This window comes from Procambarus clarkii, chromosome 43 (assembly GCF_040958095.1).
Source record: "Procambarus clarkii isolate CNS0578487 chromosome 43, FALCON_Pclarkii_2.0, whole genome shotgun sequence".
Classification (NCBI taxonomy): Eukaryota; Metazoa; Arthropoda; class Malacostraca; order Decapoda; family Cambaridae; genus Procambarus; species Procambarus clarkii.
In genome coordinates, this window is record NC_091192.1 from 2,291,213 (window position 1) to 2,435,391 (window position 144,179).

The 144,179-nt window shown below is 46.2% G+C and overlaps 1 protein-coding gene across 1 annotated transcript; it reads right to left on the bottom strand.

Moving 5' to 3' along the window:
- Nucleotides 1–1,482: 1,482 nt before the first annotated feature.
- LOC123755703 (uncharacterized) lies at nt 1,483–109,931 on the bottom strand. The gene is made up of 9 exons (XM_045738434.2): nt 109,638–109,931; nt 99,287–99,477; nt 80,484–80,591; nt 80,180–80,356; nt 63,320–63,421; nt 53,056–53,268; nt 40,264–40,451; nt 14,968–15,151; nt 1,483–2,401 (listed from the first exon to the last, which is right to left on the bottom strand). The coding sequence occupies exons 1-9, from the start codon at nt 109,885–109,887 to the stop codon at nt 2,189–2,191; spliced, it is 1,626 nt and encodes a 541-aa protein (XP_045594390.1). The 5' UTR covers nt 109,888–109,931; the 3' UTR covers nt 1,483–2,188.
- Between the last annotated feature and the right edge of the window lie 34,248 nt (nt 109,932–144,179).

Genomic DNA, 144,179 nt, shown 5'->3' on the forward strand with positions numbered 1-144,179 from the left:
CGCGAGTGTGAGCTGTCACACCCAGCCAGCCCTCCCTCACTCCTCCAACATTATATTCGCCAACATTGCTCCTCCCATCATACAGTTATTCACACCAATGTTTCATGCTCATTTATGCACATTTACAACATATGTACACACTATACACTGTCACACACTATATACATTTACCATCGACACATTCAGAACATCGCGAGTGTGAGCAGCCACACCCAGACAGGACCTCCCTCACTCCAACATTGCTCCTCCCACCATACTGTTATTGTTTTTATTACACTATTTACATGTTATATATACCTATCTACATGTTTTATTTACCAGAACTATGCAAGTAAGACGGTATTGTGTCCAAACAGTACAGTGGCCACCATACACTGCATGAGAAATCACACAGCAGACGACGCTATGATTACGACATCACCTCCCTCACCAAAATAGCTCCACTCAACATACTCCTGTCGCTGTTATTACACTATACACACACACACACACACACACTGTATATACCCATATACATGTGTGTTCCCCATAGCGAACCACGAAGCTAGTATGGTGAGCAAAACAAGAAAGGCTGCCACACAGTGAGGCTACCTCAATTCTCTCCCTCACCAAAATTCCTCCTTCCACAATACTACGCACAATGCTAATTATAACCACAATCCTGGTCACTAATTCCTGTAAATGAATAATTGACCACAAGTTTATTTTGAAAAGGAACCTAAGAAGTCGTTTGAAGATTCCTAGATGGACGAAATAATGCTGTGGTGCTGTGGCTAGCGCTGTGAACATCATGAACAGCATTGAATCACTGATATTTAAACATTGTACCCAGTCATTATCACACTCAGGCTCTTCTATAATACTATCATGGATAAATAACACAAGTTATATGTATATTTTGACATTATTAGGCGATGCTGTGGTCACATGCTGAATAGCAGTGCTGTGCGCTCATGGTGCAAGCACCAGCCTTGGTTGCTCACTCACTACTGAGGCTCTCACACTCAGGAATGTGAACTATGATTTTTTTTTTTAAAGATGGCGTCTGTTTACAAGAGCCCTGAGAAAGCTGATGTGAACCCCATGTTGCCGCGGGAGTTTTGAATGAAACGTAAAAAATACAAATACCTGGAGGCGCGTAGCGCACCCCAGACGTGGGCTTGCAGGCGCGTTGCGCAGTTAAAGGGTTAACTATATTACATATCAGCAAGTCACAATGTACTAACAGATGCACGCTCACAGTACTGTGGCAACATGTGTGAAGAACGTGCACAACACAGGCTGTTCAGCTTGGGAACAAGAGAAGGATGTGACCATATTTAGGCAGGCTTTGCCTCAACCCCCCCCTTTTGGAATAGTAAAAATTGACCATTACACAAGCACACAAAATAATTATAACATTTAACCAGCCCAAATTAATAAAAATTACAGTACACTAAAAATTATGCTACAAACGTATTTGGGAAATATAAAGGGACTACATAAAATTAATGATAATTTTAATATACTCATCCTTAATATAAGGAATTGTAATTATTTACTTGTTGCAGACACCATTAAACTGCAACATTTCAAATAATTTCACATCAAAACTTTCTTTATATAAAATCTCATATATTTTTTAATCTTACTACTTTATAAAAAATAAAAAAGTAACATTAGTCATTCAAGATACAGTATCATGTTTCTTAGGCACAGAATATTCCTAAACTATGAATGATCAGATGAGTAAATAAAGTAAATAAATAATGATTAAATACCACACTAAGCTGTTGAATAATTGAGCAACTTCTTTGGTAATGTATGATATAAAATTATGATTCACCCATAGGGTGCAGCATCATGATTTTGTCCTTTATACATATTTCACCTCCATAACTAGGCATTTCTGGATGAAATATTAGAACAGCTTGACGTGTTTGGTGGAAGTACCATTACATACCGTGTACTGTGTGACACCAAGACAACACACATCCATAGTAATGTCAAGATAATGGTTTAGAGTAATATTTAAGGCTTTTGACTGCATTTCACTATTTGGAAAATCAATGCAGCAGCTTTCTCTACAATATGCTCTATTTGACTGAACTCCTTCAGAACACATATATAGGGTGCATGCATTAAAGGCATATACATATATAACAAAAATGTTTTAACTGCTTATCAGTAATCAAAAGATTGTAAGTAGCTAAAGATTAGGCTCTGCTTTTATGTTTTGTGGCTGGATTACTATGGTGTTATTTTCATACTGCTGGCAATCACCTGCCACTTGTTCTGAGTAATGATCATACTGATCTACCGGCTGGTAATAGTACACCTCGGTGATGGTGCCATCCTGCTGCTCAATAATCTCATGAACTTGGTGGTGCTCCAATACCCCATCAAGTTCCATTTGTTGGTCCTGTCACCAGGGAAATAATATAATCATAACATATACAAATTTAAGAAATGTCATATTTAAATATTACCAATATGCTGATGTGGGAAAAAGGGGGGAGGGGGGGCAAGCATATAGGAGCAAAACGTATAGCAAATTTGAGGTTAGCAGATTATGGTTTTTGTTGCAGAGAATGCTAAAAGATTTCAGTAGATTAGTTGATGAAAAGGAGGGGGAATTTTGAAGTAGTTGAGTTTAAATACCAGGACTATGACCTACAACTTGGAGTGAGAGAAGGAAAGTGCCACAAAAGATCTGGAGTGAAGGAATAAGACAGGAAGATATGCTAGACAGATGGTGTGACATCAATGTTAAAAAACCAGCATTGAATGTAATGAAACGCCATTTTCTGGGTGAGCCCCGGAGGCTCCCTGGAGCTATTGGGCTAATGTGTGATATATTAGACTAGGGCATTAGTCAATGGAGTTCAGCCTACCGGGGATCATGAGCCAGAACCTGGCCCCCTCAGAGAGGCACAGGGAGCAATAGCCCCCAGGAACCCCCCCCCCCATGTTTGGGGGGTTTCCTAATCTACCATTGACCAGGGTTAGGCACCCAGAAAAGTAGGCATAACAAAATAAACCCCACATGTTAAGAATATTACAACTGAAAACACGAACAGAGAGGCAGAACTCCCCCAAATCCATGGAAACAAGCAAACGTCATACTTCGCCGCCGTGTCAAATGTTCGCGCAGCCCTCCCCTTCCTGGACCCTCCATGCCGGCTACTCAGCAACTCCAGTTTGGAGGCTAAGCATCAAAACAATGCAAAAACCGCCAATTGGTGGGAGGGAGGGAGGGTGCCAGGCAGCCTCCGGGGCTCACCCAGAAAATGGCGTTTCATTACATTCTACGCTGGTTTTCTGTGGAGAGCCCTTTTGGCTCCTTGGAGCTACATAACCAAAGATAAGGAAAAGAGGGACTTACCCGGGAGGCAGCCGCCACACGCTCCTCAACTCTAAGGTGAGACAACTGGCTGCATCCTGCGACCCAAAGTCACACACGAACACCCAGGACCAGGAATGTTGATCAAATAATGGGTGGCCAGGACCCTGTTCAAACTCCAAAACCCCCGCACCTGAATATCAGCCCAAGACATGTTGCCGAATATGGCAGCCAAAGCAGCAAACTTACGCACTTCATGGGCACGAGAATAGACCACAAGCTGGCTAGACATATTAATCCTGTGGATGACCTGGGAGACCTGAGCCCTGGAACGAGGGAAACTAAATCAACCCAAAGCGCATTCCCAGCCACGGAAGCCGAGGAGCGCAGATAACGGCGAAAAGCTGCAACCGAACACAAAACATGAAACACTGCCTGCCTGTCCAGCCAAGCATCAATGATCCAAGGACCCCTCCGGAAAGTGGCCATCTCGTTCTTCACTAGAAAAGAAGGAGAAGGCTGCAACTGAAAAAAAAACGACTACCAGGACCGAAAGAGCAGAAACCCCTGCGCCGGAAGAGAGCTTGAAGCTCACCAACCCAACGTCCAGAAGCGAATGCCAAAGAGACTTGGAAAAACTATCTTGAACTGAAGGGGTCACCACGAATTGAGGAGAAGAGAGAAAAGAGAGAGCATAGTGTCCAAGGACTAGGACGGCTCAGGTGGTGCAAGAGCAGGCCGGAGGTGAAACAAAGTACGAGAAACAGGGGCGGAAGTGACATCCATCCCGAACGCAAGCTGGAGCGGCTCCACCAGTGCCGCACAATACTAGTGGACAGTATTTGGCATCAAATGATGGTCCTGAAAAGGCCAAGAAAGAGAGGGACTCCAACCCAATGTGAAATAGAAGACAACCTACGAAGAGAGAGAAAATGGCGGAGATAACGCCAGGAAACGTCATACTGTCGCCAAGATGCTCTCAGGTGGGACACCATCAATGAAGCCACCTGATCACCATACAAACGATGATAAACCCGCATCAAAAAGACTTGAGGAGAAGACTGAACCAGCCGTGTACCAGACTAGTTTGACCTGCTGAAAGAGGCGGAGCCGCAGAAATCGTTCCAGGTTCGGACACCGTTCAAGCAGCGCCTGAAATCAAGGCTGGACCACTAAGGGGCCACTAGGACTATTCTCCCGTGTTAAGACTCCAACAGAGCCGGAACCCGAAGCAACAGCTGGACTGGGGGAAAGAGGTACAGGTAACCCCACCTGGACCAGTCTTGCCAAAAGGCATCCCCGTGAAGGCTCCGCTGTCATGGAAGGGCACCACATACATAGGGAGACACCCTGACCATGCCGATGCAAAGAGGTCCACTTCCGGGAGCTCGTACGACCGGCAGAACCAACTGAAGGAGTCGGCATTGACTGTCCATTCTGTGGACAAGGAAATGAACTGAGACAGGCTATCCGCCAGGATGTTGGACACTTCCCGGATATGAACTGCATGGAGAGCCAAACACCAAGAAACCAGCAGATGAGCCACTCAAAGCAACCAACCCCAAAGAGGCAAGGACCGAAGAAAACCGCCACGGTTCAGGCAACGAACCACCAGAGAACAATCCAAATGGAGCTGGATCATCGAACCTCAAGCGACCCGAATCTTCCAAAGCGTCAACTAAACTGCCGCAAACTCCTGCACAGTGCTGTGAGCCCAACGGAAAGGTGGACCCCCACCACCCCTAGCTGACCTGGTGAGCTGGTCACAAAGCCTTAGACAGCAAGTCCATGAACACATCGAGCAACGGAAAAAGCCCCAAAAAACCTCGTAACCCCAAGAAACCCAAAGAGGAAGCCGGCGACGCAGCAGCCGATTCAAGGCCCACAGAGGCTGAACCCAGAGAACGCAAGAGAGGAGGAAGGGGCATCCCAGGAGCTAGAACAGATGCTAAAACCAAACCCGACCCAGCAGGTAAACCAGCACAGCAAAGTTCAGACTACTGGAGCAACTGCCGAGTAACCCGGGACCCCCCCCTTTTCCCATAAACAGCTGAAGGCAGGATCGCAGCCACAGCAATGCCTCTGGAGAGAGAGACATGGAAGCGGTTCTAGAGTCCAAAACAAGATCCAGCCAGGTCAGAACCTGGGACAGAACCAGATGGGACTTCCTCTAGTTTACCAAGAATCCGAACCCGGCGAGCTGTGAAAGAACCAGAGATGCGAGCTGTGTGACCAGTCTGAATACTTAACAAATGTTGGGTATAGGTACATGCTAAGTGTTGTAGTGCTTGATTCGCTAGTTAGATTTCACTCATAACTTGTGGATTACAAAAGCGGGAATAACCGCCCCACCCCCCCAAGCACCAACAAGTTCAAAATAAGATGGCAACTGATTAAAGCCGCCGACAGAAACTGGGCAATGATGTCCTCCAGGAAGAACAGTGAACAGAATGGCAAAGAAGACTGCAGAGTCAGGGGCCCAAGTTGAATCCAAAGACAGAGCCAGCATGACCTGCTGACACACGAGACAAGAGGAGAAAAACATGGAAACCACCTTTCGAAGGATTGTGCAAACAGACAACGCCTCGGCAGCAGAAACCATAACCCCGGCCAAAGGCCCCTCACTCAACGCCCCCACATCCTCCAAAAACCAATCCGAAGACAGCTCCAGAAGACTGAAGAAGTGAAAGATCGAGGCCAAATGACAGCGAGTCCAAAGGTCTTCGGCAGCCAAAAGGGTGGGAACCTAAGCATGCAACTGCACCAGACCCACATCACGAGGAAGCACAAGGGTGAAGAGACATTCATTGAGGAACTCGAGCGAGCCCCCCGTGGCATACCTGCAACACCGACAAATCCAAACCATAAAAAGAGGACTGAAACGCACTCAAAGTGGAGGAAGAATCAAGGTTTTGCATCAAAATGTGCAAAAATCATGGCCAGGAACTATTTATGCACAAGCACACAGGCAACATCATCAATTCCCAACAAGAAGCATCACTATGGAGAGCATGTCCCACACACTACCTGGATGCCAGATGACTCAAGAGGAGCCAAATAAGACATGGGGAACATGCATTATGGGTTGAATTAAACATGGTGAAACAGTTAGAACAAAACAAAGCAATGGTTTCTCACAGATCTACTGTTTCAGGAACAGTCAACACCAGTTAGCTGAAAGAGCAACAGTGCTCAGGTTCCAGCAGTGGAGGAGAGACATGAAACACTAAAATATAGACTTGCATCATTAACATACAATCCATGCAAGATACTAGGAAAAAACCAGCGTTGAATGTAATGAAACGCCCTTTTCTGGGTGAGCCCCGGAGGCTCCCTGGAGCTTATCGGGCTAATGTATGTTATATTAGACCGGGACATTAGCTAAGGAGTTGAGACCTACCAGGGACCAGCGCCAGAACCTGGCCCCTTCAGAGAGGTTTCAGGAAGCAATGGCCCTGGAAAACCCCTTTGTGGTTGGGGTTTTCCCTTATCTGCCATCGACCGGGGTTAGGCACCCAGAAAGGTAGGCATAACAAAAGAAACCCCACATGGTAAAAAAATAAAACAAAAAACCGAACAGAGAGGTAGAAACTCCCTACAATCACAAGGAAACAAGCAAACATCACACTTTACTGCCGCGCCGATCGTCCGCGCAGCCCTCCCCGCCCCGAGAGGGGAAGGGGGAGCCCCGGACCTACCGCGCCGGCTGCCAAGCTTCAGTTCGGAAGCTAAGCTTCAACCAACGCGAAAAAACCGCCGACCGGTGGGAGGGGGGGGGGGGTTGCCAGGGAGCCTCTGGGGCTCACTCAGAAAATGGCGTTTCATTACATTCAACGCTGGTTTTCTGTGGGGGAGCCCCTACGGCTCCCTGGAGCTTCATACCCAAAGAGAAGGAAAAGAAAGGGCCAACCCGGGAGGCGGCCGCCACAAACTCTGCAACGCAAAGCTGAGACAACAGGTCGCAAACTGCGACCCAAGGCAACAAGAACGCACAGGAGCAGACGCGCATAAAGAATGGGCAGCCAAGAACCTGTGCGACCCTCAAATCCCTGCGCCCGAAATGAGCCCTAGATGTTGCCAACACAGCAGCAAAAGCTGCAAACGTCTGAACAGCACGAGCGCAAAGACAGACCGCAGGCTGGAAGAATGAAAAACTCTGTGGACGACCTAGGAGACCCGAGCCCGGAAAACAGGGAACGAGGAGAACCGGATCAACCACAGTGCATCCCCAGAAATGGTATGCAGGCAATGGCAAAAACACAACCGGACAACACAGGATGCACCCCCGGCCAAACCAATCAAGCATCAATAACCCAAGAACCCCTCCACAAAGCAGCCGTCTCAACCGTCGCCAGGACGGAGAAAGGCTGCACACGTACAAATCTTCCACCAATACCAAAGAAACCTGAACCGAAGGGGCTACCACAAACTGAGAAGATAAGAAGGCACCCTGATGAAGGACCAGGGGCCAGATTCACGAAAGCACTTACGCAAGCACCTACGAACGTGTACATCTTTCCTCAATCTGTGACGGCTTTGGTTAAATTTATTAAACAGTTTACGAGCATGAAAACTTGCCAATCAACTGTTGTTATTGTTATAAACAGCCTCCTGGTGCTTCGGAGCTCATTAACTGTTTAATAATTGGAAACAAAGCCGCCAAAGATTGAGAAAAGATGTACAGGTTCGTAAGTGCTTTCGTGAATCTGGCCCCAGGACGGCTCAGGCGACGCATGAGCAGGCCTTAGGTGAAACAAAACACGAGAAAGTGTACGAAACGTCATACTGTCGCCAAGACGAAGCTCGCAGGTGGGACACCGTCAACAAAGCCACCTGAACACCACAGAGATGGCGATACTCGCGTCAAAATACCAGACGTGAAGAGCCGAGGAGAAGGCCGAACCAGTCACGTACAGGACCGATTTGACCCGCCGAAAGAGGCGGAGCCTTGGGAAAACGCCCCGGGTTCGAACACCTATCAAGCAGCGTCTGAAAATAAGGCTGGGCCGGCCACCAAGGAACCATTAAGACTGCTCTCGTGGGAATGGGCTGCAACCGAGCCAGAACCCGAAGCAACAGCTGGACCGGGAGAAGAGGAACAGGTACCCCCAACCTCGACCAGTCCTGCCGAAAAGCATCCACCGTGAATGCCTCGCAGGTGGGAAAGGGCGGCACATAAAATGCCTAGACCACGCCAACTCGAAGACGTCCACGGCCAGGAGTCCATACGTCCGACAGAGCCAACAAAACGAGTCGGCGACGACTGGCCAATCCGCGAAGAGAGGAATGAACTGGGACAGCTGTCCGCCAGGACGCAGGACACACCCCAGACATGAACCTCACGGTTAGCCAAACCCCTGTGGTTCCGGCAAGAACCGCCAGAGAACAGTCCGAACAGAGCTGAATGGTAGAGCACCGAGTGACCCAAACCCTCCGAAGCGCAAACCAGACAGCCACGAACTCCCAAACCGTGCTGTGAGCCCGACGGACGAACAGACTCACCAACCTCGGCCGACCTGGTGAGCACTGGTCACAAAGCCCCAGCCGAGAGATGACCCGTCCGTGAACACATCGAGCGAAGGCTCGGGGAGGTGCCAAGGCACGGAACCCCGAAAGGCGGAAGGGGAGTCTCCGAAGGAACCAAACAGACGCCGAAGCCAAACCCGACTCAGTGGGCAGACCAGCACGTCTAAGTTCAGACTCCTGCACAACTGCTCAAGCAACTGCTGAGCAACCCGGGACCCCCCTCATGTACAGCCAAAGGCGGGACCACAGCCGCAGTAACACTTCTGGAAGGAAAGACAACGAGTGGCCCAATAGCCCTAAACAAGGCCCAGGTCCGAACCCGGGACGGAAACAGATGAAATGGCCTGCAGATCACCAGGAAACCAAACCCAGCGAGCTGGAAAGAACCACACCCCTGGCGAGCAGACAAGCGGACTGACTGGGAGCCCACACCAGCCAGTCGTCGAGGTAGGCCAAACACCGAACCTCAGACTCAGACAGGGCACCAAGATCCGGTAAAGATGCAAAAAAATATATACCAAGTGCCCATCACAAAATAGGGAAGGCAACAAAAGCAGCAACCCTGAAGCCTCCACCACCAACTGTGCTAGTCCCAGAAAACTGGAGAGGAGCGTGCCAAGAAGTGACTTGGAGGTCCAGGGCCACCATCCAGGCACCCGGCCCCAACAGAAGCCGGACAGGAGACAACAGTCACCCGAGGAGGGCATAGAAACCATGACTGCATGGAGCAGACAGGAACCCCAGAAGGATGGGGCGGATCGACCACGTCCAACGCACCCACCAAGATGACATGACGAAGCGCAGGGGAAGAAACCCACTCCGCCAGCTCTGAACCCCCCCAAAGGGGAAGAAGCCGTCTACCGACACCACCAGAGGCCGGAAGACAACCAAAAGCGCCCACCAACAATGGGACCATGCGAGAGTCAACAGAGCAAGCTGCTCCCCCAGCGCCCCGTCAACAGAGTAGGGAACAGAACCCCTTCCGAAAGAAAAAGTACACATACATATACATATTATGTATATACATATACACACAAGATATGTTACACACACGTGTGTAAACCCATGCGCACACACACAGCGTACACATGCACATGCGTACACACACACACACGTGTGTGTTTAGGAAGTGATGTGGTGGAGGCTGACTCCATACAGAGTTTCAAGTGTAGATATGATAGAGCCCAATGGGCTCAGGAATCTGTACACCTGGTGAATGACGGTTGAATGGCGGAACCAAAGAGCCAGAGCTCAACCCCCGCAAATACAACTAGGCGAGTTGAACATTGCAAAAGAAAAGTACCAGTCGCCGACCAGTGGGCAGAGAGCACCACGCCGGCCAGGCAAAGAAGGCACAAAACTGCATCAAAAGGCCCACCTCGACAGCAAAACCTCAAAATCCCAGCACGACCACAACATGTGCCAAGACCCAAAAAGATCAGTCTGCAAGCCAGGAAGACCCCAGAACCCCAGAAGGCAGAACCGGGTCACACACGAGGAAACAAAGCCCCCTGATCCCACAAAGAGGGCCCAAGAGGAAGAAACCTCCGGAACGAAACCAAAGAACCCAAAGGAACTCAGAATCGAACCAGGGGGAGCCCAAACCACCACATTTGCCGGCGGAGGACACCACAGAAGACAAAGCACAGCCCCCAGACAGAACCCCCTGGGAAAACGGTCATAACAAACCGAAAACCGAGGGACAAGGTGTGGAAGCAAGCATACCAGCCAGGGGACACTGAGTCCAAACCCAAAGTCCCAGACCCAAAACAGACAAAATGGAAAACCTGGTGTAAAATCAACACCCAAACGTTCCCAGAGGAACAGGCAACGGGCAGAAAACACCAGAAAAGCAAAGAAACGACAACAGGAGAATAAAAAAACCTGAAAAAAGGTGAAAACTCACCCCAGAAGCTCGCTCGCACACCCAGTCGCATGTAAACAAACCGCAACGCCGCCCTGGTGGCCACACCGAGAAACCGGCAGACAAAAATGGCCGCCAGCAGAGGCTGTGGCCGATGCTAAAAATACAAAAACATGCCAGCAAAAGTGGGAAGCAAGCAGACCGGATGGGCGAAAAACGCCACCCAACAGCAGAAAACCCAGGCAGGGGGCAAACCGCCCCAGAACTGCTAGCAGGCATCCCCCACAGCCCCAGGAACCAACAACAGAGGCCCCGGGGCAGAGCCGTCCTCCAAGCCCTTCGCCCTTAAAGAAAAGCAAGAGTCCATGGGAAAGGCAGCAAGAAAGGGCCGCTGGTAAGACCCAGAAGCCTTGGCAGAAGGAACTGGCTCGAAAAACCTCCGTCCCCCAACCCGAACAGGGCAGCCCCCGAAAATCGCCCAAGTCTCGGCCCCAACTAAACCCCACCCCGACCCCGAAACCCACAGACAGTCCAGAGCCGGGAACAGGGAGGGAAAGGGGCGAACAGCACCTAACCAAACGGGGCGGCCTCGGGGCATCCGAGTGGGAAACCAACCTAGCATGTTGCAGCAACCTAACCTAGCTTGCAACACGGATGCCACCTGTACTCTGAACAGTAATAACATCAGGAGAGTACTGGAGAACAAGCAGAGAATCTCTCGCAAGACTCCGGGTCAAGGTGTCAGTGACCCAACAGGCAGCATGACGGAGGTAAAAGTGGCGACTGTTTGTATATACAACAGCTGCTGTGCCCTTGTCACCCAGAGACAAGGGCACAGCAACCACCGATCCCGTACAAGATGGGTTGGAACCCGGAAGACACATTCAACGGTGCCCCGAACCCAGACAGGGGTTTCCAGGGCCCATAAGAGTAACAACTATGGGAAGCCCGGGCAAGGTGTTGCTAACCGGTTAAGAAACCCAAACATAACAAGAGGGTAGAGGATAGCACTGAAAACCCCTGCGACGTGTACAATCATGGGGGCCTAGCAGAGGGCCACCAAACACTACCAGTGGAACTATAGCCACACTAGGCAGACCCCCATCAGGCATGTAAATAAAAAAAGAAAACCCCCGCAAAAGTACACCGTCACCAGAGGCAACAGGAACTGGCCGCCGCTTAGGTGGCAGGCTGTGCAACACCTTGACGCCCTAACCAGCATAATACCAATCCCTACCCAGGGCCAAACAAGGGCCCCAAGCTCCAGCTGGCCCCAAGGGCAAGGCAAATGCCGAGCAGCAAGAACCTCTATGGGAACGGTTCCCGAACGCCCCAGGGAAGATAACCCTGTTACACAAGGGCAGTACTCACAGGGCGCTTAGGGAAGTCAACCACTAAGCGCATGCAGCCTCGGCACTGATGAGGTACTCCTGGCCACCGCACAACACAGCAGTGAACGCCACACAAGGCAAACACCACCTAGGAAACTGAGGCCAAAGAAGTGTCTATCCCGGTTGTCATTAGCGAACGAACTGAAGCTTAGTAGCCGGCGCGGTAGGTCTGGGGCTCCCCCCTCCCACTCTCGGGGCGGGGAGGGCTGCGCGGACGATCGGCGTGGCAGTAAAGTATGATGTTTGCTTATTTGCTTGTTTCCTTGTGATTGTAGGGAGTTTCTACCTCTCTGTTCGTTTTTGTTTTAGTTTTTTACCATGTGGGGTTTCTTTTGTTATGCCTACCTTTCTGGGTGCCTGACCCCGGTCGATGGCAGATAAGGAAAACCCCAACCACAAAGGGGTTTTCCAGGGCCATTGCTCTCTGAAACCTCTCTGAAGGGGCCAGGTTCTGGCACTGGTCCCTGGTAGGTCTGAACTCCTTAGCTAATGTCCCGGTCTAATATAACATACATTAGCCCGATAAGCTCCAAGGAGCCGTAGGGGCTCCCCACAGAAAATCATATTAATTAGGATGGTAGAACTTTTGGAGAGAGTAAATTTTATAATAGAGGCATAACACAGCATCAGAGGGGAAAACATCATGCTTAACAAACTGAAATGAATTTTATAACAGGGTCACCAAAATAAGACAAGAGAGAGAGAGAATGATGGTTAAATGCATTTTCCTAGACTGCTAAAAAGCTTTTGATACAGTTTTTCACAAAAGACTAATATACAAGATGGAGAGACTAGTGAGGATAACATGACTGGTACTGGACTGGGTATGAGAGTACTTGACAGACAGGAAACAAATGGTCATAGTCAGAGGATATGTCAGGCTTGAGAGTAATGGGAAGTTAACATCACTTGTATGTATGTACCTTACCTGAATAAACATATTTATTTATATTTATTTATTTATAAGAACATTTAAGAATGTAAACAATGAGATTTTCAGGTCCAAACAGACTGAATATGTGAGATCATTACTTGAGTATGATACATCAGCATAAACCCCACACCATGTGAAGCATAAACACACTAAAGAAAGTTCAGAGGTTTCCAACTGGTTGGTTTCCAACCAACTGCTTCCTGGGGGTGGAGGCCTGGTTGAGGACCGGGCCGCGGGGACACTAAAAAGCCCCGAAATCATCTCAAGATAACTCAAGATAACCTTCTTAGTATGTTAAGATAAGCATCTTATTGCTTCGTAATTACAATTATTACTTAACCTATTATAGGTATAGGTTAAGTAATAATTGTAATACTTAACCTATTATAGATATAGGTTAAGTAATAATTGTAATACTTAACCTATTATGGGTATAGGTTAAGTAATAATTGTAATTACGAAGCAATAAGATGCTTATCTTAACATACTAAGAAGGTTAGGTAAGGTCGGGGTTTTCTATGAAGCTTTTCAAGGTAAACTAGTATGTTTAGTATGTCACATATGCACGTATTAAATAAGTCAATATTGACTAAGAAAGTGCGAGAACAGGTTGAATAACCATATACAAGAGCTCGAGGAGAATAGACAAAGTGGACAAAGACCTATTTATATTTAAAAAAGTAGACACAGGGGACATTAACAGAAGCTGGACATGGAACTGAATCAAAGAGATACAAGGAATTCCATTCACCTGGACTGTATGGGTCTCGAACCGTGCACCCCACACGTGTGAGGCCGTGACTAATATCAACTGGGTTATGAGCAGTCAGTCTTTAAAAGTTTCCAGAAGCAGCATCCTGCTTCCAAACTGGAATTTTCGACTTTCCCTGATTACTCCTGGAAGCCCAGAAGAATTACTAACGAAGAAGAACTTTCCTTATTAAGATTGCTCATAGCCGAGTCAATAGAGCTACGGCCTCACACGTGTGTGGCCCACGGTTCAAGATCCATACAGTCCAGGTGAATGGAACGTTTATTTCCACAGAAGTGTGGATGGCAATTTATTTAGATATATAAGGAAGTTCTGTTCCCCTGTATGGGTAGTTGACAAGAGTAATGCATTGAAGGAAGAGGCTGTTGAAGCCAATTCCATCCACAACTTTAGAAAATATGATAAAAATGTCAATGTTGAGACATAATTAGGTTTATCAGGTATACATGGCTAGGAGGTGGGGCATGAAGAGCTAGATCTCACTTCCTGCAGTCACTGATAGGTAAGCACAGATGAGCAAGCGAGGTGGGTAACTGGTCAAGCAGCTCATCCTCTCGAACATTCATCACTAAACTGTTGTACTAAATTGTCCGAACCTAACTGAGGACCCATGAATAGAAAACAGGACATCAGTTCAATTTTGTGAGCAGCTATGATTTTTAGTACATCAGCTTTTAGCCTTGGGGCGAAAAGTACGTCCTGATACAGTACGTCAAAATGCAATGTACTATTTGAGAGGACGCGTTGGGTCAAGATACCGGGTGAAATGGACTACCATGCGATGGCTGTCTGCAACGTCTAAGTTAGGGTTGTTTGTAAATGGCAACAATAATTTGCCTCAAGTATGATTTCTTCTTGAAGGCGTCAATTCATTTGGTTTGGGCTAACATTTGGGGGGAAGGGGAGCGAAACTGGAGTAGTGGGGAAGAAAGTCAATTCCAAATGAACAAGCTGCAATAACCACAAAATCTCGGCACCAGAAAATCGTGCAGTGTAAAAGTAAATGAATATGTATGTACTGTACATACAATTTGAAACGAAGATGTATTGTGTAGGAAGAAAACTTTTGCAGTAAAAGAAAACCTCACCTGAAAATAAGCTTGTACAATATTGAAGAACTACTGATTGATTGTTAACATAAAATGTCAAGATACTTACACCTGTTTGTAGTTGCTGATTTTCTAATTTGAGATGGTATGTTGCTTCATTCAGCTCTGCCTGATGCTCAATGTGTTTTCGTCGTCTGCCCCGTTTAGGTTTTGGCTCTCCTTCTAAAGGCAACGTTGTTACAAACTGTTCATCACCCAGGACCCGCTTTCCTTTCTCTTCATCTTGTTCTTGTCTGTTAATACAAATAAAAGCTTTTCACTATCCCTTTAATGTCCTGTATCTAGAGGTTTAACTTGAGGGGGTGACCTCTAGTATTAACTCTACATTTCAACCAGTTCACATGGAACCTTTGTAGGAAGAATTATTACAAAGAATTCTTCCTATAGAAGAATTCTTTTATATGAAGAATTCCTACAAAGGAATGCTGCTTTATCTACCACTTGCTACCAAGAATGATATATGAGCTTTTTTGATGGGTTTAAAGATCCATCTGTAAAATCAGAAGCAGAAGCAGGGAACCTTGGTTACAGTAAAACCTTGTAATGAATCATCCCCCCTGCTCTCAACCCCTATTCATGGAAGAACCTCTCTCTGGAGAACATCTGGTTGCCACACACACTTTGCAGGCTGAATTTACTTGCCCACTCCACCGAACAATGTTCAGTATAGTGAGTGATGCACCAATTTTGCTTAGGATGTGGGCCACAGATCCAACCTAAGTTTCAAACAAATAAACTAATATATTTACAATTCTTATTATTGTATATTATATATAATCCAAGTGATATTATCTGACAAAATCTATGGCCAAAAATGTATAATGTGATGTTTAAGCAAACCTCACCTAATCCTTCAGATGCGTATGTCAAACAGGTATAATTGTGACATTTCTATCCCTACCGCACGAGTCAACATAGGACAATTTAAAATATTGCTCAAGATTTCAGTCATATGTGGTAAAGGGAACACCCAGATGCAGGCCTGGGGAAATAGCAAACAGCAGTCATCTTGAAAAATAAACCGAGTGTTAAATGTAATGAAATGCCAATTTCTGGGCGAGTTCCAGTGGCTCCTTGAAGCTCTCTCTGATAACGTGCATACTACTAGATCCATCAATTGTGGAGTTCCATTGCCCTACTAGGGACCAAAAACTATAACCTGGCCCCCTCATTGAGGTGCAGGCAGCAGGGACATTTATTTATACCACCACCAGGAAAGGCACTCAAAGTCAGCAGGAGCAAAGAACTAATGCTGGCTTAAAATGTGACCACAGTCTTGCAAACTGCCAAAGAACTCCCCAAACTATGTAGTTTAGGGAGTTCTTTGGCAGTTCTGAAGGCTGTGGTCACATTTTAAGCCAGCAGTGTTTTTTTAAGCCACCAGCAAACAATATTTTAAGCAAGCAGCAAACAATTACTACATAACAAGTACTACATAACAGGCACCATGACAATGGGAAGACCATCGTGGATTTGTTCATGTGATGCATCACGCTATTGTGATTTCTGTGTGTAAAGACCAATAGTAGTAGTAGCAGTGATATTTAACCCTCCACCAAATTACAGAAAACCTAGGCAAGAGTATGACAACAACAATAACATGGCAGTTAACCCTATAATTGAGAGGGCAGCTTTTGCTGCCTGTAGAAACAGATCCCATCTGCTCATCATGGGGAACTTCAATCATGGAAGGATGGACTAGGAGAACAAGGAACGGCATGGAGGTTAGAATACATGGAGAGCTAAACTATTGGAGGTGGCGACATAAAACTTTTTAAGCCAGCATGTCAGGGAACCCACAAGAATGAGAGGCAACGATGAACCAGCGAGACTCTACCTAGTCTTCACCCTGAACGACTCAAACATAAGGGAAATCAGTTTTGAGGCCCGAGTAGGAATGAGTGATCACAGTGTACTGACGTTTGAGTATCTGGTCAAAGAAGGATTAATAAACTCAAGAAAGGGAACTGAAAACAAAAGGCTGGCATTCCGAAAGCGGAAACTACGAGGAGATAATATAATTCCTGACAGATGTAACATGGGAAACAGAGTTTGAGGGAAAGACGGCCCAAAACTTGATGGACTACATCACGCAGAAGTGTAAGGAGGCAACAAACAAGTTTGTCCCAGTCCAAAAGGTAAAAAAACGAAATGCAGATAAGAAACCCATGGTTTAATCAGGGATGTAAGCTAGCAAAGCAGCAAAGTACAAGGGGCATGGAGAAACAATAAAAATAACAGGACACTTAAGAGCAGAGAAAGATACCAGAGTGCCAGGAATGAATACGTCAGGGTGAGAAGAGAGGCAGAAGGGCAATATGAAAATGACATAGCAAGCAAGGCAAAGACTCAACCTAAATTACTGTACAGCCATATCATGAGAAATACAACAGTTAAAGAACAGGTAATGAAACTGAGGATAGGGGCAGACAGAGTCACCATCAGGCAGTGATGACTTCTCTGGGGTACTCTCTCTTTCTGGCACGTTTTGCCTGCATACCACTAGGACCTGCTTGTGGCTCACCGCTTGTTTTTCCCACTAAAAACCATCACAGTGTCATTAAAAAGGTTAAGGCTCAAGCCTTAAGCCTACTACACCTTGCTCTGGGCGAGTTGTTTCAACAAAAGTTTGCATTTCTTCCCATAGTCTACACCACTTCTTAATTATTGAGGAAGGGATATTTTGTACTGCCTCCTCCTCTCCTGAACAAATTTCCTCAGCTGCCTCTTGTTGCTCCTCCTTGTGAAGGGCTAGGATTTCTTCAGTGATCAGTTCTTCGCTGTGTTCCTCCACCAACTTACACAACACTCAACTCTCACAACACTGAATGCCACTTCTTTTTCTAAATTTCTCAAACCATCCCTGACTCGCTTTAAACTCATTCGTATCTGCATCACTTGTTCCAGGGGGTTTTCTTTGAAAGGCCTTCATGCCTTGCTTTTTGACAAATGATGTCCTCTGAAACACCATCGCCTGCTAACTCCTTGTCGTGTATCCAAATTAATAGCTTTTCAAAATCCTCAAGTGTTTTTATTCTTTGTTTCATGATTGTTGATATGCCTTTTGCCACTTTAGCACTGATAATGTCCTTTTTCTTAGCAATTACAGTGCATATAGTTGACATAGATTTATTGTACTGCCTAGATAGTTCAACAACCCGTGTACAATTTTCATGTTTACGAATAATCTCTTGTTTTTTCTCTATGGTCATCTTCATATGTGTTTTCTTGAATTGAACCTTACCACTGGCTTCTTTGAGACCCATGGTAAGATATATAATAATAATTTTTATGTTCAAATACCCAAAAATCTGAAAAACACTTTAATTCTTTAAAAAAGAATTCAAGCATGATTGTCACTAGGCAGGAGGCACTGGAAAACTGAAGCGCTGTCGCCATGCCACCACGTGCTAGGTCGGCCATACCTGTATCAACAAACAACGTTACCCGAGGCAAAGCTCGTAATCCAATTCAGATTTTAAGAAGAAATTGGGCTCGTAACACAAAGTTCATAAAGAAGGGCATTCGTAAATCGAGGAGTCACTGTATATCACACTACACACTATTGAATAATATTGCTGCAAAAAAACAGCGTTGAATGTAACGAAACGCCAGTTTCTGGGCGAGTCCTGGAGGCTCCCCAGAGCTATCCAGGCTGAATGGATGTGTATATATATCTTTCTGGCATCAGTCAATGCACGGAGTTCTTGCCTACCGGGAACCACGAGCCAGAACCTGGCCCCCTATAGAGAGGCACGAGGAGCAATGGCCTATAGAGACCCCTCTGTGGTTTGGGGCATTCTATGTCTGCCATCGACCGGAACAGGCACCCAGAAAGATAGGTGCTCCAAAACAAACCCCTTTTCTGGTAAAAGTATTGCGACCGAAAGCCGAACAGGTGGCCAGAACTCCCCAAACAAAAATGAGCAAACTAGCATGAAGTCAGTATGTCGCCACCCCGCTGTCTGCACAACCTCCCCCCCCCTTTCACTGGGAGGGGAAAGGGGAAGCCTCAGACCCACCCACTAGCAACCCAACCCACAGTTCTAAGGCTGGATGTCCAAAAAACCAGTGTTGAATGTAATGAAACGCCATTTTCTGGGTGAACCCCTTCGGCTCCTCGGAGCTATCCAGGCTGAATGGATATGTATAACTTTCTGGCATCAGTCAATGCATGGAGTTCTTGCCTACTGGGGACCACGAGCCAGAACCTGGTCCCCTCTAGAGAGGCATGAGGAGCAATGGCCTATAGAGACCCCCTGTATGATTGGGAGCATTCTATGCCATCGACCGGGATAGGCACCCAGAAAGGTAGGCGCCCCAAAACAAACCCCTATTCTGGTAAACTATTGCGACCGAAGACCGAACAGGTGGACAGAACTCCCCAAGCGAAAATTAGATAACCATCATGACGCCATCATGTCGCCGCACCGCCGCCTGTGCAACCCCCCCTCCCCGGGAGGGGGAAGGGGGAAGCCCCAGTCCCCACTGTCGGCGACCCAACCATTAGTTCTTAGGCTGGATGTCAAAAATGTGAAAAACACCGCCGACTGGAGAAGGGAGGAATGCCGGGGAGCCTCCGGGGCTCACCCAGAAAATGGCGTTTCATTACATTCAACGCTGGTTTTCTGGGGAGAGCCCCTTCAACTCCCCGGAGCTAACTACCCAAAGATAAGGAAAACCAGGGACTTACCCGGGCGGCGGGCCGTCCTCACTCCTCAACGCGAAGTCGAGACAACTGGCTGCAACCGCCGACCCAAAGCAACACAGGCCCGACGAGGCCCAGGAACATTCACTAGGTAGCGAGCGGCCAGGACCCTGTTCGATCTCCAAAAACCCCGGGCTCGAATGTCCACCCAAAACATGTTGCCAAAGACAGCCGCCAAAGCAGCAAATTTACTAACGTCGTGGGCCCGGGGGAAAACCGCAGGCTGGCTACACTTAATAATCCTGCGGACAACCTGAGAGTCCCGAACCTGGGAACAGGGAAGAAGGGAAACTAGATCAACCCACAGCGCACCCCGGCAACGGAAGCCATGGCGCGCAAATAACGGCAGAGAGCCGCAACCGGACACAACACATGATGCACCCCCGGCCTGACCAACCAGGCATCAACAACCCACAGCCCCCTCCAGAACGCAGCCGTCTCATTCTTCGCCAGAAAAGAGGGAGATGGCTGCAAACGAACATAACGACCACTAAGACCGAAAGAGCAGAAACCCCGGCGCCGGAGGAGAGCATGAAGCTCGTCAACCCGACCCCCCGAGGCTAATGCCAACAGGAAAAAGAGCCTTAAAAAAGCAATCCCGAACGGAAGGGGCCACAACAAACCGAGGCAGAGAGAGAAACGAGAGCACGCGGTCCAAAGACCAAGACGGCTCAGGCGGCGCATGAGCAGGCCGGAGATGAAACAACGCATGAAACAACTTGTGAAACGGGGCAGAAGTAATATCAACACCGAAAGCAAGCTGAAGTGGGCGAGTCATTTCAACAAAAGTTTGCATTTCTTCCCATAGTCTACACCGCTCGAAACGCACCACACCGCTCAAAATGCACCGCACCGCTCAAAATGGTCCTGAAACAACCAAGAGAGAAAGAACAGCACAACCCTTTCAGAGACCGAAGAACACCGACGCAGTGATAGGAAAAACCGGAAGGACCGCCAGGAAACCTCATACTGTTGCCGAGACGAAGCACGCTGGTGGGAGACCAACAAGAAGCCACCTGCGCACCATACAAGGAATGATAAACCCGAGTCAAAAACACTAGACGTGAAGACTCGAAGAGAAGATGGAATCAGCCTCGTACAGGGCTGGACCGATCTGCTGAAAGAGGCGGAGCCGCGGGAAGACCCTCGGGTGCGGACACCGAACAAGCAGCGCCTGAAACCAAGGAGCCAGAAGGACAACTCGACCTCGGTAAGTCTCCAAGCAAGTCAGGATCTGGAGCAACAGCGGAACTGGGGGAAAGAGGTACAGGTAACCCCACCTCGCCCAGTCCTGCCTGAAGGCGTCGACCCCGACGGCTTCGCTGTCGGGAAAGGGCGCCACGCAAACGGGTGACGCCTCGACCACGCCGACGCGAAGAGATCCACGTCCGGAGTCCCGAATATCCGGCACAGCCAACTGAAGGAGTCGGCATTGACCGTCCATTCCGTGGAAAGGGCACGGAACCTGGACAGGCCGTCCGCCAAGACATTGGAGACCCCCCCCGGCAATGAACCGCGAGGAGAGCCAAATCCCGAGAACTCAGCAGACGAATCACCTGAAGCGACCAGCCCCAAAGAGCCAAGAACCGCATCGAACCACCGTGGTTCAAACAATGAACCACCGGGGAGCAGTCCGAATGGAGTCTGATCGTCGATCCGCGAGTGACTCGAATCCTCCGGAGCGACAGCCACACCGCCGCGAACTTCCGCACCGTGCTGTGAGCCCGATGGAAGGACGGACTCCACTGCCCCTGGCTGGGCTGGTGAGCACTGGTCACAAAACCCCAGCAAGAGACAACGGGTCCGTGTACACATCGAGCGAGGGCTCGGGAAGGCGCCAAGGCACCAAACCCCGAAAAACCCGAAGAGGAAGCCGACGACGCAGCAACCAACGCAAAGACCCCGGAAGTCGAACCCAACGATTGCGAGAGAGGCGGAAGGGCCGGTCCCGAAGGAACCAGAACAGCCGACGAAGCCACACCTGACCCGGCGGGTAAACCATCATGGCAAAGTTCAGGCTCTCTCACAAACCCTCGAGCAATTGCCTCGTGACCCGGGAACCCCTCAGAAGCGGGTGAAGGCGGGACCGCAGGTGCAAGAGAGCCGCCGGAGGAAGAGACAAGGAAGCAGCGCAAGCATCCCAAACCAGACCCAGCATAAGACCGAACCTGAGAGGGAACCAGATGGGACTTTCTCCAGTTCACCAAGAACCCGAACCCGGCGAGCTGGAAAAGAACCAAATCCCTGGCGAGCAGATACGCGGACTGGCTGCGAGCCCAAACCAGCCAGTCGTCGAGATAGGCCAGCACCCAAACACCTAGCAGACGCAGACGGGCCACCACGACCCGAGTGAGGCGCGTGAAAACGCGTGGCGCCAGATTCAACCCAAAGGGAAGACAACGAAAGTGGTAACCTTGACGCCCCACAACAAAACCGAGCCAGTCCCTGAACCCCGGATGAACCGGGACGTGCCAATACGCGTCCTTGAGATCCAGGGACACTATCCAAACGCCCCTCTCCAAAAGTAGATGGACCTGGGACAGCATAGTCATCCGAAAGGAAGGGGCACAAACCCCACGGGTTCAGACGGGACAAGTCCAGAACGAACCGGAGGTCCGCACAGTCCTGTTTCGGGACCAGAAACAGGCGGGAGACCCACCTGAGGGACATCGTCGTTTCGACCACGCCCAAGCGAACCCACTCCAAGATGACCCGACAGACCGCAGGAGAAGAGGCCTGCCCCACCAGCCCCGAATCCCCCGAGGGAGGAAGAGCCACCCACCGCCACCACAGGCCGCACGAATTGACCCGAAAATCCCATGAATCGTGGCTCCAGGCGTGGGCAAACTGGGCGAGCCGCCCCCCATCGCCCCGTCAATGGGACGAACCGCGAAAGGGCCGACGCGCCTTGCGAGAACCAAAGGCGGCAAACAAGACGGACCCCACTCCGTCCAGCCACAGCCGGAATAGAAGGCACAGCCAGCCCTGAATCTGGCACCAAAGGCCTACCCCAACGAAAATACCCCCGAGCTCTGGCACGACCCTTCCAGGAAGACCCCCGCGAGCCCCCCAGAGCAACAACAACTCAGACATAGGCCGACAACTGACCGAGGCAGCCTGCAGATACTGCCCCACAGCAGACTCTGCAAACAGCAGCAACGGACAAAAGGGCGAGGACAAACGAAGAGCCAGGGCCCAGGTGGACTCCAAGGAGGAAGCCAGCATCGCCTGACGACACGTGAGGCGAGAAGCATAGAACTGCGAAACCGCATCACACAAGATGGGTATGAAGAGCTTCAATAAAGCAGACGACGCCCGCACAGCAGAGGGCAGTGCACCGGACCGAGCAGAGGCCCCAAGCGCTCCTACATCCAACTTAAGCCAATCCGAAGACAGCTCAAGGAGGGAAAAGAAATGCAGAGCCGAAGCAAGCAGGCCACGAGTCCGCAAATCCTCCACAATCAAGGCAGTTGAGAGGGAAGGAACCTGCACGTGAAGCTGCATGACACCAACATCCCGCGGAAGGGCAGGGGCGAATAAACAAGCATTTAGATGCTCGAAAGCGCCCCCCAGGAAAACCTGCAATGCCAAAGAAACCTCTCGCCACTCAAGCGCGCGGCACCGACAGAACGTGTGCCAAGCCTCCAACGAAAAGAGAGGACAGTCTGCCAACCAGGATGACTCCGGAACTTCATAACGCTCTCCTTGTAACACCAAACCCCGCTCAGAGGATAGAAAAACCCAGGCAGGGTCCAATGGGGCCCATTGCATCCCAAGCCAACCCCTCACCAACCCCATGAATCTCGCCCAGAGGGCCCAGGGCCGAGCCGTCCTCCTGAGCCCCCACCCCCAAAGAAAAGGTGGGAGCAGCCGAAAAAGCAGGAACAAGGGGGGCCCACTGGCCAGACCCAGAAGCTTCGGCAGAAGGACCAGGCTCGAATGCCTCCGCCACCGCCCGAGAAGGGGACATCCCCGAGACTGCCCGAGTCTCACAACCAACTAAACCCAGCCCCAGCTCCGAAACCCTCAGACGTTTAGGAGCCAGAAGCAAGGGGGGGAAGTGGACCGAACGGGCAACAGAAGGGGAAGGACTCGGAGGGGCGGACAGAACCAGAGCCGAAGCGACTCCCACCCCCAAGTCCCGGTCCCTATAATCAAAACGGGGCAGTCTCGGGGCATCCGGGGCAGCAACCAACCTAGCGTGTTGCAGCAAACTAAAGCGAGCATGCAACACCTCAGCTGCCCTCACCCGCATATCAGGCATAGTAGCCTGGGTGAATTGGAGAACGTACAGACAACACACGTCGCACGACTCCGGGTCAAAACGATCACCGACCCAACGGCAGCATGGCGGAGGCAAAACCGGTGAGTGTCCTCCCGAGACAAGGGAAGAGAGCAACCTTCAAACTCGCAGGACGCGAGGGGGAACTCAGGGGTCACATCCATCGGACCACGTAGCCCTCTGTGGGGTTTTCCAGGGCCCTTAGCCGTGGTAACTCGCTAAGGGAAACCCAGGCAGGGTACTGCGAACCAGCACCCAAAACTACCAAACAAACTGCTACAGCTGAACCCCCGGGATGTGTACACTCATGGGGGCCAAGCGGGGAGGACCAACAACACAACAAGAATGAGACAACCCCAGGAACAGCAATGAGGGACCAAACAGGCAGACCCCCCCCACCAGGCGAAAACAAAAACAAAAGAAAAACCCCGCAAGAGGACAACGTACCTGGGCGGAACAGAGCCGGTCGCTGTTAATGGTGAAAACTAGCTGTGCAGTATCCCGCGCCCCTACCAGTGACGAAAACTACCCCCTACCCAGAGACAAACAAGAGCAAGAAAAAACCCCAGCTGACCCCAAGGGCGGCCAAGTACCGAGCAGTACACGGCACAGCGGAGGTAGACCCCAAGGCGACCCAGGGAAGATGGCCCTAAGCCCCAAGGGCAGTACTTACAGGGCACCTAGGGAAGATAACCCTAGGTGCATGCAGCCCGAGCACCGTGGAATAATACTCTTGGCCCACACACCACCGGAAGGGACAGCTCAGACCACAAGGCACAGAACTGCAACTGCAAACAGGAGCCAAAGGCACGACCACACCAGATCCCATCAGCCTGAGAACTAATGGTTGGGTTGCCGACGGTGGGGTCTGGGGGCTCCCCCCCTTCCCCCTCCCGGGGAGGGGGGGGGGGGGGGTTGTGCAGACGGCGGCGCGGCGACATGATGACGTTATGATGGTTATCTAATTTTCGCTTGGGGAGTTCTGTCCACCTGTTCGGTCTTCGGTCGCAATAGTTTACCAGAATAGGGGTTTGTTTTGGGGCGCTTACCTTTCTGGGTGCCTATCCTGGTCGATGGCAGACATAGAATGCTCCCAATCATACGGTGGTCTCTATAGGCCATTGCTCCTCGTGCCTCTCTAGAGGGGGCCAGGTTCTGGCTCGTGGTCCCCGGTAGGCAAGAACTCCATGCATTGACTGATGCCAGAAAGTTATACATATCCATTCAGCCTGGATAGCTCCAGGGAGCCGAAGGGGCTCGCCCAGAAATGCGAAAAAACACCGCCAACCGGAGGGAGGGAGGGATGCCAGGGAACCTCCAGGACTCACCCAGAAAATGGCGTTTCATTTCATTCAATGCTGATTTTCTGGGGGAAGCCCTGTCGGCTCCCCCGAGCTAATTACCCAAAGATAAGGAAAAACAGGGACTTACCCGGGAGGCAGTTCGTCCTCACGCCTCAACACGAAGTCAAGACAACTGGCTGCAACCGCTGACCCAAGGCAACACAAGCCTTACCTGGTCCCTGAATATTCACTAGGTAGCGAGCAGCCAGGACCCTGTTCGACCTCCAAAAACCCCACGCTCGATTGTCAACCCAAGACATGTTGCCAAAGACCGCAGCCAAAACAGCAAACTTACGCACATCGTGGGCATGGGGATAAACTGCAGGCTGGCTAAACTTAATAACCCTGTGGACAACCTGAGAAACCTGAGCCCGGGAACAGGGAAGGAGGGAAACTGGGTCAATCCAGAGCGCATCCCCAGCCACTGAAGAGGTGGCGTGCAAATAACGGCGGAGAGCAGCAACCGGACACAACACATGATGCACCCAAGGCCTGACCAACCAGGCAACAACCCAAGGCCCCCTTCGAAATGCAGCCGTTTCATTCTTCGTCAGAAAAGAAGGAGACGGCTGCTAGCGAACAAAACGACCACCAGGACCAAAGGAGCAGAAACCCCTGCGCCGGAGAACATAAAGCTCCCCTACTCGACCCCCCAGGAAAAGAGCCTTTTCCTGGGTTAACTAACCCTTTAACCGGGTTAGGCACCCAGAAAGGCAAGCATCTCAAAATAAGCCCCTATTCTGGTGAAAATTGCTAGAAAAAGCCGAACAAGTGGATAGAACTCCCCAAACAGAAACAAGCAAACGAGCATGACGTCACACATCGCCCCGCCGTTGTCTGCACAGCTTCAGACCCCTGCGCCGGCCATCCACACCCCAGTTCTGAGGCTGGATATCAAAATGCGTGAAAAAACGCAGACCAGGGAAAAGGAGGGTTGCCAGGGAGCCTCCAGGACTCACCCAGAAAATGGCATTTCATTACATTCAACGCTGGTTTTCTGGGGAAGCCCTGTCGGCTCGCCGGAGCTACCTACCCACAGATGAAAACCATAGGGACATACTCGGGAAGCAGTTGCTGCTCACTCCTCAACGTGAAGTCGAGCAACTGGCTGCAACCGCCGCCCCAAAGTGACACTGGCCTGACTAGGCCCAGGAACGTTTACCAAGTAACGCGCAGCCAGGACCCTGTACGACCTCCAAAAACCTCGTGCCCGAATGTCAACCCAGGACATATGACCAAAAACAGCAGCAAGAGCAGCAAACTTGCGAACGTCATGGGCACTGGGATAGACCACAGGCTGGCTAGAGCGAATAACCCTGTGGACAACCTGGGAGACCCGAACCCTGGAACAGGGAAGAAGGGAGACCGGATCAACCTAAAGCGCATTCCCGGCTACAGAGTCCGTGGCTCGCAAGTAACGGTGAAGAGCCACACCCAGACACATGATGCACTCCTGGCCTAACAAACCAAGTATCAACAATCCAAGGACCCCTCTAGAAAACAGCAGTCTCATTCATCGCCAGAAAAGAAGAAGACGGCTGCAAATGAACAAACCTACCACCAAGACCAAACGTGCAGAAACCCATGCGCCGGGAATGCATGATGCTCCCTGACCCTACCTCCAGAGGCCATTGCCAACAAGAAAAGAGCTTTAGAGAAACAGTCCTGAACCGAAGGGGCCACTACAAACCGAGGAGAAGAGAGATAAGAGAGCACCCTGTCAAGCGACCAGGACTGCTCAAGCAGCGCATGAGCAGGCTGGAGGTGAAACAACGCACAAGACAGCCTGCGAAACAGCACTGAAGTAACATCAGTGCTGAAAGCAGGCTGCAGCGGCTCTGTCATCCCCACATGATAGGAGGCGACAGTATTCGTCATTAGACGACGGTCCTGGAACAATCAAGAAAAAAAGGACAAGACAACCTTAACCGACAATGAAGTATGCGTTGTCCTGTTGAAGTCGTCATTATATGAAGCCTAAGAAAGAAACAGAAGGACCGCCAAGAGACTTTATACTGCTGCCTAGACGAAACCCGCAGGCGGGACACTAACAACGAAGCCTCCTGATCACCTTAGAGATGATGATAGACTCTAGTAAAAAATACCATAAGCGTAGACGCGAGGAGAAGACCGAACCAGCTATGTGATGCACCGGCCCGATCTGCTGAAAGAGGCGAAGCCGCGGAAAACCTCCAGGACTGGACACCGTGCAAGCGGCGCCTGAAACCAAGGCTGGGCCAGCCACCAAGGGGCCAAAAGGCCTACTCTTCCCTGGTAAGTCTCCAAGTGAGTCAGGACCTGGAGCAACAGCGGAACTGGGGAAAAGAGGTACAGGAACCCCCACCTCAACCATTCCTGCCGAAAGGCAATGATCCCGACAGCCTCGCAGTCGGGAAAAGGAGCCACATACACCGGTAGGGGCCGCGACTACGCTGACGCGAAGAGGTTCACCTCCTGGCGCCCGAACATCTGGCAGAGCCAACTGAATGAGTCGGCATCGATCGTCCATCCCGTGGACAGGGGAACGAAACGAGACAGGCCGTCCAGAAGTTGACCAACGAGATGATGGACACCCCCCGAACGTGAACTGGCAGTAGCGCCAAACCCCAAGAACTCAGCAGACGAGTCACCCAAAGTGACCAGCGCCAAAGAGCCAGGGACCGCATCGAACCCCCTTGGTTCAGGCAATGAACCACCAGGGAGCAGTCTGAATGGGGCTGGAGCGTTGATCTGCAGGCGATCCAAACCCTGCGAAGCGCAAACTAAACCGCCGCGAACTCCCACACCGTGCTGTGGGCCCAACCTGCTTGATAGGGGTTCTGGGAGTAGTTCTACTCTCCAAGCCTGGCCCGAGGCCAGGCTTGACTTGTGAGAGTTTGGTCTACCAGGCTGTTGCGTGGAGTGGCCCGCAGGCTCATAAACCCACCACAGCCCGATTGGTACGACAATTTTTTAGAAAACAGTCTAGTTTTCTCTTGAAGATGTCCACGGTTGTTCCTGCAATATTTCTTATAGTCGCTGGAAGGACGTTGAACAACCGCGGACCTCTGATGTTTATACACTGTTCTCTGATTGTGCCTATGGCACCTCTGCTCTTCACTGATTCTATTCTGTATTTTCTTCCATATCGTTCACTCCAGTGCGTTGTTATTTTACTGTGTAGATTTGGGACCTGGCCCCCTCCAGTATTTTCCATGCGTATATCATTTGGTATCTATCTCGTCTCCTTTCTAGTGAGTACATTTGGAGAGCTTTGAGACGATCCCAATAATAAAGGTGCTTTATCGCATCTATGCGTGCTGTATATATTCTCTGTATTCCCTCTATTTCAGCAATCTCTCCTGCTCTGAAAGGGGAAGTGAGTACTGAGCAGTATTCAAGATGGGCCAACACAAGTGATTTGAAGAGCACAACCATTGTGATGGGATCCCTGGATTTGAAGGTTCTCGTAATTCATCCTATCATTTTTCTGGCTGACGCAATATTTGCTTGGTTATGCTCCCTAAACGTTAGGTCGTCTGACATCATTATTCCCAAATCCTTGACAAGCTGTTTTCGTCCTATGGGAAGATTCGATTGTGTTTTGTACCCTGTATAATGTTTCAGATCCTCATTTTTGCCATACCCGAGTACCTGGAATTTATCACTGTTAAACATCATGTTATTTTCTACTGCCCAATCGAAAACTTTGTTAATATCTACTTGTAGTTTTTCAATGTCTTCAGCAGAGGTAATTTTCATGCTGATTTTTGTGTCATCTGCAAAGGATGACACGAAGCTATGACTTGTATTTTTGTCTATATCTGATATGAGAATAAGAAACGGCAGTGGTGCAAAGACTGTACCTTGAGGTACACCGCTTTTAACTGCGCTTGGACTCAATTTTATTTGACTGACTGTTACTATATGTGTTCTGTTCGACAGGAAATTGAGTATCTAGCATCCTACTTTATCAGTTATTCCCATTGACCTCATTTTGTGTGCTATCACTCCATGGTCACATTTGTCAAATGCCTTTGCAAAATCCATGTATACATCTGCATTCTGTTTTTCTTCTAATGCCTCAGTGATTTTGTCGTAATGATCAAGTAGCTGTGAGAGACATGATCTTCCTGCTATAAATCCATGTTGGCCTGGATTGTGGAGGTCATTGGTTTCCATGAAACTAGTGACCTACCTCCTGATCACTCTCTCAAATACTTTTATTATGTGGGATGTTAGTGCAGCTGGTCTATAATTCTTTGCCAATGATTTGCTTCCTCCTTTGTGTAGAGGAGCCACGTCTGCTGCTTTAAGCGCATCTGGTATCTCCCCCATGTCCAAGCTCTTCCTCCACACTATACTGAGTGCCTGTGCTAATGGCACTTTGCATTTCTTTATAAATATTGAATTCCACGAGTGTGGACCCCAGGGCTGAGTGCATGGGCATATTGTCAATTTCTCTTTTAAAATCTGCTACGCTTGTGTTGATATTAGTTATATTTACAGGGGTTTGGATATTACACAAAGAAATTGTCCGGATCTTCCACTTTCATGCAGTGTATCGGAGTGCTAAACATGTCCTCATACTGCTTTTTTAGGATTTTGCTAATTTCTTTGTCATCCTCAGTGTATGAACCTTCATTAATATGAATAGGTCCAATACTGGCAGTGGTTTTTGCTTTTGATTTAGCATATATGAAGAAATATTTTGGGGTTTTCTTTATTTCTAGAATTGCTTTCTGTTCTAGTTGCCTTTCTTCACTCTGATATGAATGCTTCAGTCTCTGTCCGATTTCTTCAATCTCCCTGTTTAAATTATTCCTTCTTTGTATGGAAAGTCACGTCTGCTTAAGCATTTCTGTTAATTTCTTCCTTCTTTTGTAATGTTGTCTGGGTTCTCTTTCTACATTGGACCTCTTTCTGGCTTTCCTCAAAGGAACATGTTTCAAACAGACTTCATATACTGTACTTCAGAAGTCAGTTTTTCTATTCTTTGTGTAGGAATTTTATTTCTTAGAATATTTTCCCACTGAATGTTTGTAAGTTCCTTGTTAATTTTCTCCCAGTCTATTCTTTTATTATTAAAATTGAATTTATTGAATAACCCTTCTCGCGTGTTGTCTCTCTTGGGCCTACTACCATTATTAATGTTAGTTTGCACTTCAATGAGCTTGTGGTTCGAGTACGTAGTGTCTGGGAGAGTAATGTCTCCGAGTAGCTCATCATTGTCCGTGAATATCAGGTCCAACATGTTTTCGTTCCTAGTTGGCTCTGTAATCTGATGACTGAGTGAGAATTTGTCACAATCTCAGTAGTTCTCTAACCTGTGGTTGGATATTTCCAGGGTGATTTCCTGCTATAATGTTATTGTTTACTATTCTCCATTTTAAGCTGGGTAGATTGAAGTCTCCAAGGAAGATAGTATCTGGTACTGGGTTTGCTAGGTTATCAAGGATATTCTCTATTTTGTGGATCTGGTCAGTGAATTCCTTAACTGTTGAATCTGGCAGTTTGTATATTAAAATAATAATAATAATAATAATGGAAGGACAGAAGGACGGACCCCTACGCCCCTGGCCGGCCTGGTGAGCACTGGTTACAAAGCCTCAGCCAAGAGACGATACGTCCGTGAACACACACAGAGCGAGGGCTCAGGTAGGTGCCAAGGTACTGAACCCAGAAAAACCCAAAGAGGAAGCCGGTGACGCAGCAATCGACGCAAGGCCCCCAGGGGTCGAACCCAGCGTTCACAAGAGACGAGGAAGGGATGGCCCCGAAGGAACCAGAACAGGCGACGCAGCCAAACCTGACCTGGTGGGTAGAGCAACATTGTAAAGTACAGGCTCCCGCATAGACCCTCGAGCAACCGCCGGGTGACCCGGGAGTCCCCCGACGGCAAAGGCAGGACCACAGGCGAAGGAAAGACCCCTGGCGGGAAAGACAAAGATGCAGTCCGAGAGTCCCAAACAAGACCCAGCCAAGTCCGAACCTGGGAGGGAACCAGATGGGACTTCCTCCAGTTCACCAAGAACCCGAACCCGGCGAGCTGAGAAAGAGCCAAACTCCTGGCTAGCAGACATGTAGACTGGCTGGGAGCCCAAACTAGCCAGTCGTCGAGGTAGGTCAACACCCGATCACCTAAAAGATGCAGACGGGCCACCATGACCCGTATAAGGCGTGTGAAAACGCGAGGTGCCAGATTCAACCCGAATGGGAGACAACGAAAGCAGTAACTCTGACGCCCCACAACAAAACCAAGCCAGTCCCTGAATCCCGGATGAATCCATGTTCATCCCGGATGAATCCAATTCCAGAGGTCCAGGAACACCAAGGGCCCAGCTCCAACAGAAGCTGGACCTGGCACAGTGTAGTCATCCGAAAGGAGGGATGAACCCAGGGGTTCAGACGGGACAAGTCCAGAATGAAGCTCAGGTCCACACAGTTCTGTTTCGGGACCAGAAACAGGCGGGAGACCCACCTGAGGGACATCGTCGTTTCGACCATGCCCAAGCGAACCCACTCCAAGATGATCTGACAGAGCACAGGGAAAGAGGCCTGCCCCATCAGCCTTGTGCCCCCCCCCCCCCGAAGGAGGAGGAGCCACCCAATGCCACCGCAGACCATCGGAGACGACCCGTAAAGCCCACAAATTGTAAGACTAGGCATGAGCAAACAGAGCAAGCCTTCTCCCCATTGCCCGGTCAATGGTACAAACCACGAAAGGGCTGGTGCCCCTTACGAGAACTCGAGCCCCGCACAGAGCGAACACTGTGCCGACCAGACGAAGGCGGTTCTGAAGGAGGCGCCGGCCCCGAAACTGGCACCAGTGGCCTACCCCAACAAGCGGAACCTCGAGCCTTGGGACGACCCCTCCGGGGGCCTGCCGGAGAACCAACAAATCAGACATAGGACGACAACTAGCCAAAGCCGCTTGCAGATACTGCGCCACAGCAGAATCTGCAAACAGCAAGGGACAGAAGGGTGAAGACAACCTAAGAGCCATGGCCCAGGCAGATTCAGGGAGGAAGCAAGCACCGCCTGTGAACACGCGAGCCGGGAGGAATAAAACAGTGACACCGCATCCCTCAGGATCGGCGCAAACAGCTCCAACAAGACAGACAACGAGCCCAAGGCACTGGACCCAGGAACGGCCCCAAGCGCCTCCACATCCTCCCCAAGCCAGTCTGAAGACAACTCAAGGAGGGAAAAGAAGCGCAAAGCTGAAGCCAAGAGGCCACGAGCTCGCAAGTCCTCAGCAACCTGCGCAGCTGAAAGAGAAGGGACCTGCACATGGAGCTGTACAACGCCTAGATCCCGAGGAAGGGCAGGGGCAAACAAGCACTCGCTGAGGTGTTCAAACTCACCCCCAGGAAAACCTGGACCACCGTCAATGCTTCACCCTATTCAAGTGTGCAGAAAAGACAGAAGGAATGCCACACCTCCAAACCAAAAACAGGACAGTCCGCCAGCTAGGACAACTCCGGAACCTCATACTGGATCCAGTAGGGAAACAAAGACCCAAACCTGAACGAAGACGAATCCATGACGGAGGCGTAATCCAGGTCATGCAGGAGGTAAGCTGCAAAGGCCGCACACACCACACCAGGTTGGATGTGGGAAGCTGAAAACCTCCAGAAAGACGGGACCGAAGCACCCGAAGGTACATGGAACTGAATCCGGGGAGGGGCAGACACCAAATCCAATTCGTACGCAGAGAGGGGAAAGGAAAACCCCCTCTCCTTGTAACAGTAAGCCCCACTCAGAGAGTAGAAAAACCCAGGCGGGGTCAAATGGGGACCAAGACCCCCAAGTTAGTCCCAGGATCCGTCACATCCTGACCCGGGGCCGAGTCATCTCCCAAAGCCCCAGCATAAAAAAGAAAAGGCTGGCGGCAGCCATAAAAGCCGGACGGAAGGGGGGCCTCACTGGTCAGACCCAGAGGCTTCGGCAGGGAGAGCAGACTCGAATGCCTCTGTCGCCACACCGGAAGGGGCATTCCCGAGACTGCCCGAGTCTCAAGACCATCTAAACCCTGCCCCGACTCTGAAACCCTCAGACATTTCGGAGCCAGAAGCAGTGGGGGGGGGGGGGGGGGAGACCAAACCACAGGAGGAAAAGGATGAGGGAGCGTGGACGAAACCAAGGCCGAAGTGACCATCACCCAAAAGACCGGGTCCCTATAAGCAAAACAGGTCAGCCTCGGGGCATCCAGCATAGCAACCAACTTAGCTCGTTGCAACAATCTAAACCTAACATGCAAAACTTACGCTGCCTGTACCCGAAGAACGTCATCATTAGACTGGGTAAACTGAGTCACCAGCAAGCAACAAAACTCACAGGACTCCAGGTCGAAGGTGTCAAAAACCCAACAGGCAACGTGATGGAGGCAAAAACAATGAGAGTCACCCTGAGACAAGGGTGACTCGGCAGGTTCGAGTAACCCTTGAACTCGCACAAAGCGAGGGGGAACTCGGGGAGGGGTCACATCCATCGGACCCACGCGCCCCCTAGGGGATTCCCAGAGTGCCGAGATGGAACTCAAGCTGAGGAAGCCCAGGCAGGGTACTGCTAACCGGCGCCCAATTCTACCAAAGAGAATTGGTAGAATTTGGCAAAGGGGTTCAGCTCTTAGCGAGAGCTGAACTCCCGGGACGTGTACACTCACGGGGACCTAGCAGGGGGTACCACCTAAAGATAAATTAATACCCAGGAACCATACTCAGGGGGGCAACCATGACAGGCCACCCCACCAGGCAGGAAAAGAAAACCCTGCAAGAGGACAGTGTACCCAGGCGGAACAGAGCCGGGCGCTATGAATGGTGAAAACAAGCTACGCAGTACCCTGCGCCCTGTACCAGTGCAAACTGCCCCATATCTTAAGGTAAACGAGGGAGACAAAACATCCCAGCACACAAAGGCCTGCCAAAAACCGAGCAGTAAATTGCCTAGCAGAGGCAAAACCCAAGGAACTTGTGGAAGGTGGCCCCAAGGGCAGTACATACTGGGCACCTAGGGAAGGGAGCCCTAGGTGCATACAGCTCAAGTACTGGAGAATATCTCCTGGCTCGCACACAACCTAGAAGACAGACACCACACACAAGGCACAGTGCTGAAACAACCACTGGAGCCAGAGCACACGACCGCTGCCTATAGCATCAGACTCAGAACTGGGGTGTGGATGGCCAGCGCGAAGGATTGGGATTCCCCCTTCCAGGGAGGGGGGAGCTGCGCAGGCAGCAGAGTGCGACATGTGATCATGCTCATTTGCTCGTTTCTGTTTGGAGAGTTCTATCCACTTGTTCAGCTTTTTGTAGCAATTTTCACCAGAATAGGGGTTTGTTTCGGGACACTTACCTTTCTGGGTGCCTAACCCAGTCGATGGCTTTCATAGAATGCTTCCAACCACATGGGGGTTTCTACTGGCCATTGCGCCTCGTGCCTCTGTGAGGGGGGGGGGGGGAAGGTTCTGGCTCGTGGTCCCCGGTAGGCCCACAGAACTCCATACACATAACTGCTGCCAAAGTCTGACATTAGCATATCAGCTTGAATAGTTCCGGGAAGCCAACAGGGCTCCCCCCAGAAAACAGAGAAAAAATTAAATCAGAGACGCTGAAATAATTAGATGATAATATCTTTGTGGCAACTCCCACCTTACAGCTCAGGTCTAGCTAACTGCCTCCGACGCTTACTCTGTCAACGCCTCAATTTTGCCAAACTTCCTCACCCTATTGCAGCTAAAATACGTCACCTACGATTTTTTCCCCCGTGGTCAGGGAACACAAATGAACACTTTTATAAGACGAAAAAAACCAGCGTTGAATGTAATGAAACACCAATTTCTGGGTGAGCCCCGGAGGCTCCCTGGTAACCTTCCCCCCTTTCGGTCAGTTGTTTTTCGCGTTTTGAGGCTTGGCTTCTGAACTGGAGGTCTGAGTAGCCAGTGCAGGGGTCCAGGGCTCCCCCTCCTTCCCCTCTTGGGGAGGGGAGGGCTGTGCGGACAAGCGGCGCACAGGTGGAGTGTGACGTTTACTTGTTTCCTTGGGATTGAAGGGAGTTCTGCCTCGGTTCAGTTTTCATTGTTAGTTTCTAACCATGTGGGGTTTGTTTTGTTATACCCACCTTTCTGGGTGCCTAACCCAGAAAGGTAGGTATAACTCGTCTTTCCTTATCTGCAATGGCAGATAAGGAAAGGGGGGGTTTTCAGGGCCACTGCTCCCTGAAACCTCTCTGAAGGGGTCAGGTTCTGGCTCGTGGTCTTTAGTAGGTTGAACTCCATATATAATGGCCCGGTCTAATAAGCACACACATTAGCCCAATAACTCCAGGAAGCCGTAGGGGCTCCACATAGAAATAAATCTGAATTTTTTTTTAATTTCTTTTGCCTGGTAGTGTTGAAGGCTATTAACCCCCTTCAAGTGCACAACATATCATATGATGTGTTCAGTGACTTGCAGTAACCTGCGCTGCACATCATATGATGTATTGGAGTACTACACAAGATTTAAACGACCCGTGGATACATGGGGTTCACCACACCTACATCAGGGCTCTTGTAAACAGATGCCATTTAAAAAAAAAAAATCGTGGGCCAAATTCCCGGGTGTGAGGGGCCTCGGTATCGAGTGAGCTACCAAGCCTGATGCACGCAGCATGAGCTCACAGCACTGCTATTCAGCTTGTGGCCACAGCATCGCCTAAAAATGCCATAATATACATGTTCATGCTATTATTTAGCAATGATATTATTACAGAAGACCCCTGACTGTGATAAAACTGACCAGGATTCTGATAATAGCAGGATTGTTGTGATAATTAGCGCTGTAGTGGGAGGAGTAATCTTGGTGGGGAGGGAGGTAGCATTGTCTGTTGACTCTGTGTGATCACCTTTTACTGTCTGGACTCACTATAGCAGCTTAGTTGTTCGCTATGCTAAACAAAACATGCAGATACTTATATATAACGTCTGTATATAAAAGCAAAAACAGTATGGTGGGAGGAGAATGGTGGCGAGTCAGGTGAGGTGAGGGAGGGAGGGAGTTACAGCCAGTGGCGGGCTGCCACTGGCTGCCACCTGACTGTGTGTGGCAACGTCTCTTAGTGCCTGAACTAACTATATCAACTTAGTTGTACAGTTGTGGTGAACAAAACATGTAGATACTTGTATATAACGTCTGTATATAGTGAATAAAAGCAAAAACAGTATTGTGGGAGGAGAATGTGGGTGAGTCAGATGAGTTGAGGGAGGGAGGAAGTGGCAGCCAGTGGCAGGCTGCCACTGCTACTCAGCATGCCAACTTAGTGGTTCGTTATGGTGAACACGAATGTAGATACTTATATATAACATCTGTATATAGTGAATAAAAGCAAAAACAGTATGGTGGGAGGAGAATGTGGGCGAGTGAGGTGTTGAGGGAGGGAGTGGCAGTGAGTGGCTGGCTGGTGTGTGGCGGTCACTCCTCGTTGCTTTTTGACTCATAATAGCAACTTAGTGGTTCGTTATGGGTGAACATAACATGCAGATACATATATATAAGCTGTGTATATAGTGTAATAACCAACAAAGTATTTGTCCACTGCTTGATGAACATAATTGAATCGACAATATGCACACCGTATTTTTTAGTACAGCGATAATTCACTCATTTTATTATATATCACACTACACACTATTGAATAATATTACAGCAAAAAAACTATGAAAAATCAATCAGAGACATTGAAATAATTAGGTAACTATCTCTTTGTGGCCACTCCTGCCTGACAGCTGAAAGCAACAGACCGCCTGGGACGCACACTGAGTCAGCGCCTGTTTTTTGCCAGACTTCTCCACCCTATAGCGGGCAATATATGCCACTTATGATTTTTTTTATTACTTTTCCCATGATCAGAGAACACAAATTAACAGGTTTAGAATAAAAAATAATTTTTTTTTTTATATGTGCCTATGGATGACAAATGGTAAATAGCCCGGAGCCACACAAGGGTTAATAGCTGAGCAGGTTAAACAAGGCAGACAACGCTTCAGCTACCGAGACCAAAACCGCTGCTGAAGGCCCCTCACTCAACACCCCCATATCCTCCAAACGCCAATTCGAAGACAACTCCAGACGACCGAAGAGGCGCAACACCAAAGCCAAATGACCACGAGCTCGATGGTTCTCCGCTGTCAAAGCAGTCGAAAGAGTGGGCACCTGAGCATGCAACTGCTCCTGACCAACATCACAGGAAAGCAAAGAGGCAATCACTGAGAAACTCAAGAGAGCCCTCCCCCCAAAACACCTGCAACACAGTGGTGTTGCAGGTGTTCCTCCCACCACTCAAGTGCACAGGTACGACAGAAAATATGCCAAGCCCCCAAGGAGAAAAAAGGAGTCTGCCAGCCAGGAAAACTCGGGAACCTCACAATGCACCCAATACAGATAAGAAGACCCCGAACTCAAAAGGGGTTGCTCCATTACAAAGGCATAATCCAGGTCTCAGAGGTCAGCACCAAGGGCCTCCTAAACCTCCCGAGGGAAAATCGGAGAAGGAAACCTCCGGAAAGACGAATTCAAGGAACCCAAAGGCTCCAGGAAATGCATCCGGGAAGAAACCGCACCAAACTCAAACTCATACAGGGAGAGGGGGGGGGGTGAGGGAGGGGGTATGAAAACCCCTTACCATAAAGTAACAAACTCTGCCCAGATAGCACAAAGGCTCAAGCAGGTTCAAAAGGAGTCCAATTACTCCAAGTGGACTTCCCCGCGTCCCAAAAACCCTCAACCGCAGCCCCGGGAAAACCCCGCTTCCACGCCCACTACCCGTGAAGAAAAGGTGGAGCCCAAGGGAAAGACTTTCGAGAAGGAAGGCGGCTGGGATGAACCGGAAGCCTCGGCAGAAAGAACGGGCTCAACTACCTCGGAACCCAAATTGCAAGGGGTTAACTCCCGAAGCTACCAGAGCCTCATCGAGAGCAAAGGTAATTTCATATTCTTGTTATGAAATCACGCAGTAAACTGGTGGTCTTTTACCCTAGATTTTCCCTTACTCTTGACATGCTTACTTAGGGCCAAAAGTGCTCATTATTGAGAGTGGGGAGTCCGGCACTTCCAGAATTTCCAAGGTCACAACAATCAAATCATACAGCAGCTCATACACTATACCAATACAGCAGCACATACATTACATCAATTAATACAGTAGCACATACATAAAATAATACAGCAATGCATACATTACATCGACTAATACAACAGCACATTTATCACATCTAATACAGCTGCACATTCATCACATCAACTAAAACAGCTGCACATACATCAACTAAAACAGCTGCACATTCATCAACTAATACAGCTGCACATTCATCAACTAATACAGCTGCACATTCATCAACTAAAACAGCTGCACATTCATCAACTAATACAGCTGCACATTCATCAACTAATACAGCTGCACATTCATCAACTAACACAGCTGCACATTCATCAACTAAAACAGCTGCACATTCATCAACTAACACAGCTGCACATTCATCAACTAATACAGCTGCACATTCATCAACTAACACAGCTGCACATTCATCAACTAAAACAGCTGCACATTCATCAACTAAAACAGCTGCACATTCATCAACTAATACAGCTATACATTCATCAACTAATACAGCTGCACATTCATCAACTAATACAGCTATACATTCATCAACTAATACAGCTATACATTCATCAATACAGCTGCACATTCATCAACTAAAACAGCTGCACATTCATCAACTAAAACAGCTACACATTCATCAATACAGCTGCACATTCATCAACTAATACAGCTATACATTCATCAACTAATACAGCTACACATTCATCAACTAATACAGCTACACATTCATCAACTAATACAGCTATACATTCATCAACTAATACAGCTACACATTCATCAACTAAAACAGCTGCACATTCATCAACTAATACAGCTGCACATTCATCAACTAATACAGCTATACATTCATCAACTAATACAGCTATACATTCATCAATACAGCTGCACATTCATCAACTAAAACAGCTGCACATTCATCAACTAAAACAGCTGCACATTCATCAACTAATACAGCTACACATTCATCAATACAGCTGGACATTCATCAACTAATACAGCTACACATTCATCAACTAAAACAGCTGCACATACATCAACTAAAACAGCTGCACATTCATCAACTAAAACAGCTGCACATTCATCAACTAAAACAGCTGCACATTCATCAACTAATACAGCTGCACATTCATCAACTAATACAGCTATACATTCATCAACTAATACAGCTATACATTCATCAATACAGCTGCACATTCATCAACTAAAACAGCTGCACATTCATCAACTAATACAGCTATACATTCATCAACTAATACAGCTACACATTCATCAACTAAAACAGCTGCACATTCATCAACTAATACAGCTATACATTCATCAACTAATACAGCTATACATTCATCAACTAATACAGCTATACATTCATCAATACAGCTGCACATTCATCAACTAAAACAGCTGCACATTCATCAACTAATACAGCTATACATTCATCAACTAATACAGCTACACATTCATCAACTAAAACAGCTGCACATTCATCAACTAATACAGCTATACATTCATCAACTAATACAGCTATACATTCATCAACTAATACAGCTATACATTCATCAACTAATACAGCTATACATTCATCAACTAATACAGCTATACATTCATCAACTAATACAGCTACACATTCATCAACTAAAACAGCTGCACATACATCAACTAAAACAGCTATACATTCATCAACTAAAACAGCTGCACATACATCAACTAAAACAGCTGCACAATTATCACACCAACTAATATAGCAGCACATTCATTATATCAATTAGAACAGTACCATATTCATTACTTCAACTAATACTGCTAAACATCTAAGTACTTGTGATACTGGAAACTCTTAAGTTGACGATAGGTCAAGGACAAGATCAGATGGCATTGCATCAATATGATATTACTCACCTAAAATGAATATCCTGAATGGGTATAGTGTTTCTTACAGCATTGTAAATGCCCCTAAGTTGTTCTTCCAACTGGTTAAGATATTCTTCACTGTCTGTCTGAACCACCATTTCAGTAATTTCGCGAACAAGTGCAGCGCATCGGTACTGCAGGATGCTCTTCCCCTCCAGCCGCATCTCCTGTTTTACCTGTTGGGTAACATATACTTGTAGACTGAAAACACTCCTGGTTCAATGCAAACTGTGAACTTATTTTTTAAATACATACAAGGATGGTTGAAAGTAGTTTGTGAAGAATGTATTACTTGTACTGTACAAGACAATTCATAAGGAGCACTCTAAGTATGCTGTTGTGGATGACTGCTGGAGGGCACGGGTGCTTGTTTTTACTGTGGTGCTACACAAAGTTTAGCACACACACACACACACACACATTCCTGTAACTTGTTTGACCCTTAGACAGTGGTTATCATATGTTGATTCACAGGATAATGTGGATCATATGAAGATAGAAATAATTATTTTCTGGATTTTATATGTATGATGCAAATAAGGATTTAACCCAGCAGAGCCAACCACCTTAGATAACCACCGTCTAAGGGTCAAACAAGTTACAGGAATATATATATGTGTGTGTGTGTGTGTGTGTGTGTGTGTGTGTGTGTGTGTGTGTGTGTGTGTGTGTGTGTGTGTGTGTGTGTGTGTGTGTGTGTGTGTGTGTGTGTGTGTGTGTGTGTGTGTGTGTGTGTGTGTGTGTGTGTGTGTGTGTGTGTGTGTGTGTGTGTGTGTGTGTGTGTGTGTGTGTGTGTGTGTGTGTGTGTGTGTGTGTGTGTGTGTGTGTGTGTGTGTGTGTGTGTGTGTGTGTGTGTGTGTGTGTGTGTGTGTGTGTGTGTGTGTGTGTGTGTGTGTGTGTGTGTGTGTGTGTGTGTGTGTGTGTGTGTGTGTGTGTGTGTGTGTGTGTGTGTGTGTGTGTGTGTGTGTGTGTGTGTGTGTGTGTGTGTGTGTGTGTGTGTGTGTGTGTGTGTGTGTGTGTGTGTGTGTGTGTGTGTGTGTGTGTGTGTGTGTGTGTGTGTGTGTGTGTGTGTGTGTGTGTGTGTGTGTGTGTGTGTGTGTGTGTGTGTGTGTGTGTGTGTGTGTGTGTGTGTGTGTGTGTGTGTGTGTGTGTGTGTGTGTGTGTGTGTGTGTGTGTGTGTGTGTGTGTGTGTGTGTGTGTGTGTGTGTGTGTGTGTGTGTGTGTGTGTGTGTGTGTGTGTGTGTGTGTGTGTGTGTGTGTGTGTGTGTGTGTGTGTGTGTGTGTGTGTGTGTGTGTGTGTGTGTGTGTGTGTGTGTGTGTGTGTGTGTGTGTGTGTGTGTGTGTGCTAAACTTTGTGTAGCACCACAGTAAAAACAAGCACCCGTACCCTCCAGCAGTCATCCACAACAGCATACTTAGAGTTGGCTATAGCAAAATGGTCATTCCTGCCTATTTGCAAAAAATAATTTAAAATTTTTTTTTCATTGTAAAATGATTAATTTGCATGCAAAATACAGGAAAAACATGAAAATAAGTGAATACTTATCTTTCTCTTTGTCGTATAACCCTTTGAAACTACTGACGGTTTTGGTCTCAACTTGTTTCAATCGAAGTTCGTCTGAAGATGGAAAGCGATGTATACGCTTCTCTCAGTGTTCCTCAGATGACAGTTTACTATCCAAAACCACCCCTAGATATCTTTCTTTATTAGAGTTCTATAATTCCTTTCCACATAATTTGTAAGATGTGTGTGGTCTATTTTTGGAAATCATCCAAGAGGGAACTGGAACAATAAAGTCATCCGAAAGAAGGAACAAGGAATAAACCGGTTCAAGCAGAATAGGTAGAGAATGAATGAGAGATCCGAAAAATCCCATTTTGGGATTGGAAACTGGTGGGAAACCACTGAAGAGACGAAGTCGTTTTGACCAGGCTTTAGCTGCCAACTCCGAGATGACCCAACGAAGGCAAGGAGAGGTGGCCTGCCGCAAATACCCCAACCCCCTGAAGGAGGCAGGACCAAATAACTACACAGCATGCCGTAAGAAACGACCTGAAATGCCCACAGAGTACTGGGCCAAGAGCTGGCAAACAGAGCTATCGTTCCCCCCCCCACCACTCAGTCAAAGAGGCAACCCACAAAAGGGTCGCGAACCTCATGCAAACCAATCTCTGCGCCAACTAGACGAAGCCTGATGAAGCCTGGGGACACACATCCGGCCCAGCTGCAGGCACCACAGAGGACCCACCTTGACTAACAGCAGGCGACACCCTGGCTCGACCAGACTGCTGCAAAAGACAACAATGACCCACATGAACACACACAACAAGTTCAACACAGAACAGCAATGAACTGCTGCAGCAGACAAGAACTGAGAGATAGTGTCCTCAGGAAACAACAAAGGACAAAAAGGGGAAGCAGAAGTGAGAGCCAAGGCCATGCCGATGCCGATTCCAAAGACTAGGCCATTACGGATTGCCAACATGCAGAACTGGAGATGAAAAATAAAAAAATCACCTCCTTGAGGATTGGAGCATATTGCTTATGGAGGGCAACAGAGGTAACCAAGGCCCCCCCCCCCCACACGAGGGACCACACCGAGCATCCCAACATCCTCCTCAAGCCAATCAGAATGAAGCTCGAGGAGGCTCAGGAAATGCATGACCGAAGCCAAGTGTGAACGGGCACTAAAGTTTTGCGTTCACCCAAGCATGTAGCTGCACAAGACCCACATCACGGGAACAGGCCGGAGCGTCGAGGCAAACACCGAGAGGCTCCAAAGAACTTTGAAAATACCAGCGTTGAATGCAATGAAATGCCATTTTCTGGGTGCGACCCGGAGGCTCCCCGGAGCTTATTAGGCTGATATGCTAATGTCAGACTTTGGCATCAGTCATGTATATGGAGTTCTGTGGGCCTACTGGGGACCACGAGCCAGAACCTGGCCCCCCTCAGAAGAGGCAAGGGGAGCAATGACCTATAGAAACTCCCGTGTGGTTGGAAGCATTCTATGTCTGCCATCAACCGGGTCAGGCACCCAGAAAGGTAAGCATCCCAAAATAAACCCCTATTCTGGTGAAATTGTTGCTACCACAAGCCGAACAAGCAGATAGAACTCCCCTAAAAGAAATAAGCAAACGATCATAATGTCACACATCGCTGTTTGCACAGCTCTCCCCCCTCCCCAGGAGGGGGGAAGGGGTAGCCCCAGACCTTTCATGCGGGCTATCCACCCCCAGTTCTTAAGCTGGATGTTAAAACATGCGAAAAACTGCCGACCAGAGGGAGGGAGGGATGCCGAGGAGCCTCCAGGTCTCACCCAGAAAATGGAGTTTCATTATACAGAGCACCACTTGGTTTCCGAACCCCTTGGGGACGAGACCCGTCGGTTAACATGTAAGTTCGTATAAGAGAAATGGAGGAAAAAAATATAAAAAAAAAAATGTGAAAAAATCCAGCGGGAAAAATCGACAGGTTCATAGCGTAAATGCGTGACCATATTTTGTTTGTACTCACCAATAATTTAAGTCCTGATCCGCTTATGTTGATGATCGATGTTGATGAAGCATAGTTATTTACATGGAAGAGGTGGTGGTGGATGTTGATGGTGTTGGATTGACTGAAGTTGTTGGGTTGACTGAAGTTGTTGGGTTGACTGCGTCAACATGCGATGAGTCAGGTGCAGGTGATGCAATGCGAGCTTTCTTGGAAGCCATTGCAAAAGACTCTGTAATTGACATTTGTGTTTACTAGTTGTGTTTTGCGGGGTTGAGCTTTGCTCTTTCGGCCCGCCTCTCAACTGTCAATCAACTGTTTACTAACTACTTTTTTTTTTTCCCCACACCACACACACACACACCCCAGGAAGCAGCCCGTGACAGCTGACTAACTCCCAGGTACCTATTTACTGCTAGGTAACAAGGACACTTAGGGTGAAAGAAACTTTGCCCATTTGTTTCTGCCTCGTGCGGGAATCGAACCCGCGCCACCGAATTACGAGTCCTGCGCGCTATCCACCAGGCTACGAGGCCCCACAACCAGGCTACGAGGCCCCACCTCGTTTCATTTGCCCCATTTGTTTCATTCCCTTGGCTCTTGTTTTTAAAAACTTCATATACATATTGTACAGAGTCATCGTGTCCTTAGTTTCAAACTCTGTGTAACTCGTGTCCATAAATGCCAGAATGTATTCAAAATTTTGCTGAACTTTTTCCATATCACATTTTTCCTTTAACGTTTCTTCATCCTCTTCCTCTTCCTCTTCCTCTCCATCTTCTTCATTGCACTCGTCTGGCTTTTTTGCTGTACATACTAATTCTATAATTTCATCATTAGTCATGTTTCGATTGTTTGGGCTTCTTCATCAAAATCTATCCATCTATCTATGTCATCTTCTATTGTTTCAGTCACCAGTTCTGCTCTAATCTCAGGGGACTTAATCCCCTTGACATAGGCTAGGAGTTCCTCTCTTAATTTTTTCTTCTCGCTAACTTCCTTCACCGCAAATCCTTCAAAATCTGCCTCGTCATCTTCCTCAGCAAACAGACTTGACGCGGGCCAAAGTTTTTTCTAACCATTTCTTAGTGTTGTCTGCTTTACCTCATCCCATGCACTAGCAATACTCCAGATAGCTGACTTTATTGTGAAGACTTTATAAAAGTCCTTAAGTGTTCTAAGCTGATTATTAAGACGTCTGGCAAACATCCTCTTGTAGTGGTGTTTAACACTTTCGCGCTCCGTGGAAACTCGCGGTTGACAGGGGGTAGGTGGCCCCTCCATGCGGGTAAGCGCGCGGTGACACCCAAATGTGTATATTCGTTCCAGCTTTATCACCTTAATTCTCGTGCTACGTCGCTCGTTTTGGTATCATTGTGTTCGCAATTAAATTCTCTACAGGTGTGTATAAATATAATGTCCAAAAGCCTAGCGTGACTCCCAACAGCAAAGCGTAAAGTCGGCAAAAACGCACAAAATCAGTAACATGTGCATTCTCGTTCCATTTTTTTACCTTAATTCTCGTGCTACGTCGCTCGTTTTGGTATCATTGTGTTCGCAATTAAATTCCCTACAGATGTGTATGAATAAAATGTACAAAAGGCTGGAGTGCCTCCCCGCAGAAAAGCCTAAAGTTACCCGTGAACGAGCACCATTTTGTACATTGCAACCTAATGTTCAACTCGTTCAATTTGATAACATCAAATTTCGTGCTACGTCGCTCATTTTGGTATCAAATTGTTCGCAATAAAAAGGCGATTATTTTAAAACTAGTCCCAGAATAATAGAGCAATAACTGGATTTTTAACAAATATTTTAATTCTGGACGCTCATCATCACAAATTTATTTATATCTTTCCAGTGTTCTGACATAAATATTTGTGTTACATCTTTCATTTTGGTATCAAATTGTTTGCAATAAAAAGGCGCACATTTTAAAACAAGTCCCAAGATAATAGGACAATAAATAGAATTTTAACAAATATTTTAATATTCAGACCATAGACCTATTTATAATATTTCAAGTGTTTGGACATCAAGTTTCATGTTATATCTTTGATTTTGGTATCAAATTGTGTGCAATCTAAAGGCGCTTATTTTAAAACCACTACCAGATTGATCTGATAAAATTTAAATTTTTAAAAAATATTGTAATGAGTGACTCAGTATTGCGTCGTTGGAACACATTCAGTAGAAAAGTGAGTGACGAATTATTCAGTCTGTGGAACGCGAAAGTGTTAAGGTTCTTAATTATTCCTTGATCCATGGGTTGGATCACTGAGGTTGTATTGGGTGGCAAGAACATTCCAATAATATTGCCATTTACAAGCTCATCACCTCGTGGATGCGTTGAACTGTTATCTAGCAGCAGCACAACATTGCTGTTTTGCGGGAGACCAACACTTTTCAGGTGTTCCTTCACCTCGGGTACAAAGTTCTTATTAAACCACTCAACAAATATTACTCGAGACATCCACGCACTTGGCTGGTCCTTATAAATCACAGGGAGGCACCTGGCTGACTTTAAAGCCCTGGGGTTTTTACTAATTCCAATCACAAGTAACTTTAATTTGTGCGTGCCAGCTGCATTTGCACAGCACAACAAAGAAATTCTCTGTTTGTTCTGTTTATAACCACCTGAAGGATCGTCCTCACCACTATGAGCCATCGTTTCTGTGGGAAGCATACGCCAGTACAAACCTGTCTCATCAGCATTATAAATTTGCTCTGGAGATAAATTTTGTTCCTGCACCATCTCCGCAAATTTACTCACATACTCATCAGCATCAACAATATCAGCAGATTGTCTTTCACCATGCACTTTAATAAACCTAATGCCATGATGGGTTTTAAAACTTCTGAGCCATCCATCACTGTATACACATTTTTGAGTAATTTTCATTGCTTGGTGAAATTCACGCGCCTTTTCCACGAGCAGCCAGCCTGCCACTGGCTTGTTCGTCACTTCACGTCTCTGTTTGTACCACTCCCACACTGCGTTATCAACACTCTCCACTTTTGCTTTACTTACTACCTTTCTATTTCGTATTGCTTTATCACTTTCACTTCTAGAGAAATAGTAAAAAATTATAGGCTTAGCCTTAAGAAGATCAAAAACAGTACTTTTACTAATGCCATATTCAGCGCACACGACACTTCTCAGGACACCGCTCTCCACCTTCTTAATTATTTCAACTTTCTTTTCAAATGTCATCACTGACCTCTTTCTTTTACGTAACCCGCTTGTAGATGCTTTCACTGACACAATGCGTGCATTTATGGTGCACGGATGTTCCTTGATTGTGCTGATATGTAAAACAAAGTCACGGAATGAACACTCCAGTCTCGTGACAAATTCAAACAATGGGAACAATAGGCCGTGAGTCTGTGACGTCACAGGGTAGCAGGCGGCGCCCGACACGGTCAGTGAGCAAGCTAAACCATCACCCACCCCACCACCACGGGCCGGCACGACGCTTGGCTGACCGCTTCCTCACCCGAACTTGGTTCGTGTAGGGTAACCCCAACCCCGGCCGGCGTGAAGCTTGGCGGACTACTTCCTACCCGAACTTAGTTCGTATAACGTGACTCCCCAACACCAATCGGGAAACAGGAAGTTTCGGATAACTAAAGTTCGGGAACCAAGTGGTGCTCTGTATTGAATGCTGGTTTTCTGGGGAAAGCCCCTTCAGCTCCCCAGAGCTAACTACCCACAGATGAAAGAATAGGGACTTACATGGGAGGCGGTCGCTGCTCACTCCTCAACTCGAAGTCAAGACAACTGGCTGCAACCGCCGACTCAAAGCGACAAAGGACAGACGAGACCCAAGGACGTTCACTAGGTAACGAGCAGCCTGTTCGACCACCAAAAACCCTGTGCCAAAATGTCAGCCCAAGACATGTTGCCAAACACGGCAGCAAGAGCAGCGAACTTACGAACGTCATGGGCACAGGGATAAACCGCAGGCTGGCTAGCCTTAATAACTCTGCGGACGACCTGGGAGACCCGCACCCTCGAACACGGAAGAAGGGAGACCGGATCCACCCACAGTGCGTCCCCCGGACACCAAAACCGTGGCGCACAAATAACGGCAAAGAACCACAACCGGACACAAAACATGATGCGCCCCTGGCCGAACGAACCAAGCATCAACCACCCAGGGACCCCTCCGGAAAGCAGCAGTCCCATTCTTCGCCAGAAAAGGAGACGGTTGCAGACGAACAAAACCACGACGAAGACCGAAGGAGCAGAAACCCCTGCGCCGGAGAAGAGCATGAAGCTCATCAACCCGACCCCCAGAGGCCAATGCCAACATAAAAAGAGAGCCTTAGAGAAACAATCCTGAACCAAAGGGGCCACAACAAACTGAGAAGAAAAATAAGAGTACTCTATCCAATGACCAGGACGGCTCAGGCAGTGCATGAGCAGGCCTGAGGAAAAACAAAGCCCAAGACAGCTTGTGAAACGGTGCAGAAGTAACATCAATACCGAAAGCAAGCTGAAGCGGCTCTGCCAGCACCGCACGATACGAAGCGACAGTGTTAGGCATAAGGTAACGGTCTTGGAACAACGAAGAGAGAAAGGACAACACCACCCTAACAGAAAGAGAAGCACAGCGACAAAGACGCAAAAAGAGACGAAAGGACCGCCAGGAGACTTCATACTGCCGCCGAGAAGAAACCCTCAGGTGGGACACTAACAAGGAAGCCACCTGATCACCACACAGATGATGATAAACTCGAGTAAAAAAGACCACACGCGAAGACTCGTGGAGAAGATCGAACCATCCACGTGACGCACCGGGCCGATCTGCTGGAAGAGGCGGAGCCGCGGGAAAACCTCCGGATTTGGACATTATGCAAGCAGCGCCTGAAACCACAGCTGGGCTGGCCTCCATGGGGCAAGAGGACTACTCTCCCCTGGTAGGTCTCCAAGCAAGTCAGGACCTGGAGCAACAGCGGAACCGGGGGAAAGAGGTAAAGGAACCCCCCACCTCGACCAGTCCTGCCGAAAGGCATCGACCCTGACGGCCTTGCAATCGGGGAAGAGCGCCACATCTGGGGAAAGCGCTGTGACCATGCCGACGCGAAGAGGTCCACCTCGGGGAGCCCGAATGTCTGGCAGAGTTAACGAAAGGAGTTGTCGTCGACCGTCCGTTCCGTGGAGATGGGAACGAAATGGGTCAGGCCGTCGGCCAAGACGTTGGATACTCTCCGCACATGAACTGCCAGGAGAGCCAAACCCCGAGTACTCAGCAGACGAGTCACCCGAAGTGACCAGCACCAAAAAGCCAAGAACCGCATCGAACCCCCCGGTTCAGGCAATGAACCACTGAACCACCATCGGGCAACTCAAACCCTCCGAAGCGCAAACCACACTGCCGCGAACTCCCGCACCGAGCTATGGGCTCGACAGAAGGACGGACCCCACCGCCCCTAGCAGTGTTTGGTGAGCACTAGTCACAAAACCCCAGCCGAGAGACGACGTGTAAGTGAACACATCGAGAGAGGACTTAGGCAGGCGGCAAGGCACTGAACCCCGAAAAACCCGAAGAGGAAGCCGGCGACGCAAGGCCCCCCCCCCCTGGGAACGAACCCAACGATCACGAGAGAAACGGAAAGGACGTCCCCAAAGGAACCAGAACGGCCAACGAAGCCAAACCCGACCCGGCAGGTAGGCCATCACCGCGAAGTTTAGGCTCCCGCACAAGCCCTTGAGCCCCCCAGAAACAGACGCAAGCGGGATCGCAACCGAAGGAGAGACTCCGGAGGAAGAGACATGGAAGCGGTCCGAGAGTCCCACACAAGACCCAGCCACGACCAAACCTGGGAGGGCACCAGATGGGACTTCCTACAGTTCACCAAGAACCCAAACCCGGCGAGCTGGGAAAGAAGCAAATCCCTGGCTAGCAGACAACTGGACCGGCTGGGAGCCCAAACCAGCCAGTCATCAAAGTAGGCCAACACCCGAACACCTAAAAGACGCACACAGGCTACGACGACCCGCGTAAGCGTGTAAACATGTGAGGTGCCAGATTCAACCCAAACGGGAGACAACGAAAGTGGTAACCCTGGCACCCTAGAACAAAATTGAGCCAGTCCCTGAACCCCGGATGAATCAGGACGTGCTAATAAGCATCCCGAAGGTCCAGGGACACCATCCAAGAAGCCGGCTCCAAAAGAAGCCGAACCTGTGACAGCGTAGTCATCCAAAAGGAGGGGGGGTAATGAACCCAAGGGTTCAGACGGGACAAGTCCAGAAAAGGAAAAAGAGGGTCTTACCCGGAAGGCGGCCGCCACTCGCTCCCCATCTTGAAGTCGAGACAACTGGCTGCAGCCTGTGACCCAGAGCGAGACACCCTACTAGAGCCAGGAATGTTGACCAGGTAACGGGTGACCAGAACTCTGTTTGATCTCCTAAATCTTCGTGCCCGAAGGTCTGCCTAAGACATGTTACCAATGATGGCAGCCAAAGCAGCAAATTTACGAACATCATGAAAATGAGGACAGACTACAAGCTAAATGGACAGAATAACCCTGTGGACGACCTGAGAAACCCGAGCCCTGGAACAGGGAATGAGAGAGACTGGGTCACCCCAAAGTGCATCCCTGGCAACAGAGGCCATGGTACGCAGGTAACGGTGAAGAGCTGCAACCAGACACAACACATGATGCACCCCCGCCCTGACCAACCAAGCATCAACGACACAAGGGCCGCTTTGGAACACCGCCAACTTGTTCTTCGAAAGAAAAAAAGGAGGCGACTGTAACCAAACAAACCAAACAAGAACCGAAAGAGCAGAAACCCGAGATGGGGGAGAGCATGAAGTTCCCTGACCCGACCCCCAGAGGCCACCTCAAACCTAGGGAGAGAGAGAAAAGAGAGCGCCCAGTCCAAGGACCAGGACAATTCAGGCAGCACATGAGTAGGATGGAGGTGAAACAAAGCACAAGAAAGCTTGCAGAATGGAGCAGAATTAGCATCCACCCCGAATGCAAGCTGAAGCGGCTCCACCAGCACCGCACAATACGAGGCGACAGTATTAAGGGCGACATTTGATACTGCTGAAACAGCATCAAATGACAGTCCTGAAAAAGCCTAGAGAGAAAAGACAAAACAACCCGATCCAAATTAGACAATCTATGAAGGGAGAGAAAATGGCAAAAAGAACGCCATGAAACTTCATACTGTCACCGAGATAAAGCTCGCAAGTGTGACACCATCAATGAAGCCTCCTGATCACCATACAATTAGTGATGCACCCATGTCAAAAAGACCAGAAGTGAAGAGCAGAGGATTAGATCGAACCAGCCACATACCGGACTGGCCTGATCTGCTGAAAGCAGCAGAGCTGCAGACAACACCTCAGGTTCGGACACAGAGCAAGCAGCGCCTGAAACCAAGGCTGGGCCGGCCACCAAGGGGCCAACAGGACTACTCTCCCCTGGTAAGTCTCCTACCGAGCCAGGACCCGAAGCAACAGTTGGACCTGGGGAAAAGACGTACAGGTAATCCTACCTTGACCAATCCTGCTGAAAAAGATGGCGACTTCGCCATCGAGATAGTGCGCCACATACACGGGAAGATGCTGGGACCATATCGACGCGAAGAGGCCCACATCCGGAAGTCCATATGTCCGGCAGAGCCAACTGAAGGAGTCGGCATCAACTGTCCATTCCGTGGACTGGGGAATGAACTGAGACAGGCCTTCCGCTAGGACACTGAACACTCCCCTGGACATGAACTGCACAGAGAGCCAAACCCCGAAAATCCAGCAGACGAGTCACTCAAAGTGACCAGCCCCAAAGAGCCAAGGACCGAAGAGAACCCCAGTGGTTCGTGCAATGAACCACCAGAGTACAGTCCGAATGGAGCCAGATTGTTGAACCCTGAGAGACCCAGACCCTCTGAAGCTGCACTGAATCAGAGGCCAGTTATACAACCCGTTCTCGCACTTACTTTAAGTCAATATTGACTTATTTAATAAGTGCATATGTGACACACTAATTTATTGTGAATATTTTAGTTTACCTTGAAAAGCTTCATAGAAAACACCGACCTTACCTAACCTTCTTAGTATGTTAAGATAAGCATCTTATTGCCTCGTAATTACAATTATTACTTAACCTATTATAGGTATAGGTTAAGTAATAATTGTAATTACAAAGCAATAAGATGCTTATCTTAACATACTAAGAAGGTTAGGTAAGGTCGGTGTTTTCTATGAAGCTTTTCAAGGTAAACTAAAATATTCACAATAAATTAGTATGTCACATATGCACTTATTAAATAAGCCAATATTGACTTAAAGAAAGTGCGAGAACGGGTCGCAACATAACTGCACTGAATCGGAGGCCAGTTATAACTGCACTGAATCAGAGGCCAGTTATAATTGCACTGAATCAGAGGCCAATTATAATTGCACTGAATCAGAGGCCAGTTATAACTGCACTGAATCAGAGGCCAGTTATAACTGCACTGAATCAGAGGCCAGTTATAACTGCACTGAATCAGGCCAGTTATAACTGCACTGAATCAGAGGCCAGTTATAACTGCACTGAATCAGAGGCCAGTTATAACTGCACTGAATCAGAGGCCAGTTATAACTGCACTGAATCAGAGGCCAGTTATAACTGCACTGAATCAGAGGCCATTTATAACTGCACTGAATCAGAGGCCATTTATAACTGCACTGAATCAGAGGCCAGTTATAACTGCACTGAATCAGAGGCCAGAGTTAACGACCTCCACAGTCAGACAACAGCCGAGAACTGAGCTAGGCGATGGCGGGGTGTGACATTTGCTTGTTTGCTTGTTTTAAAATTTTGGGAGTTCTGTTTTTCTGTTCAGTCTTCGGTAGCCATTATTTTTTTTTCTATGTGGGGGTTTGTTTTGTTATGCCTACCCTTCTGGGTGCTAAACCCCAGTTGATGGCAGACATGGAATGATTCCAAATACATGGGGTTTCCATAGGCCACTGCTCTTCGTATCTCTCTGAGGGGGGGTCAGGTTCTGATGCGTGGTCTCCGGTAGGTAAGAACTCCAATCGACTGATACCACGGTCTAATACATACATATCAGCCAGGTAAGCTCCTGGGAGCTGTAGGGGCTTCCCACAGAAAAGCCTAACGTGTATGAATACACTCTGGCTTCCTGTTCCCGACACAGTGAATTAATAAACATCCTAATATAATATAAACAATTCTAGAATGAAAACCTGATCTTTGCATAAGCTTTATTAACTACAGGAATATATTTTCCCATCACCATATTCTTCACTCACCTTATACATAGCATTTTGGATGTCCGAGGAAGTGGGATTATATCTGCGGTACATTGTCGGTGGAGGCTCACCACAATGAAACAGCTCTTCTCTTACATATTCAGCTATAGCCTCTTGCATCATCTTGACCGTTGACACACCTTGTCGGGTCAGTTCATACATCTTCTGTAACACTCTTGGATCCACAGGTTCTTTCGTCCGAAATTTTGTGCTCTATAAAAAATTAATATACCCGTTATTGACCAATATACTCTACATACAATTGTGGAGCAAAAGAATCCTATTCTGTAAATTCATGTAGCATGGCAAACTAAGTCAGGAGAGGAATGCCTTAGGAAAAAATATAGGCAACCACATTTCTGGATACTACTTATTTCGATATGACTATTATTCATTATGAGTGGTCCATATAAAAGGGGCTCACCGGCGTCCACTCATCAGAATACACCTCGTCCTCTCAGCAGTAACATATACAGTACTGTTGCCATCCCAGGAGACATTAGATGCGTACAACTTTTGTATAAAGTAATTTGCACCTCTCTTTTCCTTAACGTAAAAACTCGCCTGTATTTATATTTCTTTTCATAATATTGTGTTTTAGCCAAGTAGGTAAGGGGCTTTGTTTTGTATGTTATTAAAGTCATTTTTGTTATATTAAATGTTTTAAGTGTTTATTCTCTTTGTTTTATCCACAGCTCTCACAGTGTAGAGGAAACAAGCAGTCTTATTTACTTTATTTTACTTTTTTATTAATTAATGTGCGATTGGCAGCCAGAATAGCCACTGCTCTACATTTCAGATTATCGTCATACGTGATATATAATATTGTAGACATGTGTAAATTAAGTCTTTGAAAATGTAATACGAATTACGAAATGCGTTCAGGTGTCAGACAATTAAAAAATGAATTTCGGAGAATTGTTATTTTTATTACCACCGACAGAGAAGAAAAATATAAGAAATATTGAGAAGATTTGTGTTAGAATTATTAATCTTACCTTTTCGGTCATATTCAACAACATATGTTTACAAGAAAGACTGCTACCAAAATATACTAAAATAAATATAAAAATAAATATACACACACACACTGGGGCCTCGACGTGCGATGCTAATCCGTTCCCAGAGACGGATCGTAACTCGAAATATCGTAAGTCGAAGTGATTTTCCCCATAAGAAATAAAGGGATTTGAATTAATCCGTTCCCCACCCTCCAAAATATTAACAAATATATTTTATACTGAATACAATGTTTTTTTCTAACTATAATACAGTACCAAAGTTTCTCTTACCTTTATGGAGGGTGCTTGATGGCGTATGGAAGATGGTGATGAGGGGGGGGGAGGAGAGTTGTTACTGTTTGGAAGGGAAGTCCCCTTCCATTATCACATCAGGCAGTGATGTTTTCTCTGGGGTACTCTCTCTCCTACGTTTTGCCTGAATACCACTAGGACCTGGTTGTGGTTCAGTGCTTGTTTGTCTCACAACAAATTTGTCAAGAGACATTTGTTTTTCTCTTCGTTTTAACATTTGTCTGTAATGATGCATCACAGCGTCACTGAATAGGTTAAGGCAAGGATATAATCTCACCCAAATCAAGATTTGGGTGAGTCGTTTCAGCAAAGGTTTGCAATTCTTCCCATGCTGCACACATTTTCTTAATTGTTAAGGAAGAGACATTCTGTACTCTTGTTTCTGCTCTATGGTCATCCTTACATGGGTTTTCATATGTTGAGCCTTACCACTGACTTTCCTGGGCCTCATGGCATGATATATAATAACTACTTTAATGTTCAAAATGCAAAAAACCAGCGTTGAATGTAATGAAACGCTATTTTCTGGGTGAGCCCCAGAGGCTCCCTGGAGCTTATCGGGCTAATGTATGTTATATTAGACAGGGACATTAGCTAAGGAGTTCAGACCTACCAGGGACCAGAGCCAGAACCTGGCCCCTTCAGAGAGGTTTCAGGGAGCAATGGCCCTGGAAAACCCCTTTGTGGTTGGGGTTTTCCTTATCTGCCATCGACCGGGGTTAGGCACCCAGAAAGGTAGGCATAACAAAACAAACCCCACATGGTAAAAAACTAAAACAAAAACCAAACAGAGGGGTAGAAACTCCCTACAATCACAAGGAAACAAGCAAACATCACACTTTACTGCCGCGCCGATCGTCCGCACAGCCCTCCCCACCCCGAGAGGGGAAGGGGGGAGCCCCGGACCTACCGCGCCGGCTGCCAAGCTTCAGTTCGGAAGCTAAGCTTCAACCAACGCGAAAAAAACGCCGACCGGTGGGAGGGAGGGTTGCCAGGGAGCCTCTGGGGCTCACCCAGAAAATGGCGTTTCATTACATTCAACGTTGGTTTTCTGTGGGGAGCCCCTACGGCTCCCTGGAGCTTCATACCCAAAGAGAAGGAAAAGAAAGGGCTAACCCGGGAGGCGGCTGCCACAAACTGCAACGCAAAGCTGAGACAACAGGTCGCAAACTGCGACCCAAGGCAACAAGAACGCACAGGAGCAGACACGCATAAAGAATGGGTGGCCAAGAACCTGTGCGACCCTCATATCCCTGTGCCCGAAATGAGCCCTAGACGTCACCAACACAGCAGCAAAAGCTGCAAACGTCTGAACAGCATGGGCACAAAGACAGACCGCAGGCTGGAAGAATGAAAAATCTGTGGACGACCTGGGAGACCCGAGCCCTGAAAACAGAGAACGAGGGGAACCGGATCAACCACAGCGCATCCCAAGACACGGAACCCAGGCAACGGCAAAAAGCACAACCGGACAACACAGGATGCACCCCCGGCCAAACCAATCAAGCATCAATAACCCAAGAATCCCTCCGGAAACCAGCTGTCTCGACCGTTGCCAGGACGGAGAAACGCTGCACACGTACAAATCTATCACCAGTAGCAAAGAGCAGAAACCTGAACTGAAGGGGCTACCACAAACTGAGGAGAAGATAAGAAGGCACCCTGATCAAGGACCAGGACGGCTCAGGCGACGCACGAGCAGGCCAGAGGTGACGAGAAAGCGTACAAAACGTCATGCTGTCGACAAGACGAAGCTCGCAGGTGGGACACCGTCAACAAAGCCACCTGAACACCACAGAGATGGTGATACCCGCGTCAAAATACCAGACGTGAAAAGCCGAGGAGAAGGCTGAACCAGTCACGTACAGGATCGATTCGACCTGCTGAAAGAGGCGGAGCCGCGGGAAAACGCCCTGGGTTCAGACACCTATCAAGCAGCGCCTGAAAATAAGGCTGGGCCGGCCACCAAGGAACCATAAGGACTGCCCTCGTGGGAATGGGCTCCAACCGAGCCACAACCCAAAGCAACAGCTGGACCGGGAGAAGAGGAACAGGTACCCCCACCTCGACCAGTCTAGCCGAAAGGCATCGACCCCGATGGCCTCGCGATCGGGGAAGGGCGCCGCATAAACGGGAAGACGCCGCGATCACGCCGACGCGAAGAGGTCCACCTCGGGGCGCCCAAACGTCTGGCAAAGCCAACGGAAGGACTCGTCGTCGCCGCATCCTGCAAAATCGGCATGAACAGCTTCAACAAGGCAGCCGACGAACGCGCAGTCGAGGACAAGGTGCCGGACCCTGGGACGGACCCACGCATCCTCACATCCTCCAGGAGGGAAAAGAACCGCAAAGCCGAAGCCAAAAGGCCCCGGGCTCGCAAGTCCTCCGCAACGAGTGCCGCCGAAAGGATGGGAACCTGCACATGGAGCTGAATAACGCCCACATCGCGGGGAAGAGCAGGGGCAAACAAGCACTCATTCAGGTACTCAAGCTCACCCCCAGGAAAACCTGAAGCACCGTGGAAGCTTCCCGCCACTCCAGTGAGCGGGAACGACAGAAGGAATGCCAGGAATCCACAACAAACAAGGGGCAGTCTGCTAGCCAGGACGACTCCGGAACCTCGAAACGGAGCCAGAGAGGGAACGTAGTCCCAAACCTGAATTCGGACAGATCCATTTATGAGGCATAATCCGGGTCACGCAGGAGGTAAGCTGCAAAGGCCGCTTGCACCACACCAGGTTGGATGCGATAAGCCGAAAACCTCCGGAAGGACGGAACCGAACCCGGGGAGGGGCCGACACCAAATCCAACTTGTACGCAGAGGGTGGAAAAGAAAACCCCCACTCCTTGTAACAATATGCCCCGCTCAGAGGAAAGAAAAACCCAGGCGGGGTCCAGCGGGGCCCAAGGCCCGCCCCTCCCCAGCCTTGAGGTCCTACACCACAGGACCCGAGGCCGAGTCCTCTCCCCAAGCCCCGACCCCACAAGACAAGGACGGAGCAGCCGGAAAAGCTGGAGGAAGGGGGGCCCACTGGTCACACCCAGAAGCTTCAGCCGGGAGACAAGACTCGAATGCCTCTGCCGACCCCCCGGAAGGGGCACCCCCCGAAGCTGCCGGAGTCTCAAGATCAAGTAACCCCTGCTCCGACCCCGAAACCCTCAGACGCTTCGGGGCCGGAAGCAGGGGGGGTGGGACCAGAACGAACAGAAGGGGAAGGACGAGGAGGTGCGGACTGAACCAGGATCAAAGCGACGCCCACCCCCAAGTCCGGGTCTCAAAAAGCAAAGCGGGACAGCCCCGGGGCATCCGGGTGAGCAACCAACAGAGCGCGTTGCAACAGACGAAACCTAGACTGCAACGCACGCGCCGCTTGTACCCGAAGAGAATCATCAGAGGCTTGGGTAAATTGAGTCACAAGCAAGCAGCAACACTCACAGGACTCAGGGTCAAAAGTATCACCGACCCAACAGGCAGCGTGGCAGAGGCAAAAACAATGAGGGTCACCCTAAGACAAGGGGACTGAGCAACCCTCAAACTCGCACACAGCGAGTGGGGACTCCGGGGTCACATCCATCGGACCCACACACCCCCTAGGGGATTCCCAGGGTCCTGAGCGTTTACTTTAAGAGGACTCGTGCTCAGGTATCCCAGGCAGGGTGCTGCAAACCGGCGCCCAAAACTACCAAGCGAACTTCTATAGCTGAACCCCAGGGATGTGTACACTCACGGGGACCTAGCAGGGATGCCACCGAGGAGAACAGTGGAAGGGCAAAAACAAACTGAATAAAATGACAGAACCCTCACCAGGCAAAAACAAAAAGAAAAACAAAACCCGCGCAAGAGGACAGCGAACCCCAAGGAACAGAGCCGGCCGCAATGTCGGGAATACAAGCTGTGCAGCACCCTGCGCCCCTACCAGTGCAAACTGCCTCTTACCTGCCGGTAACAAAGGAGAACAGAACACCCAAGAGCCCAACAGGCGGCCGAAAAACCAAAAGGTAAAACGGACCAGCAGAGGCAGACCCCGAGGAGCCTGTGGAAGGTGGCCCCAAGCCCCAAGGGCAGTACTTACAGGGCACCTAGGGAAGGCAGCCCTAGGCGCATGCAGCCCGAGTACTGAAATTAACTCCAGGCTCTCGCACCCAACAAAGTCTTAAGACAGGGCTATTCTAGCTTTGGCCTAACAAAAGTCATGAACAATTTCTTTAGTATATCGCCATCCATGTATTTAAATGCAATTCTGAAGTTAGAAAGCATAGCATAGGCTCCTTGCACAATATTCTTTATGTGATACTCAGGTGATAGTTTTCTATCTAGAACCACCCCTAGATCTCTTTCTTTATCAGAATTCTTTAAAGATTTCTCACATAATATATAGGTTGTGTGGGGTCTATGTTCTCCTATTCCACATTCCATACCATGACATTTATTAACATTAAATTCCATTTGCCAAGTGGTGCTCCATCTACTTATTTTGTCCAGGTCTTCTTGAAGGGCATGACAATCATCTAAATTTCTTATCCTTCCTATTATCTTAGCATCATCAGCAAACATGTTCATATAATTCTGTACACCAACTGGTAGATCATTTATGTACACAATAAACATCACTGGTGCAAGAACTGAACCCTGTGGTACTCCACTTGTGACATTTCTCCATTCCGATACATTGCCTCTGATTACTGCCCTCATTTTTCTATCAGTCAGAAAATTTTTCATCCATGATAGAAGCTTACCTGTCACCCCTCCAATATTTTCCAGTTTCCAGAACAACCTCTTATGTGGAACTCTGTCGAAAGCCTTTTTTAGGTCCAGATAGATGCAGTCAACCCAACCATCTCTTTCCTATAATATCTCTGTGGCTCGATCATAGAAACAAACTGAGTAAATTCGATACACAGGATCTTCCAGATTGAAAACCATACTGTCTGTCTGATATTATATCATTTCTCTCTAGGTGTTCTACCCATTTAGTTTTGATTAGTTTTTCCAATACTTTCACTGTTACACTTGTCAATGATACAGGTCTATAATTGAGGGGGTCTTCCCTGCTGCCACTTTTGTAGATTGGAACTATGTTAGCCTGTTTCCACACGTCTGCTACGATTCCTGTACACAGGGATGCCCGAAAGATCAGGTGAAGTGGAATGCTGAGCTCAGATGCACATTCTCTCAGAACCCATGGTGAAACGCCATCTGGGCCAGCTGCTTTGTTCTTACCGAGCTCCTTGAGTATTTTTTTCACTTCGTCTCTAGACACCTCTATGTGCTCTATGTTGTTCTCTGGAATTCTTATTATATCTTGTTCCCTAAAGATTTCATTTTGAACAAACACACTTTGGAACTTTTCGTTTAGTGTTTCACACATTTCCTTTTCATCTTCCGTGAATCTATTTCCCATTTTCAACCTCTGAATATTATCCTTTACCTGCAATTTTTTGTTTATGAATTTATAGAATAGACCTGGTTCTGTTTTACATTTGTCTGCAATCCCTTTTTCAAAATTTCTTTCTGCCTCTCTCCTCACTGCCGTGTAGTTGTTTCTCGCATCTTTGTATCGCTGGTATGTTTGGGGGTTTGGCCTCTTCCTGTATTGATTCCATTTTTGTGTCTTTTGTGTCTTTTGTGTGTGTGTGTGTGTCTTTTGTGTGTGTGTGTGTGTGTCTTTTGTGTGTGTGTGTGTGTGTCTTTTGTGTGTGTGTGTGTGTCTTTTGTGTGTGTGTGTGTGTGTCTTTTGTGTGTGTGTGTGTGTGTCGTTTGTGTGTGTGTGTGTGTCTTTTGTGTGTGTGTGTGTGTGTCTTTTGTGTGTGTGTGTGTGTCTTTTGTGTGTGTGTGTGTGTGTGTCTTTTGTGTGTGTGTGTGTGTGTGTCTTTTGTGTGTGTGTGTGTGTCTTTTGTGTGTGTGTGTGTGTCTTTTGTGTGTGTGTGTGTGTGTGTCTTTTGTGTGTGTGTGTGTGTGTCTTTTGTGTGTGTCTTTTGTGTGTGTGTGTGTGTGTCTTTTGTGTGTGTGTGTGTGTGTGTGTGTGTGTGTGTGTGTGTGTGTCTTTTGTGTATGTGTGTGTGTCTTTTGTGTGTGTGTGTGTGTGTGTGTCTTTTGTGTGTGTGTGTGTGTGTGTGTGTGTGTTTTGTGTGTGTGTGTGTGTGTCTTTTGTGTGTGTGTGTGTGTGTCTTTTGTGTGTGTGTGTGTGTGTGTCTTTTGTGTGTGTGTGTGTCTGTCTTTTGTGTGTGTGTGTGTGTGTGTGTGTCTTTTGTGTGTGTGTGTGTGTCTTTTGTGTGTGTGTGTCTTTTGTGTGTGTGTGTGTGTGTCTTTTGTGTGTGTGTGTGTGTGTCTTTTGTGTGTGTGTGTGTGTGTGTCTTTTGTGTGTGTGTGTGTGTGTGTGTCTTTTGTGTGTGTGTGTGTGTGTCTTTTGTGTGTGTGTGTGTGTGTCTTTTGTGTGTGTGTGTGTCTTTTGTGTGTGTGTGTCTTTTGTGTGTGTGTGTGTGTGTGTGTGTGTGTGTGTGTGTAATTACCTAAGTGTAATTACCTAAGTGTAGTTACAGGATGAGAGCTACGCTCGTGGTGTCCCGTCTTCCCAGCACTCTTTGTCATATAACGCTTTGAAACTACTGACTGTCTTGGCCTCCACCACCTTCTCACTTAACTTGTTCCAACTGTCTACCACTCTATTTGCGAAGGTGAATTTTCTTATATTTCTTCGGCATCTGTGTTTAGCTAGTTTAAATCTATGACCTCTTGTTCTTGAAGTTCCAGGTCTCAGGAAGTCTTCCCTGTCGATTTTATCAATTCCTGTTACTATTTTGTACGTAGTGATCATATCACCTCTTTCTTCTGTCTTCTAGTTTTGGCATATTTAATGCTTCTAACCTCTCCTCGTAGCTCTTGCCCTTCAGTTCTGGGAGCCACTTAGTAGCATGTCTTTGCACCTTTTCCAGTTTGTTGATGTGCTTCTTAAGATATGGGCACCACACAACAGCTGCATATTCTAGCTTTGGCCTAACAAAAGTCATGAACAATTTCTTTAGTATATCGCCATCCATGTATTTAAATGCAATTCTGAAGTTAGAAAGCATTGCATAGGCTCCTTGCACAATATTCTTTATGTGGTCCTCAGGTGATAATTTTCTATCTAGAACCACTCCTAGATCTCTTTCTTTATCAGAATTCTTTAAAGATTTCTCACATAATATATAGGTTGTGTGGGGTCTATGTTCTCCTATTCCACATTCCATACCATGACATTTATTAACATTAAATTCCATTTGCCAAGTGGTGCTCCATCTACTTATTTTGTCCAGGTCTTCTTGAAGGGCATGACAATCATCTAAATTTCTTATCCTTCCTATTATCTTAGCATCATCAGCAAACATGTTCATATAATTCTGTATACCAACTGGTAGATCATTTATGTACACAATAAACATCACTGGTGCAAGAACTGAACCCTGTGGTACTCCACTTGTGACATTTCTCCATTCCGATACATTGCCTCTGATTACTGCCCTCATTTTTCTATCAGTCAGAAAATTTTTCATCCATGATAGAAGCTTACCTGTCACCCCTCCAATATTTTCCAGTTTCCAGAACAACCTCTTATGTGGAACTCTGTCGAAAGCCTTTTTTAGGTCCAGATAGATGCAGTCAACCCAACCATCTCTTTCCTGTAATATCTCTGTGGCTCGATCATAGAAACAAACTGAGTAAATTCGATACACAGGATCTTCCAGATCGAAAACCATACTGTCTGTCTGATATTATATCATTTCTCTCCAGGTGTTCTACCCATTTAGTTTTGATTAGCTTTTCCAATACTTTCACTATTACACTTGTCAATGATACAGGTCTATAATTGAGGGGATCTTCCCTGCTGCCACTTTTGTAGATTGGAACTATGTTAGCCTGTTTCCACACGTCTTATTGTGTCTGGTTCTCTGAAGATTTCATTTTGTACAAACACACTTTGGAACTTTTCATTTAATGTTTCACACATTTCCTTTTCATTTTCCGTGAATCTGTTTCCCATTTTCAACCTCTGGATATTATCCTTTACCTGCAATTTGTTGTTTATGAATTTGTAGAATAGGCCCGGTTCTGTTTTACATTTATCTGCTATCCCTTTTTCAAAATTTCTTTCTGCCTCTCTCCTTACTGCTGTATAGTTGTTTCTCGCATCTTTGTATCGCTGGTATGTTTGGGGGTTTGGCCTCTTCCTATACTGATTCCATTTTTGTGTCTTTTGGTCTCTTGCCCTCTCACAATTTCTGTCGAACCAATCCTGTTTTCTGGCCCTGCATCTCTGTTTTGGTATGAATGTTTGTGTGCCTTCCTCGTATAGTTTTAAAAATTTGGCATACATTTCATTTACTTCCCTGCCTAGCAACAATTCTGTCCAATTACACTCATTAAAAAAATTTCGAAGTTCCCCATAGTGTCCTCTCCTTAAATCGAGTTTATCAACTGTTTCAATGTCCCCATTTTCTTCTAGATGATATCTTAAAGCATAATCAATGTCTAACAGGACGTGATCACTCTTTCCCAAGGGAGGAAGGTACTGGATGTCAAAAATCTCTTCTTCTTTCCTGGTGAATACTAGATCCAGTACTGACGGTACATCTCCTTCCCTCATTCTTGTGGCTTGCTTTATGTGTTGATACAAGAATGTCTCCAGAATGAGGTTCACAAATCTGCATGTCCAAAAGTCCTCCGTTCTTGCTTCATAGGCCTCCCAGTCTATTGCTCTAAAGTTGAAGTCCCCTAGTATCAACAGTCGTGATTTATCTTTATCTGCTTTTACAATGTGTGTGTGTGTGTGTGTGTGTGTGTGTGTGCGCGTGTGTGCGCGTGTGTGCGCGTGTGTGCGCGTGTGTGCGCGCGTGTGTGCGTGTGGCAGCTAACTTCCATGCAAGCTACAACTAGTGCATTCAAAGATACTACATTACTATTGAAAACATACTTTTGACTGTCTTTTCCTTTTAATTTCTGCAGTTGCACCAGACTGACTTGGAATTTCAATAGTACACTTTGTAGGAATATTTGCTGCTGGTTCTTTCTTTATCTGAAATGAACAAAGAAATATTTTAGGTTTCTTAGTTATTTTCTACTTAAATCCTTAATAATCAATTCTAATTAACCATTATAAAAACTTATTGACAATATGAAATACAAGATATTTCACATAGAAACCTATTTAAATACAGCTCAAAGAAAATTTGTAAACAAAATTTTACTGTACTATACAGTACATAAATTTAAAATTTCCCCATGTAAAACAGATACAGTACTGTGTATCTCAAGATACTATTATCCCACTTCAACTTTTGTAGGTGGGAGGCATCAGCATGGGAAAAATAAAACTCTGAATATATGACACCTTTTTAGGGGGGAGCCCCATGTGGATCCCCAAAGCTACTATGCGGATATAGTGCCAAACTACTAGGTGCCATTTTTTGCAGAGTTCTATTTGGCCTACCAGGAACCATGAGACAGAACCTGGCCCCCACATGAGGCACAGGAAGCAGTGGCACTTATGAGCAAATTTCTATGAATCTATTATGTCGAATACCACAGAGGAAGGCACCCAGAAAGTCAACTAAACAAAGCAAACCACAGCTGATTATGCCAGATGCTCCAACCTCGGTTCTATTGCTAATGGTAGCAGTGTTCGGTTTGTCTATATCTGATGTGAGAATAAGGAACAGTAGTGGTGCAAGGACTATACCTTGAGGTACAGAGCTTTTAACTGCGCTTCTACTCAATTTTATTTGATTGACTGTTACTCTTTGTGTTCTATCCGACAGGAAATTGAGTATCCAGCGTCCTACTTTACTAGTTATTCCCACTGACCTCATTTTGTGAGCTATCACCCAATGGTCACATTTGTCGAACGCCTTTGCAAAGTCTGTGTATACAACATCTGCATTTTGCTTTTCTTCTAGAGCTTCTGTGATTTTGTCATAGTGGTTGAGTAACTGCGACAGACAGGATCTGCCCGCTCTAAATCCATGTTGTCCTGGATTTTGTAGCTCATTATTTTCCATAAAACTAGAAATTTGATTCCTAATCACTCTTTCAAACACTTTTATTATGTGTGATGTTAGTGCAACTGGTCTATAATTTTTTGCCAAGGCTTTACTCCCCCGCTTGTGAAGAGGAGCTATATCTGCAGATTGAAGTGCTGCTGGTATTTCCCCTGTATCCAGGCTCTTTCTCCATATTACGCTGAGTGCTCGCGCTATTGGTACATTACATTTCTTTATGAATATTGAATTCCATGAGTCAGGCCCAGGAGCTGAGTGCATGGGCATATTGTCAATTTCTCTTTCAAAGTCTTCCGAGTTCGTGTAAATATCCGTTATATTATCTGCAGCTTGAATGTCATTCATAAAGAAGCTGTCTGGGTCATCAACTTTCATGTTGCTTATTGGTGTACTAAACATAGCCTCATACTGGCTTCTTAGAATTTCACTAATCTCTTTGCTGTCCTCTGTGTACGTACCTTCATTTGTAATTAACGGTCCAATACTGGTCGAGGTTTTTGATTTTGATTTTGCGAATGTCAAAAAATATTTTGGATTTTTCTTTATCTCTTGTATAGCTTTATGTTCCAATTCCATTTCCTCAGACTCATATGATCGCTTCAACGTTTGTTCTATTTCTTCCATCTCCCTGCTTGGGTTTATTTTTCTTTCTTGTGATAGTTCTCTCTCACAGCCGACACCCACGCCCCACTCTCAGCCCACAGTCCTCTAAACCCTCTACCCCTAAAGAAAAGGCAAAGTCGAGGGAAAAGGCTAAAACGAAGGAGGGGGGCCTGCTGGTGGGACCCAGAAGCCTCGGTAGGAGGAACCAGCTCGAATGCCTCCAGCCCCAACCCGAATGGGGCAGTCCCCGAAGCTGCCCGAGTCTCAGTACCAACTAAATCCTGCCCTGGCTCTGAAACCCTCAGATATGTGGGAGCCCGGAAGCAGGTGGAAGGGTGGGAGGAGGGGAGGAGAAAGAACAACAGGGGAAGGACTAGGGAGCACAGACTGAACCAAAATCGAAGTGACTAATGCACCCAAGTCCGGGTCCCTCGAACCAAAGTGGGGCAGCCTCGGGGCATCCGGGTGGGAAACCAACCTAGTGCATTGCAGCAACCTGAACCTAGCATGCAATGTGAATACTGCCTGATCCCTAACAATAATGTCATCAGAATAATACTGAAGAACAGAGAACACGACTCGCAGGACTCCGAGTCAAAGGTGTCGTTGACTCAACAGGCAGCATGACAGAGGCAAAAGAGGTGACTGTCACCCTGAGACAAGGGCACACAGCAACCTTCGAAACTGCACGAGGCGGGCTGGTACTCTGAAGACGCATCCATAGGTCCACCGAGCCCTGACAGGGTTTTCCAGGGCCTGTAGGTTGACTCCTACAGGAAGCCCAGCCAAGGTGTTGCTAACTGGTTAAGACCCAAAGGTAACAAGGGGAAGATCAAAACACTGAAACCCCTGCGACATGTACAATCACGGGAGCCTAGCAGAGGGCCACCAAAGTATTGGAAGCTGAACTATAGCCACTCCAGTCAGACACCCCCCCACCAGGCAAGAGAAATAAAACCTGCGTTGAATGTAATGAAATGCCATTTTCTGTAAAACTTTCGTTGAATGTAATGAAATTCCAACAGGAAAAAGAGCCTTCGAAAAACAATCCGGAACTGAAGGGGCCACAATAAAACGAGGAGAAGAAAGAAAAGAGAGCACTCTGTCTAAAGACCAGGACAGCTCAGGCAGCACATGAGCAGGCCAGAGGTAAAACAATGCTTGCAAAATGAAGCAGCTTGCGAAATGGTGCAGACGTGACATCAATACCGAAAGCAAGCTGAAGCGGCTCCGACAGTGTTAGGCATAAGGTGACGGTCCTGGAACAGCCAAGAGAGAAAGGACAACACTACCCTAACAGTAAGCGAGGTACAACGACGAAGACGTAAGAAGAACCGGAAGGACTGCCAGGAAACTCCATACTTTCGGCGAGACGAAGCCCACAGATGGGACACTAATAAGGAAGCCACCTGATCACCAGAGAGATGATGATAAACTCAAGTCAAAAATACCACACGCGAAGACTTGTGGAGAAGATCGAACCATTCACATGACATACCGGTCTGATCTGCTGGAAGAGGCGGAGCCGCGAGAAAATCTCCAGGTTCGGACACCGAGCAAGCAGCGCCTGAAACCACGGCTGGGCCAGCCACCATGGGGCCAAGTGGACAACTCTCCCCTGGTAAGTCTCCAATCGAGTCAGGATGTGGAGCAACAGCGGAACCGGGAAAAAGAGGTAAAGGAACCCCCACCTCGACCAGTCCTGCCGGAAGGCATTGACCCCAATGGCCTTGCAGTCGGGGAAGGGCGCCCACATACTGGGGAAGGCGCCGCGACCAAGCCGATGCGACGAGGTCCACCTCGAGGCATCTGAACGTCTGGCAAAGCCAAAGGAAGGAGTCGGCGTCGACCGACCAATTCGTGGAGAGGGGAACGAAACGAGAAAAGCCGTCGGCCAAGACGTTGGACACTCCACGCATGTGAACTGCCAGGAGAGCCAAACCTCAAGAACTCAGCAGACGAGTAACCAGAAGCGACTAGCGCCAAAGAGCCAAGGACCGTATCGAACCCTCCCCCCCCCCCGGTTCAGACAATGAACCACTGGGGAGCAGTCCGAATGAAGCCGGATCGTTGACCTGCAGGCGATTCGAAGCCTCCGTAGAGCAAACCACACCGCCGCGAACTCCCGCACAGTGCTGTGGACCCTACAGAAGGACGGACCCCACCGACCCTGGCCGGCCTGGTGAGCACTGGTCACGAAGCCCCAGCCGAATACGCGTCCGTGAACACATCGAGCAAGGGCTCGGGTAGGCGCCAAGGCACTGAACCCCGAAAAACCCGAAGAGGAAAGCGGTGACACAGAAACAGATGCAAAGCCTCCAGGGTCCAAACCCAGCGATTGCAAGAGGCGAAATGGACGGCCTTGAAAGAACCAGAACAGCCGACGAAGCCAAACACGACCCAGCGGGTAGACCAGCATCGCGAAGTTCAGGCTCCCGCACAGACCCTCGAGCAACTGTCGGGTGACCCGGGAGACCCGCAGAAACAGCCACAGGAGAGACTCTGGAGGAAGAGATAAGGAAGCTGTCCGAGAGTCCCACACAAGGTCCAGCCAGGTCCGAACTTGGGAGGGAACCAGATGGGACTTCCTCCAGTTCATCAAGAACCCGAACCCGGTGAGCTGAGAAAGAACCATATCCTTGGCCAGCAGACAAGAGGACCAGCTGGGAGCCCAAACCAGTCAGTCGTTGAGGTAGGCCAACACCTAACAGATGCAGACGGGCCACCACGACCCGTGTAAGGTGTATGAACACACGAGGTGCCAGGTTCAACCCGAACGGAAGACAACGAAAGCGGTAAGCATGAAGCCCCACAACAAAACCCGAGCAAGTCCCCGAACCCCGGATGAATCGGGATGTGCCAATAAGCGTCCCGGAGATCCAGGGACACCATCCAAGTACCCGGCTCCAACAGGAGCCGAACCTGGGACAGCGTAGTCATCCGAAAGGAGGAGTAATGAACCCAGGGGTTCAGATGAGACAAGCCCAGAATGAACCGCAGGTCCGCGCAGTCCCGTTTCGGGACCAGGAACAGACAAAAAACCCATCTGAGGGACGTCGGCATTTCGACCACACCCCAAGTGAACCCACCCCAAGACGACCTGACAGCGCACAGGGGAAGAGGCCCCGCCAGCCTCGAACGGGCAGGGGGGGGGGGGGCACTCAACGCCACCGAAGGTCGTGTGAAACGACCCGAAGTGCCCACAAATCATGGGACCGTCAAAGCCTCACACCACTCAAGCACGCGGGATCGGGCAGAAAGAGTGCCAAAACTCTAAGGAAAAGACATGACAGTCCGCCAGCCAGGAAGACTCTGGAACCTCGTAACGGAGCCAGAAAGGGAACGAAGTCCCAAACCTGAAAGCCGAGGGATCCATTGCCGAGGCATAATCTGGGTCACGCAGGAGGTTTGCCGTAAGGGCTGCCTGCAACACAGCAGGTGGGATGCAATAAGCCGAAAACCTCCAGAAAGAAGGAACCAAAGCACCCGGAGGGACATGGAACCGAACCAGGGAAGGGGCAGAAAGTCCAATTCGTACGTAGAGGGGGGAAGAGACAACCCCACTCCTTATAACAACAAGCCCCACTCAGAGGGCATAAAAACCCAGGCGGGGTCCAGCGGGGCCCAAGGCCCCCAAGTCAGCCCCCTCCCAAGCCCCAAGGTCCTCTTCCACAGGACCCAGGGCCGAGTCCTCCCCCAAGCACCGACCCCCACCAGACAAGGTCGGCGCAGCCGTAGAAATCAAACAGAAGGGGGCCCACTGGCCAGATCTAGAGGCTTCGGCCGGGGAACTAGACTCAAATGCCTCCGCTGCCACACCGGAAGGGGAATCCCCCGAGGCTGCCTGAGTCTCAAGACCAACTAACCCCTGCCTCGACTCCGAAACCCTCAGACGTTTCGGGGCCAAAAGCAGGGGAAGGGGACCAGAACGAACAACAGGAGGGGGGAAGGACGAAAGAGGCGCAGACTGGACCAGGGTTGAAGCGACCCTCACCCCCAAGTCCGGGTCACTATAAGCAAAACGAGGCAGCCGGGTGAGCAACTAACCTAGCGCGTTGCAACAAACGAAACCTAGAATGCAACGCCTGCACAGCCTGTACCCAAAGATGATCAACAGATTTGGTAAATTGAGTCACCAGCAAGCAGCAAAACTTGCAGGACTCAGGGTTGAAAGTGTTACCGACTCAACAGGCTGTGTGACTGAGGCAAAAACCGTGAGGGTCGCCCTGAGACAAGGGGACCGAACAACGCTCAAACTCACATGAAGCGAGGGGGTACTCCGGGGATGCATCCATCGGACCAACGCATTCCCTAGGGGATTCCCAGGGTCCTGAGCGTTTACTATAAAAGGACTCGCGCTCAAGTAAACCCAGGCAGGGTACTGCTAACCGGCGCATAAAACTACCAAACAAACTGTCTACAGCTGAACCCCAGGGACGTGTACACTCACGGTGACCTAGCAGGGGGCACAACCCAGTATCAGGATGAGGCCAACCCAAGTAGCAAGTAGGGCAGAACCCCCTACCAAGGCAAAAACAAAACCGCGCAAGGGGACAACATACCCCAAGGAACAGTGCCGTTAAAAGCTCTGGATACTCAGTTTTCTGTTAAACAGGACTCAGCAAGTAACGGTCAACCATATAAAATCTAGTCCAAGTGCAGTTAAAAGCTCTGTACCTCAGGGTACAGTCCTTGCACCGCTGCTTTTCCTTATTCTCATATCAGATATAGACAAAAATATGTCACAGCTTCGTATCATCCTTTGCAGATGACACGAAAATCAGTATGAAGATTACCTCGGCTGAAGACATTGAAAAACTTCAAGCTGATATTAATAAAGTTTTTGACTGGGCATCAGAAAATAACATGATGTTTAACAGTGATAAATTTCAGGTACTCAGGTACAGTAAAAATGAGGACCTTAAACATAATACAGGGTACAAAACACAATCAAATGTGCCCATAGTAGGAAAACAGCATGTAAAAGATTTTGGAATAATGATGTCTGACGACTTAACGTTTAGGGAGCATAACCAAGCAAATATTGCGTCAGCCAGAAAAATGATCGGATGGATTACGAAAACTTTCAAATCCAGGGATCCCATTACAATGGTTGTACTCTTCAAGTCACTTGTGTTGTCCCATCTTGAGTACTGCTCGATACTCACTTTCCCCTTCAGAGCAGGAGAGATTGCTGAAATAGAGGGAATACAGAGAATATATACGGCACGCATAGATGCGATAAAGCATCTAAATTACTGAGATCGTCTCAAAGCCCTCCAAATATACTCACTAGAAAGAAGACGAGAGAGAGAGATATAAAATAATATACATGTGGAAGATACTGGAGGGCCAAGTACCAAATCTACACAGTAAAATAACAACATACTGGAGTGAATGATATGGAAAAGAATGCAGAATAGAACCAGTGAAGAGTAGGGGTGCCATAGGTACAATCAGAGAACACTGTATAAACATCAGAGGTCCATGGTTGTTCAACACCCTCCCAGCGAGCATAAGGAATATTGCCGGAACAATTGTGGACATCTTCAAGAGGAAACTAGATTGTTTCCTCCAAGGAGTGCCGGACCAACCGGGCTGTGGTGGATATGTGGGCCTGCAGGCTGCTCCAAGCAACAGCCTAGTGGACCAAACTCTCAAGTCAAGCCAGGCCTCGGGCCAGGCTTGAGGACTAGAAGAACTCCCAGAACCCCATCAACCAGATATCAACAGAGCCGGCCGCTGTGATAGGTGACAACAAGCTGCGCAGCACCCTGTGCCCCTACCAGTGCCAAACCGCCTCTTACCCAAAGGTAAACGAAGGAGACAAAACACCCAAGTACCCAAAGGGTGGCCGAAAAACTGAGCAGTTAAACGGACCCACAGAGAAACTTGTAGAAGGTAACCCCAAGTTCCAAGAGCAGTACTTACAGGGCACCTAGGGAAGGGAACCCTAGGCACATGCAGCCCAAGTACTAAAGAGTAACTCCTGGCTCTCTCACCTCTGGAGAACAGCCGCCACATACTAGGCACAGCACTGCAAAAAGTCTGGAGCCAGAGCACACAACCAAGCCGATAGCATCAGTCTCAAGAACTGGGATGTGGATCGCTGGCGTGGGAGATCTGGGGCTCCGTCTTCCCCCTTCCATGGAGGGGGGAGCTGCGCATACGGCGGTGCGGCGATGGGTGACATCATACCAGTTTGCTAGTTTTTGTTTGGAGAATTCTATCTACTCGTTGAGCTTTTGGTTGCAATTTTCACCAGAATAGGAGTTTGTTTTGGGGCGCCTACCTTTCTGGGTGCCTAACCCAGTCGATGGCAGACATAGAATGCTTCCAATTATACGGGGGTTTCTATAGGCCATTGCTTCCCTTGCCTCTCTGAGGGGGCCAGGTTCTGGCTCGTGGGCCCCGGTAGGCCCTAGAACTCCATACACATGACTGATGTCAAAGTCTGACATTAGCATATCAGCCTAGTAAGCTCCGGGGAGCCGTAGGGGCTCCACCCCCCCCCCCAGAAAATCCGGTTTTTATTCAATTTTTTAGGGACTGATTTTAAACTGAGAGCCAACGTCTTCCCGTTCTCTTTGTTAGGCCATGTGGCACCCAGGTGGCGCAGGCTGCACCGTAGGCCCACTGTTTACGCTCCATTGTTGTGACCCGTCACGCTTCCCCTGGCCTCCACAATGTGTAAACACTTCAGTTATTTTCCGTGGCTATATTTCTTAGTGCGGCTTTAGATACTATCTGCGCTTACTCCAAGATGAATAGTGATCATGAACAACGCCCTTCTAGGAAGAAATCAGTGAAAACAAAGCATCATAGTGAGAAGCTAAGTAGTATACACGAGAAGTACAAACGAGTGAGACTAACACCCTCTAAGTTTCAGGCTGTATTTGATGAATTATCTGAGTTATCTAGTGATGAAAGTGTTGTTGAAACTGACACTGATGAAGTTAGTGAATGTACTGAAATGAAAACAGCAGAGGAGGATTTTGATAGTGATGGAAGTGAGGAGTCTGAGGTTGAGACTGCCACACATGCACAGCGAGGTGCTGGAGCTCGTGCCAGAGCCAAACGTACCACATGTACCCCAACATCAACAGGTTCTGATAAAGGGTGGTGGTGTGACAACACTCAACTCTTTGTAGACAGTTTTACAGCCACACCAGGCTTGACTGTTCCTGTACCTAGCACTCCTTTGGGTTTTATTCAACTATTTCTCACTCAAAGCTTGCTGAAATATGACTTATGAAACTAATTTGTTTTCTTCCCAAAGGAACGTATGTACTGGGACAACGACAAACAAGAAATGGGAACCAATGACAGTGAAAGGTACGGCACGATATTTGGGACTGACGATCTTGATGGCTATTTGCCCGTTGCCAAGAATTAGAATGTACTTGCAAACAGGTAGATTCTGGCATATACCATGTTTCAATATGTTTACAACTTTCTAAATGATATGAAATGATTGGATAGTATTTTCATATTTATAACACTAATTCCATTCCACACGGGCCACAATCTAGACAGACTAATCAAAGTTCGATAAGTCATGCAACATCTCTCACAGAAATTCAAGACATTATACATTCCTCAGAAAAATTTGAGTTTGGATGAAGGGACATTGGCATGGTGTGGCCGTCTAGCTTTCAAAACCTATAATCCCAATAAACCTGATAAATATGGAATAAAACTCTGCATGCTAGCTGAATCCAAGACTGGCTACATCTTTGATTTTGAAATTTATGCAGGAATTGGAAAAACGACGATTGAAACGGTAATGGACTTGATTGAACCACTGAATAACAAAGGTTACCATTTATATACGGACAACTATTATAATTCGGTTTGATTGAGTGAATTGCTGCTTGAAGTAGGGGTATACACCTGTGGTACCATCAGTATGCAGTGTGGTGCACCTAAACCCTTCAGATTCAAGCAAAGGGTAAATTGCCGGTAGATAAAACTGTATTCAAACGAAAGGACAATACTGTCTCCACTCGATCATCCGGACTATATGGGAAGGACCCCCAGCCGGATTATCACATTTTTCGGATAATGGTATTTTTTCACCTACGAGTCCAAAAGTGACCATTTCCAACTATTTTTATACTACAAACAACAATTTGAATTGCCTTGCCACATATAATTATAAAATATTCAACTAGAAACCTCAACTTACCTTGTTGGAGTTCGTCTTCTTGATTGATGCCACACATCTTGAAGTTAAGAATTCTTAATAACGACCAGGGAGACCCAAACCCTGGGACAGGGAATGAGGGAAACCGGATCAATCCAAAGTGCAACCCCAGCCACTGAACTCGAAGCATGCGATAACGGCGAAGAGCCGCAACTGGACACAACACATGATAACCCCTGGCCTGACCAACCAAGCATCAATGACCCAAGGACCCCTTCAGAAAGCAGCCGTTTCATTCTTCGCCAGAAAAGAGGGAGAAGGCTGCAACCGAACAAACTTGCCACCAGGACCAAAAGAACAGAAACCTCTGCACAAGAGGAAAGCATGAAGCTCCCCAACCCAACCCCCAGAGGCCAATGCTAACAAAGAGAGAGCCTTGTGAAAACAATCTTGAACCAAAGGGACCACCACGAACCGAGGAGAGGAAAGATAGAACATCCTGTCCAAGAACCAGAACGGCACAGGCGGCACATGAGCAGGCCGGAGGGTAAACCAAAGCATGAGAAAGCTTATGGAACGGAACCGAAGAGACATCCACCCCAAACGCAATCTGGACCAGCTCCGCCAGCACAGCACGATATGAGGCAAAAGTATTAGGCATTAAATGACGGTCCTGAAAAAGTCAAGACAAAGGACAAGAAAACCTGATCCGAAATAGAAGACAACCTACGAAGAGAGAAAATGGCAGAAAAAATGCCAGGAAACTTCATGCTGTTGCCAAGACGAAGCTCTCAGATGGGACACCATCAACGAAGCCACCTGATCACCATACAAATGTTGACAAACCCGTGTCAAAAAGACCATACATGAGGATCGGAGAAGACAGAATTAGTTGTGTACAGAGCACCACTTGGTTTCCGAACCCCTTGGGGACGAGATCCGTCGGTTAACATGTAAGTTCGTTAACGAGAAATAAAGGGAAAAATAAACCAAAAAGGTAAAAAAAAAAAAAAAAAATTATGAAAACTCTAGGGGAAAAACTCGACAGGTTCATAGCATCAATGCGACCGTATTTTGTTTGTACTCACCAATAAGTGAAGTCCTGATCAGCTTCATATAAGTCCTTAATTGTTCCTAGTTGATTATTAAGATGTTTGGCAAACATCCTCTGGATGTTTCCTGCCAGCCTGCAGGAACATCCTGCCAGCCTGCCTGCCTCCCTCTCTGCCTGCCATCCAGCCTGCCTCCCTCTCTGCCTGCCATCCAGCCTGCCTCCCTCTCTGCCTGCCATCCAGCCTGCCTCCCTCTCTGCCTGCCATCCAGCCTGCCTCCCTCTCTGCCTGCCATCCAGCCTGCCTCACTCTCTGCCTGCCATCCAGCCTGCCTCCCTCTCTGCCTGCCATCCAGCCTGCCTCCCTCTCTGCCTGCCATCCAGCCTGCCTCCCTCTCTGCCTGCCATCCAGCCTGCCATCCAGCCTGCCTCCCTCTCTGCCTGCCAGCCTGCCTCCCTCCCTCTCTGCCTGCCTGCCTGCCAGCCAAAAATATACAATGATGTACATTTAACAAACAAATCTGGGTCACAGGTTTGTCGAGTATGGTTAGGCTTACGGAGTCAGCCGGTCCCTCCCCTACCACCGACACCCCCCTCCAACCCATACACACTCACACACACAATGATAGAGCCCAGTAGGCTCAGGAATCTGTACACCAGTTGATTGACAGTTGAGAGGCGGGACCAAAGAGCCAGAGCTCAACCCCCGCAAGCACAATTAGGTGAGTACACTCTCTCAAAGGTCATGTGGTTCACCTCAACATACATACATACAAGCCAGCCAGCCCCTCCCTCCCTAATTCTCACTACTTCCATCTCTTCCTGCCTACCTCCTAGCATCTCTCCCTCCCTCCCCCTCCCTCCTAGCATCTCTCCCTATCTCCCCCTCCCTCCTAGCATCTCTCCCTTCCTCCCCCTCCCTCCTAGCATCTCTCCCTACCTCCCCCTCCCTCCTAGCATCTCTCCCTTCCTCCCCCTCCCTCCTAGCATCTCTCCCTACCTCCCCCTCCCTCCTAGCATCTCTCCCTTCCTCCCCCTCCCTCCCCCTCCCTCCTAGCATCTCTCCCTACCTCCCCCTCCCTCCTAGCATCTCTCCCTACCTCCCCCTCCCTCCTAGCATCTCTCCCTTCCTCCCCCTCCCTCCTAGCATCTCTCCCTTCCTCCCCCTCCCTCCTAGCATCTCTCCCTACCTCCCCCTCCCTCCTAGCATCTCTCCCTACCTCCCCCTCCCTCCTAGCATCTCTCCCTACCTCCCCCTCCCTCCTAGCATCTCTCCCTACCTCCCCCTCCCTCCTAGCATCTCTCCCTACCTCCCCCTCCCTCCTAGCATCTCTCCCTACCTCCCCCTCCCTCCTAGCATCTCTCCCTACCTCCCCTCCCTCCTAGCATCTCTCCCTTCCTCCCCTCCCTCCTAGCCTCTCTCCCTCCCTCCTAGCCTCTCTCCCTCCCTCCCCCTCCCTCCTAGCATCTCTCCCTACCTCCCCCTCCCTCCTAGCATCTCTCCCTCCCTTTCTGACTAATTCTCCCCCTCTCTCACTGATTCTCCCCTCTCTCTCATACTGCCTCCCACCTAAGCTCTCCCATCCATCCACCCACCAGTCAGCCATCACTGACGCAATGCGTGCATTTGGAGCCACTTGAAGCGACCAGCCCCAAAGAGGCAAGGACCGAAGAGAACCCCTGCGATCCAGGCAATGAACCACCGGAGAACAGTCCGAATGGGGCAGGATGGTCCAACCTCCAAGGGACCCGAACCCTCTGAAGCGAGAACCAAACTGCCACGAATTCCCGCACCGTGCTGTGAGCCCGACGGAAGGACGGATCTCCATCGCCCCTGGCCGGCCTGGTGAGCACTGGTCACAAAACCCCAGCCGAGAGACACCGTGTCGAAGAACACATCAAGCAAGGGTTCGGGTAGGTGCCAAGGCACTGAACCCTGAAAACCCCGAATAGGAAGCTGGCAACACACCAACCGACACAAGGCTCACAAAGGTCAAACCCAGCGATCGTGAGAGAAGCGGAAGGGGCGTCGTCCCCGAAGGAACCGGAACAGACGCCAAAGCCAAACCCGACCCAGCGGGTAGACCAGCATGGCGAAGTTCAAACTCCCACACAACTGCTTGAGCAACCTCCGAGTGACCCAGAGCCGCAGCCGCAGCAATGCCTCCAGAGGGAAAGACATGGAAGTGGTCCGAGAGTCCCCAACAAGACCCAGCCAGGTCGAACCTGGAACGGAACCAGATGGGACTTCCTCCAGTTCACCAAGAACCCGAACCCGGCGAGCTGGGAAAGAACCACACCCTCTGGCGAGCAGAGAAGCAGACCGACTGGGAGCCAACACCAGCCAGTGGTTGAGGTAGGCCAGGACCCGAACCCCTAGCAGATACAGACGGGTCACCACAACCTGGGTAAGGTGCGTGAATATGTGAGGTGCCAGATTTAAGACAAAAGGCAACAAAAGCAGTAAGCCTAAGGCCCCACCACAAAACCTAATCAGTCTCTGAACCCCAGATGAATAGGAATGTGCCAATATACGTCCTTGTGGTCCAGGGATACCATCTAGGCACCCGGCTCCAAAAGAAGCAGGACCTGAGACAGTAGTCATCTGAAAGGACGGGCAAGGAATCCAGGGGTCCAGACGGGACAACTCCAGAATAAACAGCAGATCCGCACAGTCCCGTTTTCAGCACTGGAAACGGGTGGAAAACCCACCAGAGACATGAGGTCGTTTCGACCACGCCCAAGCGCACCCACTCCAAGATGACTCAACGAAGGGCAGGTTATCTCGAGATGATTTCGGGGCTTGGCGATCCCCATGGCTCGTTCCTCGACCAAGCCTTCTTTTTAATACACACCCTCAGGAAGCAGCCTGAAACAGCTGTCTAACCTCTAGGTACCTATTTACTGATAGGTAACAGGGGCATCAGGGTGAAAGAAACTGCCCAATTTGCTTCTGCTTCCATCAGGGATATAACCCAGAACCTCAGGACTACGACTCAGCTGTCAGACCCCTTGGCAGGAGAAGCAGCCTGCCCCTCCAGCCCCGAACTCCCCAAAGGAGGAGCCGCCCAACGCCACCAGAGGCCAGATGACAACCAAAAAGCTCACAAATTATGGGACCAAGCGCGAGCAAACAGAGTGAGCTTTCCCCTCATGTGAACAAGCTTTGTGAACCACGAAAGGGCCGATGGCCCTCACGAGAAGCTGACCGTCGAACAGAGAGATCACTGTGCCAACCAGACGAGGCCAGCTCCAGACAATGTCAGCTCAGAAGCCGGTACCAATGGCCCACCTCGACCAGCGGAACCCCGAGCCCTGGTACGACCCTTCCGAGAACGACCACCCCAGAGAACCAATAAATCTGACATAGGCAGACAACTAGACAAAGTTGCCTGCTGAATCTGCGTGACCGCAGCCTCTGCAAACAGCAACGGACAAAACGAGGATGAAAACCTAAGAGCCAGGGGCCCAAGCGAATTCCAAAGAGAGGGCGAGCACAGCATGATGGCATACGAGGCGAGAAGCAAAGAACACACACACTACCTCCTTCAGGATAGATGCAAAGATAGGCGCAGAGATTCTACCTCCTTCAGGATAGGCGCAGAGATTCTACCTCCTTCAGGATAGGCGCATCGGCTGCACTTCAAGAGTGGGGCCGATGCCCGAGCCGCCGAGGACAGGACACTAGACGAAGGCCCGGCACTCAACGCCTCCACATCCTCCACATGCCGGGAAGAAGGCAGCTCAAAAAGGAAAAAGAAGCACAAGACCAAAGACAAACGCCCAGGGGTGCACAACTCCTCTGCTACCAAGGACGCCAAAAGGGAAGGAACCTGCACATGCAGCTGCTCAAGGCCAACATCCCGAGAAAGCACGGGTGAACAAGCACGCATTAAGGCGCTCAAACTCGCCCCTAGGTAAACCTGCAGAATGCTAGACGTTTCTCGCAACTCAAGCATCCGGGACCGACTGAACCCATGCCACGCTGCGCCAATGAAAAGAAAGGGCAGTCTGCCAGCCAGGAAGACTCCAGAACCTCCAAATGCACCCAATACAGGGAAGTAGAACTGAACTCAAAAGAGGTCGGATCCATGACGGAGGCGGAATCCAAGTCTCGCAGGAGGTATGCAGCAAGAGCCTCCAAAACCTCCTGCACGGAGATACGAGAGGCAGAAAACATCCAAAAGGACAGGCCCGAGGTACCCAAGGGGGTCCTGGAACTGAACCCAGGGAGGAGCCGAACCCAAATCATACTCCTACAGAGAAGGGGGGGGTAAGAAAACCCCCTCCCCCTGCAACAACAAGCCCCGCGAAGAGGACACTAGCACCCAAGCGGGGTCAAAGAGGGGCCCCAAAACCCACACGTCGACTCCTCACCCAGCCCTGGGATCGCCCAGATTGGGATCTGAGGCAGAGCCCAGTACGCCTAAGCGCATGCAGCCCCAGCATTGATGAGTAACACCTGGCCACCACACACAACACAGTAGAGGTCGCCACAAAGGTGAAACACCGGCAAGGAATTCGAGGCCAGAGAAGCGTCCGCCCCGGATCACAGCTAACGAACTGGATGACCGAGTAGCCGGCGCGGGGAGGCCCGGGGTTCCCCCCCCTTTCCCCCTTGGAAAGGGGAGGGCTGCTTGCACAAGCAGCATCATGGTTGAGTGTGACATATGCTTGTTTGCTTGTTTCCGGATTGGAGGGAGTTCTACTTTTTTTTTTTTTTTTTTGGTTGTTAGTTGTCATTTTCTTACCATGTGGGGTTTTTTTTGTTACACCTACTTTTCTGGGTGCCTAACCCCGGTCGATGGCAGATAAGGAAAACCCCGACCACATGGGGGGTTTCCAGGGCCATTGCTCACTGCAACTTCTCTGAAGTGGCCAGGTTCTGGCTCATGGTCCCTGGTAGGTGGAACTCCATAGCTACTGCCCCAGTCTAATATATCACACATTAGCCCGATAGCTCCAGGGGAGTCTCCGGTACTCCCCACAGAAACCTCTACAGAAATGGTTCCCGAATGTGCCAGGGAAGAGAACCCTGACGCGCAAGGTCAGTACTCACAGTGCGCCTAGGGAAGAATGCCCCTAAGCTGTCTAGCTCCAAGGTACTTATTTACTGTTAGGTAAACTGGGCCATCAGGGTGAAAGAAACTCTGCCCCTTTGTTTCCGCCATCACCGGGAATCCATTCCCGTACCCTAGGATTATGAATCCTGAGCGCCGTCCCTCAGTGTTGAGCTTAGGCCCTCTGGTCCAACCTCTCAACCATCAATCAACTGGTGTACAGATTCCTGAACCTATTGGGCTCTATCATATCTACATTTGAACCTGTGTATGGAGTCAGCCGCCACCACATCACTGCCTAATGCATTCTATCTGGTAATTACTCTGACACTGAAAAGTTCTTTTTAACATCCCTGTGGCTCATTTGGGTACTCAGTTTCCACCCGTGTCCCCTTGTATGTGTACCACCAAACAGTTTATTCTTGTCTACCCTGTCAATTCCTCTGAGAATTTTGAAGGTAGTGATCATGTCTCTTCCCTAACACTTTTGTCTTCTAGCGTCGTGAGGTGTATTTCATGTAGTCTTTTCTCGTATCTCATACCTCTTAGTTCTAGGACTAGCCTAGTGGCATACCTCTGAACTTTTTTCAGCTTAGTCTTGTGCTTGACAAGGTATGTGTTCCATGCTAGGGCCGCATGGAGCCAGTACCACATAAACTGTAAATTTATGTTTACAGTGTATGAAAATATGAATTATGTTGGTTGTGGTACAATAAATTAAAAATGAGTTCATTTTAGGCTTTCCAAGTAAAAAAAAAAAATTAGGTCACCTCACCAGAGGTGGACCCCATATGATGCAGATTTGTGAGCATACGCAGTACAACATACTGCTGTAAAACATAAGTATTTGGCATAGCTGAATTATTAATGACATGATGAATACAATATGCAGGTGATTAACTTATAATGACCTTACCGGTCCTAGAACTGGGTGCCCCTCGTGTGTAGTGGGATCAGGTAATCTCACATAGTACCAAGACTCTCTTAAAAATCTGCTAGAGTAACGTTTGAAACTGCTGATAATTTTCTTCTTGGCTAACTTTCTCATATGGTCAGTTGGCAAGGAGTTAATTGCCAGTAAGGCATTGGGTACCTGTTGAACAGTTGATAAGAATCATTAATAACATTTATAATCATTTTATAAAAATGTTGCACTTTGCTTACTATGGGAACATAACAGTCTACAAGAATGTGAAATACAAATTTAAAGAAAAGTTTACCTTATGCTGAGGAAATTTCATGATGTGAGTAACATAAATTTCAGCTGGACAATTCACCTTCTTTGTTGCCTGAGAACGATTCCTACTCTTCGGACTAACTCCACTCTCCTACAGAAAATAAATGTAACATTAAAATGAACAGAAGTATCTAGAAATTTTCTACTTGTATAGTAACAAGTACTGTATACAATATAGTATACCTGCATTAGTTAGTAATTTATTTCTGTCATTGTTTGATGGTCAGTGTAAAATTAACCATATAAATCTAGACCAGAGTTCCACACAAAGTCATGTGACCAATACTTTTGCACCGCTCACGAATGCATACAGTGTAATAGTTACTCAACTCACTGCATAGCAACACCCCAGAAATCTCGAGAGGTCTGGAAAATAAACACTGCCAGAACCAACCTTCGTCGCCAAGATTACCAAAAGTTTTCTTAACCGAAAACCAAATATGTGCACGAATACTAGCAGATCATATATATTTCAAATTCTTACTACTCTCACACCTTTAACCCTTCAAATGTTCCAATCAGAGACACCACTTCTGACCCCATTATGCGAGTTAATGAGGGATGATTTAAAGTACTGCATGGGTTTTTAAAAGTCTCAAGTGTACACGGGTACTCACAGTTGCTCCCTTAGGCCTCCAGTAAACAGATACTATCTTGGAAGTAAATTGTAGGCACCTCTCTCATGAGTTTGAAGGCCTCAGTTGTGAGAGAGCACCCATGTAGGAAGCACATGCTGCACCAGTTCACAGCACCACCGTGCACCTATATACACCATCACTTACCAATGGCTAAATAAATAACTGATTAATTTGCAATGACAGTGTCAATGATCCTGACTGTGATAAAGACTATGTGCAAGATTCAGATAACAATGAACACAATACTAGTTATGATGTTCTCAGCATGAGCAGACATCCACAGCACACAGCCGCAGTTTTGTGCATCTACACATCATGAAATGGGACCTCATGTTCCTTTAGAAAAATTTGTGGAAAGGGATTCGTATCATAATTAAGTGACTAGAATTCTGATGATAATGGCAGTGTTGAGCCTCGAAGTGAGAAATGTTGCAGTACATTGGCATTCATTTTGCCAAGTCAGATGGCATTATCCGAGTAGCGTGTGGCACTATGCTATGCTTGGATTTTGGATTTCATTACTATATCCACCAGAACTCCTTATAGTGGTTCGTTTTGATGGCACAACAAATGTAGATAGTTATATATAACATGTGTGTGTATATAGTGTAATAACAGCAAAAACCAGCGTTGAATGTAATGAAATGCCATTTTCTGGGCGAGCCCTGGAGGCTCCCTGAAGCTATCTGAATTAATATGTGCTATATTAGTTTGGGGTCGTCATGAGCCAGAATCTGGCCCCCCTTCAGAGAGGCGCAGGGAGCAATGGCCTACGGATACTTTACATTTAAATTACAGCATATCATAATTGCCATGGACCTGGGAGGCCCCCCCCCGCCTTGGAATGATAGGTGAAACAAAACAGACCACAATCTGGTAAAATTGTGACCTATGTCTGAAAATAGCAAAAGCAAAAGAACTCGCACAGAAAGAAAACAAATGAGCAACACTTCACCCAACTAGCCCTCCTGCTTGTGCCCTGGCCCCCCAGAAGGGAGGGGGGGAGGAGAGCACAGAAAATGGCATTTCACTACATTCAATGCTGGTTTTATGTGGGAAGCCCCATAGGCTCCCTGAAACTAACTACCTGCAGATAAGTAAAAAAACCAGCATTGAATGTAATGAAACGCCATTTTCTGGGCGAGATCCAGAGGCTCTCTGGTGCTTATCGGGCTAATGTATGTTATATTTGACCAGGACATCAGCCAAGGAGTTCAGACCTACCAGGGACCAGAGCCAGAACCAGGCCCCTTCAGAGAGGTTTCAGGGAGCAATGGCCCTGGAAAACACCCTTGCGGTTGGGGTTTTCCTTATCTGCCATCGACCGGGGTTAGGCACCCAGAAAGGTAGGCATAACAAAACAAACCCCACATGGTAAAAAACTAAAACAAAAAAACAAACAGAGGTAGAAACTCCCTACAATCCCAAGGAAACAAGCAAACAAGCAAACATCACACTTTACTGCCACGCCGATCGTCCGCGCAGCCCTCCCCGCCCCGAGAGGGGGAGGGGGGAGCCCCGGACCTACCGCGCTGGCTGCCTAGCTTCAGTTCGGAAGCTAAGCTTCAACCAACACGAAAAAAACGCAGACCTGTGGGAGGGAGGGTTGCCAGGGAGCCTCCGGGGCTCACCCAGAAAATGGCGTTTCATTACATTCAACGCTGGTTTTCTGTGAGGAGCCCCTACGGCTCCCTGGAGCTTCATACCCAAAGAGAAGGAAAAGAAAGGGCTAACCTGGGAGGCGGCCGCCACAAACTGCAACGCAAAGCTGAGACAACAGGCTGCAACCTGCGACCCAAGGCAACAGGAACGCACAGGAGCAGACACGCATAAAGAATGGGTGACCAAGAACCTGTGCGACCCTCAAATCCCTGCGCCCGAAATGAGCCCTAGACGTCACCAACACAGCAGCAAAAGCTGCAAACGTCCGAACAGCACGGGCGCAAGGACAGACAGCAGGCTGGAAGACGGAAAAAATCTGCGGACGACCTGGGAGACCCGAGCCCTGAAACAGGGAACGAGGGGAACCTGATCAACCCAAAGCGCATCCCCAGACACGGTACGCAGGTAATGGCATACAAACCTACCACCAGTAGCAAAGAGCAGAAACTTGAACTGAAGGGGCTACCACAAACTGAGGAGAAGATACGAAGGCACCCTGATCAAGGACCAGGATGGCTCAGGCGACGCATGAGCAGGCCGGAGGTGAAACAAAACACGCGAAAGCGTACGGAACGGGGCAGATGTGACGTCCACCCCGAACGCAAGCTGGAGTGGCTCTGCCAACGCCGCACAAAACGAGGCGAGAGTAAGAAACATCAAATAATTGTAGTCCTGAAAACCCAAGAAAGGACAAGACAACCCAATGCAAAAGAGAAGACAACCTACGAAGAGCAAGAAAAAGTGCATAGAAACACCAGAGACGTCATACTGTCGCCAAGACGAAGCTTGCAGGTGGGACACCGTCAACAAAGCCACCTGATCACCACAGAGATGGTTGGTTGGTTGATACCTGGTTGATGGGGTTCTGGGAGTTCTTCTACTCCCCAAGCCCAGCCCGAGGTCAGGCTTGACTTGTGAGAGTTTGGTCCACTAGGTTGTTGCTTGGAGCGGCCCGCAGGCCCACCACAGCCCGGTTGGTCCGGCACTCCTTGGAGGAATGAATCTAGTTTCCTCTTGAAGATGTCCACGGTTGTTCCGGCAATATTTCTTATGCTTGCTGGGAGGGTGTTGAACAACAGTGGACCTCTGATGTTTATACAGTGTTCTCTGATTGTGCCTATGGCACCTCTGCTCTTCACTGGTTCTATTCTGCATTTTCTTCCATATCGTTCACTCCAGTACGTTGTTATTTTACCGTGTAGATTTGGTACTTGGCCCTCCAGTATCTTCCAGGTGTATATTATTTGATATTTCTCTCGTCTTCTTTCTAGTGAGTACATTTCGAGGGCTTTGAGACGATCCCAATAATTTAGGTGCTTTATCGCGTCTATGCGTGCCGTATATGTTCTCTGTATTCCCTCTATTTCAGCAATCTCTCCTGCTCTGAAGAGGCAAGCGAGTACCGAGCAGTACTCAAGATGGGACAACACAAGTGACTTGAAGAGTACAACCATTGTGATGGGATCCCTGGATTTGAAAGTTCTCGTAATCCATCCTATCATTTTTCTGGCTGTCGCAATATTTGCTTGGTTATGCTCCCTAAACGTTAGGTCGTCAGACATCATTATTCCCAAATCCTTTACATGCTGTTTTCCTACTATGGGTACATTTGATTGTGTTTTATACCCTGTATTATGTTTAAGGTCCTCATTTTTACCGTACCCGAGTACCTGGAATTTATCACTGTTAAACATCATGTTATTTTCTGATGCCTAGTCGAAAACTTTATTAATATCAGCTTGAAGTTTTTCAATGTCTTCAGCCGAGATAATTTTCATACTGATTTTTGTGTCATCTGCAAGGGATGATACGAAGCTGTGACTTGTATTTTTGCCTATATCTGACATGAGAATAAGGAAAAGCAGCGGTGCAAGGACTGTACCCTGAGGTACAGAGCTTTTAACTGCACTTGGACTATATTTTATATGGTTGACCGTTACTCACCGAGTCCTGTTTGACAGAAAACTGAGTATCCAGCGTCCTACTTTACCGGTTATTCCCAATGACTTCATTTTGTGTGCTATCACGCCATGGTCACATTTATCGAAAGCCTTTTGCGAAGTCCGTGTATACCACATCAGCATTCTGTTTTTCCTCTAATGCCTCAGTGACTTTGTCGTAGTGCTCAAGTAGCTGTGAGAGGCACGATCTTCCCGCTCGAAATCCATGTTGGCCTGGGTTGTGAAGGTCATTGGTCTCCATGAAATTGGTGACCTGACTCCTAATCACTCTCTCAAATACTTTTATTATGTGTGATGTTAGTGCAACTGGTCTATAATTCTTTGCCAATGCTTTGCTCCCTCCATTGTGCAGAGGGGCTATGTCTGCTACTTTAAGTGCATCTGGTATCTCCCCCGTGTCCAAGCTCTTCCTCCACACTATACTGAGTGCCTGTGCTACTGGCACTTTGCATTTCTTTATAAATATTGAATTCCATGAGTCTGGACCTGGGGCCGAGTGCATGGGCATGTTTTCAATTTCTCTTTCAAAATTTAGTGCGCTCGTGTTGATATCAGTTATATTTACAGGGGTTTGAATATCCCGCATAAAGAAATTGTCTGGATCTTCCACTTTCATGTTGTTTATTGGAGTGCTAAACATGTCCTCATACTGCTTTTTTAGGATTTCACTAATTTCTTTGTCATCCTCCGTGTATGAACCTTCACTAGTACGAATAGGTCCAATACTGGCAGTGGTTTTTGCTTTTGATTTCGCATATGTGAAGAAGTATTTTGGATTTTTCTTTATTTCCTGAATTGCTTTCTGTTCTAACTGCCTTTCTTCAGTTTCATATGAGTGCTTAAATTTCCACTCGATTTCTTCAATCTCCCTATTTAAATTATTCCTTCTTTGACGGGAAATTCGTGTCTGCATAAGCAGTTCTGTTATTTTTTTCCTGCGTTGATAGTGTCGTCTGCGTTCTCTTTCTACGTTGGATCTCTTTCTGGCTTTCCTCAAAGGAACATGTTTCAGACAGACTTGATACGCATCCGAAGTCAGTTTTTCTATTCCTTCTGTAGGACTTGTATTACTTAAAAGTTTCCCATGGGATGTAAGTACCCTGTTTATTATCTCCCAGTCTATCCTTTTATTATTAAAGGTGATATTATTAATGGTGATACCCGTGACAAAATACCAGACGTGAAGAGCCGAGGAGGTCGAACCAGTCACATACAGGACCGATCCGACCTGCTGAAAGAGGCGGAATCACGGGAAAACGCCCTGGGTTTGGACACCTATCAAGCAGCGTCTGAAAATAAAGCTGGGCCGGCCATCAAGGAACCATAAGGACTACTCTTGTGGGAAAAGACTGCAACCGAGCTAGAACCCGAAGCAACAGCTGGAACGGGAGAAGAGGAACAAGTACCCCTACCTTGACCAGTCGTGCCGAAAAGCATCCACCGTGAACGCCTTGTAGGCGGGTAAGGGCGCCACATAAAATGGGCGACACTTAGACCACGCCAACTCGAAGACGTCCATGGCCAGGAGTTCATACGTCCGGCAGAGCCAACGAAACGAGTCTCCAACAACTGGCCAATCCGCGAACAGAGGAATTAACAGAAACAGCTGTCCGCCAGGACGCAGAACACACCCCGGACATGAACCTCACGGTTAGCCAAACCCCGAGTCCAGCAAACGAGCCACTCTAAGGAACCAACCCCAAAATTCAACACCTAAGAGAAACTCTGCGGTTCCGGCAAAGAACCGCCAGAGAACAGTCCAAATGGAGCAGAATGGTAGAGCACCGAGTGACCCAAACCCTACAAAGCACAAACCAGACAGCCACGAACTCCCGAACCGTGCTGTGAGTCCGACGGACGGACAGACCCCACCATCCCCGGCTGACCTGGTGAGCACTGGTCACAAAGACCCAGCCGAGAGATGACCCATCCATGAACACATCGAGCGAAGGCTCGGGGAGGTGCCAGGGCACGGAATCCCGAAAACCCCGAAAACAAAATAGGGAAGGCAACAAAAAGCGGCAAGCCTGAAGCCCCACCACCAACTGTGCCAGTCCCGGAAAACTGTAGAGGAACGTGCTAAGAATGACCTGGAGGTCCAAGACCACCATCCAGGCACCCAGCCCCAACAGAAGCCGGACAAGAGACAACAGTCCTCCGATGAGGGCATAGAATCTAGGGCGCAGACTGAAGAAGTCCAGAAGAACCGCAGATTCGACAGGCCCATGTCTGCAAAGAGCAGACAGGAACTCCAGAAGGATGGGGCGGATCGACCTCGTCCAACGCACCCACTAAGATGACATGATGAAGCGCAGGGGAAGAAACCCACCCCGTCAGCCCTGAACACCCCAAAAGGAAAGAAGCAGTCCACCGCCGCCACCAAAGGCCGGAAGACAACCAAAAGCGCGCACTAACTGCGGGACCGTGCGAGAGTCAACAGAGCAAGCTGCTCCCCCAGCGCCCTGTCAACAGAGAAGGGAACAGAGACCCTTCCGAAAGAAAAAGTACACATACACATACAGGCATACCTCAGTATACGAGTTTAATCCGTTCCTGGAGACGCCTCGTATTCCGAAAACTCGCATTCCGAAGTTAATTTCCCCATAAGAAATAAAGGGAAATGAATTAATCCATTCCTGACTACCCCAAAAACCCCACATCAAACTAAATTTTTATACCTAATTTACCTAATTCATCTAAATAAACCTACAAAACTATGTTCCAGTTATTACTTACCTTGCTGTCGAGTGCTGTAGGCGTATGGAAGATGGTGAGGAGGGGGGAGGAGAAGAGGAGTTACTGTTTGGAAGGGGAGTCCCCTTCCATAATCACATCAGGCAGTGAGGACCTTTCTGGTGTGCTCTCCCTGGGACGTTTTACCTGAGTGCCACTAGGTTCTGGTTGAGGCTCACTGCTCGATTTCCTCACCACAAATCTGTCCATGGAAGCTTGCTTTTCCCTTCTTCGCAAGCTCTCTCTGTAGTAAGGCATCACATTGTCATTGAAAAGATTAAGACAACGGCCTACTACAGCTTTCTCTGGGTGAGTCTGTTCAACAGTTGTTTGAATCTCTTCCCACATCTGACACACCTTCCTAATTACTGCAGAAGGGACATTCGCTGGTGCTGCTGCCACCTCCTCCTCCACTGCAGAATCATTCGCTGCTGCGTTGGCTTGCTGTTCCTGTTGAAGGGCTAGGAGTTCTTCGGTGGTCAGTTCTTCGTTGTGTTCTTCCACCAACTCCTCCACATCATCACCATCCAATTCCAAGCCCATTTGCTGGCCTAGACTAACAATTTCCTCAACAATAGGCGCATCATTTATAGGCTCAAACCCCTCAAAGTCTAGTTCTCTCACACATTCAGGCCACAATTTTCTCCAGCCAGAGATCAGGGTTCTTTGAGTCGCTTCTTGCCAGGCTTTGTCAACGAGTTTTAAAGCACTACAAATGTTAAAATGCTCTCTCCAGAACTCTTTGAGGGTGAGGTTTGTGGCTTCAGTCACTTCAAAACATTTCCGGAAAAGTGCCCTTTCATAAAGTTTCTTAAAATTCGCTATGATTTTCTGGTCCATAGGCTGAATTAGAGGAGTGGTGTTAGGAGGAAGGAATTTAACTGTGAGGAATTTATTGTATCTAGGCAACAAATCATCTTCCAAGCCTGGAGGATGAGCAGGAGCATTGTCAAGGAGAAGCACGGCTTTGAGTGGCAATTGTTTCTCCTGCAGATATTTTTCTATGGCAGGGCACAGCACTTCATTCACCCACTCCGAAAAAATAAGCCTAGTCACCCAAGCTTTTTTATTAGACTTCCACCTCACACACAAATGGGTTTTCTGCACATTATACTGTTTGAAAACCCTTGGATTTTCAGAATGATACACTAGCAAGGGTTTAATTTTCAAATCGCCACTCGCATTTCCACACAGCACAAGCGTAAACCTATCTTTCATAGGCTTGTGTCCAGGCAAGGATTTTTCCTCCTTGGTAATGTATGTCCTCTTAGGCATTCTTTTCCAAAACAGTCCTGTTTCGTCACAATTAAACACTTGTTGCGGTAGGTATCCCTCAGCCTCTGCAAACTCTTTAAATTCGTCAATAAATCGTCCAGCGGCTGGTTTGTCTGAGCTGGCTGCCTCCCCATGCCTTGTAACACTATGGATACCACTTCTCTTTCTAAATTTTTCAAACCAGCCCCTGCTTGCCTTAAACTCTTTCGTATCTGCATCACTCGTTGCAGGGGTATTCTTTAGAAGGTCTTCGTGCAACACCCTGGCTTTCTCACAAATAATGGCCTCCGAAACACTATCACCCCTCAACTCCTTGTCGTGTATCCAAATTAATAACAACTTTTCCACTTCTTCAAGTATTTGTGGTCTTTGTGCCGTTAATGTTCTTACTCCTTTTGCCACTTTAGCACCCATAATCTCATTTTTCTTCTTAAGTATAGTGCATATTGTTGATGTAGCTTTGTTGTACTGCCTACAAAGTTCAACAACACGTGTACCGTTCTCATGCTTCCGAATGATCTCTTGTTTCTCCTCTATTGTCATCCTCACATGAGCTTTCTGGCCTTTATCCTTACCACTGGCTTTCTTGGGACCCATGGTGAGATATATAATAACAAATTGTATAGACAAATCACCAAAAATCCAACAAAACACTGAAAATCCGCGAGAAGAATTGATGTGGGGGTAGTCACTGAGCGCGAGACAATGGTAAACTGAGGGGCGGCGGGGCAGAGGGGCGACGATCGCCGAACCAACACGTGCTAGGTCGGCCTGTACGCGTATCAACAAACTCGCGTCCCGAGGTAACCCTCGCCTTCCGAGACAAATTTTTGGAGTAAATACTGCTCGTCTTCCGAAAAACTCGCATACAGGGACACTCGCATTCCGAGGTACCACTGTATATACATATTATGTATATACACATACACATACATATACACATACACACAGGGTATGTTACACAAACGTGTGTATGCACATACACATGTGCACACACACACACAGAGTGCACATGCACATGTGTGCACACATACACGTGAAAAGAAAATTACAAGCCGCCGACCAATGGGCAGAGAGCACCACGCCGGCCCAGGGATGCCAGATTGGGCTACAAGTAGCGAATTGGGCTACTTTTCAGAGCCCCGCGCTCCCAAATTTTTAATTTCGCTACTTGCGACTTTTTGGGCTACTTTAAAAACAAGTTGGGCTATTTTGGGCTATTAATGTTAAACTCAATGATGATTTTTATGCTTTTTATAATGTCATGTGTACAAATCACAGCCGCGTCCAACAGCTTGATTGAATAGACCACTTACCGCAGAAGGCCAGGTCAGAGACCGACCCCCTGGGGACGTTGATCCTAGGAACTTACCAAAGAAAAAGTAACCGCAAGGCAAGATAATCCTCCCCAGGGGGCTATAGATTTCCCAACCTTAATTGCCATTAATACTTCATCCCGGGTACTGTCTATGTTAAGTGACCTCCCACTGTTGCCTACTGTAAATATTAGGTTTCTCTTTAGGCGTTTCCAAGAATCAAATGACTGTCGGTAGAGCGGATTAGGATACAGTGAACTTGGCAGCTTCATCTGTGCTTTCATTGTTAGTGTGGCTCTGACCTCCAGAGGGATAGTTCGACACAAGTTACCGCATATAGAAAAGAAGTTACCGCTGTTACTTTTAGCATTTGCTTAGTGTTAAGATAAAGAAGTGTAAAATGGGGAAGTGGTCTAAATACCAGGAAGCGTTTCAGATGTCCTGGCTTAAAATTAAGGATCCCGTGTTTGAAAAGTGGTTGGCTGAAGTGAAAGAAAATGGAAATAAGGCATATTGTAAAGTTTGTAGAACTGAGATAATAGCTCATATAAGTGGTTTAAAGAAACACAGTGAAACATTAAAACACAGACAAAATATATCGGAGGTAAGTCATCAGCAGATGAGCATCAAGTCTGTTCTATCAAAGAAGGAAGATAAACTTACTAAATTTGAATATCGTCTGTCTGTATGTACTGTCGCTATCTAGAAATCTAACATTGTGTTTGTAACTCATCTTGTATGTATGTACTTTTACCTGAATAAACATTTGATTTGATTCGATTTGACTAACCAAAAAATTGGCCTAATCTACTTGCAAATTCGCTACTTTTTGACCGTCAGCTCGCTACTTTTAGCAATTTGGATCTGGCAACCCTGCGCCGTCCAGGCGAAGAAGGCACAAAGCTGCATCAAAAGGCCCACCTCGACAACAAAACTTCAAAGTCTAAGCACGACCACAACACGTGCCAAGACCCAAAAAGATCAGTCTGCAAGCCAGGAAGGCCCCAGAACTCCAGAAAGCAGAACCGGGTCACACACGAGGAAACAAAGCCCCCTGAACCCACAAAGGTGGCCCAAGAGGAAGAAACCTCCGGAACGAAACCAAAGAACCCCAAGGAACCCGGAATCAAACCAGGGGGAGCCCAAATCACCACAATTGTCAGCGGAGATACACCATATTAAGGCAAAGCACAGCCCCCCAGACAGAACCCCCAGGAAAACGGTCAAAACAGACCGAAAAATGAGGAACAAGGTGTAAGAGCAAGCATAACAGCCAGACACACTGAACAGGAAATGGGCAGAAAACACCAGAAAAGCAAAGAAACAATAACAGGAGAATAAAACCCCTGAAGAGAGGTGAAAAACTCACCCAAGACGCTCGCTCGCACACCCAGGCGCATGTAAACAAACCGCAACGCCGCCCTGGTGGCCACGCCGGGAAACCGGCAGAATAAAATGGCCACCAGATCAGAGGCCTGTGACCGACGCAAAAGATATGAAAACACGCCAGCAAAAGTGGGAAGGAAGCAGACTGGATGGGCGAAAAACTCCACCCAAAAGCAGAAAACCCAGGCAGGAGTAAACCACCCCAGAACTGCTAGCAGGCATCCCCCACAGCCCCGTTAACCAACAACAGAGGCCCCGGGGCAGAGCCGTCCTCCAAGCCCTCCACCCTTAAAGAAAAGGAACAGTCCATGGGAAAGGCAGCAAGAAAGGGCCGCTGGTAAGACCCAGAAGCCTTGGCAGGAGGAACAGGCTTGAAAACCTCCGTCCCCAACCCGAACAGAGCAGCCTCCAAAAACCGTCCGAGTCTCGGCCCCAACTAAACCCCGCCCCGACCCCGAAACCCGCAGACGGTCCAGAGCCGGGAACAGGGAGGTAAAGGGGCGAACAGCACCTAACCAAAATGGGGCGGCCTCGGGGCAGCCGAGTGGGAAACCAACCTAGCGTGTTGCAGCAACCTAACCTAGCTTGCAACACGGATGCCGCCTGTACTCGGAACAGTAATAACATCAGGAGAGTACTGGAGAACAAACAGAGAATCTCTCTCGCAAGACTCCAGGTCAAGGTGCCAGTGACCCAACAAGCAACATGATGGAGGTAAAAGTGGTGACTGTCACCTGGAGACAAAGGCACAGCAACCAAGATCCTGTACAAGACGGGTTGGAACCCGGAAGACACATTCAATGGTCCACCGAGTCCCTACAGGGGTTTCCAGGGCCTGTAGGCTGACTGCTACGGGAAGCCCCGGGCAAGGTGTTGCTAACCGATTAAGAAACCCAAAAATAACAAGAAGGTAGAGAATAGCACTGAAAACCCCTGAGACGTGTACAATCACGGGGGCTTAGCAGAGGGCCACCAAACACTATCAGTGGAACTATAGCCACACTGGGCAGACCTCCACCAGGCAAATGAATATAAAAACAAAAGAAAACCCCCGCAAAAGTACACCATCTCCAGAGGCAACAGGAACCGGCCACCGCTTAGGTGGCAGGTCGCGCAACACCTTGATGCCCTAACCAGCACAATACCAGTCCCTACCCAGGGCCAAACAAGGGCCCCAAGCCCCAGCTGGCCCCAAGGGCGAGGCAAATGCCGAGCAGCAAGAACCTCTACAGGAATGGTTCCTGAACGCCCCAGGGAAGATAACCCTGTCACGCAAGGGCAGTACTCACAGGGCGCCTAGGAAAGGAAGCCCCTAAGCGCATGCAGCCCCGGCACTGATGAGGTACTCCCGGCCACTGCACAACACAACACACGGCAGTGAATGCCACACAAGGCAAACACCGCCTAGGAAACTGAGGCCAGAGAAGCGTCTATCCCAGTTGACATTAGCTTACGAACTGAAGCTAGGCTCTGTCCGGGGCTCCCCCCTCCCCCTCTCGGGGTGGGGAGGGCTGCGTGGACGATTGGCGCGGCAGTAAAGTGTGATGTTTGCTTGTTTCCTTGGGATTGTAGGGAGTTTCTACCTCTCTGTTCGTTTTAGTTTTTACCATGTGGGGTTTGTTTTGTTATGCCTACCTTTCTGGGTGCCTAACCCCGGTCGATGGCAGATAAGGGAAAACCCCAACCATAAGGGGGGCTTTCCAGGGCCATTGCACCCTGAAACCTCTCCGAAGGGGCCAGGTTCTGGCGCTGGTCCCTGGTACGTCTGAACTCCTTAGCTAATGTCCCGGTCTAATATAACATACATTAGCCCAATAAGCTTCATGTAGCCGTAGGGGCTCCCCACAGAAAACACCAACGACCGGAATTAGGGAGGGTTGCCGGGAAGCTTCCAGGTCTCACGCAGGAAATGGCATTTCATTACATTCAACGCTGATTTTCTGGGAGGAGCCTTGTCGGCTCCCCGAAGCTAACTACCCAAAGACAAGGAAAAACAAGGACTTACACGGGAGGCAGTTGGTCCTCACTCCTCAACGCAAAGTCGACATCTGGCTGCAACCACTGACACAAAGTAACGCAGGCCCAAGTAGGTCCAGGGACACTGACAAGGTGGTGAGTGGCCAGGACACTGTTCGACCTCCAAAAACCCTGTGCCCGAATGTCAACCCAGGACATGTTGCCAAAGATGGCAGCCAAAGCAGCAAACTTACGAACATCGTGGGCATGAGGATAGACTGCAGGCTGGCTAGACTTTATAACCCTGCAGACGACCTGGAAGACCAGTGCCCGGGAACAGGAAAGAAGGGAAATCGGGTCAGCCCAAAGCGCATCCCCGACCACCGAAGCCGTGGCGCGCAAATAACGGCGGAGAGCTGCAACCAGACAACACATTATGCACCCCCTGCCTGACAAACCAAGCATCAACAACCCAAGGAGCCCTTCGGAAAGCAGCACTCATTCTTCGCCAGAAAAGAAGGAGACGGCTGCAGCCAAACAAACCTACCACCAGGACCAAAAGAGCAGAAACCCCTGTGCCGGAGGAGAGCATGAAGCTCCCCAACCCGACCCCACAGAGGCCAATGCCAACAGGAAAAGACCCTTAGAAAAACAATCCTGAACCGAAGGGGCCACAACAAACCAACGAGGAGAGAGAAAAGAGAGCACTCAGCTCAAAGACCAGGACAGCTCAGGAGGCGCATGAGGCACATGAGCTGGGCTGAGGTGAAACAACGCACGAGACAGCTTGCGGAACGGAGCAGAAGTAACATCAATACCCAACGCAAGCTGGAGCGGCTCCACCAGCACTGCACAATACGAGGCGACAGTATTAGGCATAAGATGACGGTCCAGGAACAACCACGAAAGGAAGGACAAAACAACTCTATCAGAGACCAAAGTACACCTACACAGTGATAGGAAAAACCTGAAGGACCTGAAGGAAACTTCATACTGCCACCGAGACGAAGCACACAGGTGGGCGACCAACAACAAGGACACCTGTGCCCCATTCAAGTGATAATAGACGCATCGACCATCGTCAAACTCCAGACGTGAAGACTAGAGGAGAAGAACAAACCTGCCTCGTATCGGGCTAGACCAATCTGCTGAAAGAGGCGGAGCCGCGGGAAGACCCTCGGGTTTGGACACCAAGCAAGCAGCGCCTGAAACCAAGGCTGGGCTGGCCGCCAAGGAGTCAGAAGGACAACTCTCCCCTGGTAAGTCTCCAAGCGAGCTAGGACCTGGAGCAACAGCTGAACCAGGGGGACAGATTACCAGATTATTACCAGATGGACAGGTAACCCCACCTCATCCAGTCCTGCTTGAAGGCATCAACCCCAACGGCCTCGCAGTCAGGGAAGGGTGTCACATATACCAGAAGCTGCCTCGACCACGCCGATGTGAAGAGGTCCACTTCCGGAGGCCCAAACGTCTGGCAACTGAACTGAACGTCCGGAGCCAACTGAATGAGTCAGCATTGACTCCATGGAAAGGGGAATGAAAACATGCCTTCCGCCAGGACACTGGACACTGGACACCCCCTGAATGTGAACCGCCAGGAGAGCCAAACCCCGAGAACTCAGCAGACGAGTAGTCACCCAAAACGACCTGCCCCAAAGACCCAAGGACCGCACTGAACCCCCACAGTTCAGGCAATGAACCACCAGGGAACAGTCCAAATGGAGCCAGATCGTCGATCCGTGAGCGTCCTGAATTCTATGGAGCGACATCTACACAGCTGTGAACTCCCGCACGTGCTGTGAGCTCGACGGAAGGATGGACCCCACTGTTCCTGGCTAGCCTGGTGAGCACTGGTCACAGAGCCCCAGCCAAGAGACGACACGTCCGTGAACAGATCTAGTGAGGGCTCGGGTAGGCGTCAAGACAATGAACCCCGAAAAACCTGAAGAGGAAGCCAGTGCAGCAAGCGACGCAAAGACCCCAGAGGCCGAACCCAGCGGTCGCGAGAAAGGCAAAAGGGATGTCCTGAAGGAACTAGAACAGTCGACAAAGCCGCACTCGACCAGGCAGGTAGACCACCATGCCAAAGTTCAATCTCCCGCACAAACCCTAGAGCAACTGCCGCGTGACCAGGGGAGCCCCCTCAAGAACAGACGAAGACGGAAATGCAGTCAAAGCAGAGCAGCCGGAAGAAGAGACAAGGATGCAGTCCGAGCGTCCCACACAAGACCCAGCTAAGGCCGAACTTGAGAGGGAACCAGATGGGATTTTTGCCTGTTAACCAGGAACTCAAACCCAGCTGAGTTGAGAAAGTTGGTAGAGTTAGTTGGGAGAGTTGGGAAAGAATCAAATTCCTGGCGAGCAGACACGTGGACTGGCTGGGAGCCCAAACCAGCCAATCATCGAGGTAAGCCAAAACCCGCACACCTAACAGTCGCAGACGGGCCACCATAACTCGAGTACAGCGTGTGAAAACGCGAGGCACCAGATTCAAGCCGAATGGAAGGCAACGAAAGCAGTAACCCTGATGCCCACAATAAAACTGAGCCATTCCCAGAACACGGATGAAACAGGACTTGGCAATTTGCGTCCTCGAGGTCCAGGGGACACCAGGCAGCCCCGCTAGCCCCAAACACCCCCAAGGAGGAGCCACCCAATGTCACTGCAAGCCGCACAAAATGACCCGAGAGACCCACAAATCGCGGGACCAGGCACGAGCCAACAGAGCGAGCCTCCCCCCACCGCAACGGCAATGGAACGAACCGCGAAAGGGCTGACGCACTTTACTAGTGCTTAAACAGCGCACAGGACGATCCCCGTGCCAAATAGAAACAGACGGCACCAAAGGGTGCACCTGCTCTGAATCTGCCACCTCTGGTATACCATGATGGGAAGAACCCCGAGCCCTGGCATGACCCTTCTGGGAAGGTCCCCCACGAGCCCCCCGGAGGACTAGCAAGTCCGACATAGGATGGCAACTAGCCAAAGCTGCCTGCAGATACTGCACAATCGCAGACTCCGCAAACAGTAACAGGCAAAAAGGTAAAGAAAGCCTAAGAGCCAGGGACCAGGTGAATTCCAGAGAGAAAGCGAGCACCGCCTGCCAACACAAGAGTCGGGAAGCAAAAAAACGCGAAACCGCATCCCGCAGGATAGGCGCGAACTACTTCAACAAGACAGACAATGCACGCGCCACCGCGGGCAAAGCACCAGACCCAGAGGCGGCCCCATGCTCCTCCACATCCAACTCAAGCCAGTCCAATGACAGCTCGAGCAGGGAGAAGGAACGCAGAGCCGAAGCCAACAAGCCACGTGTACACAAGTCCTCGATGACCAATGCAGCTGAAAGAGAGAGAGAACCTGTACATGGAGCTGCCCGAAGTAGCCCCCCAGGAAAACCTGAAACGCTGTCTGAGCCTCCCACCACTCAAGTGGGCAGGACCGACAGAACCAATGCCAAGCCTCCAATGAGAAAAGAGGCAGTCTGCTAACCAGGACGACTCCGGAACTTCATAACGAACCCAATAAGGACAAGAAGATCCGTACACGAAGGAATGCGGATCCATTACGAAAGCATAATCCGGGTCACGCAGGAAGTAAGCCACAAGGGCTTCTCACCCCAAATGGAACAGGGCGTAAGAAGCTGAAAACTTCAGAAAATACCGAACTGAAGAACCCACAGGATCATGGAACCAAACCTGGGGAGGGGTCGACGCCGAATCCAATTCATACAAGGAGGGAGCGAAAGAGAACCCCACTCCTTGTAACACCAAGCCCACTCCAAGGGTACAAAAACAAAGGGGGGGTCCAATGGGGCCCAAGGCCCCCAAGTCAACCCCTCACCCTTCCCAGGAACCTCACTCCAAGGACCCGAAGCCGAGCCATCCCCCAAACCCCCCACCTCTAGAGAAAAGGCAGGAGCTGCCGAAAGAGCAGGATAGAAGGGGGCCCCACGGGTCAGACCCAAAAGCTCCAGCTAGAGGACCAGGCTCAAATGTGTCTGCCGCCACCCCGGAAGGGGACTCCCCCGAAACTGCCCCCAACAGAAGGGAAAGGACATGGAGGGGTAGACGGAACCAAAGTCGAAGTGACACGAAGTTGTGGTTATAGGGACCCCAAGTCCGGGTCCCTATCACCAAAACGGGACAGTCTCAGGGCATCCGGGGAAGCAATCAACTTATCGCATTGCAGCAACCAAAACCTAGCATGCATCGCCTCAGCTGCCTGCACCCCTCATATCATGATCAGTAGTTTAGGTGAACTGGAGCACGTACTAACAACAAACATCGCACGACTCCAGGACAAAAGAATCACTTACCCTACAGGCAGCATGACAGAGGCACAACCGGTGATTGTCCCCCTGAGACAGGGGACATAGCCACCATCAACCTCGCATGAAGAGAGAGGGGGGACCCAAGGGTCCATCAGACCACGGAGCCCCAGCGGGGTTTCCCGGGCCCCGTAGCCTTGGTAACACACTAACGGAAGCACAGGCAAGATACAGGTAACCATCGCCCCAAAACTACCAAACAAACTGCTACAAGCTGCACCCCCGGGACGTGTATACTCGCGGGGGTCTAGCGGAGGACTAACTAACAACAACAGGGCACTACCAACCAAGAGGCAGCCACCACCAGGCAACAAAAACAAACAGAAAAAGAAACCCTTCGCAAGAGGACAACGTGTCCAGGCGGAACAGAGCCGGCCGCTATGAGAGGTAATGAATAGCTGTGCTGTACTCTGCACCCCTATCAGTGACGAAAACTACCTCCTACCCAAAGGCAAACAAAGGCAAACAAAAACCCCAGTTGATTCCAAGGGCGGCAAAATACCGAACAGTAAAAGACAAAGCAGAGGTAGACCCCAAGGTGACGTGTGGAAGGTGGCCCCAAGGGCAGTACTTACAGGGCATCTAGGGAAGCAAACCCCAGGTGCATGCAGCTAGAGTACCGAAGAATATTACTCCTGGCTCGCACACCACCAGTAGAGACAATCCACGCCCCAAGGATTGTGGCGTGGATTGTCGCTGCTAATACTGAGAGCAGAAACTGAAACAAAATCCGAAACCAGAGGCACACAACCTGCCAGTACCACATCAGCCAAGAACTGAAGGGTGAGGGGTCTGGGGCTTCCCCTTACCCCTCCCAGGGAGGGTGAGGGGTCTGGGGCTTCCCCTTACCCCTCCCAGGGAGGGTGAGGGGGTGGGGGGGGGGGGGTTTGCGCAGACAGCTGCGTGGCAACGTGATGACCTCATGCCAGTTGGTAGTTTTCATTTGGAGAGTTCTGTCCACTTGTTCAGCTTTTGGTAGCAATTTTTTCACCAGAATAGAGGTTTATTTTGGGGCACCTACCTTTCTGGGTGCCAGACCCGGTCAATGGCAGACACAGAATGCTTCCAACCACACGGGGGTTTCAATAGATCATTGCTCCTCGAGCCTCTCTGAGGGGCCCAGGTTCTGGCTCGTGGTCCCTGGTAGGCAAGAGCTCCATGCACATTGACTAATGCCAGAAAGCTAATATATACATATCAGCCTGGATAGCTCCAGGGAGCCTCCCCAGAAATGGGAATCAACATTTCCTAGCAACTTGTTAGTAAATATTCCAAAGCTGACTCATACATCAAGCCGAGACCAGCCTGGTTGAGCAGACCACCAACAAGGAGGCCTGGTCAGAGACCACGCCTCCTTGCAGGGATGTCGATCCTTGGAATCATACACAGGTAACCGACAGGGGTCTTTCATATTAAAATATGATTATACAATGGAAATGAAGACATCACAGTAAGGTTAAAAACACACAGCTAACACTATTATGCACATTAACATGCATATACAACAATAAATCTATAAACTTAACCTGCTGTTCTCTGTGTTTGCGCATCAGGTACTTCTCTTTGTGGCGCTTGTTGGTGTCCTGTCCTTGATGACACATCAGGACCCAGCGCCCCACATGCATGAAGGGCACGCCGTCATACTCAATGGGAACTCCACATTTTCCTGTGTGAGACCAGTAATGGATGCGCCCTTTCTCAATGTTTGGTATGTAATCTGTGGAAAAGAAAATAAGTTATGGGACATAAGCTGTAATCCAATGTGCCTGTAGATAGCTTCATAATCTTAACTAACCATAGAATTCAATCCCCTAAACAGAAGGAGTGCAATTTTTACAGCAGTGCAGCATTACCTTTCCCAAAAATTATTTGCATATGCAGTTTCCGATCACCTAGACATTTCTTGCCAATTAGCAAATATATGTACAGCATACTGTATATACAGTATTATTGTACTAGATTCTTCCCTGATTATGTCTCACATATGCTTGCTTTAATGCCTGAAAGAATAATTGCAATAATCAAATAATAATAATAATAATAATAGAATAATTAAAATGTTAAAATAAAGATATCCCTCCTCACTTCTTTATCAAAAGTTGACACGCCCCAAAAATGGATTATAATACAGAACTACAACTACAACTCCATACATATATATATCAAATTCCTAATTTTTACCAAGAGACAACAGTGAGACTTTACTGCACTGTGAGATCTCTTCTTTACTATCTGTTCCTTCCCACTCAACATGCTAATTACAGTGGAACCATCACTATCAGGTTCCATATTTTCAAGATTCTTGAATTATGCCAATAGACGTTTTCACTTCTCTACTGGAAGTTAATCCCCATTATACATGAAGCCTCAGCACGATTCAGCAACAGAGGACACTTATTTATACCAGATAACACAAACATTTCATTAGTTTCATAAACATACAAAAAGACATGCCTATGAAAACATAAATACAGGTCATTTTTTGCACGTGTCTTAACAATTTAGTGTTCTGTTGATGCTAAAAACATGTCACCCATACTTTGACAGTAAACATTCTGATGACATTAAAATGCGTTGTCCATCTTGGATTTCGAAAACTTTTGGGACCAACTAAAGTATCAGGGATCACCTTGGCAAACTTGTGAGTACTGTATTTGCACCATGCTTTGCAAATTACCTGCCAGAAAAGAAAACTTATGCTTGTTTTCGTTTCATAACGATACACAGTAGATTGATCATGTGCACACATTTCCATATACAGTATTTACCATATAGTCACCTTCTATTAAAAGATCAGTACAGTAACTCCAATTCTAGTAATCATTGCCATTTTATTCCCTTTGCTGATGATTCACTAGCACTCAATTTAGCAAAGAACTTGTCCAATGATGTCTTTTTTTTAAACTTTCCTTAAGTAGCAAAACACATTATCATTGAATACATTTATGTTTCAATTAACTATGACAATGTTTGGGTGCCACTTTTCAACCATATTCTGCATTTTGAGCTAATTGAATAGTATTTCCTTAACACTGGGCATAGTGGCTTAACCACTGTGCTACGCCAACCAAAAAAACTCGGTCGGTGGGAACTGCGCAAACCGAGAAAACACCTTTTGATTACTGTATTTCATACTCATTCAAAATGTGTGCGCGGTAGGTTATGTACAAAATGAACTCTTGGCACCTCCAGTGAGAGGCAGCCATCTTCGGAAAAAATTCCTAGAATGTCCTAGGGCTGCTGGCTGGGTTAGTACAGTATTGAGCGAGCAACCATGGGGGGTGCACGCGCCTCTGGCTCCCAAACACTTGTCCGATGTGGTGGTGAGCGATGTGATCGCTCTGTCTGAAATTCAGACTTTATTGTTTGAAGAACATGATATTGATGAAGCTAGGCACAATAACGACCTAACACAAAGGTTAGATGCTAGTGATACAGCACCGATGAGGCCAATATAGCGAGCGAATCCAGTTGTAGCTCTGAGCGCCACTTTTGCCCACACATGCCATCTCCAATTTTTATAGATGATACATAGATGAATCGTTTTCTGGGTTCAGTGATGATGCATCTGATACGAGTAATATAGATGAACAGTGTTAGCAGCTTCCATGGTGGTGTTTTCCATAGATATTTTCAAGAATAGCCAAATCTCTTCCAGAATGGCTGAATCTCTTCCTGATTGACAATCTCTTCCAGAATGACAATCACTTCCAGTGAGGGACCTTACAAAGCAATCTTTTCAAGACTACCTTACAAACTGAATGTTTCCTATAATATTTTCAAGACTACCTTACGCTTTACAAGCTCGGCTACACACCACCTACAGGTACTAAAGTCAAGGGTGTACATGAGTGAGCTATTTGCAAACACAGAATAAAGAAACAGGAAGCAAAAATTTATCCATTCCTGGTGCAACATGAGCGAAGTTGCGCTGTGTACCATGGACTGCTTCGTTGATTATCCATCACTTCCAAAGCATTGAGTAATTACCTAAGCGTAGTTACAGGATGAGAGCTATGCTCGTGGTGTCCCGTCTACCCAGCACTCAGTCATATAACGCTTTGAAACTACTGACAGTTTTGGCCCCCACCACCTTCTCGCCTAACTTGTTCCAACCGTCTACCACTATTTGCAAAAGTGATTTTTCTTATGTTTCTTCGGCATCTTTGTTTAGTTAGTTTAAATCTATGACCTCTTGTTCTTGAAGTTCCAGGTCTCAGGAAATCTTCCCTATCAATTTTATCAATTCCTGTTACTATTTTGTACGAAGTGATCATATCACCTCTTTTTTCTTCTGTCTTCTAGTTTTGGCATGCCTCTAACCTCTCCTCGTAGCTCTTGCCTTTCAGTTCTGGGAGCCACTTAGCAGCATGCCTTTCCACATTTCCAGTTTGTTGATGTGCTTCTTAAAAGATATGGGTACCACACAACCGCTGCCTATTCTAACTTTGACCCAACAAAAGTCGTGAACAGTTTCTTTAGTATTTCATCGTCCATATATTTAAAAGCAATTCTGAAGTTAGAAAGCAAAGCATAGGCTCCTCGCACAAAGTTCTTTATGTGGTCCTCAGATGATAGTTTACTATCTAGAATCACCCCTAGATCTCTTTCTTTATCAGAACTTTTTAAAGATTTCTCACATAATTTATAGGTTGTGTGGGGTCTATGTTCTCCAATTTCACATTCCATAACATGGCATTTATTCACATTAAATTCAATAAGCCAAGTGGTACTCCATATACTAATTTTGTCCAGGTCTTCTTGAAGGGCATGACAATCATCTAAGTTTCTTATCTTTCCTATTATCTTAGCATCATCAGCAAACATGTTCATATAATTGTATTCCAACTGGTAGATCATTTATGTAGACAATGAACATCACCGGTGCAAGAACTGAACCTTGTGGTACTCCACTTGTGACATTTCTCCAGTCCGATACATTGCCTCTGATCACTGCCCTCATTTTCCTATCAGCCAGAAAATTGTTCATCCATGTTAGAAGCTTACCTGTCACTTCTCCAATATTTTTCCAGCTTCCAGAACAACCTCTTGTGTAACTAAGTGTGTGTTACTGTGTAAATAGTGTGTGAAACTGTGCATATTATAAAATTTTAGTGAATTTTTAACAAGCAATATTGTGACAATAAACATTTATTGTGGCCACATTAATGACATGTATCAGAGTTCCATGGAACATTCATAATGTTCTACTGTATACATATTGTAAAGGACACAAATATGCATCATATACGATAAATAAAAAAACGTTCGAAATACATAGAACAAATAATTGAAAATATATTTGTGGCAATTCGCAGTACTTGTATGGCCAACTAAGAGTTTCACACACAGGCGCACAGCAAACACGCTCCCTTCTCCAGGTCCCCACAGCCAAAATATGTGGAATTTTTTAGTTTTTTTACATGTATGTGTTCAGGGAAGGGAATTTACCATTTTACAAAGATAAAAAAAAAATTTGCGAACACGATTTTATGCGCACATAGGGAATGCCACAATAAACTCGGCGCATCACAGTGGTTAAGGCTCTCGAACGGTGATATCCATGACACCTTTTCACACTTATGGGTATGTCATGACACTCAAAACTTCCATGCATACACAGGGCTCACATTTGCTTCCTCAGGCCTCCAGTAACCATCTCCCCCCATCTTGAAAATAAGTCCTGAATCTCACACCTTCCTTCTAGAGCCTTAGTAAAATGACGAGGACCAAGTCTGGCACATCATCATCCAGTGTCTGAATGTGCAGGGTGGCCATACTATGAGTCACTAAACTTTTAACAGGAGCAAATGAGTGATTAATATGTATATATATATTTACAGATAAAATGTGTGCTACATGCAATTTTAAGATATAGGCTAATCTTACAAGATTGAGGTTTATATACACTCAACATCCTCTCTTTCGAACATCTTGGGGCCATCTGTGATTGGATATGTAGTTGTGTCTGGATAAGTAGTTGAATTTCCCCCACGTACGAAAAATAATAATTTTATGTACAAAAGTACGTAACAATACATTATTGTTTCACTAGATACTTCAAACAAAACACCACAAAATATTGGTACAGTACAGTAACAATAAATATAGGTACTAACCAAGTGTCCAGATGTTTCTCCACATTTGATCTTGGAATGATGGATATGTGAGTATGGTGTTAATTGAGGGTGATGATGAGGGTTACACAGAGAAGAAATGCAAGAGGCTTCAGTTCACACACTCCTCGAAGCTCTCTCAAAAGTCTCCGAGTGTTAACTGCCACAAGCCATCTCTTTGCATTTTTTAAAACTGTGTAAAATCTATAAAATGCCATCAGACTCTGAGGATTAACATCAGATCATCTCTCCATGAACTTTAAAATGGTTTCAAAGCTCTTCTCTACCTCTGCAATGCTTGCTTGAGTTGCTCTGTCTTCCTCCTCCGCCTCTGATGAATCTTTTGAATCCTGAAAATTCACCTGGCCATTTTCTGTCACCTAATTAATGATATCATCATCGGACATGCTTGGTGCTGTAGGAACATATCGATCACACTCAATCCATGCATCCACTTCTTCCTCAAGATTGGCTGTGATCAATTAATTTCTCGGATGTCGGGACTGTTCATTTATTCCTTTAACATAAGCAAGGAGTTCTTGTCTTAATTTCTTCATCTCACTGATTTTCTTTCTACCAAATCCTTCAAAATCGGCAGCAGTGTCATTGTCGTCGTCATCAGGAAACAAACCAGCTGCAGGCCTAAGTTTGTTCCAGGCATGCGTCACGGTTGATTGCTTGACCATTTCCCATGCATGTGCAAAACACCACACAGCTGACTTTATAGTAAACGTTTTCATAAAGTCCTTCATGATACCCTTCTTTGCATGGAGTTGTCTTGCAAACTCAGTTCCGAAGTGGAGTTTGAGGTTCAAAATTATTCCTTAGTCCTTGGGTTGAATCAAGGAAGTTGTGTTGGGAGACAAAAATGTACTAAGCATATTGCCCTTAACTAGCTCATCTTTATGTGGATGTGTTGAGCTATTATCAAGAAAGAGCACTACTTTGCTGTTCTCTGGTAAACTAATGCTCTTAAAATGGTTTTTCACTTCGGGTACGAAATGACTTGAAAACCATTCACTTTTAGCATAACTTTTAAAAATCTTATCTTTAGCCTTCAATATATCACTTAACACTATCGCTCGCTTTGGACACCGATCACGTCCATTTTTTTTCTCGAGTCCTATCCTGGACAGGACTCTCGTCCACTACAAAAATATTTAAAATTCATTTTTTATCCGATCGACCTCGGGATTGTTTCAAAATAAGCACCTTTAGAATGCGCACAATTTGATACCAAAATGAAAGATGTAACACAAAACTTGATGTCAAAACACTTGAAAGATTATAAATACAATGGGGCCTCGACTTACGACGCTAATCCGTTCCCAGAGACGGATCGTAAGTCGAAATATCGTAAGTCAAAGCGATTTTTCCCATAAGAAATAAAGGGAATTGAATTAATCCGTTCCCCACCCTCCAAAATATTAACATACAAATACATTTTATCCTGAATACAATGTTTTTTTCTAACTACAATACAGTACCTAAGTTTATCTTACCTTTATGGAGGGCTCTTGATGGCGTATGGAAGATGGTGATGAGGGGGGAGGAGGAGAGTTGTTACTGTTTGGAAGGGAAGTCCCCTTCCATTATCACATCAGGCAGTGATGTTTTCTCTGGGGTACTCTCTCTCATACATTTTGCCTGAATACCACTAGGACCTGGTTGTGGTTCAGTGCTTGTTTGTCTCACTACAAATTTGTCGAGACATTTGTTTTTCCCTTCGTTTTAACATTTGTCTGTAATGATGCATCACTTTAGCACCCATAATGCCCTTTTTCTTAGCCAGTATAGTGGATATCGTTGACTGAGATTTAAATAAATAATAAATGTTTATTTAGGTAAGGTACATACATACAAGAAATTTTTACAAAGATTGGTGGACTTATAGATAGAGCTAGTACATACAATGCCTAAAGCCACTATTACGCAAAGCGTTTCGGGCATGAAAAACTTAAATGACTAAAGCTTAATACTAATTGAGCATAAAGAGTAAAATGAAAACATGAAATGAAAACACAGCTGAAAAAGCAGCACAAATACAATTCTGTCGACAAACAGCGCTCTTTAAAAAAAAGCAGACATTGGTTGACAATAGAGGGGTAAGGTAGGTTACAGGGAATTTATTAGGTTGTGCTTAGTTTTTATCTTAAACTGGTTGAGAGAGGTACAGTCTTTAACATGGTTGGGAAGGTCATTCCACAATCTGGGTCCCTTGATTTGTAGAGCATTTCTAGTTTGATTAAGTTGTACTCTAGGAATATGAAAACTGTATTTATTTCTGGTGTGGTGCTCATGGGTTCTGTTACAACCTTCTATGAAGCTTTTGAGGTCAGGATTGGCATTACAGTTTAGCGTTTTATATATGTATAATGCACATGAGAGAATGTGCAGTGACTTAATGTCTAACATATTCAGAGATTTGAGTAGGGGTACCGAGTGATGTCTGGGGCCAGAGTTGGATATTGTCCTAATAGCAGCTTTATGTTGAGTAATTAGAGGACGTAAATGATTTTGGGTAGTAGAGCCCCAAGCACAAATACCATAGTTGAGATATGGATAGATAAGGGAGTAATAGAGAGTCACCAAGGCAGGGCGGGGTACATAATATCTGATCTTAGAAAGAATGCCAACAGTTTTTGAAACTTTTTTTGATATATTTAGAATGTGTCCCTGGAAATTCAGCTTGTGGTCAATGAGAATGCCAAGGAATTTGCGATCTAATTTGTTACAAATTTGGGTATTGTTTATTTTGAGATTTATTTGATTAGAGGATTTATTGCCAAACAGAATATAGAAAGTTTTGTCAATGTTAAGGGTGAGTTTGTTGGCAGTTAGCCAAAGATGGACTTTGGACTTGTACTCCCTAGCCAGTTCAACAACCCACACACCATCTTCATATTTACGAATGATCTCTTGTTTCTGCTCTATGGTCATTCTTACATGGGATCTCATATGTTGGCCTTACCACTGACTTTCCAGGGACTCATGGTGTGATATATAATAATTACTTTAATGTTCAAAATGCAAAAAATCACCACAAACGCAGAATTTCTTTAAGGCATGATCGTCACTAAGGGGGCAGCTGTAGTAAGCTGAGGCAGGTCGGACCGCGTGACCAGGAACCAAGCGCTCGGTCGACCTGAATGTGTACCAACAAATACCAGAAGTCGACGACGCCACCGGATGTCAATTCACATTTTTCGATGAAATTTACATCGTAACTCGAAATTATCGTAAGTAGGGGCAATCATAGGTCGAGGTGCCACTGTACATTTTTAGGTCTAAATTTTAAATTTTTAAATATTTGTTAAAATTCTATTTATTATGCTACTATTATGGGACTAGTTTTAAAATGTGCGCCTTTATATTGCGAACAATTTGATATCAAAACGAGCGATGTAACATGAAAATTGATGTCAGAACACTGGAAAGATATACTGTAAATAATTTTGATGATGAGCGTCCAAAATTAAAATATTTGTTAAAATTCCAGTTATTGCTCTATTATTATGAGACTAGTTTTAAAATGCGCGCCTTTATATTGCGAACAATTTGATACCAAAACGAGTGATGTAACATGTAAATTGACGTTATCAAACTGAACGAGTATACATATTAGGTTCTGGTGCGCAAATTGGTGCTCGTTCACATGTAATTTTAGGCTTGCTGTGGGGAGTCTCACCAGGCTTTTTGGACATTATATGCATATACATCTGCAGGGAATTTAATTGCGAACTCAATGATACCAAAACCAACGACGTAGCACGAGAATTAAGGTGAGAAAACTGAAACGAGTATACACATTTAGGCGTCGCTACACGTTCGCCCCACACCATTAGCCCCATGACGTCAAACTCTGCAGCGCTCGCGTGGCTTGCACGATAGTGTTAAGAGTGGTTTTACTAACTTTGTACGTGGTGCACACAACACTTCTAGGAATTCCAGTTTCAGCTTCCTTTATAAGCCGAACTTTTTGTTCAAAAGTCATCACAACATGTTTTCTCTTGGCTCTAACACTTCTTGAAGCCCTGTACAACAGATTTCCTGCATTTCCTGATGCCATAGTACCAGTATGCAAAAATATGTACAGATATAAAATCGTAAGAGGAGAAGTCTTTGTACACCATAGGCAGCCACATAAATAATACGGGGTCATCGAGCAGGTGCAGAGGTCGCGACGCAGTTGTTGGTTGTGAAACTACATAGGCCTCTAATGAGTGTAGGTTATCTTGAGATAACCTCCTTTTTGTTAAACATCCCCAGGAAGCAGCCCATAGCAGCTGTCTAACTCCCAGGTACCTACTTACTGCTAGGTGAACAGCAATAAATGGAAGGGTCGCTTTGGACCGGAGAGCAAACGAATAGATGGAATAAACTAAAGATTGAGGTTCGGCAGTTAGGTCGGGGAGTGCACACACTAAAATATAATATAATATAATATAATATAATATATAATATAATATAATATAATATAAAATATAAAATATATAATATATAATATAATATATAATATAATATATAATATAATATATAATATATAATATAATATATAATATAATATATAATATAATATATATATATATATATGCGCATGCAATTTCAAACTTTCTACAATTATATATTTCAAATAAACCAATATAGGCCGAGTGATTTTCTTTATTTTCAATAAATTGTTTCCAACTGGTTTATTTTAATTAATATTATTAAATTACATTAAAAACATAAATTATTGACGAAGATATGTTAGATTAAATTAGGTTAAGATAGGTTAGGTTAGGTAGGCTTGCTTAGGTTAGGACATATATCTACCTTAGTTTTAACTCAAATTAAAAAAAAATGAACTCATACATATTAAAATGGATAGCTTTATCGTTTCATGAGAAAAAATTTGAAAAACATATAATTTCAGGAAAACTTGGCTTATTAGGCAAATCGGCATAGTAGGCCATATTTGTCACAAGTCAAGCCTGGCCTCGGGCCGGGCTTGGGGAGTAGAAGAACTCCCAGAACCCCATCAACCAGGTCGAGTACTGCGTTTTGAGTAATATACATATATATATATATACACACATATACATAAACACACACAAAAGTTCTTAGTTTCTTGTACTAGTACGCATAGCGTTTGGGGCAAGTCCTTAATCCTATGTTCCCTGGAATACAATCCCACGAAGAATTGTTTAACAACCAAGTAACCATTTTACTGTTGAGTTAAACAGAGGCTACAGTTAAGGATTTGCGCTCGGTAAATCCTCTTTGGCCAGGATACGAACCCATGACAAAGCGCTCGCGAAACGCCAGGCGAGTGTCTTACCACTACACCACGGAGACTGCATCCTTAGCACTGCAACACTTTAGAATAATGTTTGGCTTTCTTTACTTTATCCATTCATTTATCCACTCTAGTATGAGGGTAAGTTAGGGTAGAATAGGTTAAGTTAGGTTAGGGAAAGAACAATCTAGGTTTAAACAGTAATGACAGTGCTACTATGCTTCCTGCCCTTTTGTAACCCTAACCAACTACTGACAACTAAATTGAAAACATTGCTCAGAGCATCATCCATGAGGTAGGTTAATTTTGACAAATTTGTCCAAATGTCAAAACTGTACATATCGTAGCTGAGTAGTGTTGGGTACGATATAATGACAAGTACAGTATTCCCATCACTGTATGATGACACTGGTAAAAATAATGCACGCAATGAAGAAAGTCACTCCATCTAACACTAAACATGTGACTTCTGGTGTAAATTACCTTCATTTCCAAATCTTTTATCCTTGTTGTACTTGATGAAGTGCGTGACAGTCTCCTCCTGGTACTGCTCCAGACACTCGTACACCTCCTTAACGGTGCGGAACTTTCTCACCAGGAATGGCTTAGCGGCCACTGCCTTGGGCTCCTGCTTCACCTCCTTGGCATACTCGTGCATCATGGTGTGGCGGCCGCCGGGGCGCCCACACACACTCTCGCCTCCAATACTCGACTCGTTTTTAACCTGCTTCATCCACAGCAGGAATGGCGGAGTCCTCACTACCGCTCGGGACCCTCAGCCCACATTCTACTACTCATTTATCTCTTTTTATCTACTCCGCTATTTATTTGCAAACAAATATATAAATAATTTACTATTAAACCTTCCTCAAAAACACTAAAATATATATATATAAAGATTTATTATTGACAATAATTTATCAATTTCATCTGGCTCCTGATTACTGTTTAGGAGTTTGAGCTGATGAGACTTGAGAATGTTTTCTTCCCAGTAGGAGTTAGTTTAGTTCATTTATTATGCACCCCATACCCATCTTGTGGGCGGTAGTAGAAAGGGTTACAGAGGCACATAATGGGCTCAGGGACTGAAATTGAAATTGAATTGAAATTGAAATAAGTTTATTGAGGTAAAATACACACAAAGGGATGAGGTAGCTCAAGCTATTCTCACCCCATTCAGTACAACGTGTTAATACATACATAGACACACATCACAAATAAACATATTACCAAACATTCTGAGATAAACATATACATTTCCTCCTTCACAAGTAGTATGTTATCAGACGTACACACAAATACTTTTATGCGGCTCAGGGACTGAACCTCACAGTTCATTTAGCTAACCAAGTTACAATCTTGATGACCTAGTTACAAAATTCAATATACGTCGTCACATCAACAATGGGTTCGAGATCGACCACAAACAGTTTCTAAACTCAAATTCAAATCCAATTTTTTATTCAGGTAAAAGTACATACATAGATGAAGAGTTACAAACATAATGTTAGATTTATAGATAGAGCTAGTACAATACCTAAAGGGTTTCCAAGGTTGAATTGAAATTGAAATTGAAATAAGTTTATTGAGGTAAAATACACACAAAGGGATGAGGTAGCTCAAGCTATTCTCACCCCGTTCAGTACAACGTGTTAGTACATACATAGACACACATCACAAACAATAAACCTGTTACCAAACATTCTGAGAGATAAACATGTACATTTCCTCCTTCACAAGTGGTATGGTATCGGACGTACACAAATACTTTTATGACCTAGTTATACGGATAATTCAACAAAATATTACAGTCTTGGTGCAAAATTTTTATATCTCTCAAGAATATCATCAACCTTTCCTTTGTGACACATCCAGGCTATTTGCTCAGGAACAGTCCTTATCTCAGTGTTTCTATATACATTAATCAACGGACAATCAAGAACATAATGGGCAAGGGTGTGAGACCTTAACATACCACATAGTTTACACTTCGTGTCATTATCATGAACGCCTATCCCATATTCCCAGTAATATTTGTACCCAAGCCTGAGCCGCATGTACACAGAGTCACTCCAAGCATTTCTCCTTTTACCATAAGTGAAAAGGGTGTTTTGACTCACATACATGTAGTGTTGCATGGTTAGACTTCTCTCATACATTATCCCTCTCCTCTCCACTCCTGCCTGTGCCTGAATATGTCTGATTTTGCTTCTTATTTGTCTCATTGTGAATTCACATTCAATGTCAATTTGTGGTTTTGATGTGGCACGTTTGGCCAAGTCATCCGCCACCTCGTTGAGCACTATTCCAACATGAGATGGAATCCACATGAATTTCACACTATGACCTTTCAGCTGTATCTCAGCTATTCTTCTCTTACAATCCTCAACTATAGACATGAAGACTGGGTTTCGACTGTTTAAGGACTCCAGTGCTCCTCGGCTATCGACAAATACAAAAACATTTTTGTCGTCATGACGTACTTCCTCCAAACACGCCAGAATGGCCTGCAGTTCAGCTTGTGTGGATGATATATAATTACTAAGCCGGAGTTCAATTTTCCTGTCCACAGTCCCAAACTCCGTATATTCCCTTATTAGGACACCACACCCTGCCCTGCCATCCTCCGCCACCGACCCGTCGCAATATACATGTAAACTGTTGCCTCTTGGTAACCGGGATATCATGCTTCCATACATACACCGTAATTGTCCCGGTTCATGATGAATCTTTTTCACATTGAGGGGTACAATTTCGACGTCTATTTTCTGTACTTTCCAGGGAGCAGACATATTACCCTGTCGAGAGGGTTTACAGCAGTCAAGTACATATCGTATTCCCTGAGGTCATGAGCTAATCCCCTCGTGTAGCGTGTCTCCCTCAGTTTCCTGGAAGTGTGTACGTCACTCAAGCAGGTCTGAACGCTCTCAAACAGCTTATCCCCTCCTTTTCTCCGCATGAAACGAATAGCTACTCTAGTGTTAATGTCACGGACTCTATCACACACACTCTGTAAATTTAATTCCATTCTCATTATTTCAATCATTGCATTTCTTTGACATCCAAGAATAATCCTCATAGCCTCGTTCTGTATCAGCTCTATTTTTTTAATTCTGCCTTGGCCTGTGTAAGACAAAACGGGTGCTGTGTAGTCTATCAGGGACCGAACAGTGCTTATGTATAACATCCGTAAGAAAGGTACCCCAACACCTTTACCAGAAAAAGCCAGTGCTTTTAGAGGATGCAGACGGGCTTTACATAAGGTGCTGATATGATTTATTTCAGCATTTTTACTCTCACATGTGTATCCAACATACATGCCCAGATACTTGTACTTCTGAACACGGCTCAGTTCCACACCATTTAGAGTAAGTGTTATATTTCTTCGTTTCCTATACTCATATTTGGTTTTATCTGCATTTATAACTAAGCCTAACTTGTGACAGGTTGTACCAAGTATGTTAAGAGCAGTTTGAATTTTGTTCCCGGAAGTGCCTTGTATAAGAATGTCATCAGCATATATGATCGTCGTGACCCCTGGAGGATACATTTCTGATGCTAATCTGTTCATTAATACATTGAATAAGGTGGGACTTAATACTCCCCCTTGTGGAGTACCTAACTGAAACCTCCGTTCCTCAGACATGCATCCCTGATAATACACCTGACCTTTTCTGCCTTGTAGATAATCCCTTATCCAGTGTAACAATCTCCCTGTTATTCCCAGATTGGCTAATTCGTATAAGATTACTTCCCCATTGGCTTTATCAAATGCTCCTTGTAGATCAACAAAAACTCTACAATTGTCATCCATATTAGACAAACACTTTAAGAGACAATCCGCAGTACTTTTGCCTTTGACAAAACCAAAGAGATTACTGGACATGTTATCACCTACAAGGTAGAGTAGCCTATTTAACAAAATCCTTTCCATCATTTTACAAAAGCAGGATATTAAGGAGACAGGTCTGTAGCCACCGTTTGACTTAGGGATAGGAATGATGACAACCTCTTTCCATTTTCTTGGTAACTTTCCCTCTCTATAACTCATATGAAACAAATCAAGGGACTAGGTTTCATACCGGCTAAATAATTAAGGATGTCATACGTTACTCCATCTTTCCCAGGAGCAGTAGAGCTGCCACTTTTTATAGCATCCAGTAGCTCATCGTGAGTTATCTCAGTGCACGCTATAAATCTTGTATTTAAGGCACATAAAGTTACTCCATTTCTAATATTTTCCCATGACTCAATGGTGATTCTCGTGTCTGCAGGTAAGGACTCCATACCAGCAGCACTAGCCCATTTATCTACTAACTCATTAGCAACCTTCCCTGGATCTGAGTGAGCAATGAATTTGGTCTTACAACCCCTGACTTTATTTACTGCTCTCCATATGTCTTTAAGGTTCTTAGTATTACCAATGGACTGAGCAAAGTCTTGCCAGTATCTGTCCCGCGCCTCCTTCCTCACCTGACTGCATTCCCTAGCCACTTCCAACATTGTATTTTTCTCTTCATCCCTCATTCCATTTTTTATCCATTCTTTATGTGCACTCCGTAGCATTCTCTCCCACCCCTTGACTTGCTGATCATTGGAATATTTAAATTTCTTAGGTCCATGCGTCTTGCTTCCCCTGCCTCCGTTATTTTCCCTCTGTACTAATTTCTCTATGTTCTCGACCATATCCTCGTAAAAACTATCAACGCAGAGCGGCGTGTATTGTTGATACCAATCTCCCATATTTTGAATAAAATAATTTTTCATATCTTTATTAATATTTAGCCTTTTCCTTTGAAAGTGGACTTGTTTTTTCCCCAGTGGTAATTCAACGTTCAAGGCAAAGTGGTCACTAAGTAGTTCCCGAACAACCCGAGCTTCCCCCATAATCCCCTGAGAGTTTAAAATGCAGGCATAGTCAAGCCGTCCTCCCCTGATGTGAGTTGGTTCATTGTTTCCCAATAGACAGGTATCTGGATGATCTTGTAGAAACTGTAACCACTTGACCCCATTAGTACTAATGCTACCCACTGTCCCAAGGCTTGTGTGCCGAGCATTAAGGTCCCCAATGACCAGTGAAGGATCAGTATAAATGCAGTCAGGTAGATAGTTGGCGTCGAAGCAGTTCCTGGATACATACAAATTAACTACAATAAATTCCCCTTCCCTTAATGGTAATTTAACACAGACACTCTCTATACCTTGCGTTTTTGATGGCGGTTCTACTAACTCTACTGGTATGGAGTTCTTAACATAAATCGACGTGCCTCTGATGTTATTTGCAGCGAAGAGGTGAAACCCTTTATAGCCATTTAATTTCAATAATCCTTCATTCCTATCCCCTGTCTCCTGGAGAGCTACAACATCAATATCATTTCCCATCACATAACAATGAACATCTGTAACCCTGTTTCTTAAACCATTAACATTCCATGACAAAACTTTCAGTCTAGGGTGATCCATTATTAATCAATTCACTGCCTAAGTCATCCCCTATAAATTCACTAAATGATAGCCATACCTGGCATAACATCTCCCACCTCCTCCCAAGTTCACCAGTAAAAGCGACATTGCGATTCTCAAGAGATTTTTTCAGCCCTGAGACGTCCATTATTGGCCCAAATGATTCCTTCATTTTATGTGTAATTATAGGGTTCTTCCTTTCACTACGACTACCATCATTCACACACACTTCACTTTCTTTCATTTCAGCACTCAATATTTCATTATTGCCCTCAACCACTATATCCTGATTTTCTTTCACAGTTTTGTGAATTTCCTTGACCTCCTGAACGTTTAATTTCGCCTCGATGGACTCGATTCTCTGCCCAAGATTTTGGAGGAACTCACCAACTTTTCTTAGTTCAGCCCACACCTCCTTGGCCATATTATCATGACCCTCTTTCTGAGCCACAGTAGCCACTTCACTCACCGTTACATTGTCACTGCCGGAGTCCTGAGTGGTGGCGTGGCTGCTTGTTGCTTGAGCCTGACGAAGTAAAGGAGACTCCTTTACCCACGCATTCGTCCGGTTCACTGGTGCTGTTTGGGGCAGACTGTTTTGCTGTGCTCCCGGTGTCTGGGTAAGAGCTCTTGCTTGCTCTGTAACATTCACCGGCCGGATAACACCCATACTCGGCCTCTTGCTACACACAGCTGAGCTGGCATTGTGAACGCCTCCACAGTTGCAGCATCTGGGAACTATTTTCTCACCCAGATTAAGTCTGTTTCTACACACATTAGAGAGGTGAGACTTTCCGCAGAAACGACATCGTGGATCATTTTGACAGCTCCAGGATTTATGCCCCCATCTGCAGCATTTCAGGCATATTATGGGCTCTTCCACATACTTTGCTACATGCCTGTAGCCAGCCCCGGTGATGAACACTTTCTCGGGAACTTCACCTCTCATTAAAGCCACCACCTGACTCCTAGCTTCACCTTTAATAAGGTGACGCTTGGCCCACACAAATCGTTGGTCGTCGAGGATGAATTCGGGGTCCAGAATCTGAGGGTATTTATAGATAATTACCTTCGTCAGCTTCTCGTTCCCCTCCGGTATTTCCATAACAATTCCATCATATCCTTGCTGGGTAAGATACTCCACTGCCTCCATAGAACCTACCGTTAAGTAAGGTCTGTTTACACCTTCCTTCAGCAGGGGCTCGAACTTGCGGTGTTCTCTTCCAAGTGTGACTGTCCACAGCAGCTTCTGATGATAGGCCAGCGTGCATGAGGCAGGGAAAAGAAGCCTCCTCCGCTGACCCTCACCTTCCTGACATTGTTTTGTCATCTTTGTTGTTGACATTCTTGTTTTTTACTCTTAATTATTTGTTCTTAGTTAATCCCCGTGTCATTAAACCTAGGGATCTTTATTACCCTGTTATATTTAAAGTAACTTGGAATTTGTTTCTTAGTAATCGTTTATTGGAATTAATTAATAGTATAATTAAGTTCAAGTTCAAGTATGTTTATTGAGATAGGCAATAAATAAATCTCAAAGGGATAGAGTAGCTTAGGCTATTTCTACCCCCCCCCTCTACTCCAAGTCCCTCAAGGGGCGCACAAATGCTGTGAGTACAAATAGACAAATAACATTACAAGAATCCCATTTAACATTGCAGGTTAATATAGTAAGTACAGCATATAATTGTTACACTCTTGGGGCAAAATTCTTGTCGCTCCTAAGTATACTGTCTATCATACCATTATCACACATCCAAACAATTTGATGTGGTACACAATTAATTTCCTTATTTCTATAGTTTTCAATAAGTTGACACTCTAATACAAAATGTTCTAAGGTGTGGGCGTGCGGCATACTACATAATTTACACTCCTTATCTTTTTCACTGACATCAACACCGTATTGCCAGTGTAACGGTTCTATTGTTACGTAAAGTATGGTGACAAATAAACACAGACACTAAGATACTATATATATATTTGGTCGAATATACAGAAGTACACAGGTGATACTTTGGTGTGAGTTGAGCGCACTGAGCGTCGGTACAGTATCTCGCAAGTGTCTGATCCAGACCACACTTGAAAGTAGACTACTTAATGTTTGATTGATAAAGATTAAGCCACCCAAGAGGTGGCACGGGCATGAATAGCCCGTAAGTGGTACAATTTTTTTTTCTCAGTATTCTGAGGTTGCATTTAACCATCAAGCTGTTATCGCGGGGGACACAGTCAGTTGTGTAGTTGTACACCAGACGTCACGTCCTTCACTCACCAGACCACTCCACAAGTGATCATTTGAAATTTCATCATGGAATTCCAATTGACTTATAATCGATCCAGCAATGCTGCTCAGAGTAGGAAAAGACCATCGATAATGGATACCAGTTCCGAAAGTGACGGCGAGTGGCATCACGTGAATAAGGCTAACAGGACAAGCCACTCCATGACGACCCATCGCCCATTAATCTCTCCAGCTTCTCCAGCTCTCCCAGCGCCTCAGACTAGATCTACGTTTCCGGTCTTCAAAGTGCAGCACACGGAAGGTAAGTCTTCCATATCTATACCAACCAGCACATTGATCATCATTATTGCAAGTATTTTACAGCACACCAAGCTAAAAACAAACTTCTAAATAGCACCTGTCTATCAGTTTATAACCAAAATGTTAGATCACTTGGTAAACATTTTGACGATTTAAATGCATTACTCACAGCACTAGGTGAGTAATGAACCTATCGTTCATTATTTTAACAGAAACTTGGCTAAATAAAGACTATACCCAACTCTACACCTTAGCTGGTTATAAAGCCATTCATAACTGTAGGCCTAATAAAAAAGGTGGTGGCACAGCTATATATTACCGAGATACATTTATCTGCAACCAAAACCTCATTTCAGAGTGGCAAAGAAACTATGATCTTCCCGAAGACATTAATCAGGCAGAACAAGAATTTGTCAAAGCGATTCAAAGTGCAGCCAACCACTCAATCCCACTGAAAAAACAGTCCACCGGACACCATAGAGATCATTGGTACTATTGCGAACGTGTCAAAGAACTCAACCATAGACTCAATAGAACAAGAAAGCTATACAAAAAGCAGCCAAGTGACCGCAACAGGATCTGACTTTGTGAGGTCAAGGAACATGTACATCAAGAGATCAGACAAATAAAAGAAGAAAAGTGGCTAGAATGGTGTTCACACCTGAATGAACACACCTCTCTCGGGGAGATGTGGCAGAAAATTCACCGGGCCAAAGGGAATAAAACACCTAAAGCTCCACACCCAAAAGATCCTCAACAGGAAGCCGAAGTACTGGCAACCAGGTTTGCAGAGAGAGCAGCCAGCAATCAACTTCCACCAGATGTATTAGCAGCACAGACCGGACTAGAGGAAGAAAGGTGGCACAGAATCCTTACAGCATGTGAAGAAGTCTCTGACACTAATGCCCCCTTCACACTGGATGAGCTCAATCGGGCTAAGAAAAACTCCAAGGATACATCCCCTGGAGCCGACAAAATAACCTATAAAATGATTAGAAACCTCGGCCCAGAGGGAGACGCTGCATACCTAAGGTTAATTAATTTAGCCTGGACTTCTCAAACTAGACCTTCTGCTTGGAATAGAGCAGACATAGTGCCGATCCCAAAACCCAAAGATCCAGCTAATCCCAGGCCCATCTCTCTCCAAAGCTGTGCAGCCAAGACGGCTGACAGAATGGTACTCAACAGACTGCAGTGGAAAATGCCTAAACTGCACCATGATATGTATGCCTATAGAAGAGGGGTTGGCACAGTGGAATGCATTACAACTCTGTTAGCCCACTTGAATGACAGACCAGGAATGCTGATATTCCTGGACCTCGAAAAAGCCTTTGAACTGGCTAGCGCCCCAGCTATTCTCTGCTGCCTCATTGACAAAGAGGTCAGAGGCAACCTGCTCTCCTGGACCAAAAACTGTCTCATAAACAGAGAAGCAAGAGTAAAACTTCATGGCACAGTCTCTGAGTACAAAAGACATGAAAATGGTACACCGCAAGGAGGTATTCTCAGCCCTCTTCTCTTCAACTGTTTAATGGAAAGAATAATGAGGTTGAAACTCCCACATCACTGCAGGCTGCTAAACTACGCGGACGACTTTGTCATCATCATAAAAGGAAGGGATGCGGCGCGCCTTGCACCCAAATGCTTAGACTGCATCAGTAAAGAGGCAAAACAGATTGGGATCAAACTCAACCCCTCAAAGTCAAAGGCCATGCCCATAAAAATAGCGAAGCCCAACATCCAACTCACAGTACAGGGTCAACCAATAGAATGGGTCGACACCTATCAGTATCTAGGAATCATCCTGGACACACACATGAATTTTAATGCTGAGGTCACTTACTTGAGAGAGCGAACTGCGGCCCGAACGGCAATCCTCAGGTCGCTAACCTCCCTTTCTGGAGGAGCCAATCTGCAAGTCCTTCGCACATACTATGTACAGGCAGTCAGATCAGTGATCGATTATGCCGCACATGCACTCACAAATCTATCACACCAACAGTGGAAAAAGCTTGAAGTTGCCCAAAACAATGCTATGAGAGCTGCACTGGGAGCTCCCATGTGGACCAGGCTTGAAACTCTTAGACTGGAGACGGGTTTGCCCTCTCTACAAGAAAGAATATCGCAAAGGACAGCTACAATTATCAGTAAGATAATTATTTCTTCTGATCCAATCCCAGTACGGCAGGCCTTGGTGATTGGACTAGGCCAAAACAATGGAAACTCTTGGGTTGCAAGAGCAGGAAAAGTCCTAAACAGACTACATTTAAAAAACATGATTCTTGATAGAGAGGGTGATCATCCACACCCAAATTACACTCCTTCCGCGCCGTGGGAAGAGCCTACTTTCAAAATAGTAATAGAAAGTCTCCCAATGAAAAAGGCTGCCTATGATCCGACAATCCTAAGGCGCATAATAGAAGAGCAAATGTATAGCATAGCAGTAGCAGGAGCCACCCACATCTTCACAGACGGATCAGTGGACACAGAAAATTAGAGTGCTGGCGCTGCTCTTTGCACGACCAGCGTACAGGCATATTGGAGACTGGGAGGACTAGTATCATCAACCCAGCTGAGCTGTTTACCATACAACAGGCATTCGCATATGTGATTGCACAAAACACTCAAAATGCGATCATACACACAGACTCAAAAGCTGCACTTCAAATACTTGGACAAAAACAGTGGAAAGCTAATGTGGAAATAATTACCACCATTTTGTATCTTGGAGCAGTCGCTAAAGGCAAAGGACTCAACATAACTTTAAACTGGATCCCATCCAATATTGGAATCCCATTAAATGAAAAAGCTGATGAAATTGCTAAATTGGCAACTCGTCATCCAGTGATACATAAAACAATTCAACCCAGCCTAGAGAACATAAAAAACATCATCACCAAAAAACTCTCACATCTCAACAAAGCCTACCTGCACCAGAGAATAGCTGAAGGTTCGCCATCTGCAACATGGTATCTTCAGGCAACCAAATTAGAAAGGTTAAATATCCCAAAAGGAATCCACAGGGAAATAGCAGTTAGGCTATATAGACTACGTCTAGGTTACAGATGCAACTGGGAGATTGGTGAACCCCTACAGAGAGAGTGCATCTTCTGCCAAACTGTCACAGAAAAGCCATTACTTCACTATCTTCTGGAATGTGAAGCAACCAATGACTTTAGAAGAGCTTTAAGAGTTCCTGAATCATGCAGTGGCCACCCTGAAACCATCAACACAGCCACTCTCCTGGTCAAGAAAGGTGTCCAGCAGCTGGACACCCTCATAAAGACTGTGAAGCAGTATCCTCCCCCGCGATAACAGCTTGATGGTTAAATGCAACCTCAGAATACTGAGAAAAATAAATTGTACCACTTACGGGCTATTCATGCCCGTGCCACCTCTTGGGTGGCTTAATCTTTATCAATCAATCAAACATTAAGTCAGGCTGCTAAACTACGCGGACGACTTTGTCATCATCATAAAAGGAAGGGATGCGGCGCGCCTTGCACCCAAATGCTTAGACTGCATCAGTAAAGAGGCAAAACAGATTGGGATCAAACTCAACCCCTCAAAGTCAAAGGCCATGCCCATAAAAATAGCGAAGCCCAACATCCTACTCACAGTACAGGGTCAACCAATAGAATGGGTCGACACCTATCAGTATCTAGGAATCATCCTGGACACACACATGAATTTTAATGCTGAGGTCACTTACTTGAGAGAGCGAACTGCGGCCCGAACGGCAATCCTCAGGTCGCTGACCTCCCTTTCTGGAGGAGCCAATCTGCAAGTCCTTCGCACATACTATGTACAGGCAGTCAGATCAGTGATCGATTATGCCGCACCTGCACTCACAAATCTATCACACCAACAGTGGAAAAAGCTTGAAGTTGCCCAAAACAATGCTATGAGAGTTGCACTGGGAGCCCCTATGTGGACCAGGCTTGAAACTCTTAGACTGGAGACGGGTTTGCCCTCTCTACAAGAAAGAATATCACAAAGGACAGCTACAATTATCAGTAAGATAATTATTTCTTCTGATCCAATCCCAGTACGGCAAGCCTTGGTGGTTGGACTAGGCCAAAACAATGGAAACTCTTGGGTTGCAAGAGCAGGAAAAGTCCTAAACAGTCTACATTTATTTATTTATTTATTTATTTATTTATGCATATACAAGAATGTACATAAGGAATGTGAGGATACAAATATGGTAATTACAGTCTTGTAAAGCCACTAGCACGCGCAGCGTTTCGGGCAGGTCCTTAATCTAAGAAAATTTTAAGGAGGTAAATACTTGCAAAATTTATAGACAAAAAATGATAACATAACAGATTACATGAAATGAAAAAAAAAAAAAGATGAGAGAAAATTGTAGGTACAGTATATTAAAGCACAATAGGTAGCTAAGATTGATTGCAATGACAGCTTAAAATGGTAGTTGACAACAAATTGGTAGGCACAATACAGCAGAAACAATATAAGATTGATTGCAATGACAGCTTGAATGGTAGTTGACAAAAATTGGTAGTCACAATACAGCATATGGCTAGCACATAAAAGAAGACAGCAATGAACACAATGATAAGGTTGTTTGATATTACATAAAAATTAGGAGATTGGGTAACACTAGGTACAGAGCAAATTTAAAGCTCAGTGTAGGAAACTAAGAAGATGAAGTTAGGTACTTTTTGGTTTTGCTTTTAAATAAGGCAAAAGTTTTACAGTTTTTCAATTCACTAGGGAGTGAGTTCCATAGACTAGGTCCCTTAATTTGCACAGTGTTTACACAGATTAAGTTTGACCCTGGGGATATCAAAGAGATATTTATTTCTGGTGTGGTGATAATGGGTCCTATTACATCTGTCCAGGGAGAGTTTCAGAGCATGGTTTGCATTTAAGAACAGGGTTTTGTAAATGTAATTCACCATCTGGTCACCATTTGGTCCGGGAGACATCTCCCGTCACGCAGGGTGCAGTCGCACCTCCACAGATCTCAAGTATCATCTATTGATACTGGTGATGGCTCAAAAGGGCCACCACTTACGAGCTATTCATGCCTGTGCCACCTTTTGGGTGGCTTCATCTTCATCTTAACACATTCACAAGGGAGACATCTCCCGTCATGCAGGGTGCATTCGCACCTCCACAGATCTCCAGTATCAGCTCTTGATACTGGTAATGGCTTAAAATGGCCACCACTTACCGGCTATTTATGCCCGTGCCACCTTTTGGGTTGCTTCATCTTCATCTTAACACATTCATAAGGGAGACCTCCCGTCATGCAGGGTGCATTCGCACCTCCACAGATCTCCAGTATCAGCTCTTGATACTGGTAATGGCTTAAAAGGGCCACCACTTACGGGCTATTCATGCCCGTGCCACCTTTTGGGTGGCTTAATCTTCATCAATCAATCAATCTAAATGTAGTTGACACAAGAGAATGTGTGGAGGGAGTTAATATTTAGCAAGTTTAGGGATTTAAACAAGGGAGCTGAGTGTTGTCTGAAAGCAGAGTTAGTTATTATTCTGATAGCAGATTTTTGCTGTGTGATGATGGGCTTAAGGTGGTTTGCAGTGGTAGACCCCCATGCACAGATACCATAATTAAGATAGGGGTAGATTAGTGCATAATATAGTGAGAGGAGAGCAGAGTTAGGAACATAATATCTGATTTTGGAGAGTATACCAACTGTCTTAGAGACTTTCTTAGTTATGTGTTGAATGTGGGTGCTGAAGTTGAGTCTCTTGTCTAGGAATAGGCCAAGAAACATGCTATCATTTTTATTACTGATGTTAATGTTGTCTATCTGTAGCTGAATTGCATTTGATGATTTGCTTCCAAATAAGATGTAGTAAGTCTTTTCGATGTTTAATGTTAGTTTGTTCGTTGACATCCATAAGTGGACTTTTTTTAATTCATTATTCACAACATTATTTAGTGTATGTGGGTTGAGGTTTGAGTAGATAAGGGTAGTATGGTCAGCAAACAATATAGGCTTGAGGATATTAGAGACATTAGGCAGATCGTTTATATATATAAGAAATAGAAGAGGTCCTAAGATGCTGCCCTGTGGCACTCCAACGGTAATTGGTAGAGTGGAAGAAGTTGTATCATTGATGGTTACATATTGGTGTCTGTCACTAAGATAGGATCGGATGTAGTCAAGGGCAAGGCCTCGGATTCCATAATGCTGGAGTTTAAGTAAGAGGTAGTTGTGATTAACAGTATCAAAGGCTTTTCTTAGGTCAATGAAGAGTCCAATCGGAAACTCATTTTTGTCAAGGGCTGAGTAGATAATGTCAAGGAGACTAATGATTGCATCGTTGGTGCTCTTTTGGGACCGGAAGCCAAACTGGCAGGGGCTGAGTATGTCGAATTTTACGAGGTAGGAATAGAGCTGTTTGTAAATAATTTTTTCAAATATTTTTGATAGAATGGGTAGATTTGATATTGGTCTATAATTGTTTGTGTCCGCCGGATTGCCTCCTTTATGGACTGGCGTTACTCTTGCTTTTTTGAGGATATCAGGGAAGGTGTGACACTCTATAGATTTGTTGAACAGTAGTGCTATGGGTGGGGCAAGGGCATGGGAGGCTCTCTTGTACACAATGGACGGAATTTCACTGGTGTTCCCTGCCTTGGTTTTTAGAGAGTGTATGATGGACACAACATCTGCCGGGCTGATTGGTGAAAGGAGAAGAGAGTTTGGATAGCTGCCTGAGAGATATGTGTTAATATGTGCCTGAGTCTGTGGGATTTTACTGGCAAGATTAGTACCAACCGATGAAAAGAAACTATTAAATTCATTTGCCATTTCTAAATCAGTTGACGGTATATCCCCATCCTTGTAGAGTTTTATTTGGTTATGTGAGTGTTGTTTAGTTCCTAGGATACTAGAGATAGTTTTCCAAGTGCTTTTCATGTTGCCTTTTGCTTCATTGAATCTATTCACATAATATGCAAGTTTTGCCTTTCTTATGATACTGGTAAGCATTGATGAGTACCTTTTAGCTACTTCCTTTGAAACTAGGCCAATCCTAACTTTCTTTTCATATTCATGTTTCTTGTTGATTGAGTTGAGAATGCCACTTGTGAGCCATGGATTGTTTAATCTTTTGTCAGTTACTTGCTTGGTAAGAAGGGGACAATGAAGGTTGTAGAGGCTTAGAGTTTTGGAGAGGAAGAGGTTAGCTAATGAATTTATATCATGGGTATTATTGAATTCAGAATCCCAGTTAATATTGTGAAGTGCCTCTGTAAGATTGTCTAAAGCTGATTCACTGTGTAGCCTAAATGAAAGTTGCTTTTTGGTGGTGTTATGTCCATGTTCGCTATGAGAAAGGTAGGATAGTGGTCAGTTGTTCTGTCGTAGATTATACCAGATTGATTGATTGATAAAGATTAAGCCACCCAAGAGGTGGCACGGGCATGAATAGCCCGTAAGTGGTACAATTTTTTTTTTCCCAGTGTTCTGAGGTTGCATTTAACCATCAAGCTGTTATCGTGGGGGAGGATACTGCTTCACAGTCTTTATGAGGGTGTCCAGCTGCTGGACACCTTTGTTGACCAGGAGAGTGGCTGTGTTGATGGCTTCAGGGTGGCCACTGCATGATTCAGGAACTCTTAAAGCTCTTCTAAGGTCATTGGTTGCTTCACATTCCAGAAGATAGTGAAGTAATGGCTTTTCTGTGACAGTTTGGCAGAAGATGCACTCTCTCTGACGGGGTTCACCAATCTCCCAGTTGCATCTGTAACCTAGACGTAGTCTATGTAGCCTAACTGCTATTTCCCTGTGGATTCCTTTTGGGATATTTAACCTTTCTAATTTGGTTGCCTGAAGATACCATGTTGCAGATGGCGAACCTTCAGCTATTCTCTGGTGTAGGTAGGCTTTGTTGAGATGTGAGAGTTTTTTGGTGATGATGTTTTTTATGTTCTCTAGGCTGGGTTGAATTGTTTTATGTATCACTGGATGACGAGTTGCCAATTTAGCAATTTCATCAGCTTTTTCATTTAATGGGATTCCAATATGGGATGGGATCCAGTTTAAAGTTATGTTGAGGCCTTTGCCTTTAGCGACTGCTCCTTGATACAAAATGGTGGTAATTATTTCCACATTATCTTTCCACTGTTTTTGTCCAAGTATTTGAAGTGCAGCTTTTGAGTCTGTGTGTATGATTGCATTTTGAGTGTTTTGTGCAATCACATATGCGAATGCCTGTTGTATGGCGAACAGCTCAGTTTGGGTTGATGATACTAGTCCTCCCAGTCTCCAATATGCCTGAACGCTGGTCGTGCAAAGAGCAGCGCCAGCACTCTCATTTTCTGTGTCCACCGATCCGTCTGTGAAGATGTGGGTGGCTCCTGCTACTGCTATGCTATACATTTGCTCTTCTATTATGCGCCTTAGGATTGTCGGATCATAGGCAGCCTTTTTCATTGGGAGACTTTCTATTACTATTTTGAAAGTAGGCTCTTCCCACGGCGCGGAAGGAGTGTAATTTGGGTGTGGATGATCACCCTCTCTATCAAGAATCATGTTTTTTAAATGTAGTCTGTTTAGGACTTTTCCTGCTCTTGCAACCCAAGAGTTTCCATTGTTTTGGCCTAGTCCAACCACCAAGGCCTGCCGTACTGGGATTGGATCAGAAGAAATAATTATCTTACTGATAATTGTAGCTGTCCTTTGTGATATTCTTTCTTGTAGAGAGGGCAAACCCGTCTCCAGTCTAAGAGTTTCAAGCCTGGTCCACATGGGGGCTCCCAGTGCAGCTCTCATAGCATTGTTTTGGGCAACTTCAAGCTTTTTCCACTGTTGGTGTGATAGATTTGTGAGTGCAGGTGCGGCATAATCGATCACTGATCTGACTGCCTGTACATAGTATGTGCGAAGGACTTGCAGATTGGCTCCTCCAGAAAGGGAGGTTAGCGACCAGAGGATTGCCGTCCGGGCCGCAGTTCGCACTCTCAAGTATGTGACCTCAGCATTAAAATTCATGTGTGTGTCCAAGATGATTCCTAGATACTGATAGGTGTCGACCCATTCTATTGGTTGACCCTGTACTGTGAGTTGGATGTTGGGCTTCGCTATTTTTATGGGCATGGCCTTTGACTTTGAGGGGTTGAGTTTGATCCCAATGTGTTTTGCCTCTTTACTGATGCAGTCTAAGCATTTGGGTGCAAGGCGCGCCGCATCCCTTCCTTTTATGATGATGACAAAGTCGTCCGCGTAGTTTAGCAGCCTGCAGTGATGTGGGAGTTTCAACCTCATTATTCTTTCTATTAAACAGTTGAAGAGAAGAGGGCTAAGAATACCTCCTTGCGGTGTACCATTTTCATGTCTTTTGTACTCAGAGACTGTGCCATGAAGTTTTACTCTTGCTTCTCTGTTTATGAGACAGTTTTTGGTCCAGGAGAGCCGGTTGCCTCTGACCTCTTTGTCAATGAGGCAGCAGAGAATAGCTGGGGCGCTAGCCAGTTCAAAGGCTTTTTCGAGGTCCAGGAATATCAGCATTCCTGGTCTGTCATTCAAGTGGGCTAACAGAGTTGTAATGCATTCCACTGTGCCAACCCCTCTTCTATAGGCATACATATCATGGTGCAGTTTAGGCATTTTCCACTCCAGTCTGTTGAGTGCCATTCTGTCAGCCGTCTTGGCTGCACAGCTTTGGAGAGAGATGGGCCTGGGATTAGCTGGATCTTTGGGTTTTGGGATCGGCACTATGTCTGCTCTATTCCAAGCAGAAGGTCTAGTTTGAGAAGTCCAGGCTAAATTAATTAACCTTAGGTATGCAGCGTCTCCCTCTGGGCCGAGGTTTCTAATCATTTTATAGGTTATTTTGTCGGCTCCAGGGGATGTATCCTTGGAGTTTTTCTTAGCCCGATTGAGCTCATCCAGTGTGAAGGGGGCATTAGTGTCAGAGACTTCTTCACATGCTGTAAGGATTCTGTGCCACCTTTCTTCCTCTAGTCCGGTCTGTACTGCTAATACATCTGGTGGAAGTTGATTGCTGGCTGCTCTCTCTGCAAACCTGGTTGCCAGTACTTCGGCTTCCTGTTGAGGATCTTTGGGGTGTGGAGCTTTAGGTGCTTTATTCCCTTTGGCCCTGTGAATTTGCTGCCACATCTCCCCGAGAGAGGTGTGTTCATTCAGGTGTGAACACCATTCTAGCCACTTTTGTTCTTTTATTTGTCTGGTCTCTCGATGTACATGTTCCTTGACCTCACAAAGTAAGATCCTGTTGCGGTCACTTGGCTGCTTTTTGTATAGCTTTCTTGTTCTATTGAGTCTATGGTTGAGTTCTTTGACACGTTCGCAGTAGTACCAATGATCTTTATGGTGTCCGGTGGACTGCTTTTTCAGTGGGATTGAGTGGTTGGCTGCACTTTGAATCGCTTTGACAAATTCTTGTTCTGCCTGATTAATGTCTTCGGGAAGATCATAGTTTCTTTGCCACTCTGAAATGAGGTTTTGAAATCGGTCCCAGTTTGCTAAAGCAAAGTTCCAGGCTTCAGATGGAGGTTGGAGGTTGGGTGGGTAGGTCTAACTGAAGATCAATTTGGACCCCATAGTGGTCGCTTGTGAGTGTGGGCTCAACTGACCATGTTGCTGCATCTCTTAGGGAGGCTGAAACGAAGGTTAGGTCTAATATGCCTCCTTGGATGTGGGTAGGTTCATTCTTGTTTAGGATTTGTATTTCTGGAAGCTGGTCCAGTAGATGTGTAATGTGTATGCCGGCTTCATTTGTTTTGTTCGAGCCCAGTGCCAATCGATGATGGGCATTAAAATCTCCACAAATGATTGTGTTTGTTGTTGTCGCGTGTCCAAATAACACAGAGAGATCCATTTCGGCTTGTGGAGACCTGTACACATTGAACACTTCAAGTTTGTCGTGTCTTAGCTCAATGGTGACTCCCATTACCTCTGTCCCTGCTCCACAATTGGGTGGGCTGGTTATGGATTTGGAGATCAGGTCACTTTTTACATAGATTGCACATCCCCTGGATTGCCCATTGATCCATGGAAGGAAGAAGCCTCGATAGCCTGAGATTTTAGGTTCTAATCCGGCTCGAAGCAAGCTCTCCTGTAGGCAGGCGATGAGTCACAATAACGTGGCTGAAGTATGTTGACCAGACCACACACTAGAAATTGAAGGGACGACGACGTTTCGGTCCGTCCTGGACCATTCGTCCAATCGACTTGAGAATGGTCCAGGACGGACCGAAACGTCGTCGTCCCTTCAATTTCTAGTGTGTGGTCTGGTCAACAAGCTCTCCTGTAGTATCAGGATGTCTATGCCTTTGGTTGCTGCTATGCATTGCAAGTGTTGCAATTTAGTGCGCAGTCCTTGCGCATTCCATTGCAGGATCTTTAGAATTCTAGGTTCTTGGAATGTGCTGATAATTCCGTGGTATCCATGGAGTCTGATGAACACGCCATGGAAGTTGCAATTGGGGTATAGGTTCTTAGTGGTCCTGAAATTGCCTCATCAATGTCGCTTTCCGACGACCTGGACTCTATCTGCTTTTTATGGGGGTGCCTCTTGCCCTGCTGTCTTGACGGTATGGATATTACATCTTCGAATTTTTTGAGTTTGTGCTCAATTGTCTTCCGAGTCTCTGTGGTTTGCTTGATTCCATGTGAAGACAGCAGACTTTCGATTAACTCAGTGACCAAAGTTTTGAGCATTGGCCAGAGAGCGTTCAGTTCAGTGGGAGCACTATTTAATGTTGTGCAGGTTGAGGGCCTAGTGGCTTTTAGACCCTTCTCGGTGGTAACTTTGGCACTGGAATTGCTACTCCTATTGGCCCCAGTGTGCTTGCTGGATGAAATGGGAGGCCGACTGCTTTGAACATGAGTCTTGTGTCCTCCATCTTTCTTTTTGTCCTGTACTGTCTTCTCACCCTTCACCATGGCCGATGGTGAAGGGCCGTGTGCCCACTCTTCCTGAATGGGTAGACCCCACGCGGTTTTAGTGGGCATGGGAGCTGGTATTCGTTTTGGTGGGGGTTTCGGCTCCGTTGTTGGCGTGGTGGGGTTCGTTTGAAGCCTTTTGAGCCTTTCAGGGCATTTCAAGTTCCAGGCATGATGTGCCTTGGAACAATTTGGGCATTTTGCCTGAACAGGGTGGTTTGCCTTGAATTTATCAATACATGTTTTTGTATCATGGGGCTGGCTGCAGCCTCCGCACCTCACTGGGCGTTGGCAGCCATCTTTGTGATGCCCAAATCTCTGACATCTAAAGCATCTTAGGGGTTCTGGGGTGTAAGGCCTGTGTTGGAACACCCCCCAGATTCCAAGGTCAAGTTTTTCCGGGATCCGTCCTCTTACTGTGAGAAGGACTTGTCGAGTTTTCTGTTTTGTTCGTACTTGGCATCTCTCTGCTGACACCACATAGTTCAGCTTTTCGAGATGGCCAAGGGCCATATGCAAGGGATAATGGAGGACAATGACTTTACTTATTTTATCCTCTGGTTTCAGTTCCTCACATTTTGCGTAATTTTTTAGAATCGTAGCGGCCGACTCGTCTTTTGGCCTCAGAATGTATTCTCCTTTGAGATTAGGTTTTGCCCTGACCTGGAGCTGGGGGTACTCTTTTTCCAGGTCCACTACAGTAGCGTAGGAAGACTTACCTTCCGTGTGCTGCACTTTGAAGACCGGAAACGTAGATCTAGTCTGAGGCGCTGGGAGAGCTGGAGAAGCTGGAGAGATTAATGGGCGATGGGTCGTCATGGAGTGGCTTGTCCTGTTAGCCTTAGTCACGTGATGCCACTCGCCGTCACTTTCGGAACTGGTGTCCATTATCGATGGTCTTTTCCTACTCTGAGCAGCATTGCTGGATCGATTATAAGTCAATTGGAATTCCATGATGAAATTTCAAATGATCACTTGTGGAGTGGTCTGGTGAGTGAAGGACGTGGCGTCTGGTGTACAACTGGTTGATACCTGGTTGATGGGGTTCTGGGAGTTCTTCTACTCCCCAAGCCCGGCCCGAGGCCAGGCTCGACTTGTGAGAGTTTGGTCCACCAGGCTGTTGCTTGGAGCGGCCCGCAGGCCCACATACCCACCACAGCCCGGTTGGTCCGGCACTCCTTGGAGGAATAAATCTAGTTTCCTCTTGAAAATGTCCACGGTTGTTCCGGCAATATTTCTTATGCTTGCTGGGAGGACGTTGAACAACCGCGGACCTCTGATGTTTATACAGTGTTCTCTGATTGTGCCTATGGCACCTCTGCTCTTCATTGGTTCTATTCTACATTTTCTTCCATGTCGTTCACTCCAGTACGTTGTTATTTTACTGTGTAGATTTGGTACTTGGCCCTCCAGTATCTTCCAGGTGTATATTATTTGATATCTCTCTCGTCTTCTTTCTAGTGAGTACATTTGGAGGGCTTTGAGACGATCCCAATAATTTAGGTGCTTTATTGCGTCTATGCGTGCCGTATATGTTCTCTATGCTGGGAACCTGGATTATACCAGATACAAGGGGAGCTGTTATGTTTGTCCATATGTGGGCTGATGTTTGAGTGACTCGGGTAGGTTTGGTGATTGTGGGGATTAGCATACAGGAGTTCATGCTGTTAAGGAAATAGTCAACTTGAGAGCAATTTTGTTGACCCAGGTCAATATTAAAGTCTCCTCCCAGAATGATGTGGTTTTTGTTGAGATTGTTGTTTATAATAAGATTACTTAGGTTGTCTGAGAAAGAAGCTATGTTAGTATTGGGAAATCTATAGATGGCTCCAATAGTCAAAGAGGATTTAAGGGATTTAATTGTAAACTGAGCAAAAGTATATTCACAGTAGTCATCTCTGTCACTAATAACACTGTTGCAGATAATTGATTGATTGATAAAGATTAAGCCACCCAAGAGGTGGCACGGGCATGAATAGCCCGTAAGTGGTACAATTTTTTTTTTCCCAGTGTTCTGAGGTTGCATTTAACCATCAAGCTGTTATCGTGGGGGAGGATACTGCTTCACAGTCTTTATGAGGGTGTCCAGCTGCTGGACACCTTTGTTGACCAGGAGAGTGGCTGTGTTAATGGCTTCAGGGTGGCCACTGCATGATTCAGGAACTCTTAAAGCTCTTCTAAGGTCATTGGTTGCTTCACATTCCAGAAGATAGTGAAGTAATGGCTTTTCTGTGACAGTTTGGCAGAAGATGCACTCTCTCTGTCGGGGTTCACCAATCTCCCAGTTGCATCTGTAACCTAGACGTAGTCTATATAGCCTAACTGCTATTTCCCTGTGGATTCCTTTTGGGATATTTAACCTTTCTAATTTGGTTGCCTGAAGATACCATGTTGCAGATGGCGAACCTTCAGCTATTCTCTGGTGTAGGTAGGCTTTGTTGAGATGTGAGAGTTTTTTGGTGATGATGTTTTTTATGTTCTCTAGGCTGGGTTGAATTGTTTTATGTATCACTGGATGACGAGTTGCCAATTTAGCAATTTCATCAGCTTTTTCATTTAATGGGATTCCAATATGGGATGGGATCCAGTTTAAAGTTATGTTGAGGCCTTTGCCTTTAGCGACTGCTCCTTGATACAAAATGGTGGTAATTATTTCCACATTATCTTTCCACTGTTTTTGTCCTAGTATTTGAAGTGCAGCTTTTGAGTCTGTGTGTATGATTGCATTTTGAGTGTTTTGTGCAATCACATATGCGAATGCCTGTTGTATGGCGAACAGCTCAGTTTGGGTTGATGATACTAGTCCTCCCAGTCTCCAATATGCCTGAACGCTGGTCGTGCAAAGAGCAGCGCCAGCACTCTCATTTTCTGTGTCCACCGATCCGTCTGTGAAGATGTGGGTGGCTCCTGCTACTGCTATGCTATACGTTTGCTCTTCTATTATGCGCCTTAGGATTGTCGGATCATAGGCAGCCTTTTTCATTGGGAGACTTTCTATTACTATTTTGAAAGTAGGCTCTTCCCACGGCGCGGAAGGAGTGTAATTTGGGTGTGGATGATCACCCTCTCTATCAAGAATCATGTTTTTTAAATGTAGTCTGTTTAGGACTTTTCCTGCTCTTGCAACCCAAGAGTTTCCATTGTTTTGGCCTAGTCCAACCACCAAAGCCTGCCGTACTGGGATTGGATCAGAAGAAATAATTATCTTACTGATAATTGTAGCTGTCCTTTGTGATATTCTTTCTTGTAGAGAGGGCAAACCCGTCTCCAGTCTAAGAGTTTCAAGCCTGGTCCACATGGGGGCTCCCAGTGCAGCTCTCATAGCATTGTTTTGGGCAACTTCAAGCTTTTTCCACTGTTGGTGTGATAGATTTGTGAGTGCAGGTGCGGCATAATCGATCACTGATCTGACTGCCTGTACATAGTATGTGCGAAGGACTTGCAGATTGGCTCCTCCAGAAAGGGAGGTTAGCGACCTGAGGATTGCCGTCCGGGCCGCAGTTCGCTCTCTCAAGTATGTGACCTCAGCATTAAAATTCATGTGTGTGTCCAGGATGATTCCTAGATACTGATAGGTGTCGACCCATTCTATTGGTTGACCCTGTACTGTGAGTTGGATGTTGGGCTTCGCTATTTTTATGGGCATGGCCTTTGACTTTGAGGGGTTGAGTTTGATCCCAATCTGTTTTGCCTCTTTACTGATGCAGTCTAAGCATTTGGGTGCAAGGCGCGCCGCATCCCTTCCTTTTATGATGATGACAAAGTCGTCCGCGTAGTTTAGCAGCCTGCAGTGATGTGGGAGTTTCAACCTCATTATTCTTTCCATTAAACAGTTGAAGAGAAGAGGGCTGAGAATACCTCCTTGCGGTGTACCATTTTCATGTCTTTTGTACTCAGAGACTGTGCCATGAAGTTTTACTCTTGCTTCTCTGTTTATGAGACAGTTTTTGGTCCAGGAGAGCAGGTTGCCTCTGACCTCTTTGTCAATGAGGCAGCAGAGAATAGCTGGGGCGCTAGCCAGTTCAAAGGCTTTTTCGAGGTCCAGGAATATCAGCATTCCTGGTCTGTCATTCAAGTGGGCTAACAGAGTTGTAATGCATTCCACTGTGCCAATCCCTCTTCTATAGGCATACATATCATGGTGCAGTTTAGGCATTTTCCACTCCAGTCTGTTGAGTGCCATTCTGTTAGCCGTCTTGGCTGCACAGCTTTGGAGAGAGATGGGCCTGGGATTAGCTGGATCTTTGGGTTTTGGGATCGGCACTATGTCTGCTCTATTCCAAGCAGAAGGTCTAGTTTGAGAAGTCCAGGCTAAATTAATTAACCTTAGGTATGCAGCGTCTCCCTCTGGGCCGAGGTTTCTAGTCATTTTATAGGTTATTTTGTCGGCTCCAGGGGATGTATCCTTGGAGTTTTTCTTAGCCCGATTGAGCTCATCCAGTGTGAAGGGGGCATTAGTGTCAGAGACTTCTTCACATGCTGTAAGGATTCTGTGCCACCTTTCTTCCTCTAGTCCGGTCTGTACTGCTAATACCTCTGGTGGAAGTTGATTGCTGGCTGCTCTCTCTGCAAACCTGGTTGCCAGTACTTCGGCTTCCTGTTGAGGATCTTTGGGGTGTGGAGCTTTAGGTGTTTTATTCCCTTTGGCCCTGTGAATTTGCTGCCACATCTCCCCGAGAGAGGTGTGTTCATTCAGGTGTGAACACCATTCTAGCCACTTTTGTTCTTTTATTTGTCTGGTCTCTCGATGTACATGTTCCTTGACCTCACAAAGTAAGATCCTGTTGCGGTCACTTGGCTGCTTCTTGTATAGCTTTCTTGTTCTATTGAGTCTATGGTTGAGTTCTATGACACGTTCGCAATAGTACCAATGATCTCTATGGTGTCCGGTGGACAGTTTTTTCAGTGGGATTGAGTGGTTGGCTGCACTTTGAATCGCTTTGACAAATTCTTGTTCTGCCTGATTAATGTCTTCGGGAAGATCATAGTTTCTTTGCCACTCTGAAATGAGGTTTTGGTTGCAGATAAATGTATCTCGGTAATATATAGCTGTGCCACCACCTTTTTTATTAGGCCTACAGTTATGAATGGCTTTATAACCAGCTAAGGTGTAGAGTTGGGTATAGTCTTTATTTAGCCAAGTTTCTGTTAAAATAATGAACGATAGGTTCATTACTCACCTAGTGCTGTGAGTAATGCATTTAAATCGTCAAAATGTTTACCAAGTGATCTAACATTTTGGTTATAAACTGATAGACAGGTGCTATTTAGAAGTTTGTTTTTAGCTTGGTGTGCTGTAAAATACTTGCAATAATGATGATCAATGTGCTGGTTGGTATAGATATGAGACAGAAGATTTTGATCAGGATCAATATCAGTGTGCATAGAGATGCAGAGGGATCACGATACAAGATACACGATAAAGCAAAACACAAGAATAAAAGCAAATACAATAAAATAGTAACAATTTAGAAGTAAAATAAAGATCCAATAGATAGCCAGGGAGGACACAGAAGTTACATAAAATAAAAAAACAAAAAATCAGTAGAGACTGACAATATAAATGTAAAATAAAAAATAATAAGAAAAATAATAATCATAAAAAAAATGATCTTGAAGATAATTAGCTTAGTAATGGTTAATTAACAGGGTAATAAAAAGCCCTAGGTTTAGTGACAAGGGGATTAACTAAGAACAAATAATTAAGAGTATAAATCAGGCAAAGATGACAAAAAAAATAAAATAAAAATAAAAATAAACACCTTTGGAAAGGAAAGGCTGAGCTTAAGTACACTTTGGTTGTATGTGAGACTACAAATTATGTTCTGGTTATTCAGCTGATATCCCACAGTCATCCAGGAAAGAAGTGAGGTGTGCTTCAGTGGTTATGACAAGTTTTTCCAGAGTCAGTCTTCCTAGTTATTATTTTACCATCGCGCACAAAACAATGTTTAATAGCAGTGGATCTTTTGCAAATTCCACGTAGTTTAAATAAGAGATTTTGTCTGAATCTGATAAGACATTCGTTCACATAAACATTGGATTTCCTAGCGACTGCAGCAGTGATAAGGTCTGACTTGCGGGAGCAGCTATCTAACTTCAAACGTATCTTTCTGTTGTTTGTACCAGATGATTTGGTACCCACTCTATAAGCTGACTTAATGTCTCTTGCTTCGATTGAATAATTCAACTTAGTACGCAATTCCTGGATCACGATGGCAGTACAGTCTTCTCTGTCAGTTTCATGGGGAAAATCATGTGATGAGATGATGACAGAATCAAGGAGCTTAAGTTGATCTGATTCGTCTTGGGTTGCAGTGTGTTGCTGTTGTAGGGAGTTAAAATGGTTCTCTAACTTTTGTAACATCTCTTCTTGCTTCTTAGAGGTTTCTGCTGGTTTAAAGTTAGTAACCGAGATCTGAAGAGAGCTTAATTCCTGTTCGAGGTGGTCGACTCTGACAGACAGATCTTGGTTAATCTTGTGCATGGCCAAAGCATCACTCTGTAGCTTCATTATCAGGTCCGACTGCTCTCGGATTATAGACTTTTGGTCATCATGTATTTGAGTCAATAATCTGAGCCATGGATTATCAGCGAGACGCTTAAAGTCAGAACATGGGGAGGCAGCTCGTTTAAGTTGCTCCATATGGTTACATAACTGTTGTAAGGCTCGAGACAGTGACGACGCTTCAATCAGCTGGGAAGGTTTGTTATTGTTGACGCAGGGAGGGTCGGTACTCCCCCCGGTAGCCACTAAGGGGGAGACAGCCGCGTTATTCCTGTTGCTAGCTTGGCTGGTTGGGTTCGTCCTGATAGGTGTGCTATCTTTCTTTGCGTCCTTGCCGAGCTTAGAATTGTTTTGCATGGTAGCAGCAGAGATGTACGCAGGCAGATGGGGTAGACTCGTTGATATGGCAGCAGCAAACGTCAGGTTAGCTTCCTCCAGGAAGCAACACTAATGAGGTCGAGATGAGCTAGTAGGTTAGGTTTTGTCGAATATTTCGGTCACTGGGTACTTAGCTGCCTTCTGGGGTTGTTACATCATGTTTGGGATGTTGTGGGCTCAAGGAGCAGCTGATAAAGTTGGAGGGGCAGCAGGGTCGTCAGGAGCGGATGAGCGTTCGAGAAGGAAGTGACCTGTTATTCATTAGTACATTAAACAGGGTGGGACTCAACACTCCTCCCTGAGGTGTGCCGAGTTCAAAAGACCTCACACCTGACATACAACCTTGATACCACACCTGAGCCTTCCTTTCGTAAAGATAATCCCCTATCCAGCGCAATAATTTCCCTTTAACACCAAGACTAGCTAATTCATATAAAATAACCTCTTTGTTGGCTTTATCAAAAGCTCCTTGTAAATCAATGAAAATTCTATAATAATCATTTTCATTAGCTAGACATTTAATAATACAATCAGAGGTACTTTTTCCTTTGAGGAACCCGAACAAATTACTAGACAGCTGATCACCTATTATATATAAAAGTCTATTTAAAATGATCCTCTCCATCATTTTACAAAAACACGAGGTTAAAGACACAGGTCTATACTCTCCATTGGCTTTAGGGATAGGGATGATCATAGCTTTTTTCCATTTACTGGGAATACTGCCCTCTTCATAACTAATATTAAAGAGGTCTAAAAGTGGGCTTTTCGTCATAATGGCAAGTTCATTAAGTATTTCATAAGTTACTCCATCCTCCCCAGGTGCGGTAGATTTCCCAACTTTAATCGCCGTTATTAGTTCTTCTCTGGTAATACCTGTGCAAGTGACATCACCACTGTTACCTGCTGTAAGTATAAAATCCTTTCTTAGATCTTTCCACGAATCTAATGACTCTCTCGTTACAGCGGGTAATGAACTAAGTTTGGCAGCTTCCGCCCATTTATTTACGAGCCCATTTGCAATTCCTTGCGGGTCTGGATGTGCAACAAAATTATGCTTTTTACCCCTTATTTTATTTACGTCTTGCCAGATTTCCTTCAAGTTTCTGTTACTCCCAACTTTCTCTGCAAATTCCTGCCAATACTTGCTCCTAATTTCCTTTCTCTTCTCCCCACACAGCCTAGCAATTGTCAGTAAAGCATTTTTCCCTTCCTCAGTCCTACCATTCCTATTCCAATCCCTGTGAGCTCTCCTCATTGTTAATGTCCACCCCTTAAGCATCTTGTCATGTGTATAATTTTCTTTTCTGGGGGGATGCCTTTTTATACTAGATGGTTTCCGGTTCAATGTTGCATTAAATACATCTACCTCTTTAATTTAATCTTCATAAAATGCTTCTGCCGAAACTGGCTTATAAGTATCATATCAAGACTTAATATGGCCAACAAGACCCCTTAATTCTCCCTCATTAAACTTTAACCTTTTCCTCTGAAGGCAGGCATGCTTTTTATTTAGTTTAAGCTGTATTTGTAATGCAAAATGATCACTTAGCATTTCATCCACAGTAAGACAATTCCCCTCTATGCCCTCAGCATTTATTAAACAAGCATAATCTAATCTCCCTCCCCTCAAATGAGTAGGAGAGGGCTCGCCCAGCAGTTGAACATCTTCATGTTCCTGCAAAAACTGGTACCATCTGCAACCATTCCTATTTGCTTTACCCCTTGATCCTAAAGCTGGATGTCTGGTATTAAAATCCCCTACCACAAGTGTATCTTCAGAAAAGAAGGAATCTGGCAAGTATCTTAAATCAAGGGAGCTATCAGAGATGTATAGATTAATGAAATTTAACTCTCGGTCCTTTAATTGTATCCGCAAGCTAATACTTTCAATACCTCTATATCTCTGAGGGATTCCAGTTATCTCGGCAGGTATGGTACTTTTGACATAACATGAGACCCCCCTAGTTCCTCCATCAGCATATAAGTGAAAGCCTGTATAGCCATTTAGCCTCAGAATGCTACCATCCCTATCCCCAGTTTCCTGGAGTGTTACTATGTCAATATTTTCTCTAGAGTATAATAGTGTACGTCCACCGCTCTAGTTTTTAATCCATTAATGTTCCAAGATAATATTCTCAATTTACTTTCATCCATGATTAATAATAAAACTACCTTTGCCCTGTCCGTCACATTCCATGAGATACGAGAGTACCTTAGAAACTTCCCTCCAACACCGTAACATTTTTTCTTTCTCCTCACTTTCACAACTACTACTAACATCGATGGTAATATTATTCATATCTATTTTCTTTGTTATTTCTGTAACCCGTTTTACTTTAACCGTTCTTTCACCATTTGTCACAACAGGAGGTTGAACACCGCGAACACTACTAGAAAGTGTATTCTCCTGACTATCCTCTATCATCGTTACCTCATGCACATCATTACTTTTTCTACGCACGTTTCACTTACCATTTCACGTCCCGTTTTACTTTCAATTACACGTCCTGTTTCACCACCATCTTCACCCCGTCTACCTTCCATAGCCAATTTTTCCAATGCCTCAATCCTCTTATCTAGTTTTTTTTTAGATACTCCAAAATTTGATTACCAACCTCAGAGGTGACCATATTGTCCTGAACCTTGTCGTCACAAGGTTTCAGTTTTTCCACTGCATGATGTACTTTCCGTAAGCTCGCCTTTACTTTCTCCGTCCCTTTTTCCCACACATTGATCATAGGGGCTGTCGTTGGCTTCCAACGGTTTCCTCCATGTTCCTCTTGCACAATCTTTCCTTGCTGCGAGGATACATCTATCCTGCTTGTAAGACCCGTCCTAGTCTCTTTCAGATGAGGCTTCATGGGGCATAGAGAGGAACCAGCATTGTGGCTGCCTCGACAGTTGCAACAAAATGGGATGATTTTTTCACTTCTTTCAATCTCGACTCTACACTCTCGCGAGTCGTGTTTTTTCCCACAATACCGACACCTGGGGTCAAACTAGCATTTCCATGCCATACGTCCCCAACGTGAACACTTCATGCACAGTATGGGCTCCTCAACGTATTTTGCAACGTTCCTATAGCCTAGTACTTGCACAAAAATTTTCTCCCGCGCCTTACCCTTTACCAAGGCAACAACCTGGCTTTGTTTGTCACCACGAACACTGTTCCTCTTTGCCCAGACAACATTATCATTGTTAAGAAGAAGACAGTCAGGACCCAAATAAGTTGGAAACTTGAAAACTATGATCTTTGTGTGCAACATACCTTCTTCTGGAGGAACCATCACTACATTTTCAAAACCAACCGTCGTGAGGCGTTCCACGGCCTGTTCAGTCCCAACTGTTATGTAGGGCCGGTGAAGACCCTCCTTGAAAAGTGGTTCGTATTCCAAACATTGTTTAGCTAGACGTACCGTCCACTCTAGCTTTTGGTGGAAATTCAATTGGCATGTTGTAGGGAACAACAGCCTCTTCCTTCTATTAAATTGCTTGTCTTGAGTCTTGCTGAGTAGGGTCTCATTCTTTGGTCTCTTTGTAATTTCCTCGTAACTCATAACCACCCAATCCCACTCATATACTTGTCCAACCCGCGCTTGAAACAATCGAGGGACCCCACATCCACAATGTTACGCGGCAATTGGTTCCACAAATCAACAACCCTGTTACTGAACCAGTATTTACCCAAGTCTGTCCTAAATCTAAACTTATCCAATTTATCCATTGTTTCGTGCTCTGTCTTGTGTTGATATTTTTAATATCCTATTAATATCCCCCCTGTTATGTCCATTCATCCACTTGTAAACCTCTATCATGTCACCCCTAACTCTTCGCCTTTCCAGTGAATGCAACTTAAGCTTTGTTAATCTTTCTTCATATGAAAGATTTCTAATTTGGGGAATTAACTTAGTCATCCTACGTTGGACACGTTTAAGTGAATTTATATCCATTCTATAATACGGCGACCAAAACTGAACTGCATAATCTAAATGGGGCCTAACCAGAGCAAGATATAGCTGAAGAACCACACCAGGTGTCTTGTTACTAACGCTTCGATTAATAAATCCCAATGTCCTATTCGCCTTATTACGAACATTCATGCATTGATCCTTTTGTTTTAAATTCTTACTAATCATAACTCCCAGATCCCTTTCGCAATCTCAACACCATCTAGCTCGTATCTTGTAACTCGCGCAAAAGGGAAAGCAACGAAGAGAAAGGAAGCGCAGGCCCCTCAGAGGGTAAAGGAAGTACCTAAGCAAACATTAGTTGTGGGAGATTCCCAGATAAGGTATTTGGATAGAACGTTTTGTGCTAGAGATAGGGGGAACAGGTTAAGGGTTTGCTATCCCGGAGCTGGCATTGGTGATATTATAAACAACATGAATGATATTATGGCTGGTAATGGGAAAAATCCCATTATTTGCATTAGCGTGGGAGGAAATGATGTTGGTCGAGTTAGGAGTGAGGAACTGATTCAGAGGTATAAAACAGCCATAGAGTTAGTTAGGAGCAAGGGAGGAATCCCGATCATATGTGGCATTCTTCCAAGAAAGGGAGTGGGAAATGAATGGATATCGAGGGCACTTGGTGTCAATTGCCGGCTGGAAAGATATTGCAAATCAAATGCAATATCTTTCATAGACAACTGGGAACACTTCTATGGAAGAAATGAAATGTATGCTCGTGATGGGGTGCATCTATCGAGAGCTGGGGTTGTTGCTGTTGCGAACTCGTTAGAAGAAGTGGTTAGAGGTGTTTGTTTGGGTTTAAACTGTTAGTAGATAGAGGTATGGGAATTGATTTGGAGGAAGGAGGTAATAAAAGTATGTGTTTGTGGGAGAAAGGAATTGGCAAAACGATCAGGGAAAGAGAAGGTCCGCAAAATAACAATTCACTTAGGGTATATTACACTAACAGTAGAAGTCTAAGAAATAAAATTAACGAATTAAATGCTCTTGTCTGCACAGAAAAAATAGATATTATTGCACTTACCGAAACGTGGATGAATGTAGAAAATAGAGAAGTTTCAGGGGCCTTAAGAAGACTTTGATAAAGCCGCCTTCAAACGCCATAGCAACTTCTAATTCATTTGACGTTTTGGAGGACGAGTGCTGTGGATCGCGCAAAAGGGAAAGCAACGAAGAGAAAGGAAGCGCAGGCCCCTCAGAAAGTAAAGGAAGTACCTAAGCAAACATTAGTTGTGGGAGATTCCCAGATAAGGTATTTGGATAGAACGTTTTGTGCTAGAGATAGGGGGAACAGGTTAAGGGTTTGCTATCCCGGAGCTGGCATTGGTGATATTATAAACAACATGAATGATATTATGGCTGGTAATGGGAACAATCCCATTATTTGCATTAGCGTGGGAGGAAATGATGTTGGTCGAGTTAGGAGTGAGGAACTGATTCAGAGGTATAAAACAGCCATAGAGTTAGTTAGGAGCAAGGGAGGAATCCCGATCATATGTGGCATTCTTCCAAGAAAGGGAGTGGGAAATGAATGGATATCGAGGGCACTTGGTGTCAATTGCCGGCTGGAAAGATATTGCAAATCAAATGAACATAAGAACAAAGGTAACTGCAGAAGGCATATTGGCCCATACGAGGCAGCTCCTATTCTATAACCACCCAATCCCACTCATATACTTGTCCAACCCGTGCTTGAAACAATCGAGGGACCCCACCTCCACAATGTTACGCGGCAATTGGTTCCACAAATCAACAACCCTGTTACTGAACCAGTATTTACCCAAGTCTTTCCTAAATCTAAACTTATCCAATTTATATCCATTGTTTCGTGTTCTGTCCTGTGTTGATACTTTTAATACCCTATTAATATCCCCCCGGTTATGTCCATTCATCCACTTGTAAACCTCTATCATGTCACCCCTAACTCTTCGCCTTTCCAGTGAATGCAACTTAAGCTTTGTTAATCTTTCTTCATATGAAAGATTTCTAATTTGGGGAATTAACTTAGTCATCCTACGCTGGACACGTTCAAGTGAATTTATATCCATTCTATAATATGGCGACCAAAACTGAACTGCATAATCTAAATGGGGCCTAACTAGAGCAAGATATAGCTTGAGAACCACACCAGGTGTCTTGTTACTAACGCTGCGATTAATAAATCCAAGTGTCCGATTTGCCTTATTACGAACATTTATGCATTGATCCTTTTGTTTTAAATTCTTACTAATCATAACTCCCAGATCCCTTTCGCAATCCGACTTCGCAATCACAACACCATCTAGCTCGTATCTTGTAACTCTATCATCATTACCTAACCTCAGAACTTTACATTTATCAGCATTAAACTGCATCTGCCAATCCTTTGACCATTTCAAAACCCTATCTAGATCAACTTGAAGTGATAGTGAGTCCTCCTCCGAATTAATTTCCCTACCGATTTTCGTATCATCGGCAAATTTGCAAATGTTGCTACTCAAACCTGAATCTAAATCATTTATATATATTATAAACAACAGAGGTCCCAGGACAGAGCCTTGAGGCACTCCACTTACAACATTTTCCCACTCTGACTTGATTCCATTTATACTAACTCTCTGTTTCCTTTGGTATAGCCATGCCCTAATCCAGCTTAATATAGCACCCCCAATACCATGAGACTCTATTTTTTTAATCAGTCTTTCATGTGGCACTGTATCAAAAGCTTTGCTAAAGTCAAGGTATACAACATCGCAATCCTTACCACTATCAACTGCCTCAACAATGCTAGAATAAAAAGATAACAAATTTGTTAAACATGAACGGCCATTTATAAAACCATGTTGCGACTCAATTATTAATTTATGTTTTTCAAGATGAAGACGAATTTTATTTGCTATTATAGATTCGAGTAACTTTCCCACAATAGACGTTAGGCTAATTGGTCGATAGTTAGACGCAAGTGATCTATCTCCTTTCTTAAAAACTGGCATCACATTAGCAACTTTCCAAAACTCTGGCACTCTGCCTGACTCTATTGATTTATTAAATATGGTTGACAGTGGGTCACAAAGCTCCTCTTTGCATTCTTTAAGCACCCTAGCAAACACTTCATCCGGCCCTGGGGATTTGTTTGGTTTGAGTTTTACTATTTGTTTAAGAACATCCTCCCTGGTAACTGCTAAACTCGTCAACCTGTCCTCGTCCCCACCCACATAGACTTGTTCGGCTGAAGGCATATTGTTAAGTTCCTCTTTAGTAAATACAGATACAAAATATTTATTAAAAATACTACTCATCTCTTCATCACTATCTGTTATTTGACCTGTCTCAGTTTTTAATGGACCTATCCTTTCCCTAGTCTTAGTACGATATAACTGAAAAAAACCTTTAGGATTTGTCTTTGCTTGCCCTGCTATGCGAACTTCATAGTTTCTTTTTGCTTTCCTTATCTCTTTTTTAACATTTCTAACCAGTTGTACGAATTCCTGTTCTAAAGTGACCTCCCCATTTTTAATCCTTTTGTACCAAGCTCTCTTTTTAACTATAAGGTTCTTCAAATTCTTTGTTATCCACTTTGGGTCATTAGTATACGATCTATTCAATTTGTATGGTATACTACGTTCCTGTGCTTTGTTTAGAATATTCTTAAATAAGTTATATATTGAATCCACATCGAAATCCCCATTTAAGTCACCTATCGCTGGGTTCATGTCTCGCTCCAAGACCGGCCCACACCCCATACCCAAGCCTTTCCAATCAATTTGACCCAAAAAATTTCTTAGGCTATTAAAATCAGCTTTTCGAAAATCTGGCACTTTAACAGAATTTTCTCCTACTGGTCTATTCCATTCTATGCTAAATCTGATTTCTTTGTGATCACTGCTCCCTAGCTCACTCCCTATTTCGATGTCATTAATTTGCGTTTCCCTGTTAGTTAACACTAAATCTAAAATATTATTTTCCCGTGTTGGTTCCTTAATGTGTTGCGTAAGAAAGCAATCGTCAATTAATTCTAGAAAATCTTCTGCTTCACTATTCCCTGTTTTGTTCAACCAGTTTATTCCGCTAAAATTAAAGTCACCCATGACATAAATACTGTTAGATCTAGATGCTCTAGATATTTCATCCCATAGATGCTTTGCTTCCATTCTGTCTAAATTTGGTGGCCTATATATTACTCCTATTATAATATTATTAGCTTTTTCGTTTAATTCAATCCAAATAGTTTCTGTGTGTGGCTCTGTTTTGATTCCCTCTTTGAGA

Excerpts from the sequence above, each read along its gene's own strand:
- LOC123755703 (XM_045738434.2), bottom strand. The coding sequence starts at position 109,887 with ATGAAGCAGGTTAAAAACGAGTCGAGTATTGGAGGCGAGAGTGTGTGT. Across the intron at positions 63,422-80,179 it reads GGCACCCAGTTCTAGGACCG|ATAAAGAAAGAACCAGCAGC; the intron begins GTAAGGTCATTA and ends TGTTCATTTCAG. Across the intron at positions 53,269-63,319 it reads AAAGGAAAAGACAGTCAAAA|AGCACAAAATTTCGGACGAA; the intron begins GTATGTTTTCAA and ends AATTTTTTATAG.